General features: G+C 52.1%; 4 protein-coding genes across 6 annotated transcripts; 2 read left to right on the plus strand and 2 right to left on the minus strand.

The window, feature by feature from the left end:
• The first annotated feature begins 1,640 nt into the window (after window positions 1-1,640).
• Window positions 1,641-17,687, plus strand: DOLPP1 (dolichyldiphosphatase 1). Of its 2 annotated transcripts, none has more exons than XM_071574639.1 (8): window positions 1,641-1,742; window positions 10,671-10,771; window positions 12,338-12,422; window positions 12,687-12,786; window positions 13,610-13,708; window positions 14,962-15,090; window positions 15,624-15,713; window positions 16,877-17,687. In XM_071574639.1, the coding sequence occupies exons 1-8, from the start codon at window positions 1,667-1,669 to the stop codon at window positions 16,911-16,913; spliced, it is 717 nt and encodes a 238-aa protein (XP_071430740.1). In that variant the 5' UTR covers window positions 1,641-1,666; the 3' UTR covers window positions 16,914-17,687. The 2 variants fall into 2 exon arrangements, with proteins under 2 accessions (XP_071430740.1, XP_071430741.1); XM_071574640.1 differs by lacking the exon at window positions 1,641-1,742 and adding an exon at window positions 6,170-6,261.
• A 2,154-nt stretch (window positions 17,688-19,841) lies between these two features.
• On the minus strand, window positions 19,842-36,490 carry CRAT (carnitine O-acetyltransferase). Its single transcript, XM_071574638.1, is given in 16 exon segments — window positions 19,842-22,992; window positions 23,530-23,667; window positions 24,196-24,258; window positions 24,722-24,857; window positions 25,542-25,664; window positions 26,177-26,296; window positions 26,738-26,838; window positions 27,838-28,016; window positions 28,409-28,583; window positions 29,150-29,315; window positions 30,191-30,244; window positions 32,310-32,428; window positions 32,885-33,148; window positions 34,241-34,343; window positions 36,328-36,409; window positions 36,412-36,490. Coding segments are annotated over 16 exon segments (2,103 nt in total). The 5' UTR covers window positions 36,476-36,490; the 3' UTR covers window positions 19,842-22,776.
• A 239-nt stretch (window positions 36,491-36,729) lies between these two features.
• PTPA (protein phosphatase 2 phosphatase activator) lies at window positions 36,730-61,623 on the plus strand. Of its 2 annotated transcripts, none has more exons than XM_071574378.1 (10): window positions 36,730-36,790; window positions 38,824-38,924; window positions 40,144-40,230; window positions 45,096-45,221; window positions 45,922-46,039; window positions 47,532-47,631; window positions 48,479-48,603; window positions 49,076-49,176; window positions 53,483-53,590; window positions 58,966-61,623. In XM_071574378.1, exons 2-10 carry the CDS (start codon window positions 38,865-38,867, stop codon window positions 59,038-59,040), a joined length of 900 nt encoding a protein of 299 aa, XP_071430479.1. In that variant the 5' UTR covers window positions 36,730-36,790; window positions 38,824-38,864; the 3' UTR covers window positions 59,041-61,623. The 2 variants fall into 2 exon arrangements, with proteins under 2 accessions (XP_071430479.1, XP_071430478.1); XM_071574377.1 differs by having other exon boundaries at window positions 36,769-36,856.
• A 9,829-nt stretch (window positions 61,624-71,452) lies between these two features.
• On the minus strand, window positions 71,453-72,898 carry IER5L (immediate early response 5 like). Its single transcript, XM_071574221.1, has one exon. The coding sequence runs from the start codon at window positions 72,560-72,562 to the stop codon at window positions 71,564-71,566; it is 999 nt and encodes a 332-aa protein (XP_071430322.1). The 5' UTR covers window positions 72,563-72,898; the 3' UTR covers window positions 71,453-71,563.
• Window positions 72,899-136,398: the final 63,500 nt, after the last annotated feature.

The raw sequence follows: 136,398 nt of genomic DNA on the forward strand, positions 1-136,398 counted from the left end.
TCTTCCCTGGGTCTGGGATGGAATTCCCAGAGCAGCTGTGGCTGCTCCATCCCTGGAAGTGTCCAAGGCCAGATTGGACAAGGCTTGTCTAGTCCATTCTTGGAGCATCCTTGTCTGGTGGAAGGTGTCTCTGCCCATAGAATGGCTTGGAATAAGATGATCTTTCAGGTCTCTTCCAACCCAAACCACTCTGATTTGATGACTTTATTCCAGTCTTTTATTTTCACGTGTGTGTGTTCACACAGGAGCTGCTCGTCCTCTGCAGAGCTGGATCTGGTTATAAAAATCCATCTTCTTCCTGGTGTTATTTTAACCCCCCCAAAAATAAATATGTATTTTCAACAGAGCTTGGACCTTACCAGTGAATCATTCCTGTGTGGGACAAGTAGAAATGTGGTCAGGGTAACACGGTCACGCGGAGGTGTCTGTAGTAATACCCTGTTAAATGAACAATTCTAATTTAAAAACTTGTATTTTTCAATGTGCTTTTTTTCTTTTTTAAACAGCCACTGGCTGGGGAGGCTGCAGGGGCGTGTGAGGGGAGTCCTGCTTGGCCGTTTTCCTGATGGGATATGAGGGGAGCCCTGGCTGTTCCCTGGGGATTTGAGGGCTGTGAGGGGATCTGGGGCTGTTCCAGCCAAAGCCATGAGGGCTGTAAGGGGCCCTGGGGCTGTTCCCGTCTGCTGTGAGGGCTGTGAGGGGCCCTGGAGCTGTTCCCACACAGGTGTCAAGGCTGTGAGGGGAACTCGAGCTGTTCTAGCCAGAGCCATGAGGGCTGAGGGGATCTGGAATTGTCCTGCCCAGTGCAAGGGCTGTGAGTGGACCTGGGGCTGCTCCCGCCCGGTGTGAGGGGACCTGGGTCTGTCCCGCCCGGTGTGAGGGCTGTGAGGGGACCTGGGGCTGTTCCCGCCGGGTGTGAGGGGACCTGGGTCTGTCCCGCCCGGTGCGAGGGCTGTGAGGGGACCTGGGTCTGTCCCGCCCGGTGTGAGGGCTGTGAGGGGACCTGGGTCTGTCCCGCCCGGTGTGAGGGGACCTGGGTCTGTCCCGCCCGGTGTGAGGGCTGTGAGGGGACCTGGGTCTGTCCCGCCCGGTGCGAGGGCTGTGAGGGGACCTGGGTCTGTCCCGCCCGGTGCGAGGGCTGTGAGGGGACCTGGGTCTGTCCCGCCCGGTGTGAAGGCTCTGAGGGGATCTGGGGCTGTTCCCGCCGGGTGTGAGGGTACCTGGGGCTGTCCCGCCCGGTGTGAGGGCTCTGAGGGCAGCCCCCGCCCCCGGCCCGTGTTTCCCGCCGAGCCTCCGCCTCAGCATCCCGCGCCCACCGCAGCCTCGCGGCCTCTGATTGGCCGAGAGCCGCCACCAGTGCCCGCCGGTGATTGGCTAATCCGCACGGCCCCTCTGACCAATGACGGAGCGAGCTGCCGCCCGCCTTTCTCCCGACTGGCTGCGGCGCTCACTGTGCCCGCCCCCTGCCGGGCCGCGGTGCCGGCAGCTGATTGGCTGCGGCGCTGCCCGGGACGGGTGTTTAATTGGGCGGTGCTGGGCCGGCCGGCGCCTCGCCCGCCGCGCGCCGCCATTGGCCCGCCACTGCGCGCGCCCCCGCCCATTGGCCGCCCCGCCCCTCAGGCGCGCCGCGATTGGCCGCGGCGGCCCGGCCCGGTATCCGGGTAAGATGGCCGCAGTCGGGGAGTGCTCGCTGCCCGCGCCGTGGCGGCCGGTCTCCCTCACTCACGTCGAGTATCCCGCAGGTAACGCTGCGCTTCGCCCCCGCCGGGCCTCCCCTCCCGCCGCCGCACGCGGCGGGGTCCCCCTCCCGCCGCCCCGCGGCGCCGGCGAGGGCCGGGCTGGCGGCTGCCAAATAGTGAGCCATTGAGCGGCGGCGCTGGGGCGGCGGGACGCGCGTGCGCGCTGGGGGGCGGCGGGGCGCGCTGCCAGATTGTGAGCCGCGGCGGGAGCGGCGCGGCGCATGCGCGGTGGGGGTCGTCGGGCCGGGGGGCTGCGAGGGGGGGCGCGGGAAAGGGAATGGGGCGGGGGCGGCCCCGGATCGGGGGGTTCTGGGGGATTCCAGGGGGTCCCGGGGGGGTCTCCTGCCCTCCAGTGCCGCCTTCCCCGCTCCACACAGCCGCCTGCCCCCCACCCTGCAGCCCCCCGGCCATGTGCGGCAGTCCCCGGCCTCGAGGCGCTCCCCACGGCAGCGCGGAGGGCTCGGTGTCCTCTCCCTGCCCCGCCTGCTGGGGGTCTGGCTTGGTGTGACACAGGGAGGGCCAGAGGGCTCCCGGGCAGTGGTGGCACCCCAGGGAGCGGGGTCGTGGCAAGGGGTCCTTGTCCTGAGGTGGGGTCGGCTGCAGGGACGGTTTGGTGGCTGTGCTGGGAGTGGGGGTGTCCCCGTCCCCAGGTGGGTCCCCAGGTGGGTCTGGTGGGGGTGTCCCTGTGCTCAGATGGATCTGGTGGCTGTGCTGGGGGTGGCACCGTGGCTGTGTCCCTGAGGTGGGTTTGGCTGCCAGGTGGGTTTGGAGGCTTTTCTGGAAGCACCTCAGGCAGCGCTCAGGGAAATGCCCCAAGGACTCAGGTACGGGGTGTCCCATAGCTCAGCTCTTGGCAAGGTGGGTTTGGGTCCAGGTGGGTGTCTGAGTGCAGGATGGGCTGTCCCAGGTGGGACTGGTGTCGTCCACAAAGGTCTTGTATCCCTGTGGTGCTGCACAGCAGCAGCCTGAGCCAGGGGGTGGTGGGATGAATCCCTGCTCTGCCAGTGTGCAAGAGGGTCTGTGTTCGGAGAGCAGCAGCCTAAGTGGTGTCTCATCAGTGACTGTGGTCCTTTGGAGCTCCTCTTCAGGTGCTTTGTGCTCTGCTGGTGTGTGCTTGTAGATGATAGAAAAACAAAGTGTTAGCATTGACCATCTGCTCAAAATACAAGTTCTGACCTCAGTATTTCCAGTTCTCACAGTGAGTCCCTAACTTGCCATGAAGTGTTGCTGTATGTCCTGTTTCACAGCTGGATTTTAGTTCCTGGTCAAAGCTCCTCTCAGTAGTGCAATTCCTAAAGCTGCTAAAGTGCTTAGGGATCTTCTGGGTTGGAAGTGCCCATTTAGCCAAGAGACTTGAAATGTGACAGCACTGAAAGGATCTGGCACTGGAGATACATTATTTCTTGGCCCTCCCTCTCATGGCTGTTTTGTGGTTTTCTGAGATATTTTATGTGAAGTATTGGCATTTCCTTTTCTGTCTTGCATTTTGCTTTCACTCTTCTGCCATCCCCCTTCTCAAATATATTAATGTGACAGTTTGGGGGAGATGGGGAATAATTTTCCCAGTAGGACTGATGTGTTCATCTTTGTATCTCACCCTCTTATCTGAACCTGGCAGTGTACACAGAGCACTCTGTGCTCCATTTGTTGCGTTGGTTTGGGAAATGAAGGTGGTGGAAGTTGTTGCACAAGGATTATCTGTCACATCTTGAACAGTGTGACATAACTCGACTGTTTTCTCTCTGCATTGACAGCTCTCAGACAGGCAAAGGGAGGAGATGACTGTTTGGAGGGGCAAATCACCACTGACATGAGGGTTATGTGTGGAGGGGATGGACACTGTGTTTGTCTTGGGTAAAACATGATTATGGGAGGCCTGTAAAGTGGAGACAAAGGGCTCTAAAGCATTAAAACAGCTGGAAGTACAAAAGTTTCTAAATTCATTTTTATACAATTGTTTAGGTTGGAAAAGACCTTTAAGACCATTGAGTCAAACCATTCCCTCAGCACTGTCAATCCCACCACTGTCTCATGTCCCCAAGTGCCACATCCACATGGCTTTTAGATCCCTCCAGGGGTGGGGACTCCACCACTGCCCTGGGCAGCTGTGCCAGGGCTGAGCAACCTTTTCCATGAAGAGACTTTTCCCAATAGCAAACTTAAACCTCCCTTGTGCAGCTTGAGGCTGTTTCCTCTTGTCCTGTCCCTTGTTCCCTGGGAGCAGAGTCCGACCCAGACCTGACTCCAATGTCCCTTCAGGGAGTCACAGAGAGCCAGAAGGTCCCCCCTGAGCCTCCTTTTCTCCAGGCTGAGCCCCCCCAGCTCCCTCAGCCACTCGTGGTGCTCCAGACCCTTCCCCAGCTCCTTTCCCTTCCCTAAACATGCTCCAGCCCCTCAGTGTCATGTTGTGAAGGCCCCAAAACTGCCCCCAGGATTGGAGGTGGTGCCTCAGTAGTGCCCAGCACAGGGAATGGTCACTGCCCTGGTGCTGGGACAGTCCAGGTGCCCTTGGCCTCTTGCACACCTGGGCACACCTGGACTCACATTCAGCCACTGTTCACCAGCTCCTTTCCCAGTGTTCCAGCCACTCTTCCTCCAGCCTGGAGCGTTCCATGGGGGTTGTGACCCAGGTGCAGGACCCAGCCTTGTTGAGCCTCTTACAGTTTCCCTCAGCCCATGATTCCAGCCTGTCCAGATTCCTCTGCAGAGCCTTCCTGCCCTCCAGCAAATCATTCCTGCCCAACTTGGTGTTGTCTGTGAGCTGTCTGAGGGTGCTCTCGAACCCTTCATCCAGGTAAAGGTATTAAACAGAACCTGCCCCAGGTGCTGAGCCCTGAGGATGCCTCTGGTTTTAGGGGTGTTGCTGGATTTAACTCCATTCCCCACCACTCTGGGCCCAGCCATCAGCCAGTTTGTTCCCCACTGAGCAGTGCACCCATCCAAGCCATGGGTGTTCTCCAGGACAGTGATGTGGGAAATGGTGTCAAAGCTTCACTGAAGCTTTGGGAGACAACATTTGGGTCTGAAAAAATGACCTGCACTAAGATGGTAGGTCTGATGCTTTTGCCTGGGTTTGGGGAAAGTGCTCTGACTTTATTTAGAAAGCTGTGTACATTCAGCCTTTCTGCAGCTTAAGTCCAGGTCCATAAAGCTTGTAGATAATGTATATTTATAAAATAGTGATGTTGGCAGCGTGCTCAGCACCGTGGAGTTAATGCAGCCTTGTGCTGCTGAGAGGGTCAGAACGAGAAATAGATCCTGCTTTTACCAACATAAATTATTAAGCTGTCTTGGCATGTCATGCACTGCTGTGTGGCAAACAGCTCTGGCTCTTGGCTGAGCCCGAGGCTGCTGAGCCTCTGTGGCAACCAGCTCTTAAAATCTCAGGTCTTTAAAGACTTCCAGCACAGAGGAGCTGCCACCCCAGCTCTCATCAGCCGCCAGTGACGGTCCCACTCGCTGTGACCCCATAAAAAGCTGTCACTGCTCATTTCTGCCTGCCAGACAGAGCCTGCTTTGGGGCTGCTGCTTGTAAATGGGAAGGGGAGAGGTGTCCCCAGGAGGGTGCTCGCCCTTCCTGTCCTGATCTGATGTTTCTTTATCAATAGTGATGCACCAAACCCATCCTCACTGCTTGTGGGGCTGCACAGCTCTCCAGGGCTTTCTGCAAAGCCCACTTGGAGCAGAATAAATGAGAAATAGTGGATGAAAACTGTGGTAATAACTGGTCTGAGGGATGGGATCTTGGAGACCTGACTGAAGTGCTACCCTTAGGGAATGTCAGGATCAAACACAGGGAGCAGAAACCAGTCATGGCAGTGCTGCTTGAGTGTGCTAAAGCAGAGGACAGCCTGGAAAAATATCATCCTGGTACTGCTTTCAAAATTTCTTGATCCTGGAGCTTTTCATATCAGCAACTGCATTTTGGTGAGAGCAAGGAATGATCTGGCAGTGCTGGGTCCTGGCAGGTAGGCAGGAATAATCCTTCTTCTGTATGTCCTTCCAGTAATGAGCTGGTGATTGCATCAGGACTGTTAAGTCCTCTGATGGATGTATAAAAGCTGTATGTCTAATTGCTCTTTGAATCCATTTCCGCTTTGGATCTCACAGATCCTTGGCACTGAGCTTTGCAGCTTAATGTGGTTGTTGTTTCTTTTTTGGTTTTGAGTCCACTTCTCAGTAATTTCATCCAGCACTCTCTTTCTCATGTGCAGTGAGAGGTAGCAATTGTTTGCTGTCCATTTCTCCATATGATTCATGACTTATGGAACTGTTTTCTCCTCTGTTTTCCTTTTCCAGCTGAAAATCTGAGTGATTTGATGCTTTCTGAATAGCTGCTGTCACCTATTTGTCTTTGTCCCCTTTCTATTTGCCTTTCCTGTGTGTACTCTCCCTTTTTAGCCGTGACACCAGAATTGCATAATAAATTTTTGTCGTGCTGTAACAGTAACTTCTGTTTTGCCCTTAAAAATGTTCTTCTTGCCTTTTTCACAGCTGCAGAGCACTGGATGCTTCTCTGAAGGTATTTGCTCACACTGAGGCTCAGGGGTTTTGTTTGATAACAACTAAGTCCTGTCATGTTGTGTGTATAATTAGGGTTGTTTTTCCTGTGTTCGTTGCTTTGCATGGGATGACTTTGTGCTGCAGGCTTAAAACTCATCTTCAGGAACTTCCTGTCTGTTGGGTGAGTTTCACTGGAGAAACACAGAGTTCCTGGTTTGTTTGGGGTTTTTTATTATTATTTGGAGAAAAGAAAAAAAAAAACTTCCTCTCTTCAGTGCAGCTGTGATTCTTAAAGCTCTGGGAGTTTCTGGACCTCCTCTTTTCACAGTGGAAAAATTCTTTAAGGAGAGAAACCTGACCAAACATTTTCTCTGCAGGATGGCAGGGAATCTCCCCATTTTCCCAGTTGTCCAGGTTGTTTCCTGCAGCCAAGCAGAGGTGGAGGGGGAGGTGTGCAGAATGAGCCTGTGGCTGAGGAATTGCACCAGAGCAAAGGTGCTGGTCCTGTGTGTGCTTTGGCTCAGCAGTTCTTGTTGCTGTTCAGCACCAGCATGGGCTGTGCCTATAGGAATGTTTGTTCTGATAATACTCTTCTCATCTCTTCTCCCAGGCACTCAGCAATAGGACAAGAGGGCATAGCTCGAGCTCTGCCAGGGGAAATTTAAGTTGAATATCAGGAAAAAGTTCTTTCCAGAGAGAGTGCTCAGGCATTGGAATGGGCTGCCCAGAGAGGGGGTGGATTCCCCATCCCTGGAGCTTTTTAACCTGAGATTGGCTGTGGCACTGAGTGCCATGATCTGGTAAAGGGACTGGAGTTGGACCAAGGGTTGGACTTGATGATCTCGGAGGTCCTTTTCCAATCCATTCCATGATTCTGTACTCCTGTGATTCTGTGCTGGGTGGAGCTCACAAGTCAGGGCTCATTCCATAGCTAAGCATTATCTGTCAGAAAAAGAAGATCCCACTCTTGTTTGGCTGCTTGAATGCAGAGGTTTGGTTAATCTCCCTGCAGAAGTTGTGTCTGATTTCTGCCTTTATGCCATAATTCAAAGCCTCCTGAAGATATTTTTGCTGTCCCACAGCTTGTGCTATGAGGATATGTGGAAGCTGAGGAAATGACTCTCTTATATCATGAATATTTAGTGATGTAAATGCCCCTGACACACATGCACTGAGTGTTGTCTGTGCAACTTGCACACAATCCCTTGGCCAGGAACACACAACCAGCAGCAGTGCCACAAATAGATGCTTCAATAGGAAGTGGTGGTGGCAAAGCTCAATCTTGTGGTAGGATGTGGTTTGGGGGCTGTTGATTCACATTTTTACATCCTATACAGGTTAAGCTGATGTGGTGAAGCTCAGATATTTCCACGGAAAGAATGCTGGGTAAAATGTTGAATTGGAGCAGAAGTAGATGCTGAATGAAGGCTGAAAAAAATAGCCTGTGTCTGAGCTATGTATAGTGCTGCACGTCCTTATCTCTTGGCTGCCCAGAAATGAGCTATTGCCTTCTTCATTTTTGCTTTTGGAGCTCCAGAGGATGCCCAGGGATGGCTGGATTTAAAAAAACAGAATTTAAAACTAAACAAAACCCAAGGTGTATATTAAATCAATTCCCCTTTTGCATTTTTGCAGAGATTTTGTCTCTGTTCTTAGTGGTTGGAGGAATTGCTTTAAAATTCTAAAATTAGTAAAATAAAGCAAAATTAATTAAAAAAAGGAGGGGGTGCTGCTTGCTAGATCTGACGGGACTTCAAACCGTGGCTCTCCTGCACGTCTCCTTTCCCTGGGAATAACTCTGGGAGCGCAGTGGAGCGTGAGAGGAGATGGGAGTGACATCAGTAATCAGGCTGGGAGGCCCCCGGGGCTCTGTGCGGTGATCAGCGCTGGCCTCTCTCTCAGAGCTCACTTTGCCTCCTTCACAGGGGATTCCACTCATTTCAGAGCTGCTTTCGTTGGTGCAGCTCTGCCCTGAGCTGCTGATCCAGCCAGGCATTGGTGGGTTCCTGGTGCAGCTCCTTCAGTTCGTGCTCAGCTGTTTATCTGCCTCCTCCCCTAGAAAAAGTGGTTTCAGAATGTGACTCTTTAATTGCTGTAGCTACAGTAATATGAAATATATTTAATGTTACCTGTTCTAAATGGACAGCTGAAATGTTTGAGGAGCTTTTGTGTTAAGACTGATAAAGGATTGGTACCTGCGGGCAACATCTGGGTGTTGATTCCTGGTTCTCCACTCAGGTTCCATTCTGGGACTTTCTGGATCTCTTCTCACAGAGGACAAGTTAAGGAGAGAAACCTGGCAAGACCTTTTCTCTGCAGAAGGGCAGGGAATTTTCCCATTTTCCCAGCTGTCCAGGCAGAGCTGGAGGGACGGGTGTGCAGGATCAGTGGGGTTTGTGTGCCCGTGAAGTCTGGGCGGTTTCACTTATTTGGAACATTATCATGTAACATAACAGGATCTTGAATTTGGTACTGCTGATCCTATTTAAATTAAAAGGCTACTTGCTTAAATATTCTTCCACCATCTGCACAAGAAATAGAACCCTCCAAGAAGATAAATAATCTGGTTTGGTTTCTACTTGACAAAATTACAGCTTTTAGGGTGGAAGTGCTGAGCCTTTATGTAGTGTGGATTAACAGAGTGAGTGATCTGAAACATTGTGATTCCTGGATGATGAGCTGTCTTCAGCTGGTAATGCTGGGAGTGAGACTATTGGAAAGTATTCCTTAGGCTTTCAGAGTAGTTTGATTTGTCTCATGAATTCCTTGAAGACAGGATTTGTTTTGTTGAGAGTTTCTGATTTATGTAAAACCATAAAGAGCTTGATTTTAATATTGCCAGGTAACTGCTCCTGTCACTTCCATTCCCTTTGTGTTACCACAATCCATTGCTGTTCTGCTTTGGCAGCGTTTGGAACCCACCTGATGGGAGGCAAACCTGCCATATGGTGCAGGAAAAGTTTCAAATTCAGAGTCTTCCAATGCTTTTCAGGTTAAAACCAAAATAGATCCTCACTTCAGTGAAAATACAGTGTGCTTGGGGGCTGTGCCCTTCAAATCCTCCTAATTTCACTGCTGCAAACTAAAACTCCTGCTAGTTTATCCTTGCTGATGATGTTGCTGGTGCCCAAATCTAACCCAGAGTCTGGGATTCCAGAGGCTTCGTGCACCAGACCTGGTGTAACCACAGCTGTGTGGCAATACCATCAGCAGCAGGAACTTTGTTGTAGCAGGGCAGTAAGTTCTTTATCAGTTCCAGCACTCACAGGCTGAGGTTAAAGTCCTTTTTGCCAAGTGCTGCTTTGAAACATGGGCGCGTGGGCTGGGGAAACTCAGTATCTTTGCAGTGGAATTGATCTAGGAATGAGTCCAATGCTCAGCCTTGCAGAGGCATCCTGTTTCCTTTAGAGAGGAAGAATAAATCTATGTGGGGGCTGATCCTTTGGTGATGGGGTGGAGAGGATCTGGTCTCTGACAACCAACCAAGGACCCATCTCTCTGGTTGCTCACTGGGTTCCTGTGGTGGGTTTGTGGTGATTTCTGTCTTCAAAGATTCTTGGGTAGACAGTTCTCAGTCTTCTGATTTGAATTGCTGATCTTGGAGCAGAATTACACTCTTTTTTTGTTTCCCTGGAATTTATGCTGCCATCTTCTCTCAAAATGCTTCTGTGTGTCCCTTTTCTGGGAACAGAGGCAAGAGGAACTTGGATCAAAATGCACAGCTGCTCTTCACTGTTGCTGCCTGTTTCTGTGTCTGGGATAGTTCAGGATAAATTTGAGGGATCTTATGACCTCTTGTGAGGTCCCATTGCAGCTCCCTGGTTCTCCCTGGGGGACAACTAGACCATGAGTTATTTGGGCTGGAGCCTCAAAGCCCTTTTGTGTGATACAAGTGGGCTACTGGTTAAAAAGGCAGAGTCTCCTTTATTTCCCTGTTATCCCTGCTATGTTTAGCTATTTATTTCCTCCCCATTTTGCTAATGCCAGTGTTCGTGCAGACACATGGTGAGACAGATTAGGAAGCTGATCCAGCTGAAAACTAACCCATTTTAGTGAGGGAGTGGGAAAGGATTTGTTTGGGGAGCGTTTGCTGGTAATTGCTGGCATAGGGAGGCAAAATGAATGAGGGGGAGGGAAAGATGCTGCCTCTTTTGCAGCAGCCTGTGCTTATGTTGGATTAAAGTGACTCTTGGCCCACACCCGTGGTCATTGTTGTAAACTGGGTGGCATAATCTTTGCTCCTCTCCTCCCTGATTTTGGGCCTGCCTGTGAGCACTGCTGACCCCTTGCCTTGGCTCCTCTGGGTCACTTGCAGTGCTGAGTTTGCCCCTCTGCTCCCAGCGATCCCGGGCTCCAACTGAGCCATGCTCTGGTGGCAAAGTACCTGTGAAGTTCAAGCTGATTTATGTATCTTGTTTGTTTCCCCAGGTGATTTCTCTGGTCAGCTTTTAGCTTATTTGAGTCTTGGTCCAATATTCATTATTGTTGGCTTTGTAACACTCATCATATTCAAGAGAGAGCTTCACACGGTGAGTCCTTCTCTCCCTTCCCAGCCTCTCCTTATGACAAAAGCCTTTCCCTTTGTCACCTGGTGCTCGTGTTCACACTTGTTTTTCTCTCTCTGAAGTGCAAGCTTAGGTAAGGCATCTCCCTGTCAGAGAACAGCAGGAAACACTTCACACCAACACCAGGTTAAAAGCCTGCTCAGCCTTTGCTGACTTCTCTGTGGTGTGTTTTGTACATTATCTGTCCAAACCCATCGAGGGAGATGTTTGAGGAAGTAAAAAATGCTGTTGCAGAGTGGGAACACTCCCAGGATCCAGCAGGATCATAGCAGGTTCCTGCAAGCTGGGCAGCAAATGCAGGAAATGGTGTATGTAACTCAGGAGGATGTACTTTCTTTGAACCACTGAGATGGAAAAGGGGATACAAAATAAAACCTACAGATTCCCAAGGAATGAATCAGTCTTTAAAGGTTATTTCTCAACTGTGAATTGAATACCAGGGACAGAAGAGGCTTTCTTCTGTCCAAATTCTTGTAATACATAATGCTTTCTGTGTGCTCTGAAAGGTAGTTGGGAATCAGTGTCATGGATAAATTCTGTATAAACCTCTTGTAACATTTAGCCTCAGTAAACAGATAAAATAGGGGCCACTGAAAGGGTTTTGACAGCAGATTTCTAATACAGGGGCATGGTGTCTTGGGAACCAGTGGCTTGAGGGACCTGGGAATGGGACTTCTAACTGGGAAAGGGAGCTGTTCAGTGTTGGTAACCCAAAGGTTTCTTGTTGACCCAAAAAAGAGAGTGAGCCAGAGTAACTATTGCACAGATTTATAGCTTTATTCAGGGGTTGTTAGGTGCTGGTAAGGAGATAAGTGTTGAGGTTAATTCCCAGTTCTCCATGTGGGAATTCACCATTGGGCTGGAGAGAGACACTGCCCGACTGCACCAACCTGACCCAGCACGTGGAGTGAAAAATTCCTTCATCATCTGGAGTGGGACTGGGTGTGTTAGGGAGGCAGAGTGTCATCACCAGCTGGGAATTTGATCACAGCAGCAGGGCTAATTTAGGGTAGGTGTATGGACTGTGAAATTAAAGAGTAAAAATAAATGCTACCAGTCTGGCTTAGCTCAAATGTGAATCCATTTTAAACTGAAGACAGCCACTTCAAGATGAAAATATTCATAGAGGGAAAATCCAGAAAGCCTAAAAAGTCCCGTTTATTTTAAGCTATTTACCCAAATAACAGTGTCTGCACTCCCCCTGTTGGTCATGGGGAAAAGCCAATCCCCAAAAACCTGCCCTGTTAAAATACATCACTTTCTGCTGGTGGAAGTGTCCTGGCAGAAGTGCCATTTGTGTCTCTGTATCAGCTGCTGAAAAGCTGCATATACACAACGTGTTGCCAAATACACCAAGTGAACTGAAAAATAAGTGCTTTTCTTTCTCAGGTAGAGCATTTGGAAGCCATTGGTTTTAACTCTAGTAGTCAGAAAATTAGAAACATAATATTTGGGGGTTTGTTAACAGAGAGAGCCTGGTAAGTAGGAGGATCTTTTAGAGGGGGTGACACAGCTGTCTTGCCTTTGCAGATCTCTTTCCTGGGAGGGCTGGCCTTCAACGAGGGAGTGAACTGGTTAATAAAAAATGTAATCCGGGAGCCTCGGCCGTGTGAAGGTAGGGAATGGCCCAGGCTGTTGTGGTGTGTGGAGTTTTGAGTGGGATGCTGACTGTGAGGGGTTGGAGGGTGTTTTCCCCTTTGCCTTGTGTTGGTTTTGGATGTTTGGGTATGAGAAGGCTGGTGGAGCTGTCTGGGCAGGGATGTGTCCTGTGAACTGTGTGCACATATTCCAGCAGAGTGCTCTGGCTTCACATCTGGAGTGTTCCAGCTGCTGTGTACAGAGTAGACCTTGACCATACTCTTTCTTCTTCTCTTCCCAGAAGCCCATTCAACAGTGACCACAAAATATGGGATGCCGTCCAGCCACTCCCAATTCATGTGGTTTTTCTCTGTCTATTCCTTTCTGTTCCTTTATTTAAGGTAAAAGTTCCATGCCAGGTTTTGGCTGTTAATATGTTGAAACACCTGAAATTGGTGTCTCGCTTGCTGGGTGCCACTGGAGTGGGAAATGGAATTAAGTCCAAGGCCCTGCACAATTTACCGTGGCCTGGGTAGATGGAGCATGTCTGTCTCCATCTGAATGTAGGGCTGGAGTTAGCAAGGCTGAAAACTGGAGGGGGTGGGTGGGGCTCCCAGTTTGCTTTTTCTAAGCTGTGATGGTCTCCCAGTATGGGGGAAAAGGGGGGAATAGGGAGAAGGAAAGAAGAGCTGTTTTTCATGGCTCTACTCAGTTTGTCAGTGGGGTTGTCTGCCACCTGTTAGGTAATACCTGTTGCCCACTTGCATGACTTTTTAGCTCACCCTCCTTTCCAAGGGCTGGGTTGCTGTGCTGTGCTGTGCTTTTCTGAGGTTCTTGCCAGGGCATGGCTGTGCCTTGTGGCTCCACATGTGCGGGGCAAGACAGAACTCAGTCCCTGCTGGCTCTGTGGGTGCTGATGGAGGGGCTCTGCTGCCTTGGCTCCCTGTTGCATGTGCTGAGCACGTGCCTCTCCCATCAGCTGCAGTAACTGTGGCCATTCTGCCTTCCATCACAGCAGTCCCTCTTAACAGCTGCAGAGACACACCTGTGGCTCTCAGGCTGCTCTTTGGCTGCTGCCAGTGGGGCAGACTGCTGCTGGGATGGGATGGAGCTGCCCATGGCCCCACTGGAGCAGGGCTTTCCCAGGGATCCTGAGGGAGTGAGGACAGAGGGAAGGCCTGCTCAGCTCCCTGCCCTGTGCTAATGGCTCTCCATCTCTTTCAGAATGCACCAAACAAACAATGCGAGGTTTCTGGATTTACTATGGCGACATGTGCTGTCCATCTGCCTCGTCACAGTGGCTTTGCTAGTCTCATATAGTAGGTATGGAGCAACTGTTTGTCTCATGCTCTCATACAGCCCCGTGGCCTGTCACAGCCAGCAGCCCTCTCATTCCTTATCCTGCTTTTCCAACCTGTGCTGTGCAAGTCAGAGCATGAGACCCTTCCAATAAGCAAAGGTGCTACATGTGCGGTGTTTCACAGAAGCTTTTATAACCCCCCAAATCAGCTGAGCTTGTACCAGTTCCCCATGGGATCCATTCCCATGCTCCAGCCTCGCTGCCTCGCCCTCTTTCCAGCACAAATTGTGGAATCATTGCCCCATGCCTTGGCACAGCAGCATCTGCAGCATGTGGATTGCTACAGTTGATCAGTCTTGATTGTTTGGCTTGAGCATTAGTTAATCAAAACATTTCTAGCTGTTTGACTTGCAGGTTTTGTATTAAGATGAATAAAGAAAACAAAACTTTGATCATGTTTTTTTTTCCCCTTTAGTAGATTTAAAAAAAAATTACATGCACCCACACACAAATATAAAGTGAGCTCCAGTGACTGGAAAAACAGACAAATTCAAGCCAGAAATGGGGCCGTATTTTTCACAGGAAAGCAATTACCTGTTGGCACAGTTGACTGTACACTACAGCTGATTCCTTATTACTGATGATTTTAAATTCATAAGAGGGATGTAGTCCAATTTAAAAAAAAGATTAGAGGAAATCAAGTGGCCTGTGCTCGACAGGGGGTCAGATAAGATGATCATAATGGCTTTTTGATACATGGGTGAAAAGAATTTTGAATGTAGCTCATGCACACAGATGAGGCAAACAGTGCAGCATTCTGAGTGGCTGCAGTCCCAGTGAGCAGCCTTCGTGCCTGTCACGTTGGAGAGCACCAAAACCACAACAAAAATGCTGTCCATGTTCTTAAAAGTCTTTAAGCCCCAGCGTAGGTGGCTTGGAGGGGGCTTGTCGTGTCACTGGCTTTGGACAAATCTCTTGTGGGAACCCACAGTAACAATTCCTTAGCTGATCCAAAGACAGGTGACGAAGAATGTGGAGGGTTTTTGAGTTAAGCTCAAGCTGGAAGTGCTCTAAGCTGAAACTGCTGTAGCAGGGGAGTTTTCCCAGTTTTTTTCCACACTATTTTTGCCAGCTTTTGATTGAAAAAAGACATGCACTTTTAACATCTGTAGAATTACTCACTCAGAGCATCTGTGAGTCCAGTGAAACCCCAGCTCCTGAGTCTTGCCTGCCGTTGTTCTCAAGCCTGTCTGGTGACTCTTCTCTTCCACTGCAGGGTTTATTTGCTTTACCACACCTGGAGCCAAGTCCTATATGGAGGTGTGGCAGGAAGCATTATGGCCATAGCCTGGTTTGCCTTCACACAAGAGATCCTAACTCCTCTCTTCCCGAGGATAGCTGCATGGTAAGGCTTTTTATTCTGTGCAGGCTTGTTACAGATGTTAGAAATGAGAATTCCTGGGCTCTGTCCCAGTTTTGCATGCTGACTGTTGTGTAACCTGCTTGTCCCTCCATGTTTTCTTGGGCATGCTTATACAAAGGATTGTGTGTCCCTGATAAGGGTGGGGAAAAGAGGGAATTTAATCATGTGCTATGTTTGTAAAGCCCTGCTAGAGCTGAGGTGTGGCAGAATGCTGGAGGAGCTTTGCAAGCAGAACAGACCTTTCTTAATGAATGTCTAATGACCTAATAAAATTGCAAAGCCATTTGCATGTGGAAATACTGTATAAGGAAAGGAGAGAAAAAAAAAGGAGTTGTTTGATTAAATATGACAAAGAATCCTTTTCCCAGCCTGAAGTGAGTGTTAATTCTGAGGCATGTTTTGTGCTTGGTTTTGTTCATTTGTTTTGATTGGGTTTTTTGTTTGTTTTTAAAATAAAAACCGTGGTGGAGAAACCCTAATTATTTCCCCCTTTCCACCACCTTGTCTGTTTTCAGGCCAATTTCAGAGTTCTTTTTAATCCGAGACACCAGCCTCATTCCCAACATCCTGTGGTTTGAGTACACAGTCACGAGAGCAGAAGCAAGGTAAGTTCTGTTGAGGGGTGCAAGAGCTGTTGCTGGTTTGATTTATTAGATGCAGTTATTAATTAATTTTCTCATATGTAGCCACTGCCATGGGTAGAATAACCCAGAGAAATACTCAGTTGAGGGTTAACAACTTCATCTGAAAGGTGAATCTGAGGAGTGTGAGCTTTAAGAATATTTTATATAAGTAATATTTCAATTCCCTGGCCTGTGGTTTCTGCAAGAATTGTTCATAATGTGCACACTGGAGATGGGGTGGATGTTTAGGACTGGGAAGAGTGGGAAGGGCTGAGCTCCCTGTAAGGTATGTCGGGCACAGCTTTAGTTCTGTGTGGAGCCAAGCAGGGCCTTCCTTTAATCCTCCTGTGTTCTCCCACTGTTTGGTAGGTTTTATCAGACAGAGTGGCTGGAGAGCAGCCAGGCAGAAAGGGATCTGGGGGGACTAATTGACAGGAAGCTCAACATGAGCCAACAGTGTGCCCAGGTGGCCAAGAAGGCCAGTGGGATCCTGACCTGGATCAAAAATAGCGTGGCCAGCAGGCCCAGGGCAGTGACCCTTCCCCTGGACTCTGCCTTGGTGAGGCCACACCTTGAGTGTTGTGTTCAGTTCTGGGCCCCTCAGTTCAGCAAAGATATTGAGGGGCTGGAGCGGGGCCAGAGAAGAGCAACAAGGCTGGTGAAGGGACTGGAGCACAAGTGCTGTGGGGAAAGGCTGAGGGAGCTGGGGGTGTTCAGCCTGGAGAAGAGGAGGCTCAGAGGTGACCTCAGCACTGTCTGGAACTGCCTGAAGGGAAGTTCTGGCCAGGTGGGGGTTGTTCTCTTCTCCCAGGCACTCTGCAATAGGACAAAGGGGCACGATGGGCTCAAGCTCTGCCAGGGGAAATTGAAGTTGGAGATCAGAAAAAAATTCTTTGCAGAGAGAGTGCTCAGGCATTGGAATGGGCTGCCCAGAGAGGGGGTGGATTCCCCATCCCTGGAGGTTTTTAAACTGAGCTTGGCCGTGGCACTGAGTGCCATGATCTGGTAAAGGGACTGGAGTTGGACCAAGGGTTGGACTTGATGATCTCGGAGGTCCTTTTCCAACCCAATCAATTCTGTGACTCTGTGAGCACTGCTGGGGGTGGTGTCCCCTGTCTCACCCCTGCCCCGTGTCGCCCCCACAGGAACAGACAGCGCAAGCTGGGAACGAAGCTCCAGTGACGCAGGAACGCGGGACCAGAGTTCCACCGGAGACAGACAAGAGCAGAGACCTGGGAGCAGCAAAGGAGCCTTTAAACAGACGGACCAAAGGAACAGGCAGGGACCATACCCACAACCTGAAAGCCTTTGCTCTGCTTTAGCAGCTAAGCTGGATGCTCCCTGATGCATGTGGGACCGTGCAGGAGTAGAAGCTCATTCCCAACACAGATGCACATTGCCGGTCGAACGTACCATCCTGTCTACGTCAGGGGAGGGGGGAGGAAATGCCTGGTGTCGTGTTTGGGGGAGGGAAAACCAAAAATGAATCCTTTTCTGTGACTTTTTTTTTTCAGCATGAAATATACACACTATTTATTTATTTTTTTAAATGGAACTATTGTTTTTGGGGTGGGTGAGGCGTTGATTGTGCGTTTTGGGTTTTTACCTTTTCTTTTTTTATTCAAGTTTTTCTCTTTGGAAGAAGATGACAAAAGTAATCTCAAGTTGATCATGTTTAAGTAGGGCTTTTAAATCTTACAAACTTCGTAGGAGGGAGGGCAACTAGGATGGGGTGACCTAGACAGAAGGGAGAGGAAGACTTTCCTTTCTGCACCCAGTTTGGGAGATCAAAATCAATTCCAACTGCACTTTGTACAGACAGAGACAGACTACAAAGATCTGATTTTTAACACTAGTGACAGTTCTGCAGGGAAGCCTGCACGGATACCAATTAAGGGGAGTGTGTGTGTAAAACAAAGGAAAAACACAAATATACTGACTCTTATTTTTTTTCCACTGCTGCTCCTGTTGTGTAATTAGCAAGAGTGTCCTTCTCAGAATCTCTTCTAGGTGGCAAGATTATCACACATATCTCACATTTATTGCATCTCTTCCTTTATACTTTTATTACCTCAGGGTTGCTGTGGTCTGTACAGCTTTTGTTGTGCTGAGGGCACTGGGAAGCCCATTGGTTACAAGCAGAGCTGTGCTCCAGTAAGAGTCAGCCCAAAGCCTTACAAAATTCAGTTGCTGGTTTGTCTTAAGCACTGGATTTTTTTTTCCTGATAAAGCTTAAGAGGGATTTTTAGGAAGGAACACAGTGACAACCATAAATGAACAACGCAAATGACTAATCACCGGCTCAGCTGCTCTCTGAATTATTCCTTGAAGAGTCCTGTTAGAATCCAGCTGTGAACTCCAAGTAGGGACATTGTCCTAGCAGAGGCTCCTGCTAGAGCTTGGCAGGTGGGGGGTTCTGCAGTTGTAGCCTCGAGTGCTGAACTCCTACAAGCAAGGTTTGCTTTCCATCCTTCTTCCATTCCAGTTCTCCGTCTGGCCAGTGGGCTCTGGCTGCCGTGTCCCTGTGGGGCTGTGCCTGCCATCTCTGTGTGCTGCTCCCACCTCTGTGAGCCATGGGATACCCTGGCAAGGGCTACACTCTGAGTGCTTCAGGGCTGTGCATGGACACTTTCTGTATTTCTAGTGTATAATGCAGCAGTTCAAGTGTAACTACAGAGAAGTATTTATTCAAAGCACAATTGACTTGAACTTTCACAGATGAAGGACAGCTTCTGAACTGGCTCAAAGGTCCTCGGTGTGCCTTCGATGCAGTCATGTGAGCAGAGGTAAAATGACTGTCACATCTCAGTCTTGCTGCCTGTTTTACTATCTCCACTTTAATCAGACTCCTGCATTATAAAGCTGCTTGAAGTGAGATTTTTTTTTTCTGTTCATCTTGGTTATTTTTTTATTTTTTTTTAAGTTTTCATCTGTGCCTGTTGCTGTAGGAGTTTGTGTGTTCATGTGGAATGGGAGCTGCTGTTGGACAGCCAGTGTTAATTGTAGAAAGGATCCCAATCCAGGAGATCAGGAATGAAGGCTGTTTAAATTTCTGTGTTGAAGTACCTATGGGTAGTAAATTAACTGTTTTAGCTGTCACAGCAAGTATATATATATGTGTATATATATTTTTTTAAGAACTGTTTAGAATATGCATAACATGAGCAATCCTGTAACATCTGAAGGACCCAAGCACTGGATCTGCTTTGAAGGTGCATCATAATAAAGAGGCATCTTGCAGCTTTCACAAGGACATTTGATCTGAGTTAGACCAGCTCTGTTAGCTGAGACAGGACATCAGACAGGGCCCTGTGACATGGTGGTACCATATGTTTCAGTCTGAAAACTGGTACTAATCACTTATGTCTTTCAAAACCATTTATTTTCTTTTTATATCTCTTGTAAATGAACTTACAAAGCCAGAATGGAGATCACAACTCTCTTCCCCAAGGCTGAAAGAGGGGATTGTTTCAGGAGTGACTTAGCACTTCCCCAGCCTCTCAAGTTGTTTTGACAAACTGCTGGAAAAACTATATATGGAAGCACCTAAGGAGAACTAGGGCATAGGGAAGAGGGTCCATCTCCTCATGGAGAGCAGGGCAGTGTAAAAAGCTGTTCCACTTCACGTTGCCTTCAAACCCAAGCTTCTGAGGAGTGAGGGAGAGGAAGAAGAGCTCTTGTAAGACACTGTAATAAACTCTCCTCTGTTCTCTGTGAGTTGTTTGTAATCTGCATCTTCTGCCTACTTTTGCTGTACCTTTTCAGAAATCTTTGCAATACTTGATACAGTAGAAATTCCTTAGTGATTCCATGGATTTTCTTAACTAAATGGTGCTGTGCAGGAAAAAGATTTGAGCTCTGCCTTATTATCCTACACTTGTACGAAGTCTCCTGCCACTAGTTTTCTGAAATGGAATATTTTCTTTGGAATATGTGGCTTTGCAAGCAGATGCTTTCTATTCCTCCCCTGTACTCAAGGGGGCTGGATGGAGATACAATAAAAGGAAGGTGACAGAATGCTGTGGTTCACTGTTCTTGCTGTCCCCACACAAACATCATCCCAGTGAGGGCAGTTATGTAACTTCTGCAGTGTCTAAGGAGATTTAAGTCTTTTTTTGTAGCACTTATCTGTTTATTGTGTTTCAGTTTATTCAACGAATGTTTCTGAACTTTACATGACACGGATCCCATTACCCAAACAGGAATTAACACAGCTAACCAGCAAAGCATGCAACACTACCAGGCTGTGTCAAAAATTGCACTCAGACCCCAAGAGTTATCTGAATATTTTCATTCCGTGAATTCCTTAATGATTTGTTTCTAATCAGTAGCTTTTCTGGACCTAAGTTGCCCTTAAGACAATGGACATCTCTTGATAATAAAATGATCAGAAACAAGTAGAACAGTATTAAGTCAACACTGAAAAAATCAAGAAGGTATGATCCAGAAGAACATCACATTTTAGAACTTTAGAACAATAAGAAAAGACCTTTTTAAAGGAGAAGCTTTGTAATAATTTTAGTGTCCTTTCAAGCACTTGAAAAATCAGCTTGATTCATCTGAATTTCAGCTCTGTGTATCAGTAAGAATGCATTAAGTGGGTTATGAATCTTGTATCTCTTTCAGTGGGACAGTCTGCTCCTTGCAGCTGTGGGATATCCAGATTTAGATCCAGGATGGATCAATCCCATCTTCTGAGGTACAGTCACTGCAGCACATGCTTGTGCTTAATCTTTAATAGGCACTTTCCTCTGAGAGCCTTCCCCCTTTGAGACAGAAGTGGAAAAGGGCCAGTCTCAAATACTTCAGTGGCACTGCTTGTGCTTGAAGGCATTGCAGACAGGGAAAAACACCTCATCCCCTGGCAACAGAGGCTGATTCAGTATGGGGGCAGGACTGCTTTGGCAAAAGGAGTATTTCTTCCATGTAAAAGGCTCCATAAACCCAGATGTAATTCCAGTAAGGTTTGATCTTTTTCTGTATTTACAATTTGATAATACTGAATATCCTCTTGCAGTTTTCAGTCTAATTGATGCAGAGGAGTCAACAGAGCAGGTGTGTGTGCTTGCAGGTTTGTAGTGCTGTAGTTTGTATTTTTAGGCTGTCTCGCTCCATTCAGGATCCTTCTAAAAGATCAACTAATTCCATGTAGATGATGTAAAAGTGACAGTTCATACAATCACTGGCTGTGCAGGTGAGTTTCAGTTAAGTTTTCTTTAAGGTTTTTTTAGATATGATAGAAGCTTTGAAATAACATCCTTTCAGGGAAAAAAAATACCAAAGCAGTGGCTTGTGTCTTTCAAGAAGCAAATTAGAATGGTTGTTTTTTTTTTTTACTTTAAACAGCTTTAGTGCAAATTTCTTCATTTTTGTTCAGTAAGGCACTTTGATCATGTCCCTTGCAATTATTTCTCTGTTAAAAAAACAGGCCATCACACTCCTACTGCTTCTTGTCTGTGGTGATGATGTCCCAGCAGACTCATCTTGAAGGGTGTGCAATTTAAATAGAGGATTCCTGTTGCAGACCTAGCACTAAGAATTCCTTATTACCACACAGTTTCACTAAATGAAAGTGTAGTCAGGAGCTTGGATTCTGGCAGATTGGTTGGAAGTAGTTCCTATGCTACCACTGTATGTTAATGTTTATAGATCATCTTTTACTGTCTCAAGTTTGTCAACTGAACATGAAAACAGTATCATGAGATCATTCTCTCACAAAATAAAGCTGGCACAAATTGGAGTAACATTTCAGTAAGAAAGAACTCCCAAGTGTGGCAGGAAATGCGCTGATACTACAGGAACAGTGGCTGCTACAGGGCACAAACATCTACAGTGCCCACATGTTCCCAGCTTTCTTCTTGCTTTTCAGGATTTTTCTGCCTTCTTAAAGCAGAGTGATGTGAAAGGGTGACTCTGCAGCTGGTTTTCCTTTGGCCTTTAACAGATTCTACTAACTGTGTGTGCTGGAAATGGAAGTATGTTTGGAGTTCCTGATTGGAAACACCCTTATTTGTCCACGGCTCAGGCATAACATTGGGCACTAAAAGGTTGTTTCTGAAAGCAAGGTCTAAACATGTGAGTGCTGAAGGAGATGAGGAGGTGGCCTTCTGCCTGGTAAGCAGAGTCAGCATCTTTTTCTTTTCCTCAAGTTCCAAAGAAAAGTACAATGAAATGTACAAAGTTTAGCAAGTGTCCTGCTGAATGCATAGACAAGCCCTTCTCATCTCTGCAGATGTGAGGGTACATAGAGCCAAAGCTGGTAAAACTGATGTGAGAGGAGTTTTGTATGAGCTTTGTGGGGAAAAAAAACGTTTAGGCTGAGCTGGAAGATGAATGGGAGAACCACAGCAGCAAGGTTAACAAAAAGCCCAGAGCAACAACAACAAAACCAACAAAAAATAGCCATAGTTTGTAGCGAGTCATGTTCTGTTTTTAGTAAGGTCAGTGCAACAGAAGGGAGATCCCAACGTCCTAAAACAAGGGGGAACGGGTTGGAGTGCCTGGGATAAGTAGTGCTGTGCACTCCAACGAGGCTGGATCAGCTCTGGCTTGGCTTCCTTCTCCCCTTGCTGAAGTTCAATGGTGAAGTTTTGCTGGAGCCAGAGAAGAACCTTCAGTCAAGTTTGAAAGATGCTTTTCAGAAGACTTAACAGTAGTTGCATTACACAATAAACATTCCCTGCTCTTCCTGAAGAACTGCCCTCCTCACCAAATGGATTTAGATGCTGGTAAGGACTTTGCTTTCTGTATTCCTTTATAGTAAGTTTTGTAAAAATTGTATTTGAGTTATCTTTGAGGACAGGAAGGTGCACTTTGCATTGATGAGAGAGGACTAGTCAGTTCTACTTGGGCTTGAGAATGTTTCCTGTCACTACAGAGTGGTATCTGTGGGTGTCTATTGTGTACCCTCTTGCTGAAAGCAAATGGTAGAAGCCTTCCTAGGTTACAGGGGCAGCTGTTCTCAATTACTGTCTGAGGAATTGGGACCTTCAATGCATGAGGCATAGCCCCTTTAACTGGGGTGGGTTTGCATCATGTTTGCCTCTTACAGTTTGGATTTGGGAGCAGCCTGGAGCAAGATCCTCATGTCTAGCAGTGCCTTCTCCAGATAATGTGCCATGCGGGCGGCGTTCGTGTCGGCACAGCTGTTGAAGGCTGAAATGGCAAAGTTGATGTGTTCCTCCATTGGGTTGTAGCAGACTCCATAGCCATCTGGAACCACGGGACCAAAACACATCACACAATCTGTCTTTGCTGGGACCTGTGGAGACAATGTGATTAAAACCTTCTGACCAGTTACAGAGAAATGAAACCAGCAAATGCAAACAGTTCTGTGGACAGAAGGAACTCTGATCTCATCAAACTGTTCCAGAAGGGGTGCTCTGATCAGCCCCACCTCCCACCACACCCCTACTGGATCCTTCCATTTGTCAGCAGTGTGTCTTCCTCTGCTTTTGCAAAGGAATGCTTCCCCCCAGGATCAGCTTGTAGTGTAAGTCATGAGTAGAACTGTATCAGTAAGAATCAGAGCACAGCAGATAACACAGAGCTGTCCTGGCAGCTGCCTCCATTGATCTCACTTGCATTTAGACACCAAACACTTTTGGTGATCCTGGCTGTGGTTATGTTAGTTTTTATCAGGCTGTGAGGACTGTAAGGTCCAATCTGCACCTTTATGGGACTGGCAGCTGGCTTAAAACATTCTGACCCCACATGATGATACCTTTCTGACAGGAACAAAAGAGAAATGTGGAGAAGCAAAGCATGAAAAGAAGCAGAGAAGGCACTTCTGTCTTACCTGGCTGGTTGAGAGATTGAAGTGCATCGCCACAGCATAGGCTGTGTCCATGAACAGCTCAGGAATGCTCACGAGATCCTCAATAGCCTGCAGCTTCAGGCCGAGGAGGTGCCGGTCTATGGCATTGCCCCGTATGGCCTGGGAGGAAAGAAGGAAGGGCAGATGAAGGCCAGTCCAGCAGGCCAGTGAGCAAAACTCTCCATTTCTTTGGCTCAAAGAAAAGAACCCTTGTTAAAATCTCTGTATGTTGGAAGTTAGAAGGAAACTAGATCTTGTTTTTAAGATCAGTAGTCAAGTCTTGATTTTAAGGAGTGTGAAATTAAACACACCAATGGAAACCACCTTAACAGTTCCTGCCCATGAATTCTCTCTGGTTTAAGGGGTCCTCATGCAGCTTTGGCATTTATCTGCAACAATGAGGGTAAGACCTGAAGCTGTTGTAATATTTGATTGTCTCCTTTAGGTCAGTCATAAGGGACTCTTAACCCAGCAGCCAGAGAGAAAGGATTCAGTCCTTGGCCTTGGAGCACTGTCAGACCAGTCAGACCTTTGCAACACTAAAAGCCATATTGCTGTCAGGAGCAAAAGCTCTGAAGGTCCTTTCTTTCCCCAGAACCCTCATATTCTGGGTAAATCCCCAAGTGTGGCTGCACAGAGGACACTCACCATATCTGTGTATTCCCTGTGGGCTTGTGTGGCTTTCCTCAGCAGGTCTGCCTTCTCCTGGTCCTGAGAACACAGACACCTGTCTTTAGTTTTTCTGCAGAATGCAAAACCTCATTTTGGCTGTCCTTCTGGGATGGAGGGCATTTCTGCCTTGTATGGCTGCATGAGACTAATTTTTACATGTACTAGATTTCACTTTTACATTATTTTGGTTTGGCCGTGTTAGTTCATTCTGAATGGAGTTGATCCATCAGCAGCAGAACTTGGTTTGAGCAGCCAAACAGACTTTTAGAAGGGACTTAGTGAGGGGATTAGAAACATCAATGTCTTGTTTCCCAGGCTTTCAGTACATGTAGAAGAAAAGCCAAATGGAACCCATGGTGTGTAAATACATATTTCAAGCTACGTTTTAGATCAGTTTTGTAACAGGTGCAGTTCTGCTTAGCTGACACCAGCTGACACAGGAGTAGCCAAATAAGCAGCTGTTATTTTTAGGAGTGGAGTTCTCTCGCTCCACGTTCCTCACCAATTCGTCAGGGCTGTCCATGGATTGCACAAAATTCAGGGAGTCCACGGAGGTGGAGCGGATGGTGTCGGTGCGGCCCAGGCGGAACATCCGCAGTGACGCGCTCTCGTACGTGGCGCAGGCGTGGCCGTACATCCTGGGACATGGAGGGCAGAGGCACAGCAGTGAGTCTGCCCTGGCAGAAAGGCCTCACAGAGGCTTAGAATCATAGAATCCCAGAATTGATTGGCTTGGAAAAGACCTCTGAGATCATCAAGTCCAACCCTTGGTCCAACTCCAGTCCCTTTACCAGATCATGGCACTCAGTGCCACGGCCAATCTCAGGTTAAAAAGCTCCAGGGATGGGGAATCCACCCCCTCTCTGGGCAGCCCATTCCAAACCCTGATTACTCTCTCTGGAAAGAATTTTTTTCTGATCTCCAACTTAAATTTCCCCTGGCAGAGCTTGAGCCCATCGTGCCCCCTTGTCCTATTGCAGAGTGCCTGGGAGAAGAGAACAACCCCCACCTGGCCAGAACTTCCCTTCAGGTAGTTTTACAGTGCTGACTGAGGTCACCTCTGAGCCTCCTCTTCTCCAGGCTAAACACCCCCAGCTCCCTCAGCCTCTCCCCACAGCACTTGTGCTCCAGTCCCTTCTCCAGCCTCGTTGCTCTTCTCTGGCCCCACTCCAGCCCCTCAATATCTTTGCTGAACTGAGGGGCCCAGAACTGAACACAATACTCAAGGTGTGGCCTCACCAATGCAGAGTACAGGGGAAGGCTTGTCTGTGCCACCTCTGTCAAGCTCCTGTGTTTGAGAAGTTACCCACTGGTGGTCTTACCTGTAGTATGCCAGCTGCAGGGCCAGCTGGATGAAAGCATCAGGGCTTATCTTCTCTGACTTGGGGAAGCCTTTCCCAAAGTGATGAAAGACCATGACTTTGATATCCAGGTCTTCAACCATTCTGCAAGGAAAGAAAGAGAAGTGTTCCTTTGCCTGTTGTTCATTCTTGTAACACAGAGGAATGGATTTGCTTTCACAAGGCTCAGAGGGATCTGAGCCAGGCCATGTGGATCCGACCTATGCAGGGACAGAGAGCTCCACCACACACACATTTCTTTGGGCAGCACCACAGAGGTTAAGATTTTTTTGGCCACTGCTGAAAATCTTCAGCAGCTCAGACAGGCTTGTGTGTGTTTATGATCCAGTATTTCTAGTTGGATCCAGTGAGGTCTTGCTCTTTCTCAGCAAATGGGATGAATCAGGAATTACCCCTTTCCAGCACCTTTGATTTTATTCCTAGCAGGTGGCTTTAGTACTTTTCAGCTCAATTCAATGCTGGTGACCCCAGAAGTCACTGGCAACACTCCCTGGCTGCAGAGGGGAAACCCTGATTGAAACCACTGACATACTCCAAAGGGGGACATGAATTACCCCCTCAGTCACCCACCAACCTCTCCCCTGCTTCATACTCACATGTTGAGGTTTTGCTTTGCATTCTCTATGTCATTCTTGATTTCTGGAGTGATGTTAAACCGCAGCTTTTTGGGCATTGGCAGAGGAACTGTGGGCGATGTTGTCCCCTCGGGTTTCTTCCTGCACAGAGAAATGGTTCTGTTTGACCAGACTTTTCACATGAGGCTTGAACACCAGAGCCTGGATAGAAATGCACAGATCTTCCCTAACACCTTGTGGCACTGGTTACAGTCTGAAAAATTCCTCACAGTGCCAATAAGTTGTTTTAGGAAGGGTGTGAATGAAGTGTCTCCTGTGCCTTCTGCCCAAAAGAAAACACAAACACCTCTCCCTGGCTGAAGCTGGTGCAATTCCCCAAGAGTGGCAGCAGTACTATCAGAGTAGCTTTGGCCATTCAGTTTTCCTCATGGATACAAGAACTGCAACACCTAATTAGCATCCCACTACCCTTCCTCCAGAACATATTCCTGGCAGTGAGCTGTGAAGAGGCTTGTTCCTGGGGAGCAGGTGGTTTAGAACCTGTCTCCAGCACTGAGGAAAGGCAGAGGAGGCAGGACTCACGTGAACTCCACGACATGATCCAGAAGAGCAACGATGGGTGGACCTTCAGAGGGAGCATGTTCATACACAAGACCACAGGAGCCATCCTCAGCAATGATGAACTGGGAGAGAAGCAGAAGAGGATTGTGAAGACAGATATGCAGTGTGTGAGGCAGGAGCTACCCAGAGAGATCTCAGTGTCTCCCTGTGTGTATCAGATCCTGTCCTTGTACACGGAAAGGTAACACAAAGGTCTCATTAAGCAGAACAGCAGTGGAAGCCTTTCAACAGGTGCAGAAGATCTGAGAGCAGTTACAGTTCTGCAAAATTCCTTGGATAAGGGTGTGCCTGACAGATACATTGGTGTGCTGAGTGCCTTGGCCATTCAGAGAGGTTCAGTGGTTCTGATTTACTTTGATGCACACATAATACAGGAATGACATTACTACGTGCTGGCTTATCCTTTTCAATTAGCTGGAACGTCTAAATTTATTCCTATCAGTGAAGAGTCCTAAATAGGAACAAAACAGCTGAAAACATGAAGAGTTCAGCAGGTACAGAATAATCTTCTAAAACACCATTGCTACAATCCACAAGCCAGGATATATACCAAGTACTGAAGGAAAAGCTCCAACGGCAGCTGCTGTTGAAGGCTCTTGACGAGACTGAATGGAGAAGAGATCAGAGGGATGCTGTGGGATAGCAGCTTATGTTTGAAGAAACAAAACAAAACGCCATTGGGCAGCTCCTGGCGGAACCAGGAGAAGTGACAAGCCTGGAGGAGACCCGAGGAACAGACCTCCCATCGTCTGGGCTGCCTCTGAGCAGACAAGGCATTGTTCACCACAGGCAGAAAATTGATTTATAAGGAACACAAAGACCTGCTGCACTGAATAAGCGTGGGCAGAGGCAGAAAAAGAAACAAATCCCTGAGGCAGCAGAGTGCTGGTGACTGCAAGAGGAACCACAGCATCTCACCATCACCCACCACACCTCCCTTATTTTTCCACCCTCTTCACAGCAGGAAAACTTGCCTGCACAAGGGATTTCTTGGACCTTTGCAGTCTCAGGAGAAAAGATCTCCAGACCTGCAGCAGCACCTCTGGAGCAGCAGCACTTACCTGCAGGGTCTTGTCGAACCAGCGGTTGCCGCTGTTCCAGCGGCTGCCACCACCGTGCAGCATCTGCGCGGCCACGCGGCTGTTGTAGACGTCCTCAGACACTCTGGGCATGGGGGCATCGAGGCACACCGTGCAGATGCTCTTCTCAATGGCACGCACAGACTCCTTGTTGGTCTTGTCTGGCACAGAAATGAACCACCAGTAAGGAAAGGGAGTTGAAAACCTTGTTGAAAGGGCAGGTTTGGAGGACACAGTGCTGGAGTCCAGTGGGGGTGTACGCAGCTATTACAAGTGTGAACGTGCTGCATTCACCCTCCTTTTTTCACATTTCTTACACGTGCAAGGCAACAAACTGGGATTTCAGGTCTGACAAACCAAGCTCTAGACTTTGAATGTGTACCTTCCAAACCAAAAACACCAATGCCTTGCATTGATTGCTCTTTGAGTGGAAGGCTCATGTTACCCACTCCTAAACAAGCTTCCAAAGAACTGAGCAGAGCACAGTGGTGGTGTTGGGAGTTCAAGGACCTGCAGTGTTTATTAGCCCTTGTGTGTTAGGGGCTCTACAGACCTTTCAGGAGGTTGTTGTAGGCTTTTGCCCAGCTGTTTCGGTGGTCGGTGGTGAGGATCCCAATAGGTTCTTTGTTTGTTTGAAGCGAGGTGTTCCATATCTTCTCCAGCTGCATGAAGAGCTGGTTGGCAGTCAGGGCAGATCCATCACTGTTGTAAACATCCAGCTCAAAGAACTGAAGGTGAGAAGAGTGGACAAGGACAGAGAGAGAATGAAAGAAGTTTGTTATTGTCCAGCCCCAGAAACAGCCACTCTGACAAGGTAAGACCTGACCTAAGAACTCAGCTTTAAGCAGATCTGTAAGGATACTCAGAATGGAGAGACCCAAGTCCAGCTTCCCTTGCAGGGCATAAATACAGTACTGGTTTTAAGAAGCTTACAAATCATGGTAAGAAGGGTCAAAACACATGAGGAATTTCTGTTTCTGAGTCCAATGTGTGCTGGGAGAGTTTGTTATTCAATTTCCACTTGCACTTTCCAATTCCAGACGTGATCTCTGGGCTTTGAGAGACAGGAATTATGGGGACAAGAAACAGAGGAAGAGAGCATTTTTCTCCCTCCTAGTCTGCTGCTCACACATGGTAATTCCAGCTTTTGGCCTTGCTGGCCAAAGGGGATAAAGGGAGCAGGAACGACTCCCTCGTGAGGCAAACCTTGTGGGCAGAGATGTTCAGTTGTTCCTTTTCTTCTGGATCCCAACTAGCTGAAAGGAACATCTGGAAAGCTCAGGAGCTGCCATACCTGGAAGTTGTGCACCACTGTGATGTGTCTGGACTGCTTTTTGCCTTTGGCATAGTTGACAATGGAGTCCCGCTTGGGCCCGGGAATGCGGCAGGAGGAGAGGATCTGGTAGTACTGGTTCATGCAGAGGGGCTTCCCTCCCATGTACTCCACGGGAAGGGTCTCACTGCAGACACAGCAAGGGAAGGAGGGAGAGAAAACAGATCAGTGTGAGCAGGTCTGTGCTCCCCATGCAGGGCGCAGGCTCAGCTCTGCAGCTGCTGTCACACATTCCAGCAAGACATAAAGGTGCTGGTGGGATAAAAAAGGGGATGTCCTTCCCCATTCCTACCAGCTTTCTTAACAGGGGCTACAAAAATGTCTGTTTGCTGGACTTCCTTTTGGGAAGGGAAAAAGGACTCTCTGTGGCACCACAGAAATCTCTGGACCTGTTCTGGGGAGTGATGAGTGTCTGATGTGCTGATTTACTCATGAACTAGGCTGGGGCTCAATCACTCACTTTAGCAGTCCTATTCTAACTACCTCCTTTTTCACAGCTAGCCCTGAGCCTTGTCTCACTGTTGGTGCTGGGGAACATACATTTGGAGCTTAAATAATGCATGTTCGGCAGAGATTTCTCAGTGACTAAAAGAAAAAGGGTAAGGGAGGCACAAATTTCTCTAGAGCTCATCCTGTCTAGCTGGGAGCTGAGAAACACCAGGAACCCAAAATAAGAGAAACAAATTCCTGCTGCCTGAGCTGTAGCTTGTCCTGTGAGCAGACAGAAGCACAAAGCACCACAGGACTGTCACTTGGGCTTGCTCCCTCCAGGCACATCTGTGTGCCAATGAAAGCATTAAGGCAAACAAAGAATATGAAGAAAGAAAAGTAAGTTTGCTTTTTTCCACAGTGGCAGTAAGCAGTGCCAGGGATTACAGTATCTCTTTTCAAATATGTGCTGTCTTCTCTGCCTTTCTGTTTGGAAATGAGATTTATGGACAAGGCTCAGCCTCTCTGTGACAGTAAGGAATGTGTGAGCAGTCAGGAGGATCAATAACTCACTTGTCAATCATGGACTTGAAATCCAGGATGCCTTCGATCAGCTTGGCAGCAAACCTGGAAAAATATCAAATGTAACAAGCTGAGATTCAAGCACAGACCACGTGGGGCTGAGGGACAAGCTCTCTGCTCCTTACAAAGCTCAGCCTTTCTGCCAAGCCCCCGTTGTGCCCATCTCTGGTTCACTGGTAGAGCCACTCTGGGCTATGATTTGAGATTCCTGGGTATTCCCACCATGTGGCACTTTATCTATTTATGTGTCTTACTGTATAACCAAGGAACTCTGGGCAACTTTCTAGAAAGCAGGGTTCAGTCCAGGTGCATGAATGACCCTCTAACAGCAACATGTCACTGATGTGTGAGGACTTTATCCCATTTGAGTTCTGAGTCTCAGCATTAAAACAGCACCAAAAGAAGGGGATTTCTGCCCTTTCTTGGCCAGGGGCCACGTTGGAGTTTCAAGCCAAGACACAGCAGTTTCTCCCTGCATCCAAGACTCATCCCTGCTGACTGTGAGTTCCTGCCCAATGAACATCCTGCTGCTCACGCAACTCTGAAGAACTTTCCTGGCACTAAGGGCTCTGAAACAAAAGCAGAGGTGCTGCATGTGGGTCACATAAACACTGCCAGTGCCAGCAGGTTGTGACAAGTCACTTCAAACTGCTTAGCTGGGAGTGACAGATTGGATTTCTATGACATGGCAGCTCCCACCCATCCATGAGGGAAAGGAGGCAGGAGGTCACTGGGACAAGAGGCTGTGGGCAGGGATTTGGCATTGGCAGGCTGTGTCCTCTAGGTTGGTTCCGCCCACCTATCCCTAGGAAAAATCAAAGGACACAACTCCAAGAACCTAAGGGTTCTTGGGACATCCTGCAAAGGAGTTTTCAATGAAAATTTCTCAGCTTTATTGTAAAACCTGAGGGAAACGCCAATGAGAGAGCCTATATTCCTTTCCAGAAAGTGAACGGCCTGGGAGCAGAGTTTGGGCTCTAGGAGGAGACAGAGGAGAGGCTGGATGACTTTTTCAACCAGCAGTGTTGCCAGATTAAGGAGCGGAGAACCACCACTTTCTAAATTCACCTTCTGGTTTCTGAAGCTTTAGTCTCAGCCTCACTGTCAAACTCTTCTGTGCAGCCACAAACTACCCAAACACACATTTAGACTGTAGTTTTACAGGGGAGACCAGATTCTTAGGCAGCTTCTCAATTCCACTTGCTGGGGCACTGGCATTTCTCCAGGTCTTACCTGCTGTTTGGACAACTTAAGAGGGAATAATATCACAGAGCTTTCAAAGATGTTTGTCTACTCTTACTGTCGTAAGGTTTATCCTCTGCTCAGGTGTATCACAGGAGTGGGAGGGGGGATTTGTTCCTCACTGATCCCCTGACTGGTACTGTTGATCTGCCAGGGCTGACTGGTAACTGTGGCAAAGGTATCTGTGTAAAGGTCAGTGCTAAAGTTATTTATGCAGGTGGATTCAACACACTCACAGTGGTGGTTAAAAATTAAAGGAAGCCCACGAGGAAGAGAGGGTCTGATTGCAAGGAAAAGCTTGGAGTGGAGACACTGGTCACTGTGAAGTTTCCCAAATCATAAAGCACAAGTGAAATGACACAACAGGGGACAGTTCCTGCAGGAACAGACTGAAGGACAGTCCCTGCCAGGCTCTCCCATCCCTATAAACCAGCAAACTCCAGAGGCATTCCTGGATGATCTCCCTTACATGCCTGGGCTACTTTTTATGGCTTCTTTAAATGCACACACAATCTTACTGGCTCAGGTACATTCTCACAATGCCTCCAGCCAGTGACTTGACCATCTTGCAATGAAGATCTGTGCTAGAGCAAAGACCTAAACATAGGTGTTTAGTCCCTGTTTAGTACCTGAACCACTGGACTCTTCAGTTTACTCCCCTAATTAAATATTTAGTGTGGTATAACCAGGAGTTTCCTTACAGCCTGGCAGCCTTGCCCTTAGAGCCCTCTTGCACAGCACAGGCAGCTCAGACTTGGGGACCACATGACAATTACTCTTTCCCAATCAGCCTCAACGCCCTCATCTTTGTCCAGCACAGAAACCTCATCCCATCTGTAACCTGAGGGAAGGCAGAGAAGGACTTTACCTGAGTTGACCTTGTCGATCCCGAAAATCCTGCTTAGGTAAAACCACACCTGGGCTGGAGTGGACCACAACAGGCAGGCGATATTCCAGGTAAGCTGTCTTGAGCCACCAGTCCGAGAGCTGGGATGGAGAAAGGCAACATGCAGAGAGCTGCTGCTGTCTGACCTGAGCCTGGCTCACAGGGCTCAGCATCCTGACCCCAGTTCTGCCCCCAGCTCTTTTACAAACAAACTGGAGTTTCTCCTTTGCAGATGAAGAGGAAAAGGGTATTTAAGCAAGGCAGGGAGGGTTCTTTGTGCAGGGCATGAGCAGAGGGTTTCCTTCTACCTCTTGGGGCAGCTGTGTGATGCTGACAGAGCCTTCAGCAGCCACAGGCAGGGCCACCAGCTCCCTGTGCTGCCCTAAACCTCTCTGCTGACCCAAGTCCTGGTGAGGAGCTCACACAGCTCAGCAGCAAACCAGTCACAAAGGTGATGCCATTAAAACACAGGTGCCAGCGGATGCAGCCAGGACACAGGAGAGGTGCCCATCAGCCCTCCACCCTCCCTCCCCAGAGCCAGGGCAGTCCCAACCTACCCAGTTCTCTGTTTTCTTGGCTCTTCTCTCCAGACCTTTCTGCAGCCTCTCCCCGACGCCTCCCGGCTTGCGGAACTCGGCCACGAGCTCCTTTGTGTGGCTCAGCTCCTCCTGGCTCACGATGGGCTGCAGGGCCAGCAGGTACCGGTCCAGCGTCTGCTGGAGCGGCGGCACCGGCAGGTGGGGCAGCACTTCCTGGTGCAGCTGGAATCTGCCGGGGATCTTCCCTAGAGCCGTCGGCTTCAGCAGGCCACAGGGCCTGGCCTGCAAAGCACAGAGCACATGTCGAGACAAAACTTCCCCCCCGGGGTGTGCACAAGGCAGCAAATAACCTGCATCTGGGAGGCTCTGGGTGTCCCAGCCTGAGGGCAGAGCACAGCTGTGTGCTGGGCATCCAGGAAGGCTGCAAAGGAGAAACTCCATCTCCCAAGACATCAATTCTCAGCTCCTCAGAGAAAAGGCTGTTGGGATAATCTCCCACTCTGTGCACCTTCCAGCTGAGAGGCTTTGTGTGTTTGACAAAGTCAAACCCTTCCATCCCATGGTAAGTGGGAAGAAAGTTGTGAAAGAAATAATCATCTTAGGTACTGTCAGAAACTTTCATAATTTCTTACAACAGCATAAGGCTAAAAAGCTAAACAAAACCCTTGTGCCAAAACAAACCACCCTTTTGGCTCTGAGGAGGCAGAATTTAGCTAACTTTGGGGAAGGATTAAAATGCCTCTTCTCTGACTGTTCAGGAAATTGTGTGTGATGCCAACAGGCTCCTGGGGTTCAAGCAGGCTGTGTGGGAGCAAAAGCCTCAGAAAGCACCAACCCCTTCCCTGGGCACAGAAATAAAATGGAGCAAACCCAAGTGCTAACCGGGAAATGAACTTGCCAGTTTTCCCCCAAAGGAATAACAACATCCTCTTGATGAACATCCTTCAGCTTGAAGGTGTTTAAATTGTACACTAAAGGTTTCCAGTTCCCTCTGCGCCTCCCTCTCCATTGGATCTACTGAGTCAGACACTCCTGCAGGACTCTGGACTTTGCATTGTCAGTGTACTAAGGATGCAAAGCCAGAGAGAACAGTCCCTTTGATTTCCAAAGCAATGAGAAAATAGCTGTCCCCACATCTCCTCCCAGCAGTTAAGCACAGAGAAGAAGAAAGAAGGATCTAAATCTGCAATGTGACAAAGTCCCCAGGGAAGATGCTCTGTGCTCTCTGTAGAACCTGGCAAGAGCTGTGAGAGAGAGGTCTGGAGAAAGAAAGAAAGAAAAAACAAGAGAAGGAGGAATTACTCAGGCATGAAAGAAGAGGGGGGCTGAGAAGAAAAGAAGAGTGTTAATCATGGAAGTGTGGGCATACTGTACCTTCTCTGCTTGCTCCTGCTTCCTATCCATGGCTGGGAGGACAGAAAAGACCGTAAACCTTGGCCTGTCTGGGTCTCCTCTTCCACCTGACAGTGTGCTGCCCCTGCAGGGCGTCACCTTATTAGCCAAGTGCCACATGACTGCTCCGATCAGAGGGCTCAGGGCTGACACAGCCCCGGGAGGGGATGGGAATAATCAAAGCAGGGTTGTGACAACAGCCCTGAAGGTGCCTCTCTGGGCAGCCCTGACTGTCAGTGCTGATCAATAACTGTGGGCAGAGTCTCTCTGATCAACAGCTCTGGGTTCCAGCCACAGCACAAGTGACAGCACTGGAGATGTTCCCTCAGCCTTTGCCTGGACAGTGAAACTACTTGTGAGAGATGCCTGGACAATGGGCAGGAGAGACCCCAGTTTATGAAGCAGGTGGCACTGTGGTATTGGAAGGGACAAGCTGCAGGGAGCCCTTTGGTGGGCAGTGGGCAGTTCTTTAGTCAGGCAGAGGTGGCCAGAGGGTGTCAGGGGAGGACAGTGACCCAGCCTCACTGGTGGGGGTGTGGGAATAGCTGGAGATGGGAGCAAGTTCAGTTTGGGGCTCAAAGAATTGTCTTAACTGCTCTCACACCCCTGCATGTGTGGACATTATTGCAGGCTGAGACTTTGGAGAGTTCTGGGTTGTCAACCCTTAAAGAAAGCTCCAAAGAAACCCAAGAAGTATCTCCACAGCAGGGCAACAGAGACTCATTCAGCCACAAGGACTGTCAGCCCCTCCTTGTGTCTGGCTGATGAACTGAGGGGCTGACAAGCACAGTCTGCACAGCTCAGCTATGGCTGCAAACACAAACTTTCAGATTTCCCCCTGGGGTAACAATGAAAATCCCAAACTAAACTAACTGAAGCCACTGGATGTTAAAACATGGAATGCATTTGCACCTTTCCTCTTCTATGTCCTCTGCTTGTTCAGTGTGGAGTTAAACTCTGAGGTGTTTGGTGGGAGGAGGAACAGTGATCAGAGCTGGGCAGAGGAGGCCGCTGGCAGCAAACAGAGCAGCTCCCTCTCCCTACAAGCACCAGGAAAATGAACACCAGCAGAGCAGGGGGTGCAGACATGGCCAGCCCGTGGGCTGGCACCACTCCCCAGACACATCCCAACAGGGCAGATGACCTTTCCCAGAGCCTGCAAAGCTGGTGGGAAAGGAAATCCACCTGCAGCCAGGGGCCTGGGGGACAGGAGGAATCAGACAGCTGTGTCTGATTCTCAGCATGGCCACAGCATTTGAGTGTCAGATGTCAGGGGGTTGTCTTTGTCTTTTATTTTTAAATCAGAAGCTGGAGAGCCCCTCAAGCCCAGAGACAACCAGCCCTGCGTGGCCCCTCAGCAGCTCCGGGAGGGATCCATCCTGCTGCTGTCCTGGTGCTCTGCCTCCTCCTCCTCCTCCCGGGACCGTCAGGGTTTGCAATGAGCGGCTGCCACGCCCGGCCCTCCATGGTCAGAGCCCCCTTCCTGCTCTGCAGCCCCGATCGGACAGCTCAGCACAAGAACTGCGCCGTGGGGCCCATGAATTCAGCACTCGAGCACCTTTTTTAGGAGGAGAGACTGCGGGAGCTGGGCCTGGTTAGCCCGGGGAAGAGAAGGGATGTCACTAATCATTCCCCCCAAGGGGACGGTGCCACTCTCTTCGGCGGTGTCCAGCGACAGGATGAGGAGCAATGGCCATAAACTAAAATAGAGGGGTTTCACCTTAGCATGAGCAAGAACTTCTGTGCCTCGGGGGCGGCAGAGCTCTGGAACAGGTGGCCGGGGAGGGCGTGGAGTCTCCTCTGCGGAGACACCCCAAGCACACCTGGCTGCGCTCCCGGGGCACCTGCTCCGGGCTGGCTGATCTCCAGTGTCCCTTCCACCTCTCCCTATCCTGCCATTCCGCGACCTCCATCCCGTTCAGCTCCTCTGCCGCCAGGCCCGGCACGGAACCGCGGGGCCCGCGGGCACTGCCCGGCCCCGGTACTGCCCGCGCCCGCCGCCTACCCTGCGCAAGGACATTGCCCCACACAGCCCCCGCACAGCCGCCACCGCCCCGCGCCGCCCTTACCGCAGCCCTGGCCACCCAGGCGAACATGGCCCCGCACCCCCGGCCCCGGGCCCGGGCCCGCCGCAAGGACACACCGGCCCCACCGCCCCGCTGCGGGGCGGGGCCGCCCGCGCGCCATCTTGGAGCGGGGCGAAGCCCGCGCTGCCATCTTGGAGAAGGGCAGGGTGATGCTGCGGGAACAGGGAGCGCCGCGGCCCCTCTCTCGGCCGCCTCCTCCCACCGCTGGTGAGGGGGGTCCCCCCGCTCGCCCCACCGCGCCCCCGCTCGACCCCTCGCACAGCTGCTCCCGCTCTGTGCGGGCAGGGAGGGCCGTGCCCCGCTCAAACATGGCGGCGTGGGAGCGACGGTGGCCGGGAGGGGCCGCGCCAAGGCCTGACACCCCCACTCCCCAACCGGCTGGGCCGGGCGGCGTGCCCTGCTCAAAGATGGCCGCCGGTGGCTTCGGCGCGCGCGGGGGCGGGAGGTGAGGGGCGGCCGGGCCGGGCCGGGCCGGGCTGCGGGAAGATGGCAGAGAGCGAGCGGCGGGCAGGTACCTGAGGGGCGGCCGTGGCCCCGGCCGGGATGGGCGCAGCGCTCGGGGCCCCTGGGGGGTGCCGGCCGCAGGGCATCACGCTCCAGGAGCGCCGGGCCCGGGCTGCGGGAGGGCGGCAGCGCCAGCGCCCGGCCTGGCTGGGGGGTTTGCTGAGGGTGTGGAAGCCCCGGAGCCCTCTCGGCGGCACCGCCTCAGGGCCGGGGGAGGTCGGGGTCGCTGTGCCCCAGCCCCGCTCTGCCGTGATGTTCGCGGGGCAGCGCCGGGGTGGTTCTCGCTCCCCACACACGCCTGGGAGGGTCTCCCCGGCCCGAGGGGCTGCTCCTCCCGGGGCCGCCCCGCTGTGTCCGTCCCCATCGCACCGGCAGGTCCGTGGGTGTTCACCCCACAATGCTGTGATCCCCCAGCCCCTCTGCCTCCTCCCGTGAGTGTTCCCGGTCTGCCCCCCAAGGGGAACTAAACAAAGTGTGGGTCAGACGGAGGGATGGCCGAGAAACAACGGAGAGAGATAAAACAAGTTCTGCGAAGGGCAAACAGGCGGATCCCCGGGCCGGGTCACAGCCCTGGCCGCGCCTCTGGGATCCGTGTGATCATCTGCACGTCACTGTTAGCCTTTTTACACCTCTGCTCGGGAGTTCTTCATTGGTTTCATGTTATAAACTCTTTTAAAAGCAGAGCTCCATCCTTATGTCGCTGTGAGGAGTGTGCAGAATTTTCAGAGGAGAGGCACACGTGTTTGTCACTTAAATTCATCACGTGTTGTTCCTCTTATCTTTGTACCTGGAAGTTTTGCTGTAACTTCTGCAGGAAGGAGCCACGTGCTGTGGCACCCAGGGCAGGAGATGAGGCTGAATTTGTTCCGTGCATGGGGAATGTGAAAGGCAGAGAAGTCAAGTGACTGTCAAAGGTTGCATGATGAATCTGTAGCAGACTTTGTGGTTCCTGGGACTTTGGATTCCTTTTAATTTGCTCTGCCTGCCAGACAGCACCGTGGAAAAGGCTGCTGATGCTTCTGGGTGGTGTTTTTGATGTAAATACAGTTGGCAGTAGTTTAAGGGGTTGGAATTGGTGGTGTTTCTTAGGGAGGAGCCAGTGCCTGAACTGGCTGAGATGGGGAGACCAGTTACTGACTGTGCCAGAGCAGCTTTTGTTGGACAAGTGCTTGCAAAAAATCTGGAGTTAAAAAGATGGACAGAGTGACAGAATTCATAAATGGACATTAGCACCCAGTTCCTGGACAGATCTCTCTGCACAGCCTCTTGCTATTAATGGTTGCATTTACCAGGAGCAAAATACAAATTACCTTTAACCTCCCAGAGCTTTTCTGGCTCTGCAAGGTGGGTCCTCAGTTCAGGTGCTGGAGAAAAGAGCCCCTCTAATCTGCTAACAAGTCACATTCCTGTTAAATATTAATATTAAATCCTGAGCTCTGAGAGAGCTTTGAAATTAAATGATCTTCACAGCTTCCACCTGGAAGGGGCCGTGTCTCAGCATCCCCCAAGCTCCTGGGCTGCACTATTGAACTGCTCCAGCTTGTCTGCACAGGAATTGTCCTTTTTAGAGGAATGCAGGTCAGACTTAACACCTAAAAATAAGGCTCAGTTAGTTTGTAGGAGAGCTCAGAGCTCCGGCATGACCTGGGGCTTGGCTGCACTAGACAAAAATAGTTCAACTGGCTGGATGTTGCCTTTGTTATCTCCAGCACCAGTCTCTCTGCCCGAGTGGGAAATGCATCTTTAATGATGAAAACAGACATAATGCTACTTTCTGAAGGCTTGCACAGCCTTAGGAGTGTGTTATTTGTGGATTGGCAGGATATTGTTGGTGAGGAGAACTTAGTGAGATAACAGGACAACTGGGATGGTTTTGTTTGCTTTGAGAAATAAATGTTGGTTTCAAAGAAAGGAAGATACAGTGTTTCTTCTTCTTCCACTGCCTCTATTTTACCTCTTTTTTGCATCTCCCAGGCACCTCTGAGGAGGTGGCTCCTCCTGTCCAGCAATGCTTCATGATCCCCAAAAAGGAGATCAACGTGGTTTCTGACATGGCCAAGTGGAAGCGCTCTCAGGTACAGCTCTGGGAACAGGGAAAGCTGGGAAGTGCTGCTGCTCTTTCAGTGGCAGCCAGGCCTGGTCTGGGAACAGCCAGGAGGTAAAGCAGGGTTGGGCAAGGAATGGGAAATTAATGGGTTTGTGTTTTAAAGCAGAAGAGTCAGTGCCTGTTTGTAGTAAAATTACTTGGCAGCACGGTGTGGAGGAGGGAGCCAGGGAGGACCCAGAGGCTGAGGGAGATCAGAGATGCTTGGAAATGATTTCTGCTTCCTCCCAGCAAGCTGGATGAGAAGCTGGTGACTATTTCATCTCACCTGGCCTGTACTTTATACCGAAACTGGATTTACCCAGCACTGTTAGAGCCCACCTTGAACATGGGCCTGTTGGCCAGCCCTGGGTTGATCCTGGAGCTTTTTCCACTGTACTAGAAAAGGCTCTGGAGCCAAGGCCTTCAATTTCGAGGATAATTTTTGTTTATGGCATGTGTGGAGCTGGTGGAACAGCAGGTTCTCCCCTCTCTGCCTTTGAGGGATCGAGGTGTTGGCCCAGACTTGTCCCACCAAATTCTTGCTCGATGACTGATCTGAGATGCCTTGAAAGAAGCTGAAGTTACAGCCAAGTGTCAAGCAAACCTCTGGGTGCAGCTTCCAGTTTAAGTCTCCTAGGTTTAAGGAGCTGCTCCAGGTCAGGATTTCGGTGCAAGGAGGGAGAAGAGGTGGGAGTGAGCTGCTCTGGAGCTGTGGAGCTGCACTGGAGGTGATGCTTCAAAAGCAACAAATTCAAAGAGAAGAGCAGCGAGGAGCCTGAGCTGTCCCAGTTCCTTATCGTGTGTGAGCACGAGGGAAGAGTCCAAGGAGGAAAGGGGAGATAAGGTGCAAGTCTGGGAGGAGCAGTGCAGAGCAGGATGCCTGGGCAAACCTGAGACTCTGCAGAGCTGAGGAGTTTGAATTTGACCCGATAGGAGCTGAGGGAATGATTTTGAGGGCAGTGTGAGCGTTTTTAGGATGTTCCTCTCTGTAATTTTCAGAGCACAATCACCATCTGCCTTCTGCCGCCGGCACTGCCAAAAAGAGCAGCGACCTCCCAGCAAGCCCTGCACCCCCTGGTGTCTCCAAGGAAGCAATGTTGTGTGTTGGGAAAGGTTTCCCTGGGGTTTAGGATGCTCCCATGCTGTGTTTGTGTGCAGACAGACTCAGGAGCACTCACTAATGCCCTGTGCTCGTTTTGTGTTCTCAGGCGTACGCAGACTACATGGGCTTCATCCTCACTCTGAACGAAGGTGTCAGGGGCAAGAAGCTGACCTGTGAATACAAAGTGTCAGAGGTAGGAGAAGAGTTTGGATCCCCTTGTTTCTCCTTTCCTGCCTTTTTTTTTTCTTACACTGAATATTTCCTAGGTGAGGAATAAATTGGCAGCCTATCTGGGAGCCAGGGAGAATAAATGTGGTTGGGGCTGGGAATGTCAGGCTGCCATCCCCACTCCAGGCTCTGAGTGTGCTCACTGGGTGGGAAACTGAGAAAGTTACGAGTGGACAGAAGTCCATGGAGAAAAGGAGACTGCAGAAAGGACACGTTTTGACCCTGTTTTCAGAGTCTGACATCAATCAGTGATGCCTTGAAGATGTGATATTCTTTCCTGATTGCAGGCAAAGGGCTGAGGTATCTGTACCATTCCTGTTGTCCCACTGGCTTTTCTGTAGGACTATGAGCACATCACTCTCCTTGCCCCTGTTTTTTTTTCACTCAGGCTGTGTCAGCAGCACCAATGTCCTCATCCCAGGCTGTGGCTGAGCTGTGCCAGCTTTGCTTTGACAGCTGTGACCTCAAGGCTCATCACTGGCTGCACCTGCCTTGCCAAGGGTTGTGCTGAGGGGGCTGTGGAGCTCAGAGGGGTACTGGGCTGAGCTGAGAGGTTTAACCTGAGGGGCAGGATTGTCCCTTCCAAGGTGTAAGCAGAAGGGACCTGTTTTTCCCCTTGCATGAGTGTGGCTGTCTCCTGGCCCTGCCTGTTGCCATGGCCAGTTTGAATGTCTGTTCAGCTTTTCAGGGCACGGTGAGATTATTTGGAGCCAGAGGGAAAGGACAGGCACCCTCACTGGTGTCACTGTTGCCCTGGGGACTCTCTGAGTGCTGCCAATCCACAGAGCACATGTTGGATGCCCCACCCTTGTTCTGCATTGCAACGAGAGAATTCTTGGGTACATTTTTTACTGATCGTGGCTGAGAAAGCTGAGAACGATGTAAAAAGATCATGGGCAGCAGACTGGGCCCTGTGTGTTTATGGTGTAGTTCTGGTGTGGGAAGGCAGCTGGTGATGGTCTTTAACCCAGATTGAGGCAGGCAGGTTGAGTCCAGCCTTCCCTTCTAGGAGTCAGTGTGTGAATGAGAAACTCCCTTGTAGTTCATGGAGGGGATTGGGGATAATGAGTCCCTTTCTAACAGGCTTTGTGCCCACCTTTTGTTCCTTCAATTCAGTAGAAACTGCTGTCAAAGCTGCTCTTGCTTTCTGCTGTTTGCATTTCACCTTTGAGTTTTGTCTTTGTCATGATCTCGCTGGTTCCCAACCATTCACAGAGCAGTTCTAGGGAAACAAAGCACTGAAAATGAGCAAAACAAAGAGGGGGGGGAAAAACCCAACCCTCTTCCTACAAGCTCTTTGAGCTGTCAGGAAAAGCTGTACCAGGGCTGTGTCTGCAGCAGAGCCCTCTTGGAGTGAATGTTTTCCATCCATGGTCCAAGTGATAAACAAGAGGGGATGATCTGGACTGCTTGGGAAGAGGCAGGGAATGAATCTCATCCCCCACACACCGAGCAGAGCAGGAGCCTGTGACTTGAGGCCCAGGTGGAGCATCCCCAGGGTTGCCTTGTTGATGAGGTTGCTCGTTCACACGGGCTCCTTTGTAGATCAAACTGCTTATCTGTGCTTTTAAAGGCTCAGCCCCTCGTGGCCTCTGCTTGCATCTCTGCTCGGCTTTCTTCTCTTTTGCTGTACCTGCTGCTGATGTGCTTTTGTGCCATCCCATCTTCCTCCCTGATCAAATGCCAGGGACACCTTCCTTTGGCAAATGACCTCCTGGAATCCTTTCTGGAGAACGCATATCCTCTCTGTCACTTGCTGGTATTGCTTTGCCATGGAAAAAAAAAAGAAATTGTATTCTGCTCTGCTTCTAAAGAGAAGCTTAATGGTTTCTAGAGACTGTGTCGATACCAGCCTGCCTGCTGGAGCAGGAGCTGCATCCTGTGGGGGCTGAGCCCCCTCGGAGACCCGCTGAGCTTGCTCTGCTCCCACTGAAACATTCCGTGGAGCTGCCTGAGGTTTGCTGGAGGCATCTGACAGGCACTGATAGCTGAGCTGTTGTTTAGGACTCTGGTGTAGACATTGTGTCTGGCACAAGGTTCTGTGAGTGATGGGCTGTGACCTGCCTTCCCCTCCTGAAGGGAGTGCTTTCCATGCAGGGATCCTTCCGGGGCTGCGGCCTGGAGCAGTGACTTGGATCAGAGAAGGAGGAGGAGGTTAATTTTGGCCATGTGAGGGGCAGACCTTCCCTTCAAACAGCCCAGTGCACTGGGGGAAATTGGCTGCAAACTGGCTGGCCTTGTGGCTTGCTCTGCCTCCAGGAGGGAAGGGGAGAAGCAGCAAATGTCCTGGTTTTAGCAGCTCCCTGCTCTGACAGAGTCCGAGGAGCCCAGAGGGGCAGATTTGGTCCCCACGGGCAGCTTTGACTGCCGTGATGCCTCCTCAGCACCTCTGTTTGCCTGGCTCCTGCTCTTGAGAGCTGCTGACAGGTCTGTGCTCCGAAGGAAGCTCTGTGGTTTGCCTTTGGGACCAGTGGCAGACTCAGGGTCAAGGAGATGCAAAATCAGCACAATGAGAAGAGCAAGGAGAGCAGGGGGGAGGCTGCCCTTGCTTTGATCACTGGAAAGGTAAAGCAAAAATAGAGCTTAAAAGCCCAGCCAGGCAAAACAGAACTGCAGTGGTGCTGATGGTTGTGTTCCCACAAGCTCCTTTCCTCCCCTACGGGGGTCAGCCCTGGGTGTACAGGTTTTCTCTGCTGGACAATGGGAAGCTGCTTCTTTTAGTAACCCCCTTTTCAAAGGGCCCTGAGCCCAAAATGAGCCGCATCTCTTTAATTATTTATTGGTGTGGCTGAGCTGGCAGCTGGGTCCTGCTCTCCTGTGTTCACTGGGGCTGGGCTTTTAATCCCTTTAAAGCCAGCGAGTGGGGAAGGGGCGGTTGGACTCTCTGCTCCCCAGGGAAGGAGCTGGTCCGTGCCAGCCATTTATCCAGGCAGCACCGAGTGCTCATGGAGAGGGTTTGAAATACGGTGGCTGCTCGTAATGAGCTGCTGGTGCCGGCGGATAAATCACCAGCACAATTTAATTATTTAATGCAGCCAGTGCTGGGGATGCTGTTGCTTAATTGGAGGGGAATGCAATAGCCAGGAAGGAGTAGGGCTGAGGCCGAACCTGGCCTGGTGCAGTGGGGATTTGCTGGGTTCCTGGAGCATTTGGGGAGATGGCAGCTGGAGCAGAGGGGTCTGTGCTGCTGCAGTCCACACATTATCTGGGGCACTGGCCTGTTTGTGGCTCCAGGGCCACCCAGAGGTTTTGTCTCTCTTGTCCTTTGGCTTTTTTTGTGTTCCTGGTGTGCTCAGATCTTGTCCCAGCCTTTAGTTTGGCTCAGCAGCCAAGTGCTGAGGTCCTGTGAGGTAGATGGATCCCTCTTCTGCCTGATCCTTCTTCCCACTAGCTGGTCCCACCATGTCCTTGGGGTGGCACCTCCGGAGTGGGTGTCTGTGGGAGGCTTTGTGTGCCAGCAGACCCTTCCTTCCAGGAGCAATCCATAGCTGGCTCAGTGGCAGCACAGCTCTGCCATGCCCATCTTTGCCCACCCCCTTCAAGTGGCACTTCAAGGGCTACAAACTTGCTGGGCTCTGCTGTTTCCTCGCCCTCCCGGCAGCGGCAGCAGCAGCGTGAGGAATTGAACCACAGCCCAGGAGACCAGCCGGCTTCGCACGGTCGATGCCTCCAGCAAAGTCAAACCAGCCGCTGCTGCTGCCGTGTCCTCTTTGTCCCCTTGAAGGAGGAATCCCCTCTCGAGACAGAGGAGCCTACATTGCCCGGGGCCTGGCCAGCTGCTGACGGCTCTCCAGCTGCTCGGAGTCGGGCAAGGAGAATCCCAGAGCCTCTGGCAGGCTTGACCAGTTGTCAGCAGAGCCTCCTGAAAGTGTCTGGAGCTGCTAAAAATGCTGCCCCCCAGGCAGGGAGAGGGTGTTCATTGACCAGCCCTGGTCTGGCAGCACAGCTGGAGATGTCGTGCTGTGTCACCTGCTTCATCTCTCTTTTCCTTCACAGCCACTCCCATGTGTCCCTCACTTACAGGACTAGGTGTTAGAATCATGGTTGTTGTCTTGCTGTTGCTGTTGTCTTCCCATCAGCTGCATGATTGTGTTGAGAAGCAAAGAGCTTCTCATGTCTGCTTTGATGGGAACGCTGGTGGACAAACCAGGCCACCTCTTCCCCTGGGTAGGTTGTGTTTTACCACATGCAGTGGGTATCCCTGGGCTGGAGCTGCCCTGGTGGTCTGGCTGGTAGGAGTTTGAAACAACAGGAGTCATGCTGGGAAGGTTGACTTGATGTACAAATGTGTGGTGGTTTAACAGCATCACTGCTAATCCTGGCTCCTAAGAGACACTTCAGGACAATGATTAAGAGCCTTGAGAAGGGCCTTTAAATCACATCATCAGCCCTTGGTGAGGATACATGCTGCTATATCATGTGGGGAATGCAGGGCCCTCAAGATGCAGAGCCTGAGTTTTATGTTGGACATCTCTGAATTGTGTAGCACTTCCCTGCTTCCCACTCCTGTGTGCCCCACAGCCAGCAGCTTCCTGCAGCTCTTCTCCCAGAGGTTTTGGAGCACAGTGCTGTTACAGCTCATGGAAGACTGTGGGGGTGACTGGAGAGTCTGCCTCAGGCTGGACTTTGTACTGGACTGATCTGAAAGGAAGGATGGTTTTCCCAGCCCCTCTGCATTTTGAAGATGGTTGGCACATCCTGTTTCCACTTGCCACCCTTGGAAAGAATGGTGCATGTTTTAATGACTCCAGTCTGGGAAGGAGATGTTGGAGCCTGAGGGACTGTTCTGGTTTATGCCACTGTGACCCTTCATCCTCTTGCTCTCTGTAGCCCATTGAGAAGCTGGTGGCTCTGCTGAACACCCTGGACAGATGGATTGATGAAACCCCACCAGTGGATCAACCTTCTCGCTTTGGGAACAAAGCCTTCAGGACCTGGTACGCCAAACTAGACCAGGTGAGTGTGTCTTTCCTGTGTGTGGCACCTGCAGCTCCCACAGAAGGGCAGCGTGGCCAGCAGGGATGGCAGAATGGCTCCATCCCTGTGTGGCAGCCAAGCAGCCTGTGGAGGAGTCGCTCAGATAAGCTGTGAAGGATCCACCTCTTGATATGCATCACTTACCCCTGGCTTGGTGCTGTCTTTTCTTCTTGTGAGAGCATACGGGCCATGTAAATGCTCTTGGCTGGATCTCCACAGTCTGGATGAGCCTGGAGGGCTCTGCAAGGCTGAGGAATTCCTTTCCTTTTTAACTGCCCACTGTGCCACAAAATCAGAGTAGTGTTGGGGAAACTCCTCAGCTTCCTTCAGCTCAGAGCACTTGCCCTGCACTGAGTCCCAGCCCCAGCAGCAGTGCTCTTGCAGCTGCTCTGCTGCTCTAGTGATGCTTTTGTCCTGGACATGGCTCAGTAGGTAACTGGGTCAATGGACTTGGATGGTGAAGCTTTTCTGTCCTGCAGGATGCATGTGGCCAGGAGAGGTGTCAGACCAAGCTTTCTCTGGCTTTTTCCATCTCTGGAGATGACTTCTCCAACTGCAGGATGTGCTCCTCTGTCATGCTGGCTCTGGGCATTGCAGGAGAGCATCTGAGCAGAGGGTGACTTGTCCCTGGGGACTGTGATAAGTCTGCACTCACTCAGGGCAGTCTTGTGCCTTTCAGGAAGCAGAAAAGTTGGTGTCAACAGTGATTCCCAAGCATTTGGCTGATGCTGCCCCAGAAGTGGCTGTGTACCTGAAAGAATCCGTGGGGAACTCCACCCGCATTGACTATGGCACAGGTAACCTGGGCGTGCATGCTGGCCAAGGCTGGGCTGGGTGGGAAGGGACCCTTTGGAGCCTGGTGCTGCATTAATTGAAATGTTATTACCACTCTTTTTAGTTCCATTTTGAAATAAACACCTTCCTTCTGGGGCCCCCTCAGCCCTTTGTCCTGTGTGGGCAGTGACTGAGAGCTGGGGCTGGGAGCTGTGCTGGACACCCTTTCACATCTCATCTGAAGAAATGGGAACCAAGCTGATCTGGCATGAGCTGTAGGAACTGCTTCATTGCATGCAGGTGTCCTGCAATAGGCAGTTTAAAGGGATAAAATATAATGGCTTGAATTGGAACTGGAGTTAGAAGAAAGTTCATGTTCAGTGGGAGGTGTTCTGGAGTTTAGCGCTCCCTGTGGAAGTGACATCTCTGCTTACAGAGGGACTGTAGGAGGTAGAAACATTTTACATCTAAGCAGATAGTGAATGGCAGGTTGATGTAACCACACTGGCTTCAGTGAGACCTAAATACAGAACTGTTTGCATGCTCTGCCCCTGTCTCTGGAGGACTGGTGTGTTCTCACCAAAAGGAGGGGCGTAAGATGCTGTGGGTGCAAAGAAACATGGCTTTAGACTTGGGCAGGGGGAGGAGGAGTCCATGGGTAAAAGGCTGGGGAGCTGTAGGCTGTGCAGTGCTGGCTACAGCTCACTGGCACCAGGGGGAGATGTTGTCCTTGGAAAGGGACTCGCTGGATGAGGTTTGGTCAGCTCAGGGAAGGAAATTCAGCCTCTCCTCCCCTCCCGTGTGTCCCAAGCCAGAGGCCCATGTCTTTCCTCACAGTGGCCAGACTGTAGGTGCATTTTGTGCCTACACTGGGAGCTGCACCTGTCCATAGTGTGGAGCTGCTGGTCTTGTACTCTCCCTTCTTCCATGGTGACTTCCACTGAAAGACATTTCTGTGTTTGCTGGCTGTTTCTTTTCCTTGCTGGCTGTTTCTTTTCCTTGCTGGCTGTTTCTTTTCCTTGCTGTTAGCTGGAGAACCAAGCTGCAGGGGCCCAGCCTGAGATCCCAGTACCTTCTGGGACAGGCTGTTCCTGGCAGTGTCATGAGATCTGTGTCCTTTTGACACAGAGATATTTTTGAAGCGGGAGGAAATCTGTTTACTTCCAGATGTGAGGTTCTCTTACATCCCCTGAGCAGATGACACTGTGGTACTCCACTCCCCCTGCTGTGCCAAGGGAAAGTCCCTGCCTTGCTTACAGCATGCCCAGTGTTGTAGCTGTTTTTCCTTACTTTCCTTCTTTTCTCGAAGTCAGTAATCACCTCATGAGTATCTAGAAGGAATAATTTGGGTGGGGATGAAATTTTGTCAGCTCATGGCACTAATAGTGACAACAGGGTTGAGAGGGGACTGTGACTGCTGTGATTTCAGAGGTGCTGTTGTGGTGCCCACAGAAAGGTTGGCCTGTGGATCAGAGACACACCAGTGTCATGTCTCTTCATGTCTCTTCACTCCAGGGCATGAAGCTGCATTTGCAGCCTTCCTCTGCTGCCTCTGCAAAATTGGTGTGCTCAGAGTGGATGACCAGATGGCCATTGTCTTCAAAGTGTTTAACAGGTGAGATAATGGAAGGAGAAGGGCTGCAAGTATTGGGCTGTTTGGGGGAAAGGGCAGAGTGGTCAAGCTGAAGCCAATTTTAGACAAAATTAGGAGCAGATGTACTTTTTAATGGACTGTACACTGACCCATTATAACAATCTCCAAAAGAGGTGATGGCCTCTTGTCTGTCAGAAGCTGAGTGTCCTTCTGGAAAGTTACTTTAGTTGAGCACAAGTTACTGAGCTCTGTGGGTGAAGTTCTATGTTTTGTGTTAGACAGGAATATCTGATCTGAGGATCTTAACGTTTCTTCAGGCATCAAAAATAAAAAATCTATGCAACTAGCAGGCCTCCACTGCTCTTCTAGATGTGTTTCCAGCCCAGGAGGTAGAGTTGGTAGTGATGGAACTGGTGGAATGGCTGTTTGGAGTCCAGAGATCTAATCCCAGCTGTATCACTGTTTGATGGCATGGAAACAATTTCCTTCAATCGCACCTTAATTTTCCACCTGAAAAGTGGAAGTGGTGATTGCTGTAAGGTGGAAAACTTTCTGAGCTCTTTTGAAAGTTGTTGAAGGAGAGTGAACTGTCACTGTTGTCAAAGAACAGTGGAGATAGGGAAAGATCTGTACCAACATAAAATAAACCTCTGCCACTGGATTTCCCTGTGAATTTGGTGTTCAGTGCCATCAGGCTGCTTCCTATGGCAAAGTTGCTGAATATGTATTGTATTTACTGTGCTGTACATGGGGGTCATGCTTATAAGTGATAAAACTGTGTCTTTTTCCAGACTGCTTGTTCTTGTCCTCATGTAAGTCAAAGACAGAAGAAGGCCTGTCTTAACCCTTCTTCTCTTTTTGGTCTCAGGTACCTGGAAGTGATGAGAAAGCTTCAGAAGACCTACAGGATGGAACCTGCTGGCAGCCAGGGCGTGTGGGGCTTGGATGACTTCCAGTTCCTACCGTTCATATGGGGCAGTTCCCAGCTGATAGGTACTAATAACAATCTTCTTCTCATGTCCCAGCCTGCCCTCTGCCCTGTCTGTCTAGGTTGCAAAGATGATGGACTTGGGGCTAATTTCTAAATTCAAATCTGTCAAATTTGTGCATAATACAGCAAAAGAGTTTGGGGCTTGGATGTTTTTTTCCCCTCAGCTTTTCAAATAAAGCTGGTTGCATAGGTTGGGAGATGTATATGCAGTATATCTGTTTTTATTACATTGAATACAAGCTTTTTAAAAGGACAGCCTTGATTTTGGTGCTAGAAAATGCATTTTCTGCCCTGGTGAGTTTTCTCCCTACAGAGTGAGATGAGATAGAGGGGAGCAGCTCTGTTCTGACTTTTGAAGAGCTCTGATGGGAGAATCATGTTTCTGGAAGAGGGGCAGGACAACACCTGATTGAGCTGGGCCTCAGAAGGGGGTGGCCTTATGGGTTACCTCCTGTTGTCTCTTACTCTTTTTAGACCATCCAAGTCTGGAGCCACGACACTTTGTTGATGAGAAGGTGGTAAATGAAAACCATAAGGACTTCATGTTCCTGGAGTGCATCCTCTTCATTACAGAGGTGAGGAGTGGAAGGTTTGTCCCACAGGGACATTCTCTTGACATCAGATACTTGGCTCTGGCTGTGGTTTTCTGTTCCTCCTTTGCTGCTTTGTTTGCTCTCGTGGAACTGTGCAGTTGTTGCATGTCTGAGGTGCTCTCCTTGAATGAGTTGAGACAGGGATGCTGAGAGGAAAGTGTAATTAGGCTGGATGGGCTGTGGATTGTAGTTGAAGGGAGCTGTAACAAGAGCAAACAAATAACCTTGGATCAGTCAGTGGGAACTGGGATGGGGAAGACTGGTTCCTGCAGATACTCTAGGAAGATGAAGTAGGAGCTGCAAATCGACTGGGCTTGCCAAGACAACCTCCCTTCCCTCCAGCCCTTGGGTGCTGCTTGGCAGCCCTGGGTCTCCCCTTGCTTAGGGCAAACTCCCAAAATTTTGTGCTGCTTTTCTCCTCCAGGTTCTACCAAAACCCCTTTAAATGCACCTTATTTGCAACCAACCTAGAGCAGAGAGAGTGCTGAGACTCACCCAGCTGGCAGCACTTTCAGGACTGGGGATCCTCAGCTTGGTGCCAGCCGTGGGCAGTGTCTCAGTGAGGGAGCTCAGGGCTTTGTGCCCTCAGCATCTGTGGAGGATCCAGCTGTCTGGAGAGGGAGAGCAAGAGCTACCCGCTCTCTTGTGGTGAAGGATTTCTTGTCTCTGGCAAGAGGGAGTTGATGGGATTAATTTTGAAGGACAGAGTGCGGTTCTCCCCCTTTGTTCTGTTCTCTTTCCCCCCTCCTTGCCTCTCTAATTTAGTGATTAGATGAGAAGGGAGGTTACAGACTATGAACTTAGCCTTTCATGTAGGAAATCTTCGTAGGAGCCTTTGGCCCAAACCCCAGGAGGTGCTGTGTCAAGTCTTGCTGAATCTGGTAGGGTTTGTTGGTGCTCAGCACCTCACAGGGTTTAACCCTTAATGCCAAGATAAATCATGTCACGGGTTCTAAAGAGGTGCTGATGGAAAAGATCAAGATGAAGACAGGAAAGCAGGAGCTGAGGTAGTCTAAGATTTATTTTACTTAGGGCCTCTAATATCCAGACAGTGCACTGACCTGTTAGAAGCTGAAAAACACATCTTTTGATGTGTGTGTAGAAAATTCTGTAGCACCCAAATGACAGGTGAAGTTTAAAATACACAGCACCATCCTGCTGCTTCAGCTCACGCTGCCTCTGCCTGCAGAGCCTGCCAGCAGGTTCTGAAAATAAGCGATTTGAGTTCCTTTTTCCGCACATTTGTTGGGAATCATGGAATTCAGCGCTGCTGCCGAGTTCCTCAGTGCCACCTGGTGGCAAGGAGCCCTCCTCTCCTGAGCTGTGAGGGATGGCAACGGCCTGCATTACCAAATCCGTGGTATAGTCAATCCATCTCTGTGCAGGCACTGGTTCCTTTTTATAAAGATTTTGCCTTTAAAACTTGTTTTTCCCCTCCCAAGTGCCCAGGAAAGCTGTAACTGCCACTAGAGGGGGTGAGGCAGCCTCAGTACCCTCTGAATGCTTTCTCTCTCCAAAATCAACAACAAAACAATATAGCAGGGCAAAAAGATAGAAGGGATTAAAGACTTTAATAAATGAATGGATGTTATTTTCTTCTGAGCTTGTCAGCTGGAAACAGCTTCTTTGAAGGTGTTAAACATGTAGCAAACACCACAGCAGTTCCCATAGTGGGTCTGGTGTGTCTTGCTGACATGAGAGCAGGTTTTGTTTCAGCAGGCTACAACTGAGGCAGGTTGTTTTTTGTCAACTGAGAGAATATTCTCTTGAGCAGATATTGTTCCCAGCCCCTATTGTGATGTTTGCCACGTGTATATTTAAACCTCAGGCTCTTAAAGCAGCAGCAAGATGATGTCCAGGCTGATCCCACCACGACATCCTCCTTACAGCTGCACAAGGCAGTAAGCCTTGCATGAGCTGGCCTGATGCTGGGAAATCTGTAGGGTGGGTTTGGACCTGAACACGTGGCTCTGGAACAGGGTGAGGTTTGCAGAGCTAGCTGAGACTTGAACTGTTCCCCTGCTGCTGCCTTTGCCAGTCAAACTGTGCTGTGGGGTATGTGTGGTACCTGCAGGTGAGAGGATGAGGAGGGTTTGGAGCATCTCTGCACAGGGGCTGTGGAGGGCAGCGATGCAGGGCCGCCTGTGCGTGTGCAGAAGAGGGGTGCTGGGTGCACCCTGGCTCTTGTGGGGCTTCAGTGCACTCGCCCAGATGCTCCTCTGAGAGCTCAGGGCAGGCAGCAGGAATTTCAGCTTCAACCTGGCTTCTAAATTTGGAGGTTTGGGAAGGGAGGGCTCGGGTTTCGGCTGGAAGGGAAGGAGCTGACAGGAAAGCACGGCCTCAGCCGTCCCCCTCCCCCCTGCACTGACAGAGGAACCATTTACAAAAGGCCGATTCTCTTGGGAACCGAGAGGCAGGAACGCCGTGTCTGTGAGTAATTTCCTGCTCAATATGGCTGCTCTGACTCACTCTGTTCCCCTGGGGTCACTGCGGGACTGCAGCGCGCTCGCTGCCTCTCGCTCTCCCCCCAGCTCTCCCTCTTCGCCCTTTGTAGCTGGAAGGAGATGGAGGTTTTTTGTTCCTCCTCTCATCCCCCTTATTTTTCCCTCCCCAGTGTGCAGCTGTAGCGAAGCCATCCCTCTCCAGGTGCCCTGGGTTAGGAGGGCCACAGTGATGGCTGTGCCAGGTGTGAGCCTGGGGCTGGCCAGCCCTGCCCACCTCCTTCCCTGGGCACGCTGGCTCTGGCTTGGGAAGGGAGAGAAGCAAAGCCTGGTGGTGGTGGCTGATGGGTGGTGATGCCAGGGAAAGGTTTGGCATCCAAACTCCCGCAGCCAAAGCTCCTGTGCAGGGACGGGGATGCTTTGGGGAGCTGCCTGGCATGGCACTCCCTGGCTTGGGTGCCAGATCTTGACGCTGTGGGTGAGCGCCGTGCTTTGTGTGCCTGTGCATTCCATCCCGTACCCGTGAGGAAAGTGGGTGGTGGAGGGCAGTGGGAGCGGCTCATCTGCCATCCCCTGGATCCCGAGAACCGCCAAGGAGAAGTGGAAATGCCTCCGTGCTCTCCCAGCACCGAGCAGAGCTACAGACCCCCTTCCTCTGGTGCTCCAGCCCCAAGGGTGTGAATCACGTCACCCTCCAAGAAGTGTTTGTTTTTTGGGTCCCCCCACCCTTTCCCTCTCATTCTTTCTCTGCCTCAGGCTGGTGCCACCCAGGCATTGCAGAAATTTCCCAAAGCAGATTGATTGGCTCTGCTTGCTTTTACAGAGAGGTTGTTTTGGAGGCATTTTTCCCACCCTCTCTCCAGGCCTGTGCGTGCATGAGGGAAGGGGTTAGTTGTTCAAACCCCAAGTCGTGAACGAGAGTCCAAGAGATTCCTCTCTCCCCACGCTCCTTTTTAGCGTGAGCTTCGGCCTTGTGGTTTCTGATGTCATGGGAACTTCACTCAGTCAGAGTGGCTGTGTTGTATTTCTTTTTCTCCCTGAGGGTCTGTTTTTGTTCATGGAGGAGAAGGAGAGACAACTACCCAGGGAATCTACATGCAACTGTCCCTGATTGCAGCTTCCCTCCTGCCCTCCCTCCTCCAAACTGCTCACCCTGGGAGGAGAGACACTGGAGCATAAAAAAAAAATTTAGAGAAAAAAAAAAAATGAAGCATCTGCTGCAAGGCAGCAGCTCACAGCCCTGGAGCTGGTTTGGAGAGAGGGACTGGAGTGTGTCCCCTCTGCTCCTGCCTCCCCCAGAGCTCTCCTTGGCTGGAGGCAGGTGTGGAGTGGGCTGTGGACACGGAGCTGCTGCCAACCTGCACTACCCTCTGTATTGAGGGAAGGCAGTGGCCGTTGTCGCTGCTGTTTGTTGTTGATCTGAATGGGGAATGAGTCATTTTCTTGGAAAGCCCAGCAGAGCTGCACTGGGAGGTTTCTGGGTAGAATAGGAACAGCGTTGAGCCAAACTCTACTGGAGGGGAGAATGGGATTTACGTGGGGCTTTTTTAATGCAGTCATTAAAAGGGTGGTGTGCAGAGGGATGTCTGATTAGGAAAGCGTGGCAGGAAAAGGCTTAATTTTATCAGAGAGAGAGCGGAGCTGGATTGCCACGGCTTCATGTGATGTGGCCGCAGCGGGAGGGAGCATGGAGGGAGGGAGGGAAGTGGCAGTGAGGTGGCTGGTGCGTGGGTCACAGGGCTTGGTGGGAATGTTTGCTTGGAGAGAGTGTGAGCGTGAGTCACTGCTGATGCATGAGCTTCCTGGCTGGCCCAGCTCCCTCAGCCCTGCACTCGGGTCTCTTTCAGATGAAGACGGGCCCTTTTGCCGAGCACTCCAACCAGCTCTGGAACATCAGCGCCGTGCCCTCCTGGTCCAAGGTCAACCAGGGCCTCATCCGCATGTACAAGGCAGAGGTGAGCGCCGTAGGCAGGGTGAGGCTGCTTGGCCACTTGCCTCCTCCCCTCCACAGCACTGCAGGACAGCCCTTGTGCCACTCCAGGCATGGGGAACCCATCACAGCTGCTTGCTGCCCCTTGCTGACTGTGGCGTGGGAACCCTTGGCCAGTTCAGGTGCTGCTGGCTAGAAGGACACTCCTGCCTGCCTAGTGTTTGCCCCCAAACCAACTCCAAATGGCCATTCCTTGCAGACATGACTTTTGCCATTTCTTGTCTTCCTGTGCTGCAAATTTCAGGTCTCCAAATCAGGGCCAATGTCTTGACTTTCTTACCCTCCTGGTCTCCCCACCATTTTGCCAGCTGGAGGAGACAGTTTAAATTATCATCCCATGTTTTGAGAGCCCCAGAGCAGGCTGAATGCTTCCTACTGCTCTCCCCTTGCTATGTGTCCTGTTATGCCCTCCCTGGCTTGCAGCCCTCTGCCCACCAGCGGGGCTGGCACTGCCCCAGGCTTTCCTGGTGAACCCTGGCCTGGGGAACCAGGCAATTTTGGCTCTCCCTTATCTCCTTCCTGCTCGAGCTAACCCTGAGCTTGAGGAAGCAGGACAGGAACTGCCACATCTGAGCCTCTGGAGGGACTCCTGTTGGCATCTCTTGCTGGGCAGGATGGGACGGGACTGGCTCTGCAGGACACACTGGCTGTGCTAAAGGCACTGAAGGAGCAGGGATGATGCAGCTCCCCCTGCACCCAGTGCCTGAAGGAGTTAATCCCACACCCCGTGGTCTGTGTGGTGTCAGATCTCTGCTCCTGTTGCTGGGGCACAAGGCTGAGGTTCACAGAGCTGTGCTCAGGCCCAGCTCACAAAGGGGTTAAACTGTGCCGAACTGCCGCTCCCTCCCCCAGCCCTTCCTCTGTACTGCACATCCTGTGTTTAGGTTCCAGGCCACATACCTCTCTAATCTGTGAGGTGTCACTCCCAGGCCCACTGGCTCCTTCCGCCCCCAGCTCAGCTTTCCTCACAGCCTCCAAAGAGGAGAGCAGGGCTGGGGGTCGACCTTCTCTCTGGCTGCTCCTCAGAGGGGTGCCCCAGGCTGCTCCTCGGAGCAGGAGGTGCCCCTGGGGTGTCCCCCGAGGCTTCCCCTGCTCACAGCTCTGTCACAAGGGCTGGAAACACTGCCTGCTGGGAAACCCTGAGCTGGAGCCTCTGGTGTGAGAGCTGGGGGGTCTGAAGGGAAGAGCCCAGCCCTTCCAGTGCTGTTAAAGTGAAACATGAGTCTCTTAAAAGCTAGAGCTTCAGCATGGTCTGCTGCTGCCACAGCAGCCCTGCTGTGGTCCTTCCTTTCCTTGGAGCAATTCCTTCACACAGCTCTGTGGGTACTCCCCTGGCATCCCACATGCCCCAGGATGTTGAGGTGCTCCTGCCTGATGCCCCTGTGCCACATGATTGCTGCCAGCAGTACATGACTGGAGGAGCTTGGCAGTGATGTGCCTGTGGTGCAGTGTTCATGTCTACTGATGTGTTGGGGCCACTGTGATGGCAGATCTACCTGTCCCCTGGCTGGGGACAGCACAGGTCCTCTGAAGACTAGGAGATAGTTTGGCTCTTCTAGGTGCACCCAAGACATGGCCTTTTCTGGAGGCCTTGATCTGTTTTGAATAGTAGGTGACATTCTGCATGAAAATGATGGATCCAGTACTGATGGGTTTCTAGAACTAACTAGAGGTGCAGCTGTATCAAGAGGAGAATGCAAAAACTGCCAGGAAGGGTTATGACACAAATTTAAGCTAAGGTGTAAAAAACATTGAGTCAACCAAAGTGCTTTAAATTTATTTTTTTCCTCAAGGAGTATTTGCAGATGTTAAAGGACTAGTCCCAAGAACACAGAATTCTCGTGCAGCAGTGCCTTCTCCTGGCACTGCATGGTGCCTGGATGGGCAGAGGTCCTGCTGAGGAGTCCTCACTGGTTCTTTATATATAAATATATATGTATATTTAGATATAATCTTCTCTGGCTGCTGGCTCAGCCAGTTCCAGCCTGACTTAGGAGGTGAAAGGAGCACAGACACAGACATGGCAGCAAGGCTGGGCAGAGCTTTCAGTTAATGGTATGCCCAGCCATGCAGGTTACACCAAGATTTGCAACTAGAGGATCTCTTTGACTGGTTTTCTGGAACTCACACAAGGCTCAGGAGTTGCTAAACCTTCATCCTTTGCAAACTGAATCCTTCTGGGTGTTTCAGGCTGGGCTCTCAGTCACTGCTGGGGATCTCATCTGTCTGCTGCTGGCTCCCAGTGCATTTCTGCTCCCTGTACCCAGCTCTGTAGCCTTCACCAGTGCAGTCTTCCTCCAGTTAGCCACTGCCAGCATTAGCAGAAGGGAAGTCAGCAATAGCTCCCAAGTGCTGACATGGGTCTTTGTCCAGCTCTGTGGCAGAGCCTGGAGTGTGCAATGGCAGAGAGAGAGAAGGTTTGGGGTTGCAGTGTTGCCTTGTCTGACTCGCAAAGGTGAGACCAAGATTTCCTTTATTTATTTTCCCCTCCCTTCTCCCTGCCCCTCTGATCCCCCGTTGCAATGAGATCAGGTGAAATCAGACACTCAGCTGGAGGCTCCTGCTCTGTAACCTGTCTGGGGTGGCTGAGAAGTGCCGGATGCTGGATGGTGCTGGCTGTGACTGGCTTTGAGTGGAGGTAGCAGCAGAGTTGGGGGTTCACTGGCAGGGAGCAGACCAGGAGGAATCAAATGCTCACTCACAACCTCCTCTCACTTGGTGGGAGTGGGGCAGCTCCAGACCTGGTTCATTTAAAGAGCTGTATCTCTATGGGATGACTTTAAATAGCCAACAGAAAGCTCAGGTGTGTCCATGTGGCTGCGAGCTCTGGTCTGGATCCAGGCACTCCAGGGTGGATGAGCAGTAGACTGAAGACAATGTGTCTTCAGCTCTGTGTGTTTATGAAATCCCAAATGTGTCTATTTATAATATAATGGGTGAAGATGTGTTCTCTTGGAAGTCCAAGGGCTTTTCTTTTCTCTCCATCAAAGGCAAGTGAAGAAGTCGACAGAATAGAGTGTGGTTAAAGCAGCAGCCTTGATGTTTTTCCCCTGAGCCTGCTTTTGAGTCTCCTGACCTTTCCTTCTCTGCAGTCAGTCAGGAAATACTTTCCATCGTAACTAATCTAGTCCCAGTTCCATCTTTAAAGGTTGGAGTTGGTGCATGAATCTACTCCCAAGCTGAGTCCCAAGCAGACCTTCAGCATGATCAAGGTGATGGCAAGAAGAAACAAGCTTGTCCCCTTCACTGAGCTAGTGTTGGGTACATCAGTTTCACCCAGAGATGATGTAAGGAGGGTCCTGTCTCTTGGTGCCTCTAATAATCCAGTAAATTTGTGTTAGTTCTGCCAAATACAGGAGGAAAAGTTTCTTTGCTCATCTCTTCTTGGGCTGGTGATGTGTTAAGTGGAATGGATACCCATTCTTCCCACTGGTGGTGAAGTCTCTTCATCTGTAGCCCAAACCAGTTTGGTCTTCCATGAGACTCCTTGGAGCTAATTGGGCTGACATTTCTAGCTGTCAGCATCTCCAGTGTTCATTTCTCTCTGCTCTTCCCTCATGTCACTGTTATCCAGTGCCGCTTCCTCTGAGGGTTTGTCTAAGTGGTTGTGTGGAGAGGTGGCAGCAGCTCTGAGCATTAGGAAGCTTTGAAGGTGACGTGCCCTGATGGTCACAGGACTTCTCCTTGGTGCCTTGCCATGGAGGTTTGTGGTTTTCTGCCTGGCTATTATTCCCCAGTAGTGGATATGACCGTGCTGTACTTTCACCACCTCCAAACTTGTTTTGGATCCAGTGTGCCTGGAACCAGTTGTCTGACCTCTGGCTCTCAAGGGATTACTGTAGGCCTGGGCTTCTGAGCACAAATCCTCCTGGTTGCCTGTGATGACAGCATGAGGGCAGAGTGCCTGTGCCTGAGTTCTGCCCTGGAGTTAGAGCTGTCTGCAGCACACACTCCCGCCCCAGTCCCAGAGCTGGGGGCTCTCCCCAAGGAGAGCACAGTGCCCTTTCCTATGGAAAGGAGAGTTGTAACTGCACCATGCCTCTTGTCTCCCTTTGGTGTGAAGTTTTTCTTCAAAAAGATGCCAAGGGAAAGAGTTGTGCATCTTGTCCCCAAGATCTGCCTGAAATTTTGCTGTTGCAGGCAGGGCTGGTGTGGCCTTGACACTCTTCCTGCTGCTGTGTCTGCAGCTTGTAGGGAGCTGGACTCCTGCCTGGTGCAGCATCCCACCCACCCTGGCTCTGTGTGCCAAGGAATTCCTGGGACTAGATGGGTTCCTGTTGGTTTGTGCTATGCTTTGGTTGTATGTACTTCACCTCTTCTGTGAAATGAGAGTCTCATCAGCAGATCCATGCCTTAGCTGGGTGTAGGGAAGAGCCTCTCCTCCCAGACACAGGGCACTTGGGGTTCTTTTCTCCTCTTCCCATAGTGCTGTGTAACTAGGGAAGAACTCACCCCTCTGCCTGCAGCGCAGAGGTGGCCACCACCTCACTAGCCCTGGTAATGAGTTCCCATTGCAGTGCAGGGAGGTGTCTGTGCCCTCACTGGGGTCTGGGCACTCTGAGTCTGCAGTAACTCAAAAACCAGAGCTCTGAGTGGCTCTGCCAGCCAAGCGCTGGCAAACTCTGAGGTGGTTATTGACCACAGTCCTGACCTTCCTACCATTGGAATGGGGAGTGGAAGGGGCTGTGCCCTGCACAGAGCCCAGGCTTAGCTGCAAGAGGCAGCTCTGAGCTAAGCTGTCTTGTAGTGGATATGTATAACTGATCTGTGATCCATTACTCTTGAGTGGTGGGTGGGAATTTCAGGAGTGAGGGGTTGTTGAGAAGGGGATCATAAAAAACCATGGCAGCAAAATCACTGGTACTTGTCCATCAAAGATTCAGAGTCTGGAATGCGGTTTGGGCAGCACCTTGTGGCTGCAGGAGGATGCCTCAAACCTGGAGTGTGGGCACTGGCCTGGGGAGGGAAAGTCTCTTCCCTGAGGGGTTCTGCAGTTCTCAGTGTTTGTAGGGTGAAGCTCTTCAAAGAGATCAGCTCAGGCAAGGAGAGTGGTGAGAGAGAAAGCTGCTGACATGAACATGCTGCTTCTGCTCATGCTCCAGGCCTGAATTTCAGTAAGCAAAAGGCTCTGGATGAAGGGAAGGGGATGTAGTTATGAAGTGTTACTGGTCCAAGGAGGCTGATGGGAATGTGGAGGGAGACATGAGACTGGTTCCTCTGCCTTTGGCTGAGCCAAGTGTCCCTGAGCTCGCTGCCTCCTGACCCAGGATGTAGCTCTGGCTGCATGTGTAAGATGGAAATGTCTCCTGAATTCACCTCTCTTTATCTCCTCTCCTGCAGTGCCTGGAGAAGTTTCCTGTGATCCAGCACTTTAAGTTCGGCAGCCTGCTCCCCATCCAGCCTGTGACATCCTAAGGAAGCCGCGGGAGGAGCCGGGGCAGCGGAGGCACAGCGCGGCGCTCTTCCTCCTCCCCTCACCCCCCTCCTCGTCACCCTGCCCGTTCATTCCTGCACATCCTCATCGGCAACCACAGATCCAAAGCACTCGCTGGCCTTGCATGGGAGGTGGAATGTGGGGCAGCTCCTCACCACGGGGGTGTCCCACCCGCGGCTCCTCCGCTCGGCTGCGTCCACGTGCAGCTCCGGGCACGGGAATGGGTTTGGGCAGGGGCTGCCCCACAGCAAAGGCCCTCTGCTTCCCTTCCTGGGAGAAAGGGGTGTGGAGGGGAGGAAGGCACGTGTGTATGTGTTGGGCAGTGGTAACTGCAATTTCCCTTTTGAATTTCACTGGAGTTTCCTGTTGCTGTTTGCTTTGGGAAACCACCGTGCGGGGCAAGGTGTGAGCCTGCGCGTGTCTGTAGGCAGCCAGCTCTCCCTGCACAGGAGGTCTGAAATGGGTAAAAGGGAGTTGTAGGGAATATCTGTGGGTTGTTGGAAGCCCAGGGTGCCATCTCTCCTTTTTTCTGTGTAAAGAAAGCCCCCTCCTTCCATGTCTTCTACAAGATACCCTGGGTCATTCTTTCCCACTAGCACCTCTTCTCTCGGATGAACCTGAGAGCCTTCTGGGCTGTGGCTCTGGAGCTGGAAACAACGTCCCTGGAGGGACCCAGCTCTGTGGGAACAGCTATGCAAAGACACTGCTCAGGCTCCCTTTTAACGGGCACAAACCTTGACACATTGACACACATCCATGGCTGGGTCCAACCTGCCCTCTGCACTCCCTGTGCTTTGCTGCCCCGGGGCTGGGCTGGCCTCAGTGGCACAAGGTGACCGTGGTTGCTCCTGCTTGGTCATAAATTGCAGTGACAGCCCCATAGCAAAGGGATTTCCCCATGGAGCAGCACGATCCCAGCTCTTCGAGGGAAACATCCCTGGAGCACAGGCAGCATGAGGGGGCAGCATGTGGCTTTATGTGCATTTATATCCTTGCACTGGAAACAAAAAGCATAAATAGCCCAGGACAGCAGGTTATACCTGGAGAAAGCTCTTTGCCATTCCCTGCTGATGTTGCTGTGCTGGACCTCAAGCAGAGGGACTGGACTTCAAGTGCCACTTCCAGTTCCAGCAGTATCTTGAAGGCAGGTGGTCTGGATCATACCAGCAGCATCACTGGAGGGCAGAAATGGCTGGTGTTTGAGGTGAGCTCTTGTATCCACAGATCTTGACCAAGGTGGTCCACAGCTTTGCAGCTGCAGAGGGGATATTTCTTCTTGAGGTTCTTGTGCTGGGTGTGGGGGCACTGGGCTCTGATCTGGTGTTTGCTGAGGATCAGGTGCAGCAGAGATCCTTCCTCTGGCACTCCTGCAGATCATGGAAGGGGCAGTGGGGCTGCCCCCAGCCAGGCTGCTCAGCTTTTGCTGCTGCACTGCTTTCCTGCTGGGGAGGGGGAGAGAAACCTACTTGTGATTTTTTTTTTAATTTCAGTTTTATTTTTTCATGATTTTTACCAGACCTACCCACTCCCTCTTGTAAAGGTCCTTGCAGGCACTCAGGGGAAGGAGAGCAAGAAGAGTGTCAATTAAGAGGCAGTGAAGTGTCCACAGAGCTGAAGCAGAGCCTTCTGGCACTGCTGCTGTCCTGACTGCTCCTATCGCAGTCCTGGGCAGGAGGTGGGGGACAAAGGACTTTTGACCTGCCTGAAATGACTTATAAACTTGTATTTTAAATGAAAATGGAAGACTGGGGTTAAGTCTTGTTTTACTCTAAATGGGATGTGTTTTGTCTTGGCATTCCAAATGCATCCACTCCTGGAATGATGCTGGAGATCCGTGTGCTTTCTGGGGCTTGATGAGTCCATCTCCAGTGGAGCAGCCTGTGCCTGGAGCAGAGACCCCCCAGTGTCTCCCCCTCACATTGCTGTGTGGCTTTTGGCAAGTGTCCCCATGCTTTAAATGGCCATGTGACTATGCAGCATCTGGCCAGCAGTGGCTGAACACAAGCCTCTGGTTTCCCAAATCTGCCTAAGGGACAGGAACCCATCTCTCCTCATCATCTTACAGAAATTGGGCTTCCATGCAAAGGGATGGGTAGAAATACTGACATCCATGCATGGGAGGGACAGGAAGAATGTGGAATAGAGCACCAAAAAAGGATGGAGAGATGCTTCCTTCTCCTGCAGCTGCAGCCACTGCTCCCTGGGGATGGTGTCCCTGGGCTTGGGACCTCCAGAGGACGTGGGAGGAGGCTCAGGCAGAACTCTGTGTTTGTTGCTTGCCTGAGTCTGCACATTGGTCCTGCTGGACATTTTGGGACTTCAAGCAGCTAATTCTTGTTTGAGTCTTATCAGCCTGCTTGGGATGTGCCCCTGTCACGTGGCAGCCACCTGCTTGCCTCCCTCTGACTCCCACAGTGTCTGTCACGGGTTCTCGGGGCTCTGCTCCTCTCCTGGCACACCCACACGTGTGGCACCGCCCAGGGCTGCTCCATGTCCGAAGCAGCACTGCCCACCTCCTCCTGCACTGTAGTTTGAATTAAAGTCTCTGTGTTTTGCACCCGTGACTGTGTTGGTCTCTCTCAGACTGGGGTTTGCTCCCACTTTGGGAGCAGAGCCAGCAAAGCCAATGAATGGAGCCTTAGCACAAGGAAGAGGCACTTGCTGTTGATCTTTTACTTGCACTAAAACCAGCTTGTTCTTTAACTGCATGATCAAGTACATCCAGTCTTTCTTTGTGTCCTTCCTAGGTGTCTTTCTGTTGTATTGTATGTTTTTATTTATTAACTTTTTTGCTGTGTCCGCCCCGCTCCTGGCTGGGATTTGGCAGGTAGGTGATGTGCAAAGCCTGATCCCAGGCCAGCAGATGCCTCTTGAAGATCAGAGACTCTCATAACCAAAGGATGTTTGAGTCTTGTTTCTGAGGCAGGGTGAGAACTGGAACCTTTTCCTTCAGACGTTCTTCCTGTCCTGCTGTAGGAGCTGACTCAGGACTTCCAGCATCAGTTTAGTTCAGCAGCTTTGTTGGGTTTATATTATACCTGGATTAAATTAAACCTGGACCTTCTCATGAGTGGTTGGAGGTAGTGTAGCTGTGCTTAGCTGTTGCTCCTTTTCCTGTCTCTGGGTTACATCTCCATCAACACAGGCCAACTGTGTGAGCGTGTGTTGCTAAAAGCAGCAGCAGCGTGGAGGGATGGATGGTGAGCAGGAATGTCATCTTGGATCACAAATGTTTTCTTTGAAGGCCCTTGAATTTGTCTTGAACACATCCCTTGCTGAACATGACGTGCACTGAAGGGGAAGCAGATGTAGTGTGGGTTCCTGGCCACCTTCCCCCTCAGCCCACTGGCCAAGCCAGTTTGTTTAAATTCAGTTTTCAGAGCTGGGGTTGCCACATGTAGGCCAGTTTGTGTTTCTGAGAGGTGGTGGCTTTGCACGGGGTGTGTTTCACAAATCACCGTCAGCCTTCCCCTGTCTCTTTCTTCACAACCCGTTTTTAAGTGATCGCTCATGGCAGCCACTAATAAATGAAGTGAGTTGAGAGAAGGAGCCTCGTGTGGGGATAGGAGTAACAGAATAAAAACTGTTTGATGCCATTGTTGTGGCATTAACTTGTCCCTGGTGTGTGGCTCGGTGCTGGGATCCTGCTGATGAATAAACAACACAGCCCCCAGTGCAGGACCAGCAAAGCCTGAACTGGCACTTGCCCAGGTGAAGATGCACTTTGTACCTGAAGGACCTGGTGCACAACCACACAAGGGCCCTGGACTCTTCACTGTGTCCCTGCAACTGCATTAACTTCCTTCCCAAGAGAGAGGAGTCAGAAATGGGTGGGAGAAGGTGGAATTGGTTAACAGTAACTGCTGATGTAACCTGGACTCTCCCACTGCCAACCTGCCAGTGGGAACCTTGTATGATTGAGAAGCTCACAGGGATTTTGTTGCTACTTCAACAAGGCTCAGCTGTAGAATTTAACAGGGCTTTCAGAGGTGGTTTCATGGTCTGATAGCCAAGAGGAGAGATCTTCATCCTTTAACCTTGCTTCCCTTTCAGTGGATGAGCATTCTTCCCATTGACATTGGAGAAACTCCTTGAACGTCCTGGGGACAGGCAGGTCTCGTAAAATCGTGCCAAACTTCCAATGAGGATGAGCCAACTTGAAAAAGGGCTCCCTCCTCATCGGATTCAGCGAGGGCTGAACCATGATGGGCATCTTCAGCTTGGAGATAGACTTGTTCTCAAGAGCACAGGGCTGTGAGCAGGTTTTAGAGGTTAGAAAAGGCCTTTGAGGGGTGGAGTGGGTGCCTCTGCTTGCTATAAAAAGCCTGGGCTTGGGAATGTCTCCATTCACTGGCTCCACACAGGGCGTAAGTACAGTTGTCACTAAAATTGGAACGAGTCACTCCCCGGGTTCCCAGTTGCAACTGTAACATGGATAATAAATAACATCGAAATCCCACAGCAGAATTCGGGTTCCTTAATGTGTGCACACCCATGGAAGAAAAAAACCCCAGGAGTGAGGCCCTGCAGGAGCAGGGGGTGTGTGAGCCCTCCTAGGTACATTCTGCCTCCTTTCATAAAGCAGATTGAGGATGTGCCCAAGGGTTTGCTGACCCATAAATGGAGGAAGTAGAGAAAGCAGAGGAGCAGTTCTTTGTCGGTTGTTTTTAAGATACTTGGGAGAGAGGAACCCAAGCTGCTTGCACTGCACAAGTCAAGGTACCCAAATTACCCATCTGGACATGAATTCCTCCCAGTTTTATGTGTGAAAACAGGGTGTTATTTTGATATGTTCTGTGATGTCTGTGGTGCTGGATCCCAGCCTGGTGAGCAGTTGTGTGGCTGTGGCCACTTGATGTGTGCAGAGCTGATGACATGAACCAGCACCACACTTCTGTAGCCATCGTGTAGCCACGACACTTTGGGTTTGCAGTGCTGGTGCTGCTGAAGGAAATACGTGTTTTGCTGTTGCTAAAAGAGCAAAGCATGTCAGTATTCCTGAGTCTATGTATCCTCCAATGGCTACAAACTATAAAACTGACTGCTGTGTTGGTTAGAAATTCCAGATGGATTGTAAGATTCCAGAGTTTTATTCTTTCACTGAGTACTAACTGATCACTGGAAGGGACTTCTCTGCAAAGGGTTTTACTTTTCCATGTTTGGAGCATATACCTTTAAAAATGCTAGTTTAGGTATTACATACCCCCTTTGAAAAAATTCCCTTGTAGGCAAGAATAAAACTTACAAAAAGGCTGTTACAGAGATCATCAGCTCTCTATTAGATAGCTTGGAATATGCTCCACTAGCACCAGAGTTTAGTCTTCTCCAAATTACTGTAGAGGATTTGACTGTATCTTGCTGATCCATCCACATTTTAATTTCCTCTGCACGGATACATATTGCAGGATGCTGGAAATCCCCAAGCCCACTGGAGCTGCAAGACTGGATGTTTCATCCTGTAACACCAATAAAATGTTAATGCATACTAATAGCAACAGCAAAGGGGTTTATGGAGCGAGCTTGGAAGTATTTTATAATTGCCAGGATATCTGTGTCACAGAGAATTTGGGGTTAGAGTCATCAAGTGTTGCATTTTGTCAACACAGGGAAAGAAAACCCCTCAAATATACCTCAAAGCTACTAATTTTTATAATTAAAGGGGGGAAGATGGGACGTGAGTCCCTGAGGAGAAAGTCAAACATAAATTACATGAGAGAGCTGCCCAGTGGTTGGGATGGATTTGGGAAATGTGGGTTCTGTTGCCTGCTCTCCACAGACCCCCCACTGTGACCTTACCTATGGACACTTTCCCACCTGGAGACCAAGAATAAAAGCACCGTCCTGCTGTAGAAACCCAGTAAATCTGGGCATGAGGTAACATAAATACATCAGGAGCATGAAATCCAGGGAGCTGGGCATCATTTGGGTTCTCTGCGCATCCCACTGTCCATCTGAAGCATCTCACCACTTCCAGCAGTTCCTTGTGTGTCCCCTCAGCCCAGCCTGGTGGTGTGGTCCTGTTTACTGCAACCTGAGGTACCATAAATAAGGTGAATTTGAAACTGGAGGCAGCAAGACCAGGTTTCCTGCATCTTGCAGCGTTTCCATGTGCTGTTCTGCAGGAGCTGCCAGCCTTTGGTTGCACTCCTCATCCTGCCTGTCCCAACCTTGCACCTGGAATGCTGCAATGTCTACGGTCTCTGTGGGACAAAGCCAGGAGCACTGAGGCTGTGGAGATCATTCCGTGTCTGGAGCACCATATGGGAATTGCTGATCTGCCCTGGCTGGCACTCGGCTCCCCTGGGCCATGGGCAGAAGGGGAAGAGCCTGGATGACCACAGCGCTGCTTGTGTTAATGGATGTGCTCCAAAACCTGGGGATTTTCCAGAGTCAACACAGCCCGAGCCAAGGTTTAAGCCAGAGGCATTGCCTGACCCGGCAGGCGCTGGAGGACCAGGCTGAAGGAGCTCTGCATGTAAATGCTCCTGAAACAACCTTAGGCTCAATTAATCCAGTGGAAACTCCAGGAGGACAAACCGAAGGCTCAATCCTCCCCCTTATCTCTCATGTCACCGAGTCAGAGGACAGAGCCCAGGGCACCCCATGGAGCCTGGGATGTTCACGTCTTGGCTCCTGGGGCTTTTTAGCCTTCTGGTTCGTATGGGAGTGGAAGAGCTGGGATGTTTGTGGTGCTGTGGGGACCACAAGTGCTGTGGTGGAGGTGGGTGATGGAGCAGAGCAGCCACAGAGCCTGGATGTGGGGATAGTCCTCTGGCCCTGAGGGCCCTCCAGTCACCCCAAGTGCTGCTTTCCCCTGCTCAGGGTCATCCCACATCCCAACCTGAGTCCTGCTGGGATCTACCTGCAGAGCTTTTCCTTGCCTCACCCCAGCATGGGGCTGGTGAGGGTGAAGCCTGTCCCTTGGCACATATTTTGGGGTGGTGTTTGCTCTCCAGCACCAAAGCAGATGGAATGGTGAGTTTCTGAAATGCCCTTCCCTGAGCTGCACATCCAACCAGCCCTGGCTCTCTGCTGGGGGGGGGAGTTCAGTGGAATACCCCCAAATCCTGAGCCCTTTGGCACTCTGCTTGCAAATGGTGGAGCAGCAGCATGTTCCAGTTTGGGGTGCGCAGCCCAGAATGATGCTGAGCCTGTTCTCTGACATTGGCAGTGCCACTCAGGGCATGGGCAGCACTGGGCTGTGATGGCAGCCACAGGAGGCGGAGGAGAAGTGGGCATGGCATGGGCACAGCAAGTGGGAGCAGTTGGTGTTTTGTTCATCATCACCAGGGAGCAAAGGAGAGACAAAAGCTGGAGCAACACAGGGCACCAGGCTGGCTGGGTGAGGAGGAGACAGAAATAATTGTGCAGAATTTCATTGTGGAGCATGAAAAAGGGTGATTTTGTGAGCAAACAGTCACCTCCCAGAGCAGAACTTCGTCTCCAGTTTCAAAATTCCATTCACATCAACATCCACTTTCATGTAAAACCTGGGGAAGAAGGGAGCTGGAAAAAAAGAGCAGCTTCACATGTTTCAATGCAAAAGTCTCATTTTGGTGTGGAAAAGAAGTGTGGAAGCACTGCTCTGAGGGTTGTTTATTAAAAATCAAGCCCCCAGAATGAAAGTGGGGTAATAATCAGGGACCTGAGGCAGGTGGGGCTGCTCCAAAGCCCGAGGTTGCTCCTGCCCATCGGGGCTGAGCCCAGCAGGACCATGAAGTGGCCACTGGAGCTTCCTATGTTAGAAAAGGTGGAGCAGGGACACGGTGTAGATGTTGTGCTCTGGTACGTGAGTCCTCACGAGTTTGGAACAACAGAAGTAGGGGGAAAATGCATGGATCTGGCCCAGCAGGGGACCTGCCAGCCAGGCAAGAAGGGGCAGCTTCAGTCCCATAAAAGAGAGGAGGGTTGCAAAGAGGGGGGATGGTCTACAGCAGCATCCTGAGCAACATGTGGGGCTTTCATCAGTCCAGGGAAAGCTCTTTCCCCTCCTCTGGGCACGAGGACTTAGCTGGGCTGTTGGCTTTGGCACTGGGTTTGATCCATGAGTACATAATGCCAGATTTGAGCCCTTCAAATGCCCGTGGGTGTGGGGCAGAACCCCGTGACTGGTGTGTGCTGGGTCTGTGCTGACTCTCTGCTGTCGGTGAGCCCAGCCCATCCCTGCAGCCACCTCTGTGGTTGCCTTCAGGTTTGGGAAAGAATGGGAGACCCGGACTCTCCCGGGCTCTGCGGGCAGCTGCTTTTCTGCCCCTCCTGGCCGCTCTGCCGAGAAAAGCTGGGTGGGCTCAGGCGCTGCTTCGAGTTGAATTTCTGGCTGTCCCCGGGGCAGGGTGACTCTTCCCCCAAACCAAGAGGGTTCAGTGGAGCGACACTGAGGGCACCACAAGCACTGGACGTGCTTGTGGAGAGCGTTTTGCACTGTGAAGGGAAAGCCACAGCTGTGTCGCAGCTGGCAGAGCGAGCGGTGTGTGCACAGAGGCGGGTCCCTCTGCCCTGGCTGTCCCCCAACTCCCCTCGCTCTCCCCCATCTCCCACCTCCCGCGGTTGTGAGCGAACCACACTCCACCTGCCCCCTCCGCAGGACCTCTCTGTGCCTTGTTCCCGTTCCGGGACTGCCGGGCCATTCACCCCCAGCCGAGAGGGCGCTACTGGGAGAGAGGACACAGAAAGATTTTTAGGGTCAAACTCTGGCATCAGCACCACCGTCTGCAAGGTCGGGCGGTGTCGGGGCACGACGGACCGCGCTGGGGGCAGAGCTGGCGTGGGAACAGGCGCTGACATGGGGGCGGTGCTCACATCTGGGCTGGGGGGTCTGGCGGTGGCAGCTGAGCTCTCCCAGATTTTGGGTTCTCCACCCTGCTCCAGCCCATCTGTTCTGCATCTCTCCCCGGAGACAGGGACCAGAGGGGGTGGGGGGAGAGGTGGTGGGTGCCTACGAGGGTGTGTGGGGGGCACAGCCCCTTTCCCCCGCGAGCACCTGGGGGGTTCAGCCGAGTTGCGAAGGGATCGAAACATTTTGTGCCTGGAAGACGAGGAGCGTGTGCGAGAGTGAGGATGGGCTTGGGTGGGGAGTGCAACCTTCCCCTGTCACCTCCCTTCTAGCCTGAATGCTTCTGCCATCATGATTAATTTATCAGGTACTTATGAATATGCAGATGAGACTCTGGTTTCCAGGCTCTGCTTTCAGGAGAGGCTGTGATGGGCTTTCTGCTGCTGCCGCCTTCGTAAGAAGAGAAATGTCATGTACCAGGGTTTAAAATAAATAAATAACTGCGCCACCGAGAGCGTGTGTCTTCGCGGCTCCGCGGAGCTGTGGAGTTCTCCTCGTTCCTCCGTGACAGGGATTTTTGAGTGTCCCTGTGGAATATGCACCCCGATACCCCCTCCCCGTGTGTGTACCGGTGATGCAGAGGCACTTTTGCCAATTCCAGCCTTTGAAACCTTGACTGAAACCCCAGAAACTTCCACCACGGGCGAGTGCTGGCTCCCCCCGGGAAAGAGAGTTTTGGAGGGATGGGTGCGCCTGGGGCAGGAACGGGGTTTTCTCGCGGTGATGGTCCCTTTCCCACTGGAAATTCCAGGGTCTGGGAGGTGGGGAGCGGTTTGGGAGGGTGATGACTGCGTGCATGTGGCTGTTCGGCTAAATCAAGCTCTGACTCTCACCGGCTGGGCTACCTGGAGCAGGGGTGTGGGACAGTGATTTGGGTTTGGGATTCAGCGCCCAGCTGCGCTGACCCACGGACGTCCGCAGAAACACCTGGGTTTTGAAACTTCCCCTAAATACTGCGTGCAGCAGCCAGGGATGCTGGAGCTGCTCCTTCTGCTACTCCCACGGCCGGGGCCCCTCTCCAGCCGCCTCCGCGCTGGGAAGCCCCAACTCCCGGGGCAGTGGAGCGCTATGGGGCCGGGTGAGGCCCCGGGGGTCCCGGGCCGGGGGCAGGGAGAGGGCTTCTCCAGGGGTGAATCTACCCTGCTCAAAGCACCGAACTCCTGGGCTTCACAGAGCGCTTGTGCGCTCAGCGGTGCTCCCGCAGCGCTGCTGCGTCTGGGTAGGGGGTTATGTGGTTCATATTTTTAATTGCAATTCTTTTTTGGGGGGAGGGGGAGTGTAGCGGTGTTATTTGGAGGAGCAGCAGGGGAAGGGGGCTCAGCTCTACAGCGTCCCGAGCGGGACGAGCGGCAGCAGCACCGCGGGTGGGGAGGGCAGCGCGGCCGCCCCGTCCTCTGCCCCACGTAGCGGGGGTCGCGGCCGCCCCGTCCCTGCCCGCGCCCCCGGCCCCGCGCGGCGCTGCGGGTCCCGCGGCGGGCACCAGGCGGCGCTGTGGGCGCGGAGTGGGCGCGGGGCGCGTAGCGGGGGCGCAGCCTCGGCCGGGGGGCTCCGCGCTCGGGGGGCTCCGTGCTCCAAGTCCTCCAGTCCCACCACCTCCAACTCCCCTCCCCGCTTCGCAGTCCCGTCGCTCGCCCCTGGAGGGAGGGGAGGTTGAGCTCCCGCGGTGATGCGCGGCGTTGGGAAGGGGGGTTTTGTCCCTGTGTTGGTTTGGGGGGGAAGTTCTGAGAATGCTGGTGAGTGCTGGGGTAGAGGGATAGTCAAGCTCCGGGATTTGCGGTGGATGCTGGAAACTGCGCGTTATGCACAGGGTTTTAAAAAAAAAATTCTCCCCTCTCAAGGTGGGCGAAGGGAGTTGGGAGGTGCGGAGCGGCCCCGGCTCGTTCCTGTGGGGTAAATGAGGGGAGGGGAAAAATACGCAAAAAGGGTTGGAGGGGGGGGAAAGGGAAACGCGCCCGCACCACCCAGCGGCCCCGCACGGGGATAACAAACTCCAACTTAAAAAAACTTCCCGAGCGCGTCGGGGGGTGCGGAGGCGGCGGCGCTGCCCAGGTGCGGGTCAGGGCAGGGCCGGAGGGTCCTGCCGGCTCCTCCCGCTGCGGGGAGGGGACCCGAGCCCAGGCCCCTTCCCCACCTGAGACTTGCTTTGCTTGGTATAGTCAGACCTAAGAGGGGGCTTTTGTTGCGCCCTGGCAGCCGAGAGGGGCTGCGGGTGTGTGTGTGGGGGAGAGGGTGAAGCTGGATGGTGTTGGGGAGGGGACAAAAGGGGTTTGCCGGGGCTGGGGGTCGCACCGGGGGGGGTCGGAGCCTTGTCAAAGGCTCCCCAGTGCAGAGGGCAAGCGACGGCTCAGGAGAGGGGCTTCCTCGGGCTGCGGGGTGAAGGAAAGTGAGGGCACAACAACTTTATAATCGACTTTTTATTAAGATTATAAATTTAAACAAATCTGAACAGTTTTACCCGGTGATATACAATTCCATATCCACAAAAATACAGGCTTACAAACAAAGAGAAAGAGGAGGGAAAAAAATATCCCAACAGACCGTTTGGCAAAGCATCCTCAGTTACATACAGTGCTGATAATGTGAAGTTGGGAGGGAGCAAAAAATGTAGAGGAGGGGACGACGACCAGAAAACCCACCTTTTTACAACAAAAGGTTTTTCTTTAAAAATAATGTGAAAAAAAATCAAGAGACTACAGGAGACAGATTTCTTCACAAGACCAAACAATGCTGGTTTTATGACTGGGAAGGCTGAAACCAGAACAGTTGAACTTAAGAAAAAAAATAGAAGAGGGGGAAAAAAAAGTCAGACCCGACACACACACCGGAGACGTGAGTCGTGTTACACGGTTACCTGCGGCATCACAAGCACACACCGAGGCAGAGGCTCCGGGCTGCTGGGGGCGGCTCGCCCCCTCCCTGGCGGGGCACAGCCCGGAGGGACCCCCAGCCCCTGCTTTACCTCCCTCCCACCCCCCCAAAATTCAGCTCTCGGAACCCTCCAGCGCTCCCCTGGCACAAGCGGTGGGAAGAAGTCACATCGCACACGTTTCTTCTGGGAGGAAAGTTGAAATGTTTTAATTTCTGCCTTTCTTTTAAATATCTAAAGAAAAACACAAAAGCCAAGGGGAAGCGGCTGCTTTCCCCTGCCCGCACCCCGAAATCCGCCGGGCCGGGGGCGGCGGGACCCTCGGGGCGGCCCAGGGTGGGGAGCGGGGCCGGGGGCGCTCCCGCCGCAGGGTCCCGGGGCCGTCCCGGCTCTCACGTGGCGTTACCGGCCGCCAGCACCGGCCCCGGGAAACCCGCCGCGAAGAGAACCAGAGCGGACACAAAGAGGATTATTTAAGTAGGTGCTTCGTTGTTGGTTTTTTGTTTTCGTTTGTTTGCTTGGGTGTTTTTTTTGTTGTTTTGTTTGTTTTTCTAATCTCTGCAAAAATAAAGTCCCAAGATCTTAGATTCTTTTTTCTTTATTGTACAATTTATAAAACACTAGCGTGGCTCTGCCCTCCCGCCTCCCCTGCGCACCCCTCGGCACCCCCCGCCCCCCCTCCCCTTACCCCAAGCCCCCCTCCCCGCCTTTGTTTCAGGGTCCCCCCCTCCGGAGCCGCCGTTCCTCGGATCGCACCCCCGTTTTGCCAACAACCCCCCTGCCCCTTCTGCTCCCCCAATCCTCTCTAAAACGCGACGATGGCCCGAGTCCAGGCTCCCAGGCTCGCCAGCGCCTGCTTGCTGCACAGCTGCCCGTTGAGGGGCTGCTCCGAGTCCGCCTGCTGCCGGCTCACCAGCCCCGTGAAACCGGAGCCGAAGATGGAGATCAAGTTGGAGATGTTGGAAGAGTCCTGGGGGTGCTCGGCGCTGTACTCCTCGAAGCGGGCGCGTTTGGTGCACGGGGCGAAGGGGGGGCCGCCCGCCACCCCGCCTCCCCCCGGCTCCCCTTCCTCCACCCCCTCCTCTTCCTCCTCCTGCCCCGGGTAATACTTGCGCTTGGTGCCGGGCGCGGGCGGCGGGGAGGCGAGCCCCGGTGCCGGCTGGCAGCAGCAGGGGCACTGCGAGCAGCAGTCCTGGTGCAAGTACCCGTTCTCCACCGTGGTCACGACGTGAGTGTCCAAATCCAGCACCGTGGTGCGGCTGCTACAGTGCGGGGCCCCGCCGCTCCCGAAGTCACAGCCCGCGGCGTAGAGCAGCCCCGGGGCCGCGCTGCCGCCGCCGCCGCCGCCGGGACCGGCGCTGCCGGGGGCCCGGTAGAAGCCCGGGGACGAGTCTCTGCAGGGCGCTCGCTGCAGCTCCGGGGGCGCCGCGCACACCGGCACCTCCAGGAGCTCCGCACCGCCCCGCGCAGCCCCGCAGCTCCGCGCCTCGCGGTCCTGCGTGTCGGCGGGCAGCGGGAGCGCCGCCAGCTCCGGCGGGGCGGCGGCGGCGGGCGGCGGGCAGGCGGGCATGGCGAGGAGCGAGGCGCCGTCGGGGTAGTGCTGCTGCTGGCGGCGGTAGAGCTCGGCGTAGCGCTCGCTCAGGTAGAGCTGCCGGGCGTTGCGGAGCACATAGGAGACGAGCAGGTTCTTGTGGAGCTTGATGCCGCCTCGCTGAGTGCGGGAGCTGTGGATCTTCCGCAGGGAAATACTGATCAAACTCTGCGCATCGAGGGTGCACTCCATCCTCCTCCGGCCCCTCAGCATCGGCTCTCGCCGCCCGCGCAGCCAGGCACCCCGGCCCGCATCCACACGGCAGCCGGGCGGGTGCGGAGGGTCGCAAGGAAAGGAGGATAAAGAGGCTGGGGTGGAGGGGGGGGAGGGAATAAAGGGAGGGGGGAAAGGTAGGGAAGGGGGAAAAGGGGGGACAGAGCCTGAGGTCGCTGGAGAAGGGAGGGAATAGAGAGGGGTGTCTTCAGGGGGCGGCCAGCGGCGGGAGCAGCGCGGGCATCGCCGGGGGCTCCCGCTGCTGCCGCCGCCGCCGCCGCGCTCCAAGCACGGACGGCGCGGGCGGGCAGCGCCACCAGCGCCGCGCGCGCCCCCGCCCCGCCCTCCCCGCGCGCGGCACCGCCCCCCGCCCGCCACGCCCCTCCCCGCGCGCTCCCGCCCGCCGGCCCCGCCCACCCGCGCGCGCCCCGCCCGGCCCCGCCGCGCCCGCCCGTACCTGTCGCGCACTGAGCACACTGAGCGCCCGCCCGCGCGGCCCCCGCCTTTTATACGGCCGCGCCGCGCCCCCGCGCCCCGCCCACCCCGAGACGGAGCGGCCAATGGGAGGGCGAGGAGCGGCTTGACGGGCGGGCGGCGCGGCCAATAGGGGCGAGGCGGGCGGCTCGCGCCGTTCAAACGGAGGCGCGCGCGGCGCGGCCCGGGAGCGCGGCGGGGCTCGCGCTGGGGGTCCCGGCGCGTGTCGGGGGCGCTGCGGGTCCCACCGGAGCGGGCGGGGCCGCGGCGGGGCCTCCCCGCTCGGCTCTCCTCGCTCAGGTGCGCGGGGGGCGGTGCCCGTCCCGGTGGGCGGCCCCGCGCGGCCGTGAGGGCGGGGCCGCGGCACGGTCCGCCCCGCCCCGCTCCGTGGGTGCCCCGCGCTGTGACACTGCCGGGACACCGCCGGTCCCCAGTACGACCGTCGGGGGTAGCGGTACCCACGGCACCCTCCGCAGATCTCCTCCCCGGCGGTGCCGGGTGCTGCCCCAGCCCCGGGGAGTTCCAGGTGCAGGTGTTGGGTACACTCAGCACTGCCCCCCGGGGGGATGTTCCCTTGTCCCACCTGGACAGCTCTCGCCGGCAGTCGAGGCTTTCCCCCGACGTGGGGGCATGACCGGGCACCACTCCCTGCTCACGAAGTCCCCCAGTCGCACTTGTTATCCCCCCAAAGCGCGAGCTGCACCTTACACGAGCTGTTACCAATTCAGGGCTCACCTTAATTAAATAAGAGCCCACTTTGGCACCTTCCATCCCACACATCAGTGCTGGCTCTGAGGGGCAGCGCGGCCCCTGCTCTGTCCCGCGGGGGGATGTGCTGGCTGGGTCGGTCCCTGCAAGGCGGGTGGGTTTAGGGATGTAGAGGCTGAGGGATGTCCCCACATTTGTTGCTGAGAGACCCAGCCACGTGCCCGGGGAGCAGCGGCACTCGGGGGTGCTGGTGCCACCACAGAGCAGCAGCTCTTGGCCAGCAGGTAAGAGCTGGGGGGCTCAGGGCTTCAGTGGGAGAAGGGACCATGAGCTGGGGAGCCAGGAAGGGACTGCAGTGCTGGGGCAATGGGAGCTACTTCTGAAACAGCATCTTCTGTAGAAAGTAGAAGGCAGGGGACAGAGGAGGGAGTTTCCCTGCTGATTGCAGATGTCCCCCAGGCTGGGTGGCTGCCCTGGGGGACACGCCGGTGTCCCCACCTTGGCGGTAGATACAGGGAGCCTCATGTCTGCAGGTTGTGGGGAGCCCAGTGGAAAGAAAACCTCTGAAGCCCTTTCTGATGCAGCCCAACCTCCGAACCACAGAGACAAGGATACGAGGGGTTTGCTTGGATATCCAGCACTGGGGGAGAGCACCATGCAAAGCCTGTGCTGTGTGAGGATGCTTGGAGGGCTTTTCTTGCCTCCTGTCCATGCTGGAATCGGCTAGCTTAGCTTGACCATGTCCTCCACCCAAGGGAATGGGAGCAGACTCAGAGGATATTGTCCCATTGGCAGTGTGGTTGGGGCAGCAGGGGGGAATGACACTCTCTGCATTCCCAAACTCCTGTAGAATGCTCTTGACCTGTTTTCCTTGTTTGTAACGTGGGAAGTGGACACAACCCTGTCCAGAGGGGTGAGTGTAGCTCAAGGCAGTGGGTATAGGCAGTGTTAGAGATGGGGGATTGTGCCGTGTCCTACTTCTCCTCCATCGTCTCTCTCCTTTGCAATTCTTCCTGGCTGCAGGTTGGCTTTTCGAAGGCTGTGGCTGCACAGGAGTTGGAGGTCCAGGAGAGGATAACTGGAGCTGGTCTGTGCAGGTACTATGGGGCACAGCAGGAGTGGGGTTTGGCCACAGACCAGTCAGTGCTGAGCTTTGGGTGCTTTGGTAGCTGGAACCAGGGCTTGCTCCTGCCCTGTGAGATCAAAGGCTCTGCCATCACAGAGTGTTGGGGTTGATGCTTGTGGACTGAGCCCCAGCTGTGGCTCTGTAGCATTTTCTGTGTCCCCATGGGCACTGGGGAACCAGGGCAGCGAGTGCTGCTGCTGCCAGTCTGTGCCACATCCTCCACCCAGCCAGCACAGGCAGCAATTTCCTCTCTTGCTTAGCTGGTGCTTGCTGCTCTCCTGCCTATCTCCAGCTGCAAAACTCCAGCTTAAGTGGTCCAGGCTAAGAGCCTGAATTGCTCTTTGGTGAGCTGAGATGGGGTGGTTTGGGCAGGGCAGATGGTGCCAGCCACAAGCATTGCCCTGGCAGACACCCTCTGCCTCGAGCTCCTGCTCACCATCCCACCTCTGGCTCACAGCGTGGCCCCAGGACACTGCCCAGTCCCTCTGCTCTTTAACCATCATGTGGCCCTGCTGGCCTCAGGTCGTGGCTTTCAGTGAAGGGTCAGGCAGACTTTGCTTGCAGCAGGGCTGGGTTTATGGAGGCGCAGAGGGTGGTGCACCCTCGGGGCCAGCCGGGCACCGCAGGGCAGCCCTGATGTGGGAGCTGCTGCTGTCTCTGGCTGTCAGAGAAGTGCCCTCTGCTGTAACTGCCTGAGAAGCTTCGTGGCACCAGGAAAAACTCGAGAGCGCAGCAGGAGCCTCTAGGAGATGAAGACAGAATTAAAACTTTAATCTTATTTAGACTCTGGGTAATTAATATAAAGGCTATAAAACGCGGGCCTGATCCTCGCGCTGACTGCTGGGCACCGTGCTCTGGATGGTGAGGCTGTGGCAGCTGCAGGCTGGCTCTCCTCCCCGGCTGGCTCTCCTGGCAGGTGCCAGTGTTTTGTTTGCAGACACGGTGGCTTTAATCCCGGAGTTGGGACGGGCTGCGCGCTGTGAGAGCTGTGCTGCTTCAGTTTGGCCTGTGGACTCCAAAATCTCCCAGAGACAGGAAACTGGCTGATACCTGTCTTGGCACAGGACTGCAAGCTCTGCTTTTCTAAAGAGGATAACGAGTCCTGTCCATTTTCTGGCTCTGCAGCAGCAAGCTGGGGCAGGATGGGCTTGGTGCTTGCCTTTCACAGGAAAACCTCTGTGTCCTGTCCAGCATCCCTCTTCCCTGGTCTCTGCTGGGGTTTGTGTGCCCTTCCCATGGAAAGGGCCCTAAGGATCCTACTGCTGTAGTGGGCCATTCATGTAAAACCGTCTCTGTTAAATGTAATTGCAGCTTTTAACTGGCCTTTAAATGGCGGGAACCAATATTTTCCCAAAGGAGAAGAGGATGGGCCCAGGAGGGCTGTGGCTGTACATTTCCTGGTGTAGATGATGCTGGTCCTGCGCTGTGGGTGCTGTGGGGCTGGCCCTGGGCTGGGGATGGTGCAGCTGTGCCACAGCTGGTCCAGCCCTGCTGATGTCCCGGTGCCAGGGCTGGTTTTGCAGCTGTGGATCCTGCAGTGGGCTCCAGCAGCAAAACCTGGCGGTCCGCTGCTCTCAGCTGCAGAGTAAACAAGCTGGCAAGAGAAACCATTTTGCTTCAGCTAGTAGGAGAAACCCTTTTTAGGTAGCACTTCCAACTGGCAATGCTCTCCTTCATTAACCCCCTCCTTCCCTTTCCAATGAAACATGAATTTGCAGCAATTGGAGATCAGGCTCTTGCCAGTGCAGCTTTGCCACCCAGAGCAACAAACACAGACGTGAATTTACTGCTTGATCTCATAATTTCAGTGCAATTAGACTGGCTGCTATAAAGCAATTTCCCCTTGAGCCTCAGAGTCCTGGGCCTGGGCAGTGCCCAGCTTTTCTCAGACAAGGAAGCTGAGGCCTCTGGGTATTGGCTGAAACATGAGTTTTTTTGGGTGCACCTGGAACTTGACTCCCTGGAGATGTGTCTCTGAGCTAGAGTTGTGGGTGCCTGGCATGTCTGAAAAGGAGCCTGCTTTTCAGGCTTACTTATTACAAGTTGGGCACCCAAAGCTGGGGGGAAAACAAGCCAGAACAAGGTTTACAGGCTGAGCTCTGGGAGCAGGGCAGGTGCAATGTTGCCTGGCTTCCCCAGGTGGTTCCTCATCTTGGGGGACCTGTAGAACAGACCCACAGGTTCTGCTGCAGCACATGGCAAATGGGGCATGCTGGTTTCAGGAGCAGCTGATCCATCTGTATTGATTGAGTGGACTGTAGGTAAGGCTGTCACCTCGCTGTCATAGCTGTTAGCTCTTTCTCACAGCTCTGGTATCACAGTCACATACTTTGTATAAAATCCCGGAGAAAACAGGGATTGTAACCATATTGAAAAATCACCCCTTTAATTATTTTCTTCTCTGTGCTTTTACCTGGGGAGCTGTATAATGCCTCCCAAGCATCACCATGGCACTGGGCATGGATGAAATGCTCAGTACTTTGATCTGGTTTGCTCCTACCTAAACGCACTGACTCATTTCTTACATTGCTGGTACCCTGGGCACTGCTGTGCAGGACATGGGTGCTTCCATAACCATCCCTGCCATTGCTCCATAGCCTCTTACTGCTGCATGGCCAATGTGGTGCTTACAAACTTCTGGTGCTTTCTGTGCTCCTTCCCAAAGTGTTGGGAGGTCCCCTTGGATGGGAATTGCATGATTCATGTTTTGACTAATGCTGGCAGAGTGGAATTGAGGAGGTGATTGCTAGCAGGATCTTAGTGCTGATCCTTTTTCTGCAATGAGCTCTGCTTATCCTGCCATGAGCAGGGAAATGCTGGCTGTGTTGGCCAGTTGGTGACGTGACACAAAGGAGAAGGGGGTCTCTGCCTGTCCTGAGCTATTTCAGCCCATTGTTTGTTTGCTGTGCCCCCAGACTGATCTGCAGTAGCAGATCTGTTCCTAGAGCTGGGTGGGGAATGAGCTATTGATGGTGTGAGCAGAGCTGTGGGTGTTCATGGGGAAGCTGCGGTGTCCTAGTTGGTCTTGGTGTGATTAGCATGACTTGCCTGGCACTCAGGGGCAGCAGAGTAAAGCTCCTGGCACAGGTCTTTAGCAAGCCGTTCCTACTGTGCTGGTCTCTCCTGGTGCCTTGTCTCTTTGTTTCTGCCATTTGGAGGACATTGACTTCCTGCAAAACCATTGCAGAATGCTGAAGGTGCAAGATAAACTGGATGTAGCCAGCTTAGGAGCTGCTCTTTTGGGACGAGGGGACAAGTTGGTGTCCATTTCCTCCCGCGAGCGTTTCACACCTTGGTCTGGTGAACCAATGAGATGCCCTGGGCACCCAGGGCTGTTTGCTGAGATGTGGTATCTGATAAAGACCCTGTGTAATTGCTAGGTCAGCTATCTGGGTGTCTTTAGTGCTGTGTAACCAAGGGTTGATCGCTGGGTTATAGCTGTAAATGTGGCTGTGCTGAAGCACAGACCCAACCCAAACTGGGAACTCTCTCTCCATCAGCAGCGTGAATGAGAGGCATTACCTGCAAATCCCATTCCTGTCTGTCCTGAGTGGAGCAGGACAGGACTTGCTGGAGGCTGAGTGGGATTTGGAGCTGTGCTCCCTGCTGGCAGTGGGAGCAGCAGACTCCCAGAGGAGGCTGGTCAGCAAGATGTTATAGGATGCTGGGAGGGTGAGGAGACCAGGCACCTGTGACCTAGGGCTAATCCTGTCTCTCTGCCACTGTTTCCCCTCCCACATCCTCTGTCCCATGGTTTTTAGATATTCATCTGCAGAGGGCAGGACTTGTTCTGGGTGACTCCCGTGATCGGCATTGCCCATCTCCAGGGGCATGTGATGCCAGGCGATATTCAGCATTGAGGGCAGGTCCTTCCCAGCTCCCTGTGCTTGCCCTGTCCCTGTGCTGCTGCAGTTGGGGCAAAGATTGTAGTAAAGTTGCAAGTGTGGCTCGGGTGGGAAATGCACGCTGGGATGGTGCATGGGAGCTGCCTGGGCTCCTGGCCCCGGCCGCGGTGGGGTCCCAGTGGGACCCCCTTCCCCGCTGAAAGTGACCCCAGGCTGTGTAATCAGTGCTGACAGCGGCTGCGGGGCTCCGAAAGGGTTAATGGTTGCTCTGCCATAGAATCCGCAGCCTTTCCCGAGCAGAGCCCCTCCGGCTGGGAGCAGCGTGGCCTTACCGTGCCCAGCCGCCGGACAGACGGATGGACGGACGGCGGGAGGACTACAATCCCCGGCAGGGAGCAAACCCCCGAGGCGTGCCGGGACTGGTAGTCCGGGGCCTGGCGTGGGGGTCCCCGCTGCCACTCGTGGCTGGGGCGGGGGGACCCGGAGGGAATGTGCCGGCTCTGGGAGGAGTCAGCGCTTTCACCCACTTTGTTGTTAAATACCTTAAAGGAGCAGTGGCTGTGCCCGAGCGAGCTCCCTAGCGGAGCCGCGCAACCCGGGCTGTGGGCTTTTTAAAGATAAAAATCACTCGCGTGGCCTCCCTTATTAACGACATCTCCCGCTCTCAGTAACTCCTTCGGCGCCTGGGCATCGCCAGCCGGCGCGGGGCTGGGCCCGCCTGCCGCGGGGCTGCTGCGCGGGGCTGGACCGCTCTGGTCCTGCATCCCTGCCACAGCATCCTCCTCCGGCGCTCTCCTCCTGGGAGCCCCGCGCTGGGAAGGGGTTGGTACCGAGCCCCCCAGCGCTCTCCGTGCCACGGAAATTCTGTTTCCTCGCAGAGGAGACATCCCTGCCCATGGTCGCCGCAGATAAAGAGCTCTGGAGAGGAGCGTGGAGTAGCGACGGCGTGGGCAGCGCGGCAGATTTCTCGTGCCACTGTGGCACAGCCGTGACCTGGGGATTTCTTCCTCCCTCCGGCATAATTCAGTCTGGCACCCGGTGCCTCCAGCTAAACACCCTGGCCCGGCCCTGGCATGTACCCAGCAGACACCCACATCAAAGCCACGGCGGCTCGCCTGGCTCCTCGCCAGCAGCTACCTCTAGACAGCTTGTGCAAACCTGGAGGGAGATGCCAGCGGAGCATCCAGCCCCCAGCAGCTCCCCCCAGCTGTGTGGGGCACCAGGGGCTGGTTTGGGTGCGTGGTGGGAGCCACAGATGGGTGGGTGACCCGGCGCTGGGATCGCGATGGGAGTGGCTCAGGAAACATCTGCCCCACTGAGGCTGGCCAGCTGTGGGCGGACACTGACTGCTTCAGATTGCTTTGTCCCTGCTTCCCTGTGCCTCCATGCCCCTCTGAGCCTCGGCAGAGGGGGATGAAATTCCTCTGGCAGGTGAATGTTCTGGAGAGGGGCTGCTGGAGTGCAGCACGGGAACCTTGCTGACTGGAAAAGCAGGAATAACCATCCAAATGCAACTGGTGGGGAGGACTGTGACTCTGCAGGGAGCCGGCAGCTGAGCTGGCTGGTGCTGGGTGATGCTCTGGGGCAGGTGGGCCAGGCCTGCCTGTGCTGCCCAGGGCCACATACTGTGGCTCACCCGTGGGCTGTCATTGGTGTGAAGGCAAAGGGAGGGCTTGGGTTGCAGGGCTGAGCCCAGTGCTCTTTCTCTCCTGCGCTGCTGGGTGCAGCTCAGTCTCCTCACAGCCCCAGGGCTGGGTGTTTGCCTGCCAAGGGGCTGCATTTGATCCTTTTTCTTTCCTGGGTGTAGGTATTAGAGCATTGGGCACACATATTCCTGCCTGGAACTGGGCTCTGGTTGGTCCTTGCTGTGAGTTCAGGGCTATGTCCACATCACTTCCTGCCTGGTGCCTGGTCTGGCATGGCTAGCAATGGACAGAGCTACTGATCTTGCTTGGTTTTGTAGTTGTCTGGGTGAAATTCTTATCCAGAGCAGAGGAACTCTTCCCTGGGGTGCACAAAGCTCCTGGTGCATGAGTGGCATGGTGGGAGCAGAAAGGCTGAAGCCCATCAGAGCTCACGTCCGTGGGGTGACCTGTGGTGCCAGGACCCATCTGCCCTGTGTGCAGGGACTCGTGTGGTTGGATGCTGGAGCACAACCCATGCAGCTGTGACCTCTTGGGCACACTGTGGGCAGCAGAAAGACCATTCTGGGCTGCAGCAGAATCTGTATCATGTCTTTTTCTGTGCAGAAGGAAGCAGTGGAGTGGGAGAGGCTGCCTGTGGTGAGCTGCTGGCTGCTGCATCCAGCAAAGAGCCCGGGCTGCAGGGAGCCCATGCTGCAGGTGCAGCCAGCCTCATGCCTCAGGGATGCTGAAATAAGCAGCCTGAGGGGTCCTTTGCTGGCTGTGGCCAGTCCATGGCAGTGTGTAGGAACAGAGAGTGACCAGTTCATCTTTTATAGTGAGGTGTGAAAAGAGACAATCTTGAGATGCAGGGAAGAGGATGGGGGCTCACTCTAACCCCTCCTGTTGTGCCTGACTGCTCTCCAGAGTGTGTTTGGGGGCCAGGTGAGGTGGTGGGTACTCTCTCTGTGCTCCTTCTGCTCCTTGGTGCTGCAATGCTGACGAGTTGCTGTCTTGCAAACAGCTCCTGTACATGTGTGTGTCATGCCTAGGCCAGCAGGAACCTGCCCTTGAGGCTGTGTGGGCCCTGACACAGCATTTGTGGGGGATTCATGGACTGCACAGAGACCTGGTGAAGCTCTCTGGTGGAGAGGGCACAGGAAGGCTCCTCTATAGGCCTGTCTAGCTCTATTCCTTATTTCTTTTTGCTTTTCATCCCTTGCTTGCCACTTGGGAACCTTGTAACACCAGCCTCGTGGCTGCATAACACATTATGATGGTTGTGTTGCAGCAGGTGCCTTGGAGGAGCCCTGCACTGAGGCTGCTGAGGTGCACACCCCACCACAATCCCTGAGCTGATTGCTTCTAACATAGTCCTGCCTGGACCTGGGCTAAGCCCAGACCCTTCCTGCTCTGAGCAAAAGCCCCAAGGAGTGAAACACAGCTGCTGGAGGAGGCAGGAGGAGCTGTGGGTTGGGGGTCTTGGAGGTGAAGCTGTTTGCAAACAGCTCCTGGCTGCAGTGGTGTTTTGAGCACTGTGTGATTTTCCCATGTGCACAGGTATCCCCAAGGCCGAAGGGAACTTCGGCTCTGGCAAGGGTAGGAATGAAACGTGGATAACATCGCTAGGCTAGCGTTGCTAGAGGAATTAAGAGCCAAGCAACTGCATCCATAGGAACCTCAGTTCTTCCCTTATCCCTTTGCACATCGAAGTTAATTGCATTTCCAACTGACACATCAAGCTGTCCTGCCACGGTCATCTGTGGCAAAGTCAGCGCATCAGGGTTGCTCTGGGATATAAACCTCACCTCTGGTGTCTTGCTCTCTTGGGGGGTAATGTCTTTCCCAGGGCTGTTTGTGCTATGGTCAGATCTTAAGAGCCCAGGGCTCGAGCTGAGTTGTCTTGTCAGGTCTTTACGGGTATCTCTTGAAGGTGAGACTTGTCAGGCTTAAGCAATGGATGAAATTTTTTTAATGGGTGTTCAGCAACCACTGTGGAGATGCTTAAGGGCATAAATTTTTTAAGAGCATAATGGATGTTAAGCTCTCAAAAATAAATCCTAAGTCTCTCTAGCCTGTGTTTCCCAAGGTATTGGTGGCTAGCTTAAAATGAGAGAGCAAGTGAAATGAAATACAAAGCTTTTAGATGGTGCAGATCACCAATGTGAAGCTTCTGCTTTCTTTGTGTGTCTAAAGTAGCACTCAGATCTTTGGGATGTGGAGGGTCAGAACAGCAAGGTTGTAATTCCTAGTGGGTGTTTTGAGGCTCCACATCAGAGACGAGAGCTGAGGGGTTTTCCCCACACTAGTAAGATTGGTTGGGCAGGCTGAGCAATGCTGGGTTCTAAAACCCCCTGCCCAGAAGACTTAGTCATGGCAACCAGAGATGCTGGTCCAAAACTGCTTGGAAACTCTCCTGGTGAAGCACAGCTGTCAGAGGCTGAGTGTGGGAGATGGGCTTGTACCTTTCCCCTTCTGGCAAGGGACAGGAAGATCTGGACAGAGCAGCTCTGCCCAAACCATTCCAGGGAGATGACGGGAAGCTGGGAAGTGTCAGCTCCTCCTCTTCCACTCTGAGCAGATGAGCTTTTTCTAGGGAATTGGCAGCCCTGTGTGGGGGTTTCCCCCTGGTCCCTGTTGCATCAGGAGCTGGAGCAGCAGGAAGAAGATGCTCCCTGCTGGCTGGTGCAGCACCCCAGGGCTGGGAAATGTGGGGGGAACTTATTTCATCCTTCTTCAGCCACTGTTACCCCCAGGCTGGGAAGCAGGGCCACTCCTTCTCTCTTTCCAGACACAGTGATGGGAAGGGGTGGGAGCACGCTGTGCTGGCACGGGCAGCACTGCTGAGGGTGCCAGGAACCAACAGCCCAAGACTTGTTTCTTGCTGTTTTCTTCTCCCACCAACAGAGATGGGAAGACAGTGACTCCAGGAGCATGGAGCTCCTGCTTGTCTCCTCCTGCCCAGAGAGGCTGGCTCAGAGAAAATGGGAGCAGCTGATCCCGTGTACAACACTGGGAGGTGGTGGGTGATCGTGAGCACTGGCATCCTGCAGCGCTGCACCCTTGTATTGCTCATGCCAGCTTCCCTCCCAAGACTGCTTGGAAATGCTCCTGCATTCCCTGTGAGGTCAGCTCTGCTGTGGCTCTGCTCTCTGAGGTCAGCTTGTACCTGCTGAGGGCTTGGCCCCATTTAATAGAGCTTTTCCATGAGGTGTGCCCTGCGAATGCCCTCCCCTGGGCTGTGGTAACAGTGCTGGGAGATGAGCAATGCCCGTGCCTTCGGGAGTCTGAGGAAATTGGGGTGCCAAATGATTTGTGCTCAGACTTTCTGCTCCTTGCTTGGGTTTTTGGGCAGGTGTTGACCCTCTCTGAGATGATAGGTCCTGAAACATCAAGTTGTGAATGCCTCACTGGCAGGACGAAGTAAGAGAAGTGGAAGATTTGGGAATGATCAAGGAAAAGTTACTCCTTGAAGAATGGGTTGATGCAGAAATGTTGCTTGCTGCTTCTCTAGTTCAGCCTAACCCTGTGCCTCAGTCCTGGTAGTGATTGGTGTGTAATTGGGGAAATTGGAAAAATACATTTTTCTGATATGGACTTGGTGTGCTCAAAAGGCTGTTGCTTATGGAGTCTGACTGCCTTCCTTCACCCCAAAGGCATCTCTGGATTCTGTGTCCACATTGCTCCAGAGCTCTGGGTGGCCATCACAGCTAAGCTGAGGGACAAAAGGCTTCATCTTTCCCTCCTTCCTGTGAGGATCAGGACTCTTGCTGCTCCTCGAAAACACAAGGTGTGGCTGCACCAAGAGCCTCTGGCAGGAGGCTGGCACAGGATATGCCTTCTTGCTCTGTTTTGCACATCCAGATTTTCTTTCCTGGTTCTCCAGCCCTCTGCAAGCACCGTTCACCCCTGCTCAGGCTGGGAGAGCCTTTCTGGGTTATTGCTGCTGGAGTGACTGGAGGTGGGAGAACACCCTCCCACCCAGCACAAGTTTGTGAGATCTCTGGGCTCCCAGCTGCTCTGGCTGCTGCTGCTGCCTCTTCGGGAAGGACAGGAGGGACTGAGCAGGGGGTCTCTGCTCCTTGGCACAGCTGCACTGGGGCTCTCTGTGGCTCCCAGGAACCAGGCATGGCAGCTCTTCCCCAGATGGAGGATGGGACCCTGGGGGTATTGGCCTTCTGCTGCTTTGCTGCCCCAAAAAAGCCTGAAGGCTGTTTTGTGCTGCTGCTCTGCTGTTATGCATTGAATTGCACCAAAAGCCGTGCTCCCCTCTGTTGTCCCTGAAGACGGATGCAGATGACTCCCCTCCTGACATGTGCATGATCTGTGCACGCTGGGCTCTCTCTCTCTTCTCGGGCAGCTGGCAGGTTATTTTTGGTTCTGGAGCGGCCCAGATCTGGTTTCCTCTGGGGCGAGTCCCTGCCCAGTGCACCTCTTGCATCCCCTGGGACTGTGGGAGGTGAGGAGCCCTGTCTCCCCTCGCCGATAAGTTGGCCAGAGCCAGTGGAGGTGCTTCAGTGCTTACCTGCTGAAGGGCTGGTCTGGCATCTCTGTGGAATGGCTGAGGGAAGGGGATGTTGCCAAGTCTATGGGGACTCACCTGGATGTGGCAGCCCAGGAAACTTGATCTATGGGCCTCTTTGGGAGAAGAGGGATGGGCAGGAGCAGCTGTTGCTGTCGGAGGGCTTGGAAATCCAAGCCAACACCTAGTCACGTGTTTCCCTCTTGGCTCACAGGCTGGAGGAACAGCAACCCCCTTCCCTCAGCTCCTGGCCTCCTGCCCACGTCCTGCAGTGAAAGTCCCTTTGGAAGGGCATTGAGGTGGGGTGAAAGGTTTGTGGGAACAGCCCTGGGGAGATGCTGGGGACTTCCTGCACTATGTTTACTTTGGAAGGGTTCTCAGTGAGAAATAAGGATGCTGCTGTGTGGCTACCTCACTTGCAAGGATGTTCCTCCTCTCAAGTCCCTCTGCAACTCCAGGATGTTTGAGCTTTTTCTTAAAACCAAGGCTCATCCCAGCAATCCTGAAGCAGGGTCTTATTCCACTGCAAGAGAGTGCTGCTCAAAGCATTCTTTCCATATTTGCATGGTGGGGTGCTCAGGGGTCCCTGCTTACCTGGAGGGGGAGCAAAGGGCAAATCCAAGCAAAAAAAGGTTTTCACCATGTTAGACACAGGCTAAATATTTGCTGGGCACCATGGCCTGTGTGGGAAACTGTGGCTGCTTTTTCCTCTGTGCCCAGCTATTGCTGTGGGCTGGTGGAGCTGAGCTCCTTGGTGGAGCTGAGCCCACAGGAGGGAGGTATTTTGAGAGCAGGCATCTGCAGGGATGTGTGTTCCCAACTGTGTTGCTGCCACTGTAGTAAAAAAAATCATTATTCAAGGCTTTTAGTAGTCTGATGTCTTGTTTATTCCAGTATTTGGTCCTATGCTCTGTACAGATGCTCAAAAGCCTGTGTGCCTGGTAGTAGAGGTGGGCTAAGAGCCCATTCCCAGACAGTGCTGGCCACCATGGATAGGGAAACTGCTTCCAAACAATGCCAAGGAGAGCAGGACTAAAACCATGGTGCACGTACTTGCAAGGTGGTGACTGGCAGAATTTTGCTGCCAAAGATTCTGCAGGTCAACCTGGGTGTCAGAACTGCCCTGATATATCCTGGGCATCATGGGAGGCTGCAGCATTCCCTGTCCAGTGCTCCCCATCCTCACCAGCACAGCTACCAAGCTTTCTTACCGAAAGCTGTGCCCTTTCCTCTGGGGAGGGAGCATCAACACATCCTCCCACACTCCTGCTCATCCCCTTTCAACAAAATGCCGCTCTGACGTTTCTCTCTGCTCCTGGCAGGGAGTGAAGCTGTTTCCAGTCTCTGACTGTGGGGCTCGTGGTGGAGGCTCACAGGTTTGGGCTCTTGTGCTCCAAGTATCCTCGTTTTCCTCTCAGTGTGGGGTTTCTGACTCACCTCCCAGGACCAGCCTGACTCCTAACTCTGCAAGGCTGGCTCCTGCCAGTTCTTCTGTGGGAAAGCTCATCTCCCCATGAAGCCTGAGGGTCTCATGCCACCGAAAACAGAACCAAATCAACTGTGAATAGGCTTTAACTTACTATTCAGGAGTACAATAGAAAATCAAAGAGATGCTACATCTCCTTCAACTGTCTGGTTGTGCCTGGTTTTCTTTGTTGCAGGTGACTGAGGCAAAGAAAATAGGTTTGTTTTGAAAGCACCAGGTCCAGACTGCCCTGCTCTGGTAATCTGGAGACCAGGAGATGTGAAGGAGGTGGCCTGTGTGGACCAGGGTTGATCTGTGTGGGAGCAACGTGAGGCTGAGGTTGGTGGCTCTGTTTCCCCAAGCTGGATCTGCAGAGTGCAGAGAGCTCTGCAGAGCACAGCAGGTTTGGTGTGGGTGGCTTTGCCCAGTCATTCATCCCTGCCTGAGCCCTTGCAGAGGACAGGCTGCTACCTTGTGCCTCCTGTTTTTTGGCTGTACAACACTGAGCACATCTCGGCCTTTTCCTTCATCTTGTGCTTCTTCCTTGTTCCCGCCACTCTATTGAGGTGGACACAGTCTTTGGCAAAAGTCAACGAGAACAGGAGTGGAATTCAAATACACAAAGCAAAATATTTTGGGTGAAGCATCCTGGGGCTGTTCTGTCCCAGTGAGATGTCTGATGGGACGTGTGGCAGGGCAACTTTGTGCCACAGAGTTGCTGGAAGGGATGTGATATGAGCAGGGAGTAGGTAAGGGGTTCTCTTTCCTTCCCGCAGAGCTGATTTGCAGGAGTTCTTCTTTTGAAGTGGGCTTGTTGGCAGGGACCTAAATCACAGAATCACGGAATCACAGACTATTCTGAGTTGGAAGGGGCCCACAAGGATCATTGAATCCAACTCTTAAGTCAAATCCCAGCCCCACAACTCCCTGAAAAGGGTTCCACGTCCAAACTCTCTTCTCACCTCTGGCTTAGCTGGTGCACCAAGCCATGGATGGACAAGTGGACATTTCCCACTGAACCAGGCTCAGGAGGGGAGGCAGCAGCCTGGTCACATCCTTTGTGGGTGCTGGACTCCTCGGGCCCCACGGGAGCTCCTGCCAGCCCCGGGTGTGGGTGCGGGCAGCAGCCTGTGGTGAGGCAGGGAGTTGGACATGAATGTGAAGTGAATTCAGGCTTCCCTTTTGAAGTTTGACACCCGGGATTTTCCCCACCCACCAGGAGGACTGAAGACAAAAAGGAGGAGAAAAGAAAAAGGGGGTGGAGGGGGGAAGCCCTCTTTAAACTGCTGGTGAGGGCATGTCAAAGAGGCAGAAGTTGAAGGGGCTGTGGGGGAGGGCTTGGTGCGTGTCTATCTGGCCAGCTCTGACTCACCAACGTGAGCAGGTACAGCCCTGCTGCAGTTTCGGGTTGAGCCTTGCTCACCTGATGATGCCGAGAGGAGTTTGCAGGGGCAGGAGGCAACAGAGAAAAGGGAAGAGCTATTACAGCTCGATGGTGTGTGATGTTCCTGAATTGTGTCCCCTCTCTTGGCCCTTACAGTCACCCACCCCCTTCCCAGCTGCATCCCAGCCTTGGAGGAATCAAGAAGGGCTTAACCTTGGGGAAATCAAGAGAGCTGGGATCAGGATCTGGCCCCACTGATGTAAAGGCAGCAGGTTTAGGCTGCCTTAAACAACAAAGCTTTGCTCCGCCTGTCAGACAGATACCCCAGGGGCAGACTGGAAGGGTGTGGAGTGGAGGCTCTTTGCAGAAGTAGGATGGGAATGTGTTCTGGTCCTGCTTGTCTGGTTTAACACTCCCAGCTGGGGCTTGAATGATCCAAAAGGGAGCCTGATCTGAGATGCAAGGCTATGACTTATTATTATTTAAAACTTCTAAAGCATGAAGCTGCAAAGCTGTAACTTAGGCTAAGGTTCACCTGATAGACTCGATCTGCCAGGGATGGAGCAGTGGTCAAAGTTTGGATATGATGTCTGTGAAGGGTTGTGCTGGTGCAGCTCCAAATGAGACCTGGAAAAGCACTGATGGGATCCCACCCTGGCCCTCTCCTCCACTCAGTTGGAAGTCTCAGCTTTTGGCTGGAAGTCAAATCTTTCAGGGGTTGAAGGTGGCTGTCTTTGGCATTCCCCAACCCAGGCTTGACTCACATGGTGTCTGCTCATTGCTGTGGAGAGAAATGGCTGTTTTGTGTGGCTGAGTGTGACCAAGTGGGTCCTGCCAGTGATGGAGGATCTGCTGGACCTCACCAGAGCCCTGAGCAATGTCTGTTCCTTTGCAAAGTGGCTTGAGGGGTGGGATGGGAAAGTGCTCTTGCCAGAGCTGCACCTACTATGAGTGAGAAGGGGCTGAATGATGGCAGCATGTGGAGGAGGAGGGAGTTTGTGATATGACGTGATCACCAGATCATGTGAGATGTCCCAGTGGTACCTCACAGCAGCTCAGAACTCTTCCTGTGGTTGCCCCACAGAGTTGAGCTCTGTAGGGTTTCATAGGGATTATTTCTGGCTCCTAGAGCTGCAAGGAGCTTCTAATGGAGGACAAATAGCTGGGGCATTGCCCATGACTGTGGTGTCAGGACTATAACAAACTTTGTATCTGAGTGGTCTCTACTTGGTGAGGAGAGCCCACCCATCCATGGCAGGAGGAGAAGGTCTTTGTAGCCTTGAGCCTGTTGGGGCCTGGGTGCACTGTCACCCCAAAATCTTGCATCCCTTCATCTTCCCTCCTTCCTGGTTGTGCACAGCCATCACAAGACTCTCTTGTTTCAGGGTTCAACCTCTTGATTTTGTCCCTCTGAATGTCATGGACCACTTTGGCAACTTGCAATCTGCTGCACAACAAAGCAACCCCCTGGTTCTGTCTGAAGGTGTCCTGCCCTTGGTGCCACAGCTGTGCCAGATGCTGAGGTCTGGAGAGCAGCACTGAAATCACTATTTCAGCCAGAGCTGCTTGCTCCTGCCCTCATGGGAGAAATGCCATGTACCAAGTGCTGGCTGCAGGAGTGCAGAGCCAAAGGAGAGAGCTGCTGGGATGCCTACCAAAGGGGAACAGCAAACCAGAGAATAAGAGAGGGAGGGAGGTGGCAGTTCCACCAATGGAATACAATACATGTGCCAGGATCCTGCTGTTAGACACCCATAGTTTGCACATTTCCATGAGAGGAGAGGCTGCTCTGCAGGTGGTATGTAGGCAGCTGCTGTCTCTGTGCCATGGGCTTTAGGTGGAGAGGAACTGGGTCCGTGCTCCTGGAACACTGCAGGATAGAGGAGCTGATCTGGGGAAGGCTGCCTGTACTTGGCAGATGGGTTGAAATGGAAGTCTCTTCCAAGACAGCCCTTGATGGAAATTAGCCTTGCACAGCTCTGGGGGTGGGCTGTGAGGGTGAAGGGCTGGGAGATGATACACATGGTGGCTGCTAAATTTAGGAGGACACCATTTTGTTGGTTATCTCCCTGCCTGGTGTGCTAGATCATGTGCATGGCTCATAGCCTGGTCCTAACTACTTATGAGCTCTGTGGTGCCTGTGTCCATGGGAGAAGATTCTTTACTTCCACTATCCCTTGCACCCTTGAGACCTTTAATCTTTTATGCTGTCTAAATCAATCCCCTTGAGAAAGAAGATTGTTAATTATCCCCTTCTCCCCCATTCCTCACTGCCCATGTTTCCCAGACCCCACTGGCTGATGACCCTCTCTGCAATGTGGCTGTGAAGCTTGTTATCTGTCCTATGCAGATCTCCTTCGCAGGAAGGGGAGGTGATGCTGCAGAGACTCAAACTCCTGTCACGAGTGTCTACCAAGGTATGGGGAGCTCATCCCAACCTGGCCTGGCTTGTGAAGGTGTCGGGGATGTTGTCTGGGCCCAGATCTCAGACAAAGTGAGAGAACATTGTCCCTGAACAGCACTGGTCTTGAGAGGGTATGGGACCTGGAGAGGATGCTCCTCTTCAAAGTGGGAGGGAGGGAGACCTCCCTCTCTCTGGCGGCACTGGCACTTACAGGTGATGCAGGGTCCTAAGGAGCTGAGCTGCTTTAAGGTTTCCCCTCCATTTCCCTGGGGAATGCTGACTCTTCTCTGTCCTTGTCTACTGCCCTGAGAAGACTCAGCTTATTGCAGTGGGGCCTTACCTGAAGCTAATCCCAACAAAGGATCCCCTCACTTACACCTCCCAGCTGGCCTTGTGCCAGAGGGACATTGAGGAGATGCTGCTTAACTTGTTGAGGTTGTAAAAGGAGGTGGGGAAGGAAGAGGGGCTGGATCCACAGGCAGGGGAGCTCCAAGGCTCTCCAGTGAACTTCTCCATGTGTGGGACCTGCTGATCCTGCAAACAGGCCATCACCATCTCCTGTGTGTGTTCCTCCCAGTGGTGTGGGGCTGCCTGTGTGCATGTAGTGGGGCACCCACGTCTCTCCATGTGTGATGTGAAGGGAAACCAGCTCTGGTTTGCCCAGCCAAGGTGTTGTCAGGTTCCAACGTGGAGAATGGGGTGCTTGGGAGAGGGGTGCTGCTGGTGGGCTGCTCCCCCTCTACACCAGGGTTAACCACCTCCAGCAGCATCTCACGTGGCTGGGGCAGATCTACCTTCTGCTGCTGGGACAGGGGAGGGAAGGAGGAAGCTGGTTGTGCAGTTGTTCACAGAAATCAAATGTGAAAGGAAGGGGAATCCTGTGGGCATCTTCGAGGGGAACCTGCACGCTACCTTTGCTGGGTCCATCAGCCTCCTCCTGGTTCAGATGCTGAGCTCGACACTGAGACATAGGGAATGGTGTCCCTTGGACCACCCCCCCCTTCTCCCCACACAGTGTGGCTGAGGGTTTGCAGCAAAACCAAAAAATGCCTCGTCCTAGAACTGTGCCTTCTGCCAACTTGTCTTATCAGACCCCGTGCGTTCGCCCGGAGCCAGTAGCTGTAGGGCTGGGGCTGGGGAGCAGCCTGCTGTTAACGCTGCTCTCTCGCCTGCAGCCTGTTTGCATTCATGATTGCATCCGTGCATTAAAGTGCTTTGAGCTCCTTGTTACCAAAGTGCAGAGTCTGAGTTTTAACGAGCCACCCGTGGGAGCTGGGACTGGGAGAGACGAGCTGCCGTCCTGCTGAACCGCGGCAGAGCTTGACAACAGGCACCGCTGCCTAGAAACGGTGGGCAAAGGCTTTATTGACCACTGGAGGTCACTTTTTCAATAATGCAGTACAATCCAACTTTATTTTGTCAGTACCTTTCATGCAGGCTGCTTCCAAGCTGCTCAGCAGACCCAGTGCAAAGGGAGGGAGAGGAAAGGCTTCTCCCGGAGCTGGGGAGGTGGAGGCTGCTCAGCAGCACAGGGTGCAGAGAAGGCTCTCAAACCTCAAGAAAGAGCCAGAAAAGGAGGAGGAGGAGGAGAGCAGAAAATGAAGCAGCCTGAATGCTGCTCCCTGGTGCTGTAGGGGCACCTTTGGGCTTTTCATAAGTGAATGAGTGTGTTTGGTGCTGGGGGCTGGAGGAGGGGTGGGGGAGGCAGGAAGGTGCCAGGGGATGGCAGGTTGGTGCAGGTGAGGCTGTGTGGGGAAGGTCAGCTGGCATTTCTCTGCCAGACAGGCAGTTGTTGGGAAATGAAGGCCCTACAGCAGCGTGGTCAGGAATCCAGCTTGCTGCAGCTGTTTGCTCTCCTAGAGTGAAGGAGCTGCAGAAACACTGTGATTTCAGCTTGGGAAAGAGGTTGGATAAGGGCAGGCTCAGGCCATTTTTGAGCAAGAAATTGTGCCTGAATCATGTTCCTTTGCTCCCTGTGTGATGCTGAGCCGTTTCTGGGAGGGGACTGTGACCTCCTGCCTGCACTGCCTGCCTGCTCCAGGGGGAAATTTCTGCTCAGGCTGACACCCCACAAGAGCTCGGTCTGGTGCCTGCTCCCAGCCCCAAACACCATCCTTGGACAGGAGGAGCTGTGGGAGGACTGAGAGTGTCTTTGGTCACCCTGAAATCCCATGCAGGAGTGAGAAGGGACATCCTGAGACTCCCTGACACTGACAACTCTTGTTTTGTGAAAGAACTAGGGGAGATTTCTGTGCTGGAGAGGAGCAGAGGCCCTGAACACAGAAAAGGATGGAGATTGAAGGTGGAAAACCCAACAAAAAACCTTTGCTAAGCAATCAGCAGCCATGGCTGGTGCATGAGCTCTTCTGTCAGGCTCTGTGTTTCCCTTGCATGGTGACACAAGGTTTCCAGACCTGCTGCTTGTACCCAGTGACTTGAGGTGTTGGACATGACTGCCTGGGATGTGACCTGCAGGAAGGGCACCACTTGTGCAGCAAACCCCTCTGGAAGTTTTCTGGCTCCTCTGAAGCTCACAGCCCACAGCTTTGGCTGTGCCACAGGCCAGGCTGAGCCCCATTTGCAGAGAAGGTCCTTGTCCTTCTGCCCAGAGTTGGAGTTGCGGTGGTGAGAGAAATGGGGCTCCTCTTCCTCATGGCAGTCTGTGGTCGTAGTGCAACTGCCCCCGCCCTTTCAGGCAGCACTAGGGCTGTGAGTGCAGGGTATTCACACGTGGGTGCCTGGACACATGAGGGTCCCAGGAAGGGGACAGAGTGGTGGGCTTGGGCAGAGCATTGAGGGTCTGATCCAGAGCCTTAAGGCCTCACTGCTTCAGAAGTGTGCAGAGAACAGCCTTGTTTGCATTGCATGTCCCTCTGCACTCCTTCCCATTGCCTCTTGTTGCTTCTATGCCTGTCCTCTCCTACCTGAATCCTTGTTCTTTGCCCTTTTTCCCGCAGGAATGCAAGTGCTAGCCTGCCTCCACTGTGTCTTGGGATCTCCTTGTCTGTGCCTCCAGCATCTCTGGATGCCCAGGCTGACATTCTTCCCTTCTGCCCCAGGAAGTGGAGGTCTCCTCCACCTCGTCTGAGCCTGTTGGAGATGCTTGAAAGGATCATGGGGTTTCAGCAGGATTCTGTGAAGCCCAAAGGCATCTGGCCTGGCACTGGAGGAATTCAGTCTTCTCATGTTTCTTTTTACCATGCAGGAAGTTAGTTGGGAAGCTTGTTGTGCCAGATCTGCCATGTGGGAACCACTTTTTCCCTGCTGCCCTTTGAGACTCTGGTGTTCAGGCTCTCCCAGACCCATGAGTGGCCAGAGGTGGCCTGGAGGGTCCTTGTGTCCAGGCTGCAGACCCCCAGGACAGACAACAAGGTTGCCTCTTGTGATGTTGCTTTTTCAATTTGCCATCCCTTGACTCTTTATTCTGGACTACCAGGTTGACATGGAGATGTTTCCATCATCATCAAAACAAGCAGATCTGGGGTTTTTTACTAACTTGATATTATCATTCCTCTTTGAGAGGTGGGAAAGGAGTAACTGGTTTTCACATCTTTTTCTTCTACAGCCTAGGGAGGAAGGGGCTGGGTTTGCATGGAAATGTCAGCACTGCACTTGAAGACCCTGGGTCTGGGCAGGGAATCACTGCTGTCCCACAGCCACCCTCCCCAAATTGCTGCAGTACCTGGATGTGTGTGAGCATTTAACTGCCACAGCAGATGGGACTCAAGACACGTCAGAGCAAATATTTAAAGATCCATTTTTATAAAGCTGCTTTTTGGCCTGTAAACCACTCTCCCCACAGCTTCCAGTGCCCATTGCTGTGAACTCCTCTGTTCACTGCTCCTGCTGCTCAGCCCTGCTGCCAACTGGCAGGACCCAGCCAACGTGCTGCCTTGGTTTAGAGCTGGATTTTTCTTCTTTCCCCCAAACCCAGAGTTTTATTTTATTTGTTTGTTTGTTTTATTTATGGAAGGGATTTTCCTACTCTTGGCAGAGTAGAAGGGGAAGTGATTGCTCTAACAAGGGAGGGTGTAACTCGCTTGCTGCCCAGCCCCATCTCTCTCTCCTTGCTCATGCAACAGTTTTTACTGTTTTGGCTGTTGCTGGAGCAGCAAATGGTGAATCTCTTCTGCTGGAGGCAGGAGCTGTTTCCCAGCCCCTGTTCTAGGATAGCTTGGAAAATTGGAGACAGAGGATATTGTTAGAGAGGAACTCTGAGTCTCCCTTGTCTCCTGTGTTACCATCTGATGGGGTTTCTAGGATCAAACAGACACCAAAGCTCAGTCACACGTGGCCAGATCCTGGTGGATGTGTTCCTGCTTCCTCAAATTTTTTTTGCAAGAGGCTGAACTGAGCAATGTGTCTCCATGGGGTGGCAAGACTGGGATCCTGTGCCCCCTTTTGCTCCAGGCTACATCAGGCACAGGTGCCAGGCTCCCAGAAATGATCCCTCCTGCCTTTACATAGCATGGAGCACTCTCCAGTTTGCTCTTCCCTTTGCTGCTTCATCTTTCAGCCTGGGCCCCATGGAGCCAAGAACTTACGTGGCTGCTAACAGGGGCAGCTCTGCTCCTGAATGAGCAAAAGAAAAATAAATAGCATCTCAAATTGCAACTTCTGTGCAATGGGCCAGATTGCTGCTCTCTTTCCAGCCCCACGACTCAGGGTAGTTACTTCTGACTTGCTTCTGCAGTGAAAGTGAGATGGTAACTGGGCCCAGGGATGTTTTGGGATAGACCCAATTTAATCTCCCAGTGCTTTTGTTTCTGCCTTGTAATAAAAGCTGCCCAAACTCTCCTAAGAGAGCTGCTAACATAACTTGCTGGTGTCTCTGCAGTGCTTGGAGATCCTCAGATGCGAGTGGTTAATGGTTGGACTTGATAATCTTACAGGTCTTTTCCAACCTAAACGATTCTGTGATTCTATGGTTACAGAAGCTTTTAATAGCACTTAACTCTCTGGAACGAAGTCCAAAGCAAGGGGAAATTCACAGCTGATAAGAAAAGCCATGTTGGTGCACTGGGTTAAACCCAGCATTGTGCCCTCTAATTATGCAGCGGTGGCCTGGGCTGCTGGAGTAACCGGCGGAGACGGGATGGTTGTGCTCGGCTGGAGGGAGCCAGGGCTTGATTTAGTGCCTGTTGAGATCAAGGGGCCTTTGATTTCAATAGGTATTGAATCAGGCACTGCAATATCAAATAGGCTAATCAGATAATAACTTCAGATCATCTGACATAAATTCGTGTCCCAGAGTTGGTGTAGGCAGAGCAAATTGGGCAGCCAGCAGGGCAGGGCTGTGTGAGCCACGGGCTGAGGCTCGTCCCTAATGAACAGGATGTCCAGCAACTGATTGGTGGCAAAGATGGTCTGGTAGCTGGGATGGGGAATGGGCCAGGCACTGTCCTGCCAGGACAGGAGATCCAGCATGGGTCTGTGCCCCTCTCCCACCTTGTTCCTGGGTGAGAATTGATGCATGACTGGGGTGCAGGATAGTGGCTAGGGGAGCTAAGGAGGGAGAGCAATTGCATAGTTAAGTTGATGTTTCCAGGCTTCCTGCAAGAAAGGATTTCTTTTCTTTGCAGCCCTTGGTGTATCAAGCTGGCCCCTGAAACAGTTTCTGCTGTCTGAGTGGGGAGATTTGGCACAGCAAGAGGCGTTCTGTAAAGGGAAGGATGTGCTGATGCTTGTGGTGGGTTGGTCCTGGCTGGATGGCAGGTGCCCACCAAAGCCACTCTGTCACTCCCATCCTCAGCTGGGCAGGGTGAAGAAAATACAGTGAAAGCCTCGAGGGTTTAGATAAGGGCAGGGAAAGGTCTCTGGCCAGTTACTGTCATGGGCAAAACAGACTTGACTTGGGGAAATTCGTTTAATTTATTACCAATCAAATCAGAGTAGGAAAATGAGAAACAAGAAACAAATCTCAAACATCTTCCTTCTTTATGAACTCCTCCAAGGTGGGTCCCTTCCATGGGGTCACAAGTCCTACCAGGAACCTGCTCCCACAGGATCACAGCCTCCTTTAGTTATACCCCTGCATTGGTGTGGAATTCTCCATGGACTGCAGGTGGATCTCTGCTCCCCCATGAATCTCCATGGGCTGCAGGGGCACAGCTGCCTCACCATGGGCTTCACCACAGGTTCAGGGGAATCTGCTCCTGTGCTTGGAGCACCTCCTCCCCCTCTTCACTGACCTCAGGGTCTGCAGAACTGTTTCTCTCTCATATTCTCTCTCCTCTCTTTGGCCACTCTTTTTTTTTGTTGGAGTTTTCCCCCCCATCTTAAATACATTATCCCAGAGGTGCTGCATCATGGGTCTGTCTTGGAGCTGGCTGGCATTGGCTCTAGTGGAGACAGGTGAAGCTTCCAGAAGTCTCTAGCAGTTCCTCAGAGAACCCCCCCTTGCTATGCAAACTCAATACAGTGCTCCTCAGGCATGTTAAATCTCCAGAATGCCTCTTTGTGGGGTTGTTGCCACGAGGCTTGAACTTTCTGACCCTGAATCTGACTGTGTTGACAGGAAACCTGTTTTGTAGCATGGGCCGTGATCCCTTTCCTAGGATGCCCAGGGAATTGTACCCTGCTCTTGCAGGAACATGAGATGTTTACAATGTCCCTGATCTCCCCTGTGCTGTATCTGTGGCTCATTCCCTTGTTTTTCTTGGTTGTTTTCCATTTGGCACCCCCTGGGAAGGTGTATGGCAGTGAGCAGGGCAGGGGAAAGGTAGCCTGGGTGTGGGGTACACATCTACAGTGATTGTAACATCACCCACCTCTCTACTACTGGATCTCTGCTACCAGTGCTGTGGCTGCTCTGCTGGGAGAGTGGTGGCTGCTGTGATGTGGCAGCTCAGAAACAGCCCCTCCAGCAGTCGCCTGAAGCTCAGGGTCTCACCTCGCTTCTGGCCTTGTAGATGAAAGGCTTTGGATGTGCTGCTTTGCAGGGGTTGGAGGCTGCAAAGCCCAGTTCCTCTGGCTTTGTCTGGCAGTTGGGCTTTAAATCCAGAAGTCTAATTCTGAAAGCTTGTTCTGTTTTGTTTCCCTGTGGCTCTGGAAAAAAATCTTCATGTCCTGCTCTGTGTGTGTTATATGATGTCTAAGCTGAGTCTGAGCCCCAGCCTGTCCCACGATTGCTCTCTGTGGCTGCAGGAATGTTATCTCTGAGGTCTGCACCTGCCCAGATAGACTTGGCTGGAAGTGGGTCAGTAGGTTTAAAAGTTCTGGGAAGATATGTTGTGATCCTATCAGTGTCTCACTGTAAAAGAAACAGGCTGAAGTCAAATTCAAGGCAACAACGAAAACTTGGAAAGGAACAGAGAGAAGAGGCGGTGGATCAGCAGATGCAGAAATCCCTCTGGGTCCTATCAAGTGTTTTGCCAGTGTTAAATGCTGAGTAAAATATAGTATCTGAGAGATCAGATCACTGGGTATTCCCTCTGGATGGGGAGATCCTGGGTTGAATATCTCCTTGGTGAATCATCTTCTGGAGCTGTCAGAGCAGAGACCTGGCATGGGGTTATTGCTGTGTCCGACTGGCTGCTGGAGGTGACGTTGCTTCCAGGCTATTTGGGCAATACCACTTGAGGAAGGCACATAAATAGTACAATCCTGCTCTCTATTACTAAAGCTCTGTTTCCTGAATGCTTGGATTCACCAACAGCAAACGAAACTCTTCTGGGATGGCCAGGGGTTTACAGGGGAAGGGGCAACCAGAGGGGTTTTGGCAGCAATGTGCTCTAGTGCTGTTATCTCCAGCAGGGCTTGGGAAAGACCAGCCCACACAACTTGCTTAACAAAAACATCTCTTGAATTTGCAAGGCTGAAGGGCTCTTCCAGCTCTTCAGCAGCACGTGGCTATTTTTCTAGATCTTTCTCTGTGAGCTGAGGAGTGGGTCACTGGTAGCCAAAAACATAGGAAATCAACAGAGGGGAAAGAAGCAATTGCTGAATGACCTTCTTGAAAGATACTGAAGAGCCTGTGTGGCACAGGGAGGTGTCAGGCCCATGTGAGAGAAATCTTGCAAGGAAAGCCTGCGAAAGACGTGGTCCAGTTAGATTTTTTTGTTTGGCTTTTTCCTTTAATCCATCAAAGAGACTCTTCCAAAGCAAGGTACAGATGAAAAAAACTGTCTAGTGTTTTAGACAGGTGGGAGGGAGAGGACTGTGCAGCCTTCATGACACTGTGGTGATGAGTTGTTTTCTCCAGGTCTGGTCTGGGGATATGCTGTGAGGAAGAGGTACCTGCTGCCCTCCTGCCTTGTTTTGGGGAGTCATGTGTCAGCTGCAGCTGATCTTGGGGACTGGTTGTCTGCATCCTTCATCTGGGATCATTTGAGACAGTCCGTGTGGACAGCATGAGAGTTGGAGATGCTCCATTTGAAAAGCTGTAGAATTGCTGAGAGAGGGAGTGGGTTTAAATTGTACCTCCTGCAATGAATCAGCACAGGCTGGGCCTCCCTACCCCTATAGGGGCATATGTTTGAGGCAGAATCGGAACCACTCTTTGCTTTACTGCTCCCTGCTCAGGTCTGCTCAGCCTTGCACCAGGACACCTGCTATTTAAACACCAAGAGCATTGTCTGAAGCACTTAGTAAAGCTGGGCTTGGCTGTACTGGGCTGTTCTGCAACTTCTCTGCTCTGAGTACAGACAGCAAGCTGTTCCTGCGCGTGGGCTACTGGTGCTGCCAGGAAAGCTATTCTCATTCAGGAGAGAGAAATGAGCTGTGCAAAAAGAAGGCACGTCTTGTATCGATAGCCATGGCCTGCCTGTTCAACCAGTACATGATGGTACTGCTGCATGGGGCTGGCTTGGTATGTTTGATGGGGATGTGTTTGATGCAGGTGACCCTTTGGACTGTGCCAGTATTGACAGAGGATTGTCCTGACTGCTGTGCCTAAATTGGTATGGCTGGCCTTGTGTGGGATGCTGTAGTGATTCCTTGCAACAAGGACAGAGTGAGACACTGTGATGTGACACAGCAGAGGACACAGTCCCTTGCGTGTCATGTGGGCGTTCAAAGTGATGTCCTACTGCTGCTCCCAAGGCATTTTCACCCCTTCTGGCCCAGAAAGAACATTGGCGTAGAGATGCCTTGGGGTGCTTTTTGGGCTTCTGTAGTCTCTTTAACGTTTTCCCTTGGATGGTGTTTGAAGCTTGCTGAGGATGCTGCCCTCACGCTGCTCAAGGAAGGGATTTATTTCAGCCCTTTGCTTGCATCTTTCAGAAAGAAATTGCTGGGAGTTTACAAAGAAATATCGACACAATCCTTCCTTGCGGAAAATTTCAGCTCCTGGTGGAGGTGTCTGTGTGTTGAGCAGAGTCCTTGAAGGGTTGGGCGGAGGGTGCCTCTCCATGCTGTAGCTCCAGGGCTCTGATTTTGGGCAGTGCTGGGCTGGCAGGGCGCCGAGCTGCGGGGAGGCTCCGTGGGTGCCAGTATCTCCTGCAGATCTGGGATCCACTCAAGTGTGTCTGCCCCGATGCCAGCCCCTTCTTGGGGCTGCTCTGGGCTGCTCCAACACTCTGTGTGTGGGTGTGCCTGCCCCGCGATTCCTTGGTCTGTTTTGGAGGTGGGAATTTGTGGGATTGGGATTGTTTTTACCCCCGGTCCAGCATGGGGGAGCAAGACAAGGGGAGCTGGCTCGGGAAGCAGGGAGATTTCAAGCCATATCTCTGGGGTGACAAAGGAAAGTTCAACTTCTGTGTGTCTCATTATGCTGTGTTCCCCTCTTCTCCTCCCAAAAAAGCCTCCAAAAGCCATGCAAGAAAGTGGGGGCCATGCCTTGCCCTGTAAGCTCCTGGAGAAGGAGGAGACCCCAACTTACCTTGGTCTTTCTGGGACACAGCCCTTTTGGGGGCTATGGGGTGCTTTGAGCTGGGGGCTGGCAGCCCCCCTGGCCATGGTGGAGGCCCCTGGCCCTCCGTGGGCCCCGGACCCTGCCGGATGTCAGGGAGCCAGACGGGCTGTCCTGGTGTCGCAGCTGAGCTCCCGCCCTGAACAATGGGGCCATTGAGGGGCTGGAGCCGGGGGTGAGGCCCGGCTGGCCTGGCTGTGGGCTGCGGACAGGGGGGACAGCTGAGCCCGCTTGTTCCACCCCAGCCAAGCTACAGCCCAAAATAGGCACCTGGTGGCCATTGGGAGGCTGGGCCTCTTTGTCCGGAGGCCACGGCTTGTTTGCATGTGGGTATTTTGTGGAGTATTTATGGCTTGGAGAGGGGGAAGGAAGGAGGGAGCTTGGCAGTTGTGTGACCTTATTTTTGTTTCTTGGTGTTAAAAAGGCAGGACTGCTGGTATTTTTGTCCCCACCCCACACCTTCCCGTAGGTGCTTACTCTTTCTTGAAAGCTGGGCACCTCTGTCCCAGTGCCAGAGCAAGAAGGTCATTCTGCTGGCTCCCATGATGGCAATGGGACAAGGGGAAGATGTCACCATGGTCCCGAAAGTCCTTGCCCATGGTGGGTGAGAGGGATGAGAGATGCCATCAACAGCTGGTGAAGCCACTGAGCAGTGCCCTCTGTATGTGTTTGCCCATCATCATATGCCATCCCAGTCACTAGTCCCAGGGTCCTCCGTGGCTGCCAGAGCCACCTCCTGCCCCACGGGGTGAGTGTGCGTGTCTGCAGACAGCAATTCCCTGTCCTCCCTCACCAGACCCTCTCTGATCTGCTTTCATGTCACTGAAATGGATTCTGCCTGGCTCAGATAGACACTGAGCATCTGCTGTGCCCACTGACTTCGAAAATTGTGCCTCTCTGTACCCATGCATGGATTTAAGGGCTCAATGTGAGGTGTCTGAAGAGATGGTTGTGGTTTGAGCCTGCTTTGAGTTGTGCTGCTGAAAGCAGGGGTTATGTCTGCATTGGGAAGGGTGTAAAATTAATGCAATGTTTGGATCAGCTCATTAACTAACTGTGCTGGTCCAAATCTTGCCCTTGGAGGCACGTGTGTTGCTGCCAGAGCCATCAACATAAACCCTCTCCCCAGCACAGCCGGGGATAGGATTTGGCCTGTTTATATTCATGGTGCAAAAAGGACCGAAGGATTAATGACTGATTACTTCTCAGGCCAGCAGGAGCCCTGGGTACCCATCCAGTCTGCAGATAAAATTCAGGGCAGACCAAGACAAAGCTTTGCAACAGAATCCTCCCAATTACCTCACCCATCTCCCCGTGTGCTGTAAAATGCACCGTCAGCTCTGCAGCCAGTTCAGCCTGGAGATGAAACATCTCCCAGTGCTGCTCCGAGCTGCTCTATGAGGCTCTGGGAGAAAAGTCTCCATTGTTCCCCCTCTGCCTTACCCTCTCCCTGACCTGGGCATCATTTGGAGATGGTTTGGTGGAGCCTTGGCTGGTCCCAACCTGTCTGTGCATGTGTCTGAGCATCCTCTCAGCCTCCCCAGTGGAGCCTGCGCGTTGGATGCAGTTTCTATGGTTACTGCAGCTCCCAGGCCCGGGAAGAGCAGTTGGATTCTGGAGCTGGCAGGACCGACGTCTCCCTCTGGATCAGCCAGAAACTTGACAGGGAGACAGTGTGTGCAGGAGCGACAGAGAGGGGGAGAGAGGGAACACAGGGAAAAAAGCCGTGTCTGCTTGGTACAGGGGTTGCCCCCAACAGGCTGTCCTCTGAACAGGCTTCAACACAGTGAGGGCGGGGGAAAAAGAATAAAAGGGATGATGAGAAAATTGCAGTTCTGCTGCTCACATGAAGGTGACATTTGTTGTAGCATCTCTAACCATCGATTCGGGGATCTAAACACATGGAAGTTTAACTGCTGCCAGAGCCTGATTATTCTACCCACATTTGTTTTGTCCCAGCCCTTCTTTCCTCTTCTTTAATTCTTTTAGGGTTTTTTATCCTGATATTTCATTTCCTACACACACAGTTTTCCTCCCAATATCTGTATATTCCCCTCCTGTTGGTTAGGCTAGAAGTTCAAGGTATGTTTAGCCCTCATCACATGCAGTGTTGATGGCACTTTGGAGTCAACGGGAGTTTTTTGGACCCTCCTGCCCCATCATTTCACATACCCTACCCCAAATACTCATGGTGCCTACCAAACTGGATTCAAAGTTGTAGGCTGCACTTGCAAAGCCCTTTCCAGCTCAGCCACTTCGCCTCCCCTGAACTGCTGGCAGACAGGGCTGCGCCTCCGAAACGCGTGTGCTGTAATAGGCATCCCTATCCTTGCTCTTATGGGCAGGGTGTGGGGACAGGAATGAAAATTATTAAGCCAAAGGCTTGGGCAATGAAGGACTCTCGTCCTGACCTGCTTGGGAGGTAACTGGGAGCACAGGTCTCGCTGTGCTTCCCAGGTGAGGAAGGCTGCTCGCCCAGGGAGCTCTCAGTGAGCCCTGAGCCAGTCAGACTGGCTCTCCCATCTCCCCGGGGCAGCTCCGAGCACAGCAGCTCTGTCAGGTGAGGGGTTGCAATGGGTTACAGCTGTCCCTGACTCAGAGAGGTGAGGGTAGGAAAGCAGGGGAAAAATTTGCAGAGTTCTGGCTGTTTCCAGGCCTGGCAAGCTGAAAAAGATCCCTGTAATTCCAGGGAACTGCACCCTGCCTTGTGCACCAAGGTGTTTGTAACCGTAGGTGGAGAAAGGATGGAGCACAAGCATGAGCTGAGCATCACTCCTGGGTTTGCACAAAGGACTCTTCCTGCCCCAAAGCAACACTGCCCAGCTTTGTCCACCTTGTGTGTGGGGCCAGCAACTCCAGGGACTGCAGGAGTGGCGAGTCTGCTCCTCATGCAGAGCCAGCCCAGTTCCTTGCAGAGAGGAGAGGCAGCAGTGCCTGGGGAGACATTGTGTGACTTCTCCCAAGAGTGGCCTAGTTTTGAGGGAGTCACTGCCCTTCCCTGACTGTCTGGTCCTTTCCCCTCACCTGTCCCATGTGCCCACATCATCTCTCACATTCCTGCCCTACCTGGGGCTCCTCACTGGGATGAGACCTCATTCACCCAGGCAGAATAATTCAGACTGGTTGGCTGGGCAGGTTTCCAGCTCTCAGGCAAGCTTAGGGATGCTTTTTCAGTGGGCTGGTTGCAGATGGAAGGGTTCCTTCCTCCCTGTGTCTGAAGCTGGATGGGGAACAAACACCTGTGGTCCTGAGCCTTTCTGTCTGGAGCCCTTGCAAAGCCTGGGCTGGATGCAGTGGGGCTCAGCTCCAACTTGGATGTTTCCCATCCCAGCAAAGGGTCTGAAAGTGATGTCTGTTAGACTACTGGGCACTGTGTAAGAACCTCACATCAACAGTAATCAGCTCACATACTGAAAATATTCACCCACCTTCTGTGTCAAAATAATCTTTTTTCCTTCATTTACCATGATTTTCTTTGAGTTGTGGAAAGGATGATGGAAGCAAAGGCAGGAATGAGATTCTACCTGATTTTGTCCCTTTTTTTTCAAGGGTGAGAAAGCTGTTGGGCTGGGATGAATTGGTGGCAAAGGCTGTTGAGCAGAGAGGCTGAGGGAGGTAGTGTGGTCCCATGGAGCAGAGTAACACCAAGGAATCTGAAGCTGTGGCTGTTGCTGTGAAACAGCCATGTTTATAGGGGCAACAAATGGATGTTCCCAGGGAGGTCACAGCATCTGCAGCAGCGCTGTGTGCTTTGCTGGTACAGGACCTACCAGTGCTCTGCCTTGCTTGTCCTGGCTCCTCTGGGAGGTGGTGAAGCAGAGCAAGAAACAGCAACTTACCCCAGAACCTGCAGCACAGACTCCCTGTCCTGCCTTTGCTGGGCTGGCGACAGACACTGCAGCCCCAGCAGCCAGCACTTTCCTGCCAGCAATTCCCTGGCTGCTGCCACCACCGGAGATGTCAGTGGGAGGCAGAGAACAGGGTGTCTACAGGCCCCCAGCTCTCTGAATAACCTGCTCAGCCCTTTGGTTGCCAGGACTTGCAGCTGCCTAAGCTGTGTTTACCCTTCCCCAATCCCTTTTCTCCCTTTTCCCCAGGCAGACCAAAGCTAGACAAGAAAGGGCAGATGCGTCTCCCCCTCAACAAGTCGCTGCAGGTGAGGCAGGAGCTGCTTGGCATGAACACCTGAGCCACCTGGCCCTCCTGCCGTGTTAACCATTCCAAACAGGCAGGCAGGAGCAGCGCTGGGCAGCTTGCCAGGGAATGCGTGGGAGCAGGGGCCGGGGGATGCTCCGGGGAGAGGGAACGGCCCCACCGAGCATCCTCTTCCCGCGGCTGCAGGCGTCGAGTTGAGCCACTCCCAGTCTGGATCGGTGGCTCACGGTGGCCTGTGGAAATGGAACATCAAGCCCAGAGTTTTCATATTTCCCCTCCTCCTGCCTTACTCCAGGAGCCCCTGGAGAACTAGGTCTGTCTGGGAGCAGGGGACAGCAGGGAATATTGTTCTGCATGGGGCTGGGCAAGATGGGCCAGGTCCACTCCTGGCCTAGCATATGGAATTGCTTGTGTCTCCTCATCTGAGCTGGACCCAGGCTGGTCCCTGTAAAAAGCTGTCTCCTGGTTTGACCTTGAAACTGGTCTCTCCAGAGGGCATCACGTTCCCTGAATGGGACCACCCTGGCAATGCTATCCATGTGCTTTCTGTGGGTTTCAGTGCACCTACCTGGGTGGCAGCAGGAGTAACACCTTGGAGCTGGGTGCAGGAATCCATCTTCAGGAAAACTGCCAGGAAAGTAGCCTGGTTTTCTGAAAGAACAAAAGCTTTACTGAAAATAAGACTTTCCCTCCAATCTATTTTCCTTGTCATGAAGGAGCCACGGTGACTTCTGTTGAAGGAAATGAAACCTAGTTTTAGTTCCATGTTCTGAGAAATGTTTGAAATACAATGGAGAATTTCTCTGGATTGGTTTTGAGCCCAGGTAAAGGGCAAAAGCTCTTGATTGATTTATATTTCAAACCTCTCTCGCCCCACTCGTCTGCCTGGAGTTCCAAACCTCAAAGTGCCCAGCTCCAAAGAAGGGAGTATTTGGCACAGGAGCTCATTTGGGTGAAATTCAAGGCTGTTTTTATCTGCTTCAGGCAAATGTCATTGGGATCCTTTTGGTGTCACTTTACTGTTCCCAAGTAGGTTCCTCGAGAAACAGTAGGAAGCTGAACATGTACATACATCTCCAAAGCACTTGGGTATTTCCAAGTGATGCAACTTCAGATTCCTTCCCCACCTCCCCCCCTTCCCCTTTGCTTCAAAGCCCTTTTTTGGCCTCAAAGATCAGCTTGGGTTTGGGGGGTTTTTGTTACTGTTTTAGACTTCCTGAGGCAGAGCCTTACCTGGAAGGAGAAGGAGGTGGGCAGTCTGGAGCGAGGGTGGTGCAGGCAGGCTGGCTGGGGAGATGCTGATCCTTCGGGGTGACCTTGTTCCAGCCTGTAGGTCCATCTGTGACTCTGGCCTGACTGTGAAATCCTCCCATGGCCAGGACACATCAGCAGGAGAGAAATAACAGCTATTTGCATGCAAGCTAAACCCATGGATCAGGCTGAGCAATGTGCTGTTTCATGTGTGAGACCTGTTGCCTTTTCATGAGGGGAACTCCTGATCCATGTGTTAGAACAAAAGTTTAAGTAATTTGCTGTTTGGATACTCCATAAAACATGGATTTGGCCATTGATGGCCATTGCTTGCTGGAAGATCCTGGCTTTCTACCTGGTCATACTTCAAATTGTGTGTGTCAGCGTGGCAGTGCTCTGTGGCTTGTATCTGCCTGGTGTGAGGATGCTCTGGTGTGAGGTTTTGCTTGCTGAGCCTTTCACACGGGCTGTTCTCCCCAAAACCTGCCCTGTCACTGAACATGTGCCAATAAACCAGCCTGGGGAGGGATCATTCCAGTTTCACTCATTCTCCAGACCTGTAACCAGCTGGCAGTGGTGTCAACCATGACTTGTTCCTGCAGACAAAGTCATGCTCAACATCACTGTAATTAATCTGATTCCTCGAGGTCGTGGTTTGAACACAACCTAATTGTCTTCGGGAGGCAACACCCTCTGGGTCACGCAGTGTGTCCTTGCAGGTGTAGGTACCGTGTGAAACCTGGGGAGCAGCTGAGTGCAGAGGGTGCTCCCGACCCTGAGTTCTCCTCCCAGTGCTGAAGACTCCAAGTGAGGGTTTGGGAGCTGCAGTGAAGCTGTGGTTTCATGTGGGGACCTGCCTTTCTGCTGCCCACCTGCCTTTGCAGCTCAGTCTCCCCAGGAAGGAAAAATGGAGTGAAAACATGTTTGCTGCTGGGAAAAGAGGCAAACAGGAAGGCTGTGTCCTGTAGTTTACCCTAATGGGGAAGGAGAATTGTTTCCCATCTACAAAAGTCTTTTTTAAAAAAAACCCCAGTAAATTCTGCCTGCCTACTGCTCAGGACAAACCCTTCTGAAATGACCTGTCAGAAATTTCCAGCGGAGTTCAGGCTTTCCACAACTTCTTCTAGAATAACCAGTGATGGTGTCTCTAGCCCTTGTGTGGGCTGAGAGGACCCAGCTTTCTCCCCCTTGATGCTCCACGTGGGACTGACATGAAGGCTCCGTCCTCCACAGTACAGACATTGGTGAACATTTCCTGGGGTCCAACTGTTCCTGTGAACGCTCTTGTTTTCATTGTGCTGTAGCAGGGCATGAGGGGTCATGTTCCCACCAGCTGTGCCCCGTGAAGAGGCAAGTGTGGTGGAAGAGATGGGGAACTCCAGTGTCTTGGTTCTCTGTTTCCTCTGCTTGGAGACAGCGAGGTTTTTATTTCCTGAGTGGCTACAGTTCATTGCACGGGCAATACTCTGCTCTTTGAACCTTTGGACTGATTTTGTATGTGAGGGTACGGCTCCAATCTCACAGTTCCTCCTGCTGCCACACTCCTAAAACCCTTCGGGGGGAAGGAGTTTGGGCTCCCTATTCGCAGGGAACAAGAGTCCCGGTGGTGAGGCTGGGATGTGGAACAAGCCGAGCGTTTTGTTTCGTAGCTCCGTACATGGCAGCGTGGCTAAACGTGGAGGCAGATTTCAAGGCACGGTCGTTTAACTACACTGGGAACGTCTGATTCCAGGCATGCTTATTTCACAGATTTTAGTTGCACATTTCCTGGGCAACAGTTTTGCAAATGTAATTCAGCAGGTAGGCTTTGGGGGGCTGAGGGCAGCGCATGCAGCTGGGTGAACGCTCGCTAGCAAAGGAACACGAAAGCCTCTTCCCCCTGTGCCTTGTGGGTTTGGTGTTGTTTTGTTTTCCCTCTTTAAGTAAAGAGTCAGAAAACATCTGAGACCAATGCTGGGAGAGAGTGGGAGGAAAGGGAGATTTTAAAGCCCTGGTCATGCTAATGGGAGCAGTTTCTTTCATGGATTAGGAATTTGCTTTAGTAGCTTGGCTCTGGTTTGTTCACAGGGAACATGGTTTGGCTCCCACTGTCCTCAGCAGAAGCAAAGCTGGACCAAAGTGGCCTTTGGTGCAAGACAGATCCAGGATTCAGCTTAATCTTTTAAGGGGCCTGTTCTGTTGCCTGTTAGTGGGTCAAATTTTGTAGCTCTGACTCAGCCTGAACTTTCAGTGGCTTTTGCACCTGGAGATTTAAATATCTGTCTGCAGGGGAGGTGAGCACCAAACGGCATCCCTGGCTGCAGTTCCTTAAGACGTTACCTCCCCCTTTACCCCCTCCAGCTGTTTATTATTTCCCTCCTGCTGCTGCTTATCACCTCCACGGTGAGTCAGAAGAACGGGACATGAATGCTTCCACCGCAGCCGCTTCAGCACAAAGTCTGGCAGCGGCTCACCTTCCAGCTGTTGGGGAAAGGGGGTTTAGGCAGAGCCGCCAGCCTTTGCCCAGGAGCCTTGGAGGAGAGTGCGGGAGCTGTTCCACCGGCGCTGCGCCGGCAGCGGGAGCCTCCGGCACAAGGGAGCAGATGAACAAGCTGCCGGGAGTGGCAGCGGTGGTGATAACATCTGGACCCACCCGAGGAGAGCGCATCTCCCGATGCTGTAAGTGCAGGGTTGGGACCTTTCGCCGCTGAGCCTCCTCTGCTCCCACTGAGTTCAGCAAGAGTTCGGGGTGCTCAGCCTCTCGCAGGAGAGGGGTCGTGCAAGCCGCTGGCACTGGATTTGATGGGAGCTGCACCTGAGGGACCGCTCTGGGACTGCTGCCTACCGGGCTGAGCGAGTCCCTTTGGGATGGCTCTTGCCAAGTTCGCAGACACAATGCAAGAGAGAGTCCACTGGAGCCAGCTCTTGAGCTGCAAAGATCTTCCTGGGATGAAGGGTGGCTAAAAAGCCACAAACAGCATTTAAAGAGACTTGCTGTAGAAGCCAGAGAGTCCCAGGGGAGCTGGAGCCTCCCCCCACCTCCCTTTGCTGGCTGGCGGGGGGCTGCAAGCAAAGCACCCGCATTGCTCCGCGCAGGGCTCCGTGCTGGAGACAGCCTTGCCGCAGCCAGGGAGGCATCGCTGCTCTGCCAGCTCCCTCTTCCCTTCTTTCATCTCTCTTTCCTCCTCCCGTGGCCCCCCGAGTCCCCCCTCCAGCCTCAATCCGACTTGAAAATCTGAAGGCAAATCCTGCTAAATAGGGAGATTTCGCCCGGCTGCGTCCCTGCCCTCCCTGGTCTCTCGCTCTCTTTGCCGTTTCTGGCCTGCTGGGTTTTGTATTTCAGTTGTTATAAATAAAGCTCCAGGCACTGATTTGGGTATACAATGACACCTTGTGTTATTAGACAGCACAGGACAGACTTTGCAAGGGGAGCTGCTCGCCCGCCCTCCCTCTCCGCTGCCTGCGGTCTGCGGGCGGGCTCCGGGGCGGCTGCAGCAGGTGCTTCTGCCTCCCTGCCGCTGCCTAAAGTCACAGCCCCCAGCAACAAAACCCACCCCAGAGGATCCCGGTCCCTACTTGGACTGCGCTGGGTTTAAATGTAGGCGGTGGGGGTGAGAATTTTTGCACTTAAAGAAGGGAGCGTGGCAGAGGGCGATGGCGAAACTGCGCTCCTGTTCTGTGCCTTCAAAAAGCGGGTGGGAAGTGCTTGCAGGGGTAAAGTCAGGGACGTTCTTGTCACCATCAGCCCAGCCCTGCTGGGGGTGATCTGAGCTCACCCCATGTCGCCCAGTGCCGTGGCGCTGGGCAGGATTTCACCCTGCAGCCGTGTCGCCCGGATCCTTCCGTGCCCGGCCGTTGTGCGCCTGGCAAAGGTGCGTTCTGAGCATCCTTCCTCCCCAGGCTCAGCCCATCCCATCGCATCCTCAGCCCCAGGAAGGGCTTTGTCCTCTGAAAGCCACCTCATGCCAGCCACTCTCTCTTCCCTTGTTCTCTGGAGAACGGGGGAAACTGAGGCAGATATTGAGCCACATGTGCCTGTTTCTGACTCTCCCTCGGCATTTCCTCCCTTACTTCAACACTGAGATTTGGGGACAGGACCCTGGGGCAGCTTTTTTAGTGATATCCTGTTTCACTGGCCACCTCTCTGCAGGGAAACCTGGGTGCCCAGGGTGTGGAAAATCTGAGGCAGCAATTTAAAGGCAGAGAAATAAAAGTCCAGACTACAGGGTTAAGAAGATTCCCACTGGAGCTGACTTATTCAGATTATTTTAATTCTTTTAAAAGCTTTTGGAAGTGAGGTTTTTGGGCACATTGCTAAGAGGTTCTGCTTATTGCAATTTTCCAGACAGTTTTGGGCATTATTTGAAGTCAATGAAATATCAAAGATGAAAAATGCCCTCTTGAAAACTATTTCTATGTGTTTGGGGTTTTTTGTTTTGTTTTTGTTTTTTTGTTGTTGTTGTTGTAGTTGTGTGGTTTTTTTATTTTCCTTCTTTCCTGTCACGCCTGGATTTGTGCTGTGAGGAAAGGGTACCCCAAAACCTCCTTCTAGCTGGACAAATGGCACTTTACATTTGCTGGCCACATCATCATGGCCATAAAAGCAGGCTGGAATAGCTGTTTACAAGTTTCTCCTGAGTGAAAACATGGGATGGGGTTGGTGCCCAGAAAACTGCTGGTCTCCCTTCTCCCCCTTCTTCCCCACCTCTCATAAAAGAAAGAACATGTAGCACATGGCGTTTTATTTTTGTGGTCTTGTGTTCATAGGACTGGGGAGATGCAGAGCTAAGGAGAAGGTACTAAATACCCTCTTTTCATGGTTTGTGATGCCCATGTTCCTTTATAAGGTAAATAACCCAAACTATCCAATAAAATTCCAACACTGTGCATTAATACAGTAATGGAGATATTTAACGTATGCAGTAAAGCTGCTATTCCAGAGCCCTAGGCCTGCTTTAGTAGCTATAACAGGAGTGAATAAGATCTTTTCCTGCTTTTATTTATACACATATAATATCAAATATTACTGAGTTGTTGCTTGTTAATGTTAGCCAAAGGGGTTAAGAGAAATAAAAAGGGATTTTGGAACCACATCAGGGGAGAAAGAGCAAAAGTAGGCCCATTAATAAATGAGGGAGCTGAATTCAGCAATGATATTGAAGTGACTAAGTTACTGAGCTGCTTTTAAAATCAGTCTCTGGTAAAATCAGTGGAGACAATTAGGAGACCTTGTCAGATACAATCATGGGCTCCCAAACAGAAGAGCAGTCCATGAGGAAATGGAGAGGCCATGAGGAATAGAGGAACGAAGCCAGCAGCTGTTGAAGTCAGAGGAAGGGCCGATGTTGAGTCCATGTAGCTGTCACTGGGATGTCGTGCTGGCAGGTCAGAGATGTCCCTGCTGTGGGATGGGAGCTCTCATCTCATCAGAGATGTTCCTGCTGTGGGATGGGAGCTCCCATCTCACCTGGGACATGGGAGAGATGTGGGATGGAGTGGGGAAGCCTGGGCCAAGGGGGAGGGAGGGAGAAAAATACACTGAACTGGGAAATTTCCATCTGTCCACGTGGTAGAGGTCTCCAGTGAAGGAGCAGGGCTGGCAGTGGGAGAGAACTGCTGTTTAACACTCCCAGCAATGCACCTGAAGTTAAAAATTTGTTCCTGTGTTGTCCCAGTTGGTTCTGGAGATCACTGGTCTAAATGGTGTTGTTGGGGACCCAGTTCTGAAGCTGGCTGTGGTCTCAGAAAGGCTAAAACCTTCTGTTGTGTACATCTTGTGTAAGTGCAAGATCTGCCTTTTGATATTTTTGGGGCACCAGATGCAGAGGCCATGTGTCAGACAGCCCTGGAGACGCTACCCTGGTTCCTCCTCTCTTGCTTGTGCTCACAGCACTTTTCCAGTGCCCAAGTCTGGGCTCTGCAATGACATTCGAGTGTAAACCCATTGGGAAGGGATTTGGAGTAAAGCACTGCAATGACATGGAGCCTGAGGGATAAGTGCAGGAGAAAAGGTTAAAAGTGTTAAGGCCTTGGATTCTGCTGGTTACTTTGCAGGGGTGTCCAGGGTGGAAGAGAACAAGTGCCCTGGGTGCAGTCCTTGGTGAGATGATGTATGGCAGAGACTGTTGTTATTCTCTATAAAAGAAAGGTGTAAATGCAAAGAAGGAGGCTTGGGGGTACCCAGCCTTTAAAATGTCAAGTGAAGGTGGGAGTGGTAGGACTGAATCACACAAAGGAAAATGGAGACTGAGTAGTGGTTAAAACCCCAGCAAACGAGGCAGCAGCAAGAGTGTGACTCTTGAACAACAGGCTGGCAGTGCCAGGTTTGAGTTGTTTTAAACACAATTATGAGCAGCTCTCAGATTTAAAGATGCTTTGCAGGAATGTGAGGATGGGCTAGGTTTGCTCCAGTCTTTTCTCATTGCTTGCCTTGAATTCCTTTGGCTAAACTTGTTGTCATGAGACGAATTGGTTCTCGTGGAGCTCAGCCAGGGCCTGCAGCTGCACAGAGGGTGGGAAAGCTCCCTTGGAGTTCCCCAAGCCCTCCTCGATGGGAGGCAGGTTGGGTGATTGGTTTATTTGTTTATTTTGGTGCAGGAGGATGGGATTTGGGGATCTGAGTTTAGTTCCCAGCTTGTGGGCTGTTAAGCAAATAACGAAATCTGTTCCTTGGCTCTCCCCGCTCTGAATGGGGATAAGGACTTTCCCCCCTGCACTCCCTGCTTTGTTGTCCCATGGTCTCATCCAGTGCCCACTCCAGCTGCAGGGATGGCTCCTGCTTTCCTGGTCGTGTGTAAGATTGACCTTCAGGTTAGGAGCTGTGAGAGGGGAAAACTGTGACAGTGCAGCCCAGATCTCTGAAACCCTTTTGCTGGTGAGGTTTGAAGAGATTCCCCTGGAAATGTAAAATCATAATTTAATTATTTTTTAATGATGTCAGGACTAAGAGGATCCTTGGAAGAACAACAGGACGAGCAATCCTTTCTCTGCAGGTGTGAGACAATTATGATTCCCACATGGCTGAGCCTGGATCTGGGATAGCCAATGAAGGGGTGAACACTAAGTGTCCATAGTGTCGGGGAGAACCATCAGCTCCTGCTCTGATGGCTTTACTGGAGTCTTGTAGAGGTTGCAATTCCACACTCAGCCCTTCCCTCTGCTTTATCCCACCCATGTTCCTCTTTCCTTTCTCTTCAGCTATTTAGTCTAGAAAAAAATCCTAATGCATGTTTTAATGTGGCTTTCCTGAATTCAAATTTCCTTTCTCTTCTCTATGCAAACACTTTCAGCCTCTTGATGCCCCTGAGCTGCACCGTGTCCCGCAGTCAGTGTTGGCCATGGTGGCTTTGCCCTCCCTGCTGGAATGCTGACAGCCAGTGCTTTCCTCACGTGTCACTTCGAAGCCTCAGTGCCTTTCCTTCCCCATCATGTGACTGAAGTTTGTGCAAATCTGTTCTGGTTTAAATCTAAAATACGCATTTGAGAGAGAGAGGGTGGGAGAGAGGCATGCAGACCTCACCCCTCAAAGCCCAACCCATCCACACTCCCAGACTCCTTCCAAAAGGAAAGTTGGAGAAGAACCACTTGATCCCTGTTTCTTCCAAGTCTCATGATTTGCAATCAGCCTTTTGGGCTGCTCTTTGGTGGTGGGGGCTGCCCCATGGGGCTAAAATTCTGCAGGGCAACAATTTTTAACGATTTGCACTCCTTACATCCCCTCTGGAGCCACCAGAGCAGCTCCTGGGGCAGAACAGCAAGTTGGTCCCAGTGGCACCAGACACACTAGTCTCCAGTTTATGGGTTGGAAACATCAACTGAGCTTTGTCTCTGCGTGGGTGACCTGCCAGCTGTGCCAGTGCTCCTGCTGTTGTCCCTTCTTTCTGGGTGGTCCCATGTGGGTGGATAGCTGGGGAAGCCACCCACCTCTGTGACATCATAAATCCTGGACTTGCAGAGCCACCAGTAAATGGGGTAATTTTGCCAGATTTGGCCCCTTTTCTCTTGGCTGGATGTTTGTGCCCTGGAGATGTCCCCAAGAGAAAGTGTCCAGCTCCCCTACAAAGGAGCACGTCGCTTTTTATGCCTCAGTTCAGTTTCCTATTTAAACACTCCTCGCTGCCAGAGGTGACAAATTCCCTGGGTGACCCCAAGGGAGGTGGCTGCCCAGTGTCACGGTGGGGGGGACCCGTTCAGGACACCCAGCAGGAGCCCAGTGCCTGCCCAGCCTGCCGCCCCGTGCTGCTCCCTGCTCCAGCCCGGCTGAGCCGGGAGCTGGCTGGTGAGCCAGGGAAAAAAGAGGCTGCAGCAAAAGATGGAACAAACAGAATTTTTTTTTGCATCTAGAGGGGGAAGCACAGAGCTAAAAATAAAACGGGAAGATCAGTATCTGTCAGGCTGACGGCGGATTGGCTCTGTGGAAATGCATGTAATTACCAGGCTGTAGGTAGACATTTGCATGGAGCGAATAGCAAGCTACTGAGACAAGGTTACGCTTTAACCTTTAAGTCCTGAATCTGCTGGAAAACTAAGACAGAACTGCAGGAAATTAACTTAAATTAATAGAGTCGCTGTGACTGAGCCACATGTTACTTTGGTGTGTGTCACTTCATGGCACAGAGTGTCTTGCTGCCCCTGTGCCCTGGCTCCTGGAGGAGGGAGATGCTTTGGAAGCAAGTTTGGCATGCGTGGATCTCCTCCCTCGCTTGGGGATTCAAACTGACTGAGGAGAGTTGCTGTGGCTTTTTGTGGTCCATGTGCCTCCTTTCTTAGCATCCTTTGAGTTGGCAGCCTCCAAGTGGTTTGAAGGAATTTGGGCAAAGGGACATGTCCTAAGGGATGCTGGAGGGTTGGGTGGTGGGTGTTGGTGAAATCCAGCAATGCTGCTCCATGGAGGGCCAGAGAGGGGATGTGTTTGAGGGGATGAACGTTTTGTTGAGTGCCTAGAACCTGAGCTCTGTGTGCAGAACTCTGCAGGCTCCATTCCTGGCTGAAATTGTACAGATTGGAGCAAAGATGGATCTTTTGTGCATGTTCTGTGGGTGTGCAGTGTCTAACATGGTGAGTGCAGAACTGATCCTGTGTAAAACCCACAGAGGAATGAAAACTATGCTTGCAGTGCTCCCATGGATGTTTCTGATGCTCTTGGGTTCCAAGTACCTGCTTCACCCCCTCTTGCTGCTGCCCCTCACCCCCAGGTCAGACAGCACTGTAGGGCAGGGGCAGTCTGGGGATGTTGATGAGAGGAGAGAGACTCCTTACCAGGAGGAAAGATGGAGATGCTTGGGGTATATTTCTCATTCCCAGCTGACACAACCACTAGACCTGCTGCTGCTGTGGGATGCAGGTATGAGCAACTGAGTCAAGCTGAGGATGGAAGGGAAGCAGGCTGGAAAACACACAGCTTTGAAGCCTGCAGTGGCACTTTGCCTTCTTGTTGTCACCATGCTGCCTTGAAGTGTGGGTGTGGTTTGGAGTATCCCAATTTTTCCACCCTCTTTGCTAGATGTGTTGGCCAGGTAATGCTTGTTTCCAAAACTGCTGCCTTCTTCCCTCCAGCTTGGGGACAATCTTGTCCACTGTATTGAAGCCACTGTTTGGCTCACTCTGGCTGTGCTTCTGCTGTGTAGCAGAAGCTGAAAGTAGAAACAGTGTGGTGGGACCAGCTGGTGGAGAGCACGACCACTCACCTCCCCAAAGGACTGGGCCACTGGGAGCTTAAGCTGCTCCTTTGGCTCCCCATCAGCTTCTGAATCCAATTTGAGGCTCTGGCCCTAATCTTCAAAGCAACTAATGGAAGAAGTGCCAATGGCATCAAAGGCTGAATTTTGTTCCATCAGCAGCATAAGCAGCTCCTCTGAGACACTCCAGAACATGAAGACTGGGATGAAACCTGGGGGAGCAATTGCAGCTGGCTGGGACATAGCAAGGGTGGCCAGTGGTCAGGGCTCTTGGTCCAGATTCTGGGATTCTGGGGTTGGTTCTTTCCTCTGTGTGACACTGGCCCCTGGTTCAGGTGGCTGAACACCATGAAATCCTCAAACCTGGTGCTTCGAGGAGTTTATGCAGAGGGGAGCTGGGGTTGTGTCTCCGTGCCTCCAGTGACTCATCTGTGAAATACAGATAAGTGCTGCCTCATTTCTTGGGGTGGTCAGAGGACAAATACCTTGGAAACTGAGAGACATGTGAATTGGTGACATCCTAAGATGTACTTTAGGCATGACAGGGAGCAGTCTTCTGGGTGAGCCTGGGCAAATCTACCAAGTCTTTATCATTAGGGAACAACTCATCCTCTTTTGCTCTTTCTTCAAAAAGGGACCTTCATCCCCTCAGCCAGACATCAAACGCAGCAGGTATCTGGCCCCCAAAGGGACCAGCACTGCTAGAGACTGCACAAAGGCTGGAGATGCTGTAACATCAGATGTGGAAGGTACTTGTGCTCCAGCAAAGACCTGGAAGAAAGCCCACAGACTTCCTGCCTGGCTGTTGGGAGATGGAGGATCAAGTTGTGGTGGACAAGGTGCAAGGTTTGGCACTCTGTGTGTTGAGTCCCTTTCTTGCCTTTATCTGCTGACAAAAAAAAAAAGTTAAAATAGATGTACATTAGCTTAGGGGAAGTTTTGCTTTGTGACCTCTTGACAATGAGAGTGAAGAAGAATGTTGTAAAAGGGGCATGAGATTCAGATGTGCCGTTGCCCTTTGTTACGAAATCCAGCTGTCTTCTGCCTACCTGAGTTCGTGTTGGAGGAGTGGGGACTGAGGCAGCTTCAACAATATCATTGTCTTAGAGTTGTCCTGGAGTCAGATCTTGGAAAACTTTCCCTTTCCAAAGAGCACCAAGCTCCTTGGAAATCTTGCTTTGATAGTTTCTTCCCCACCTTTTTGGAAATCCCCCTCCTCGATGCCTTCCTGTTTGAACTCATTGTTTTTTCCAGCCCTTCAGCCAGTGCTGTTTTAACTCAAGGTGCAGCTCAGGAAAAAAACCCACCTGGAATACCCTGTCTTAACTACAGGCTTCTCCTTCTTGCAGCTTAGACTGAAGAAAGCCTGTTGTGCCCAAAATTCAGCCTGTTGTTTCTCCAGCTCTGTCAGCTGGCCTGATAAAGCTGTGGCCTCTCCTTTTTCCCTCTCCCTGCCTTCGATCCATGCTCCCTTCTTTGGATGTTGGTTCCTCATCAGTAGGCAGCAAGCAAGAGCCCTTCCCTCATTACAGCAGCACAAGGCAGAATTTAAGGCAGTTGGATCTTTTGTAGGAGGAGAAGGGAAGTCTGGAACAGTTTTTGGAGAGGGAGGTGCTAACAGTGGGAATGACCACCAGCTTTCCAGCATGCCTTTGTTGAGCATGCATGAGGAAAGGTTTGTCCCTGTCACTTGACCCTCTGTCATAACAGGCTGCTTGTTCCCACAGGCTTTACCATCGTTTTGTCACCTCCTTCCTGGGTTCCTGCTTTTGTCGATTGTTTGTGAAGTCTGTGGGAACTGAATTGTCCCTGGAGCCCCAGCCACAAGACAGTGCCTCAGGCTGTGGGGGGACAGCAGAGGAGGCTCCTGCGTTGTTCTCTCCATGGCTGCTCACATGCAGAGGGACAAAATGCTCATGAGGCAGCTCCAGAAACTGCTGTTCATGGTGCAGCGGTTTGAGGCACCTTCTGGTTGACTTTCAAATGCCAGGCTGGCAACTTGATGTGGGCAAGTCCTTTGGCCTGGTGTGCCCATATATATCTGAACTAGCTATAAATTAGTCTTAGTAGCAGGGCATAAGGGACTGGATGTGTTGGTTAAGCCAGGCCTACTCTGTCCGTCTTGGAGTACGTGCTCTACCCCTGGCCTTGCTGCCGCCGTGCCAGGCAGTGCTCTGGAGGTACCCATCACTAGAGCTACCCATCATTAGATCAAGATAGTTACCAGGATAACATTCCAGTGCTTCAAACCCATCCCTTCACAAGCCTGGGAAAGCTGGAGTGCTGTAGAAGCGCAGCTGGCTTGGTCTGAAGCACCAAGTGCTCTGTCCAGTCTTGTGTTGGGCACCCTTGTGAGTTTGACGCAATGCTACATCTTTGTTTTTGTGGAAATGAACTGAAAGAATGAGGGGAAGTGCTTACAAACCCATTTTTGATGAAGATCCTGATGTGCAGGCTGATCCTTTGTCCAGATATGAATGCATTTATGCTGGTGGCACCTTGCCATTCATACAGAGACTTACACATTTTGTAACGTGATAGCGGCGTATACAAGTGAGGCTGGAGGAAAAAAGACAGAGATCAGGGTTTGGCCTTTCCTTCCCCTGTTCTCTGTGGGGTTACACTGGTTGATACCAGCTGGAGAGAGGGTGCCTTTACTTTTCCTTGACTTGTTTTAGAGGAACACTAAGCTCCAATCGTGGTGTTGGTTGTACACCCATGGTACTGCTCTGTTAGGGGTGCCTGGTGTGATGAAATCCTGGGCTTCACTGCAGCTGAGATGCTGGAAAGAGGATGAAAATCCCAGCTTTCATCTTTTGTCACAAATAGTATCTGAAGGAATTTGGACTATTTTTACTGTTTGTTTTTGTTTCTCCCCTCCCCTTTTAACTATGCACCTTAGCATTTTCTGTGGGCCCTGTCACTGGGGTAGCTCCACTTGGACTTTGAAACAGATGACTCAGCTTCATGGTTGTTTAGAATAGTTTTAAGTTATTTTTGCTTTCCAGCCCCATTTTCTATCATCATGCTGCAATTATTGAAGTTCCAGCTCTGCAGGGGAACACTTGCTTCTTTTAAACAAATGGTTTCCTTTGGAATCAAAAAACTTCATTTATGGAAACATTTCTGTGGGCTTTTGATTATTAATTTATTATGAAGAGTCTAATTCTATTTTATTAAAAATACGAAATCTTAATTTTAGCAAACCTAAATTTGGAAGTAACTTTTGAATCAAGGCAGTTCCTTCAACAAGGACTATGGTGTGTGTGTGTGTTTCTTTTTAAATGGTTACTCTGCTTTTTGCTGGCGCTGCGATATGTGGTTAATCCTGTTGGGCCTGATCTGATGGGGCTGGAGCTGGAACTGAGCAGAGCTGAGTATCGGCGTGGGAGATCCCATCTCTGCTGGGAGGGCAGCTTGGCCTGGGGCTGGCTGACACCCCCAGCCCCTGAGCTGCTCTCTCTGCCTGCCAAAGCCACGGGCTCAGCCCTGGGTTACAATGATCCCACCTGTGTTGGGAAGGGCTTTGCCTTAAAAAAAAAAAAAAAAAAAAAAAAAAAAAGGAAAGCTTTGCTGTTGTGTTGGATCCATAAATGTGGTTTTAAAGCTGTTGCAGCTCTGTCTGGAGACTGCTCAGACCAAGCTGATTTCCAAGTGGAGTGGCACAGGCATTTTTAATCCATTCACATGGGTTGAGGTTAACACCTCACCTCTGAAAAAACAGCAACCAGCTGTGCTGGTACCGGCCCTGGAGATGACATGTCACCTCCTCCTGCCCTGGCTCTTGGGGACTGATGTGCTGGCAGTGCCTTGTGTGGGACAGCGGAGCCCAGATCTCTCTGGGGGGGTGAAAAGATCAGGAGATCAAGAGAAACCAAGCTGAGAAAGGGGCTGGGGAGAGCTAGGAGAGCTGAGCTTTCTCTGGGCACCCAAGGCTGTCAGCTGGCTCTGGGTGGGTGCAAGTCCTGCCTTGGAGTCGTGGGGGGATCCACACTGGTGGACCTGAGATCCAAACCTCACCCTGGGGGATTTCTCCTCTGCCAGTGTGGATGAGAAACTCTCCTCACCACCATGATTTCAAGGGCTGTGAGTGTAGGGACTCAACATGTCTCTCTCCAGGCTTTGGTAGTCCTGGGGTCCCCCATGGGACCCTCCTGAGACCATTGTCCAGGGCGTGGGGCTGCCAGTGACAGGGGACATCCGGCTCCAGGGAGGACTCTGTGGTGCCTGGGGCTGTGCTGGCTGCTGGGAGCAATGATGGCTTTTGGCCAGTGCTGAGGATCATCCCCTGCCTCTCTGTCAGGCCATGGAAAGGGGAAAAGGAGGGCTTCGTTCCCATGGATTTTTTTAGGGTATCACTGGGAGTGTTCTTAGGGAGGGAGGGGTGCTGCATTTAGATGCTTGGCCATAGGGTGGATTCCTTTCTTCCCAGTGTCTCTGGGTTCTGAGTCTCTTGACCATAGCAAGGAAGGGGTTAAGGCTTCCTCGCTGGCCTGGGAGCTGCTGCTGGCTGCCTGTTGCCCTTCCGGGGCTGCCGGGCTGAGGTTTGCTGGTATGTGTGCAATGCGGTGCTGGCCGGCCAAGAGCACCCAGCCCTTGCCCCGGCGCTGTGAAATTCCCGACACAGCCTCCTCTGGCTCACTCCTGCAGTGCTGAGTGATGGGGCTGGGGATCAGGGACCTGCTGGGAGAACAAGGCCAGGGGCTGGAGGAGTCCAGCTGGAAAAGAGTCGAACTGCAAAGCAGCAGCCTGGGCTCCACTGAGATGCTCTTGCACAGGGGAGTGTCCCTGGACTCATCTTTGTGCCGGCCGAAGGTTTTGTAGCTTGTCCGTGCTCATGCCCTCACTTCCACAATGCCATGGGCTGGGAATGGGAGGGTAGCAAAGGGCTTTGGCTGCTCCTGTGGAATTAGACCTGATGGGGGGGTTAAATTTCTCACAGGCTCTTGATTCCTGGGGCAGGGGAGAGGGTTTAGTGCATACACAGGCAGGAGCTGAGAAACTGCAGCAACAGCAGCAGAATTCAAGCTGAAACATAGCGAGAAGCCTTGGAGGGAGAGGCAGACTGAGGGAGATGCAGATTGCCTGGAGTTCTCTCTGCAACAAAAATTTATGTCCTTTATATAACTGGGGAAAAGCAAACAAAGAAACTTGTCTCCAAGTGGGAACATGGTGTCACTGGGAGAAATCCCACAGCAAGAGTGAGGCCTCCGCTTCACTCCCAGTGCTGTTAACTCTTTGGCAGGAGGACAATGCTTTCCCTGCTGAATTTTCAGTTAAATAACTTGAATGTTCCTGAAGAACTGTGCATGTGAGTTGCTTGATCTAAGCAAATCACAGGAATAATTTTTTGCTCTGGTGCTTTTCGGGGTTCACTGGGGCTGTTTCTGCCCAGGGCAGGGATTGCTGCTGGCTTTGCTGCGCTCCCCCCACGCTCTCCCACCAGCAGAAGCGTTTGCTGTCGCTGAAGGACTGTGCTTTTCCTTTGATCTCCTACAGCACCGCCATTGACATTGGCAGGAACCATCCTGCAGACCAAGGCTGTTATATGGTGCTAATTTTGTAGTGTCAGATAACACAGCCTCTCTAAAAATGTCATCTGGGGCCATTTGCGGGGTGAGTTTGACATCGCTGAGCACTGTTGGGATGCGTGTCCTGCGGGAGGACCTCGCACACGTGGGAGGTGGCACTCTGTGTCGCTGGGGAAGCTCGTGGACAAGTTTTTCAGCAAAAGAATTTCCATTTCTCTACTGCCTCTTAAACTATTCCAAACCAACAAATAAAGCACTTGGTTGCTTCAGGCTCTCAGGCCAATGCCGAAATAAGATCAGTCAAAAAAGAAATAAATAAGTGTTGGGGGTGATTCTGGATTATTGGTTGCACCATAACTTTCCTATTAACGCAAATTAAGTTAAAAAAGGAAATTAATTTAACTAAGGGAGGAGTTTTGGATGCCAGTGGCAATAGACTCAGTTGTGGTTCTTTTTCTCTGAACAGGCAATTATCAAATTAATCGCCTTTGATATGAGCCTAATATCAACATAATCACTAATATATTTATACTTGCCCACTGACAGCTATTCAATAAGTTGTTCTTCTCTTTTGTCAAACTCTACTTTCTCTTGCCTTCATGTTTCTCTGGCAAGTGAGAGGGACAGTTTCTGTGTGGAAATCCCCAAGTTCCTTCTTTGAGATTCTCACCACTGCCCTTTCACAGGGGCATTGCTGTCACAAAGAAAAATTCAATCAGAATAAAATTAGCAGCCCAAAATGTTTTCAAATTGTCAGTTGCGATGGGGAAAGGAGGTGCTTTTGTGCAGGGAGCTGTAAAATCACCTGTGAATGGATGAACCAACCCTCCCCAGATGGTTTGTGCCTGTAGATCCCCAGCAGCTGAGGCAGAGGGGTGGGATTGTACAGTGTACACAGCAAGTCAACAGCTCAGCTGGTGCAACAACTTTCCACTGTAGTCTTACTTTGGGTTTTTATTGTTTTTTTTCTCTTTTTCCCTCTTTCTGTATGGGAACAGGGCCTCTGTGATGCAGACTGTGCATGTGTGCACACATGTCTCCCCTCCTTTCTCTCTCCATTTGTTCCTGCCTCCCCCTGTCCTTTACCGAGCGACGAGTTCCAATTACATTTGGCTGAAGGAAAGAGCTCTCATGTGGCTCCCACAAGTCTTGTGAAAAGGGGTGGGTGGGTAAAGAGAAAGTCAAGCACTCATAGCTGCATGGGAACTCAGCCCTTACGAGACACCAGAGAATCCATGTTGGAAAGGCAAATGGGAAGCCCATTTTGTTTGCCTTCCCAACCCCAAGATTGCCTTGTTTGGAGGAGCTGGAGGGTGGAAGGAAGGAGAAGACTGTTAAGCACTGCCTTGCTACCCTGGGCTTGGTGGACCTGGAGAAAGGGATGTTTCTGGGGATCAGTGGGGAAGATCTGGCAGCATCTCCCTCTCTGTGCCCTTTGGGCTGTAGGTGCAAAGGCGTGTGAGGGTGAGTCAGCCCCGAAGAAGCAGGTGGTTAGATTAGATCTGGTCATAGGAGGGGACAGATGGAGAGGGGAGGAGAAGGGAGGCTCCAGACAGCATTTCCCACAGGATCAGAGAGGTCAAACCCTGCTGGGCAGTGAGGCCTGGTCAGCAGGTATGTCCAGTTGTTTGTCTGTAGCTTTGGGATCTTCAAGGATGGACAGCCAAGCCTGGCAAGATGCTGGTTTTCCAGAGGGGACTCTTGCAGGGGGAAGCTGGGAGGATGTGCTGCAAAGGTGCAGCTGCTGATGCACTCTCGTGTCCCTCCCTGAAGGACATTTATACTTTGTGGGCTTAGAGCGTGCCAGGGTGTCCGCACTGGACCCATCTGGTGCCCACCTACACTCTCCATGTGCACCTACTGGGTTTTAGCACTGTGGTTGTGAAGTTAAACCTGACATAAGTAAATACCTTGACAGCCTGTTTTCAGCTGGCAGAGAATGTAAATTATCTCATTTGAACAAGGCTAACGCAGAATCAAGCCGTTGGTCCCAAATACCCCTTATAAGTGCAGATGAGAAATATTCATGGCATCTTCGCTCCCAGAATATTGCTTTTATCTTTGTGGTTCCTTGAGTGGCAATATAAAAGTTACTGATTTTGCACTTTTTATGCATCTGAACCTGCAGACTTTGAAATCAGTAGGTTTGCCTGGGTGATTTGCCTCGTCAGATCAGTATCCTTGGAGGCACCTAGGAATGATCTACTCCGTAAGCTCCACTGTGCTTACTTGTCTTGGGTGTAACACCCTGTCTTAGGAACATCCTTAACCAGGGCATTGGGACAAGTGGAGTTGAGGTTGGGTTGAGTCATTCCAGGACCAGGTAGAACCTGACCATGGCAATGCTGGTGTGTGCAGTGCTGTTGCTGTGACACCTGTGGCTCAATTGACCAGAAGTGGTAGCGTGGAAGATCCATAAGGCAAGTAAAGAGACTCACAAAAACTTTGGACCAGAGCCATTTTGGAGAGTCATGCCCTCCAGGTTCATTGCCTTGCTTCCTGAGTTCACTGTAACTGGAATCACCCAGGGACAAAGCAGGATGTGCATCCAGTCAGGGAAGGTACTGAGATGCAGAGACTGGGTTCTTCAGCATATCCAGGTGCTACTTTTTTCTTCCTTGGAGCCCAGCTCAGGCTGTTTCAGTGAGGTTTCTGTGCTGCCCTCACCTGAGAGCTTGGTTGATGAGAGAATATCTTGCTTCAGCTCAAGCAGGAAACCACGAGCTTGGCTTGGGATGGAGGTCACACCAGCTCTGCTCCCATTGGTGATGGTGGGAAGAGGACCAAAGGCACCAGCCTGCCCTGCTGGAACCAGAGCAGGGGCAGCAACTGGAGGTGGAAACTCCCACTGGGACGTCACCCTCCTCCATGACAGCCTTTGCATGGCCACGAAGGTCAGACTGTCCCGAAGCTGTGACCGTGTTTGCGAGCGCAGGACTCTCAGCTCCGCTTTTCGCTCCGTAGCAGGTTTTTCCCTTTAAGAAGCTGAAGATTGATTCCCTTGCAGGGCGCATCGCCGAGACGAGCCATGTCCAAATGGTTTGCACGTCTGCATTTTTTACTGCTCTCGTTTAATATGTATGCAAATGCAGTCTCTCCTGTCCTCACTCTCTGTGTGGGTTTGCACAGTCAGGAGCACATTCCCATTACTGCTGCCCGTCTCTTGCTCTGCTCGGCATTCGAGGAGACTGCCTTTGAAACGCTGATAGATGGAGGTGCAAGGGAAAAGCAGAGAAATGACGGATTTTTGTAATTTCTTTGCTGGAGAGGGTGGAGCAGTTGGGAAACCAGAGAAAGGAGGTTTAAATATATGCAAAATTGTTTATTGGGAGACAGGAGTGTGGGGGGGGCTCCACAAACTCTGAGAGTCAGGGTGTGTATTTCGTATGCCATTCTATTTTCAGAGGATTTTAGCTGGAGGTTAGGGAAAAATCCAAGCACTGGCAATAATCTTGTGGTAGAGGAAATATTCAGCTTTTCTCCTGATAAATAGACACATGTTGTAACTGAAGTCAGTGTTCCAGGCCTGGAAAGCATTGTTGGCTTTCTTAAATTCTTTTTTTTTTTTTTAAATAAGGAGCAAGATGTCAGAGTTATTCCCTGCCCCTTTGCAGGGACCAAGTGCTGCTACTTTCTTTTCCTTCATTTTTTAATAGCTGTGTTTTTTCAAGGCACTTCCAAAACAGTGCCTGTGAAACTTGGACACTTGTACACCCAGAACTGCGTTTTTATAAGGGAAAGGGGAAACTGTGTGCTCTGGCTAAGGCCAAAATGTGGGAAGCACCTTTAGAAACGTGCCCAGAAGAGGAGGAGCTTTTCCTGTCCCCAGTGATAGTACTTCTTTAACTTAGGCTGTTTGAAGTTGCAGATCTCCAGTTTTGCATCTGCTTGGAGGTTACTGTGAAGGCTGAGGAGGTCATTGCTCTTGGTGTGGGAAGCAGGGGATGACACATCCCTTCATCACCCAGATGACTCTGGAGGGGAAATGGAGGCTCATGCTGCATCCCACTTTCTGCAGTGAAACTTTAAAGGGCTGCATTTGCAGGTGGGGTTTAGGCACTTCAAGTAATTCAGTATTTTAATCTTTAAACATAGAGCACCTTTAAAATCTGCCTAGTTCTGAGCTGCCATTCTGGTTGGGGATGGAGGGTGTGGAGCAGGAGGGCTGCCCAGAGCCAGGGCCCACATATCCCAGGGCAGGGGTAGCCATGGGCAGCCTCCTGCTGCTTTTGCCCTCCACAAGCCTGGTCCTCTCCATGGAGCATCAACAGTTTGTCTGGAGCCAGATCTTTTCCACACTCTTCCAGGAGTTCACAGATAAAGTTAACTTTTGTTTCTAGAAGCCAAAGGGATTTGCGTGCTGGGAAACCCCCTCTGCTGTGGCAGGACTTGTAGGATCTGTTTACTTTTGCATCTCCAAGTTGAGCAAGAGTGTTTTGTGTGTCTAGTGCTGGATGTTGTGAAACTCCTTTCCACAAGGTAGCATGGAAAAGTCCCTCTGTGGGGGGACAGGCAGGAAGCACAGCAGTGCACTGACCTTTTGCTGGGGCTCTGGGCCGTGAAACTCAGATCTTGCCTTTACTTTTGGCACAGAGTTAGAGAGACCAAGGGGTGATTTTAAGAGGGGACCTGGTGTTTGAAGGTGCTCAGCCCCTGTGGTGATGTACTAGAGTGAGTTTTCTTCATACAACAGGCATGGAAAGTCACCCTGCTTGGAGATGAGCTCCACAGGCTGCCTGCCTCTGCCTTTATGTCCCTGGAGCTCCGGGCAGAAACCTGCCTTTGGCAATGCTGAGACACGCTGTAGCTGCCAGCCAAGGTGGGATCACAGCCTGCCCCACTTGCTGGGTCCACAGCCCACACTGAGGGCTGGCTCTGACGCAAAGGGCTGCTCTTCCTGCTTCTTTTTCTTCCATCATTTGGGAGATTTGTCCTGTCCCTTATCAACATGTTGTTGGAGGGGGGAGGCACAAGCTGCTGTGAGCAGCTCCAGCTCTGCTGTTCCTGGCTGTCCCTCAGCTCCCCCTGCACTGTGTTTGCTGCGAAGAGTCTCGTGCTGCCGTGTCCTCACTCCAGTGGGTTTGTGTCACCTGTGATCACAGGCTCCAAACTTCCCCTATCACTGGTGCTTTTTGAACAGTGTCTTTTTACTGGCAAGTAGATTCGTGGAGCCTTTCTGCTTCCTTCATCTGTAAATTGTCCTCTATGTAAGGAAGGAACCATTCTGACTATGTTTTGATGTGTTTGTCGCCCAACAGATGTCTGGGTGGTTAAAGTGCCCCCTGAGTACAAATATCCTGTGTTTTCGAGCTCTTTGATAGTTGGTTCAGGAATCTTTTTGTTCTTTCTTTCTCTCCTCCAGTCCTGGGGGTCTGTAGCAGATGCCTGCCGCAGTCTCTCCTTTGTTTTCTGCTCCTGATATCTGTGCCCACAGTGTTATTCCTCTACCCTCTCCCTTATCAAATTAGATTATCTCCTTCTTGTAAGTACTCCGGACACGTGCAGCCGTGCAAAGGCATGATAAGCATATCGGAGTACACTGTTGTGTGTCTGTTGTTCATGTCTCTGGTTCTTCCTTGCACATTTCCAGGACCTTAGGACCTGCCATATATACCAGTACCACCACAAGCAAGGCCAACTGGCTCCTCTCCCACTTTCAGCTAAGTCCCGATGCCCCTTTTAGGCACTGCCACATCACCCCGTGTGGGAACCCTAGGCCTGTTTAGTCCTGGTTCTCAGCACCATGTCACTATAACCCTTGTGTCCTCATTTTTCCTCTCTGCTGACCTGATGGTGTCTCCACCATCTCCCCTTGTGTCCTGAACTTGGCTGGTGGCACTTAAGCTTTTTCTGGGTCTTATAGGCTGCTCTTTGCCCTGCCTTTCCACTGGCTTGCCTGGTTTCCACATGTGATCCAGAAAAACCTCTTTGTTATTCTGTCCTTCCTCCCCATCACAAACCTGCATTTCTGTTCCATCTTTCATGAAAAGGTCTAAGACTGAAGGTGAAATGTGATAACAGCCTTCAAAAATATGTCAGTGGTTGCTGCAACAGGATAGGAATAAACGATTCTCCGTGTCCTACAGTGGGTAGGACAAGAAATTATGGGCTTAAACTGTAGCACAAGGGAGATTTAGGTTTCATGTTCAGATATCCTGGGGGTGAAGCACTGGAGGAGGCTGCTGGGGAGTCATTGAAGGGGCAGGTCAGATGAGCAGCTGTCAGGAGAGGCTGGAAGGGGAGTTGAGGGGATAGTGGGGTGATCTAGAAGATCATTTTTCATCCTCTCCAGCCCTCTTGCCTCCCCTTCCATATGCTGGAAGCCTCTAGCTAGGCATAGGGCTTTTTGTGGCTTGCTCAGCCAGGCTAATGCCTTTCTCTCTCCTTGCTTTTTGTCTCTATTGCAGCAGTTCTGGCAAATGCAGTTGCAGCCAGCCTGGAAATAGCCATGGCAAGGCTCTCTTCCCCAGACCTTTCCCTTGTGCTCGGCTGTTCTTTCAAACCTCTTACACTCGTGGGGGCAATGGCAGCTGCAATCAGAGCATGGGGACCTGCAAGACTGATCAAAACAAACATTTTGCTGCACCTAGAAGGGTCCAGAGGGCAGGCTCAGAGATGCTGCTCAAGGCCCTCGATGGGAAGCTTCTGCCAGGGTTGCAGAGGGGCGTGTTGTGCACATGTCAGTCCCAGGTGGAGATGGGAAGGTGAGGGTGGCTCCTGGAAGTGCTGCTCCTGCTGGGGGTGTGGGGCTCTCCATCGATTTACCTCTGGGGTTGGCTATGTGGAGGAATGGGAGCTGTACCACTGACTGTGCCTGCCCTCGTGGGTGCACCAGGGCACCCAGTAAGCTGGAGATTTGGGGGAGCCATGAGACCCGGGCTTCTCACAGAGCTCTCCATGCTCACCTCCTCAGCAGGACACTGCAGGGTATCAGGTGAAAATTGCTGTCTTTGCCAAAACTAAATTTGGAGAGCCCAAGACTCACTGAGAGCTCCATCTAAAACAAGAGCAGCAACGTTGTTTCTGACGCTGCTGTCCAGGAGGTCGCTGAGTCCCCTGGGCACCTCCAGCCACCTGCTCCTGATACCCAGCTCTCCTGACCCTTCCCCATCTGGCACCACCATGATTGTGTCAGGGTCCAGCTGCATCTGTGCTGTGTCCCAGTCTCCCTCCCCAAACCTCCCTGCCTCCTCTTCCTGTGGTGCCGGAGCGCTCCAGGGTCCTGGTCAGCCATGACCCCCTTCACTCCCCCTGCAGCAACATCCCCTTCACAGCTCCCTACCATGAGAGGCAGGCAGGGAGAAACAGGCGGATGAATAATTTATTATAACAATGCAAAATAGGGTTTTAAAACTCTCCCCGTATAAATATTTATTTTTGACTCGTTAGCACCACAGCCGCCTCTGCACCCCCCAACCCTTCCCCTTCTCCTTTCTGTAGACCCCTCCCCAGCCTTGCAGCTATCGTGGCTGCCTCTCCTGGTTCTCGTGTCTGTCTGTCCGTCAGTCCATCTATCCGATGCTCACTTTTCACATGATTCGAGCCCTGGTGCCAAACGCTTCGCGGGAAAGAGGGAAAATACCCAACTCTTTCTCGTGCACACACACAGAGAAAACAACAAGGGGAGGGGGGAGCCGGAGCAGCACACACAGGCACAGGCACAAAACCCTTTGAAGCCTGTGCAGGGTGAGGGTTGTTTCTGTGGTAACGGCGCAGGGATTGGCGGCAGTCGGCGAGGGCCTCCATCCCGCCGTGGTGCCGAGTGATTAATGAGCCGTTGCTGGGCTGTACTGGAGTGCCTGGACCGGGCTGGGCACCACTGGGCTGCTCCGATGCCTCCGGTGCTTGGATGGCTCTTCATCCTCCTCCACTGGCCCCCAGGCTTATGCCTCCCTGGTGTGGGCTCTTGTGGGGTGTCAGCCCTTCGAGGGATGGGGCAGCCAGGCTTGGGATATTCCTCTGTCCCCTGCCATGGGTGGTGCCAGACCATCTCCCTGTGGCCTTCATCCTGCCACCAGACCTTGCTCCTCTGCGCTGTTGTTGGTCCCAGGGTGGGTCTGGCATCTCTTCTGGTGCAGGGACAGGCTAGAGCCATGGGGGTACATGGTGGCATCAGTGGGGGCACGAGGCAGTCCCGTCTGGAGGGTGCAGGTGAGCCCACAACACTTTGGGGAGTATCACTCATAGCCTCACCTCGACACCTGCCCTTGGCCTCATTTTTGCCTGCAGCTGCCTGTCTCTCTCCCACCCCCGTGGCTTCCCAAGGCTGCAGTGTGGCTTGTGACTGAGCAGAGACAAGGGCTGTGCTCTCCCTATCCCATGAGCAGCCTTGTTTAGTGGCACTACTCAGTGATCCAGGTGTCACCAGGGTGTTGTATATCATCTCCCAGCATGAGCTGCAGCTCCCAGGGAACCTCACTCCACTGTGCGCTTCGAAACTCACCTCGTTTTGCTTTCCATTTTGAAAAGGCAAAGGAGAAACAGGCATCGTTCGCATCTCTTGGGCGAACAATAATAATGAGTGAGTGTTCAAATCTCTTTCCCCCAAAATAGCCAAACCAGAACACGCACAGCCTTCCCGAGCCGCTGTCTGAAACAGATGTGCTGCCAGTGAGCAGCTATTTATAATGTGCAGCATTCCCTTTTCAGCCGCAGCGACTCCAGCCCTCGGCTCTTGCGCTCGGCAGCTCCTTTTGAAGCCTGTGGCTCTAATCCGGGGACTGGTCCTGGTGTTGCTAAAAATCTCCTCGTAAACCCGCCGGGATGCCAGTGAGCTGGAGCCTTGCCTGCTCTCTGCCTTCATAGGGGATTTATCAACCCCAGAGGCTGCAGGATGGCACTGTCCCATCTCTCTGTGTCCCAGCTGTGATGGGACAGCTTTGGGATTTTGTTGGGTGCTGTGTACCTGACATCCTCACAGCTGCAGGCTCTGCAGAGCACTGACCACCCTCTGCCTCAGGGCTGGGGTCTCAAACACTTTCCCAACTCCTAATTTGAGAGGGTTTGTCATGCAGAGGACAGAGAAGAGTCAGGACAGTGTTGCTGGGGACAGGAGAAAGGCTGATATGGGTTTGAGCCTGGTGGGTTTAATCTGGTCTTTACTGAAGGGGAAGCATGGCACGATAGCCTGGAGGGATGCAGACAGTATGGGATAAGAAGGAAAACTGGAGATCCAATTAAAATGAGATTTGAGGGGGTTTTCCAGCACTGGCACCCACACTTGGCGTGGGTGTTTGCTGGCCTGGGGGTCCCTCAGTAGCCCTAGAACTGTGGCACGGCTGCAGGATGGGCACCTGGGGCTACCTGCACCCCCAGGGACAGAACCCCATTCCAGGAGGGGCTGCAGCCCACAATGCTGCCTCAGCCCCTCGCACAGGGATGAATAAGTGTGCTGGTATGTTGGGGTGGGAGGGTTCAGCACGGCAGCAGCATGTGGAAGCTGTTTATTGCCAGGGCTGCTGCAGGCCCTGCTCTGCCTCCCCCAACCAGCCTGGCCGGTGTAGCTGCTCTGTGTGGGGCCAGGCAGGGGCCCCAGTGCGGCAGGGGCAAGGTGATTACTGGGAGACAGGGCTGCCTGGGCTCAGGGGTTTGCTTCTGTCACATCCCCTGTCCTGCTGAGGGTGTTGGGAGGTGAGGAGATCACTCAATCCAAATCCTAGGGTTTGGGTAGCTTGAAACCTTGCTGGTGGCCCAGAGCTTTGTCCCCAGCCTGTCGCAGCAGCTCAGCCAGACAGCTGGGAGTTGGGTGATGTCTAAGGAGTCCTTTGGAGAAGGAGATCCTGGAAAGCACCACCCAGAGTGACCTAAAATGTGCTGCTCTGGTTTTGCTCACTCACTGTTTCGCAGGTGACAGGGTTGTGCATCAGGGGACAGAGACCACCTCGACCCCCAAACTCTGTCCTTTGACCTCCAAATCCCATCCTGAGGGGGAGCATTAACTTGTCTCCCTGTCTGGCAGGCTCATGCCCTGGTCAGCTGTGAGGAGTTGGGGGCGGTGATTTCATAATGGGCTGGGGAGTTGTCTCTAACCCAGACTGGAATTTTGAGAAGGAGCTGAGGATGGGCTGCCTTGTCAGGGCTCCCTCACCTCCAGTCCAGCAGTTTGATGGATCAGCTCAGTCTGATGGGGACACAGAGTCAGATTCCCATGAGGATGGTATCCCTGGCTGAGACCAGAGCCTTCCTGGTTTCCAGTGGTAACAGACAAACCTTTGCTCTTGGAAGAGGGACTGTAACACAGCCCATGGCAGTGAAGCCTCTTAAAAGCTGGTCTTGTTGCAGCTGTGTTAATTATTAATAGCATGAGGGGAAGAAAACACTGGAAAACCCCAACTGTTTGAGGCAAGCTGCCACTTCATCTGCGTGCAGCAGTGTGGGCCTGGCTTTCCCCTGACCCAAGGGGAGATTTGGGGGTGTCTTTTCCAGTGGCTGTTGTCAGCAAGTACGAATGGAGAGGCTTGGCCATCTCTCTGAAAACCACAGCACTCCCAGTCCAAGGAACTAAATGAGTTGTTCACGTCTCAGCTTGGTCTTTAGCAAAGATTTCCCCCCACAAAAGGATAAAGTCCCTTTTGGCAGCATCTCTGCCCAGCAAGATGCTGGAGATGCAGGATCTGCTGGCACAGAGGCATGAGGGATCCCTGTCCCAGTTCATGTGGGCAGGATGAGACCCAAAGATAGTGCTTGGGCTACACCCACGTAGTGAGTCAGAGCTGGGGGATCTCAGTTGGCCTTTCTCATGAAAAACAAGGTCATGGGGAATTTTCACCCAAAAGCCTTGTGGACCTTGAGGGTTTCTTCTGACTGTGGGTACCAGGGCTGTTCCATGTGGAGAACTGGGAGGTGTTTCCATGGAAACCAGCAGTGTCACTGCAGGGGGGACCCCATGGCACAGATTTGGGCCTGCCATCGGTGCTGTAGGAGTGTTGCTCAGCCTGGGGAAGCACCAGCCTGGCAGGGGCTCTTGGCACAGCAATGCCCTGGCTCCATGGTGTGTACCTGGGAGAAGCCTTGCATTGCCCTTGGTCTTCCATAGGGGGAGAAGATCCCAAACTTTGCAGGCAGGGCATAGCCATAGGAGCTGCCAGCCCACTTGCCTTCCCACCAGTCCCTCCAGGAGCCCCTGTCTCCCCCAGTGCATTCCTCTCTCCACTCTCCCTTCTCCCCTTCTCCATTCCCTGTTCCCTCTCTCCCATTCTTCCCTTTGCTCCACCCCCTCCACACTCTGTGGGGCATTGATTTTTCCATCCGTCAGCGAAACGCTTGAGGAAAATGAAAGAGCATCTTCGTGATCGATCAGGAGAACTCTTCAGCCTGGGGTCAGGAAGGGTTTGAATCAGCTGCTCCTCTGGCATATAATTACCCCCTCTCTCCCAAGCCGGGGCTTTTCACACGCCTGTGGGAGCAGCCACCCCACTGTGGGGCCAGGGCATTGCTGGGGAGAGCACATCCATGGGGAGCATCCACACTGGGAGAAGCCGCCTGTGGATGTGTTGGGAGTTGCTGTTGCCAGAGCTCGGTGCTGGGCCGGGTGGTGTGTGTCGAGTGGGTGCTGCTCCCTCACCAGCATCGACCGGTCCACGTGGAGCTAATTCTGTGCGGTGCTTGGCGAGGGTGGGGAGCTCTGAGGCTGTGAGATTAAAGAAGTTGAAAGAGAACAAAATCCAATAGGAGCTGGGTGCCCAACTCCCTTCTACATTCTGAATATCTCGTTTGCAGGGAGCCTTGTCTGGGCTGTGCTGCGTTGGTAGCAGCCTGGAGATGCCTGTGGAAATGCCAGAGTTTGCCATCTGGTACCAAGCTGGCCTCTGAGGTCCCACCACTCGCTGCCCTCCCCCAGACAGTCATCAAATAGCTGAGGGAGCTTCTCATTCCACCGTGGGGTGGCTGCATGCAAATGTTGACTTCTTCATGGCAACCAGTGTGAGTCATGCTGGGAGCTGGAGGGGACGTCGGTGACTGTAGCTCTCGCTCTCTCTGCTTGTGGACTGCTTCCTGCTCACACAGAGGTGTTGGCACAGCCCTCCTGCAGCTCCTCCAGGAGCTCCATCCCTGCTCAGTGGGATGTGCTCACTGCCTTGCTTGTGTGAGGTTTCCAGTGCTCACGTGTGTGCTGGTGGCATTCAGTGGTCAAAGGGTGTCGTGCCTATGGGCTGTTGTCTCAGGTCTTGAGACATGGCAGGGAAAAGTTATCCTTTGGATTTGTCTGAAGGAAAGAGCCCTGATCTCACATCCCCAGTGGTCCCAGAGCAAGCACCAGGCATCCCAGCACCCCATGGAGCTGATAGGTTCAGTGACACCCATCTCCACTGACCCTTAGGCTCCGCACTCCAAAATTCCCCTTCTACTGCTCAACCCCCAATACTGGTAAACCCATTTCCTGAGCTGAATGCAGGGGGTTCAGACCTGGGGATGGACAATATATGGCTGGTTGGAGCTTGTTGGACCAGAGCAGGGGCACAGGAGCTTCCTGTGGCAGTTGTGCATCTCATCTAACACTTCTCCCTGGGGAGATGCAGCATGTAAATATCCTCTCCAAAGTGATGAGGAACAGTAAGAGAATGAAGGGGAAATGCATTAATGATGGGGTTGTTGCCCCATGTTGTGCCACTGTTACCTGGGAACTCAGAGCCAGTTGATTCCCCTTGTCTTTCCATGCTGGTCTGGGAATGAGTATTCGTGGAAAGAGATGAGGACAAAAAAAGCAGTGGCAGGGGGAGAAACCAGAGCTGACATTTCCTGCTCCCACCACAGCCAGTTTGGACCAGCCAGACTGGAACTCTGCTGGAGAAGGACAATGCAAAGGCTCTGGCTTTCTCCCTCCAAACCAGCAGGCATGAGGCTGCTCCGGCATGGATGGGATGCAGATGTGCTGATAGCAGCAAGCTGAGTGCTGACACTGCTGGAGGAGCCATAGGTAAGGCTGAACTGGGTTTATCTGCTCCACAGATAATTCCTTGTGCTGGAAGCAGCTGAAACAGCTGCATCCTGGCTTTGTTGCACAGTTTATTTTACAACATGTAATGAGAGCTTGTCCCATGTCCCTGGTAAAGCCCTGATAGAAAGGCCCATCTGGGCGGGGTCTTTCCCCCAATGGGATTTGGCATCAGTTGGATAAGTTGGGGCAACTTTGCTTAACCTGTGAGTGTTGCATCCCAATATAAATGTGGATCTAATCCAGTTTTCTTGAATCTATGTTGCTCCACTGATAGCAAGGGAGAGAGGCTGATTTATGCAAGTGGGTAATACGGGATCTTCCTGTTTTTCCTTGCAAACAGAGGGCTTTGGTGAGCTGTCACCAGGTAATGTCACTGCTGGGCTCAGTGCAGGTAATGGGGACAGGGAGGACTCCTGGCACCTCTCCATTGCTCTGCCACCATCTTGCTGACCACTCTTGCTATATCCCTTGGTCCTCCTGCTGCCTCCTCACTCCCAGGTCTGTAAAATGGAGATGAAATACTTTCTGACTTGCTGGGGAGCTTGCAGCCCAATTAAGAAGTGCATGCTAATTAAAGCGAGCTCCTCGGTTCTGTTGATATCCCATACACATCGGTGGGACACTGGAAAGCTCTGGGATGTGGGAGTGTGAGGTTGCAACAGAGACAAAACAATTCACTCTCAGACTGCTGAACAGAAAGTGGATCCATGTGTTAATCTGGGAAAAGGAGTGTGAAAATATCTGCAAATCCTTCACGACTTTGTTGTAATTTCTCCTAGATAGGATGCAGGCAGGCAAAAAGCCTGCTCCACACTGCATCCTCCTTGACTGCCAGGTTGTTACGGAGCTAAACCTCAAGCTGATGCAAGAGGAAATGCTGTCCCATCGCTGGGCTTCATGCAGAACTGCTGGAAATTTTAGGGGAAAGGGTTAATGACTGCATCGAGTGGGGGTGGCTGGGGTACCGATGGCTCGAGAGTCAGCCAGGTCTGCTCCCTGGTGTGCCTTGGGCAGGTTCCTGGGTGGCTTATCCTGGAGGAGCTGGGAGGATGCCCTGGCAGGTACAGTTGAGATGTGCCTCTGACAGCCGCACAGTCCTGCCGAGTGGGCAACCTTAGGGTGCAGAAAGCCAGCCCCTCCCAGCTGCCCAGCTGCCTTTCTGCTAATGCTCACCTCATTAAACAGCATCCTGGAGTGGCTGAAACCAGGGCAGCGGGAGAGCTGAGCTTTCCATTCAATAGGTTCCTGTCTCCAGCTCAGGAACCAGAAGAAAAACCCATTTCATATTGTCAGATCAATACACAGGTGGCATTCTCCCTCCCTTCCCCTTCACCTTCTCCAGATCTCCTTTCGCCTCCTGGGTCAGGGAAGCTTTTCAAAGCCAGAGCTAGGCTGGCATCACTACCCAGTGGATTTTGCACCTCATTCCCCACCTGGTTGCTGTGCACACCACACACGTGCTGAATGGCTGAGAGGCGCCAGGAACAACAATTGATTGCTGGGACCAGATCTCAGCAGGTATCTGGGAAAGGGAGTCTTGGCTTCAAACTGGGGCATCATCCCTCCTCCAGGAAGGATTTTCAGCTAGTAAGGTCTTCAAAGAACCGTGTGTCCTTGCTGAGACAACCAGCAGAGTTACAGGACTGTGAATATGGGCAGGATTTGACCAGCAACTTTAGTCCTGCTTGCTTAGGCACAGGCGAGGGTTAACAACAAACGACATTTTATTTTGCTGCATCTTTGGCTCTCTGGAAGGAGATGCTCTTCCTGGTGCTTCTGCTGTTGTAAATGCATTCTTCTTCCCAAGGTGTCTTCTGAAAATGAGCTCCAGCATGTTGTCAGTGGTGGAGAGATGATTATGGAGAAGCAGCTGTCCGTCCCCTCCTGCCAGCTCCCGGCGAGGCAGTGGGAGGGGTGACAGCTCCTCTGGGTGCTGGCTCCTGGCAGCAGATTTTGCAGTGCCTGATCCAGGCTCTGGTGTAAGCAGGCAGCTTCAGGCGCTGGCCTTTTCCACCTCATCTCAGTGCACTGGGGCAAGAAACCATCACGCAGTGCCCAGCTCAATGCAACCTCCAACCGTGGTGGTTTTTTCACAGTAAGAAAGTTGTACAAATCTTCCCCAAACGTCAGCCTGCTCAGGCAGCCTGCAAGGGGTCGGCTTCAGCTCCTGTATTGTTTCTCTCTGCAGGAGAGAAATTACTGTCCTAATTCTTCATGCAAAAATGAGGCATTGGAAACAGGCTGAAGGGGAGAGGAGCTGGATGGGTGCCCCAGAGACCTCACCATCTCTGAGGACAGCAGCCTGGTCTTGGGTTACCGTCTCTGTGTCCCTTCCCTGGTCCCTCTGTCATTAATGCAGAGCTGGATTTATTTGGTTTATTATCTGTGCTCCTGCACCAGGTTTCAAACACTGCCCAGCAGTGTCTGAGCCATGCTGGATCACAAACCATCTCGGGATGCTCCAGCCAAGAGGGAAGTGAGCTCCACACCTGCTAGCAGGGGAGGGCTGTCACAGCCAGATGCAAGCTCTTCCCCAGTATCTCCCCCTCTTCCCCTTGCCCTAGCCTCAGGCCAAGCAGGAAAAATCCTTCAGCAGACCCCAGCTGGGGCTGCTGGCTGCCGGCTTTCCATGGCAACGGTCCATCAGGGGGTCGGAGTCGACAGCAAAAAATGCTGCCCCCCCTCCTTCCCCCGCCTGGGCTGCCGGTCGCTATTTTGATTGCATTCCTGGGGAGCTGGGCTGCAGATGTGGTCGCCTTATCTTGGGAAGGTCTGAGTCAGTTTTTCCCTGTGTGACAGAGCAGGCAGCTGAGGGCTGGAGGGAGGAATAAATAGCTCCTGAGGTATGCTGGGGACATCCATCCCTGGGATCAGGGTGATGGGCCGGGAGCCTTCCACCACCCGTG

This window comes from Pithys albifrons, chromosome 20 (assembly GCF_047495875.1).
Source record: "Pithys albifrons albifrons isolate INPA30051 chromosome 20, PitAlb_v1, whole genome shotgun sequence".
Classification (NCBI taxonomy): Eukaryota; Metazoa; Chordata; class Aves; order Passeriformes; family Thamnophilidae; genus Pithys; species Pithys albifrons.

Bases quoted from the DNA above. Each gene is read 5' to 3' on its own strand.
- DOLPP1 (XM_071574639.1), top strand. From the start codon at position 1,667: ATGGCCGCAGTCGGGGAGTGCTCGCTGCCCGCGCCGTGGCGGCCGGTC. The intron at 1,743-10,670 runs GTAACGCTGCGC...TTGTTTCCCCAG, and splicing joins TCACGTCGAGTATCCCGCAG to GTGATTTCTCTGGTCAGCTT. The intron at 13,709-14,961 runs GTATGGAGCAAC...CTTCCACTGCAG, and splicing joins TTGCTAGTCTCATATAGTAG to GGTTTATTTGCTTTACCACA.
- PTPA (XM_071574377.1), top strand. From the start codon at position 36,832: ATGGCAGAGAGCGAGCGGCGGGCAG. The intron at 36,857-38,823 runs GTACCTGAGGGG...TGCATCTCCCAG, and splicing joins AGAGAGCGAGCGGCGGGCAG to GCACCTCTGAGGAGGTGGCT. The intron at 46,040-47,531 runs GTAACCTGGGCG...TCTTCACTCCAG, and splicing joins CCGCATTGACTATGGCACAG to GGCATGAAGCTGCATTTGCA.
- IER5L (XM_071574221.1), bottom strand. From the start codon at position 72,562: ATGCTGAGGGGCCGGAGGAGGATGGAGTGCACCCTCGATGCGCAGAGT.